At 46.2% G+C, this 142,919-nt stretch overlaps 2 protein-coding genes across 4 annotated transcripts; one reads left to right on the plus strand and one right to left on the minus strand.

Moving 5' to 3' along the window:
- Window positions 1-16,133: 16,133 nt before the first annotated feature.
- Window positions 16,134-107,854, plus strand: CCDC93 (coiled-coil domain containing 93). 3 transcript variants are annotated; one of them, XM_004759746.3, is made up of 24 exons: window positions 16,135-16,337; window positions 20,559-20,672; window positions 22,140-22,234; window positions 30,651-30,762; window positions 35,469-35,567; window positions 36,349-36,405; window positions 45,217-45,317; window positions 53,260-53,296; window positions 56,127-56,219; window positions 56,495-56,545; window positions 57,395-57,481; window positions 72,463-72,579; window positions 75,635-75,697; window positions 79,304-79,377; window positions 80,560-80,641; window positions 81,105-81,176; window positions 82,494-82,547; window positions 84,249-84,311; window positions 86,477-86,585; window positions 90,550-90,632; window positions 91,721-91,758; window positions 93,314-93,398; window positions 98,200-98,313; window positions 102,759-107,854. In XM_004759746.3, exons 1-24 carry the CDS (start codon window positions 16,296-16,298, stop codon window positions 102,810-102,812), a joined length of 1,896 nt encoding a protein of 631 aa, XP_004759803.2. In that variant the 5' UTR covers window positions 16,135-16,295; the 3' UTR covers window positions 102,813-107,854. The 3 variants fall into 3 exon arrangements, 2 of the variants coding, with proteins under 2 accessions (XP_004759803.2, XP_004759804.2); XM_004759747.3 differs by having other exon boundaries at window positions 56,498-56,545; XR_006602433.1 differs by lacking the exons at window positions 98,200-98,313; window positions 102,759-107,854 and having other exon boundaries at window positions 16,134-16,337; window positions 86,477-86,589.
- Window positions 107,855-112,967: 5,113 nt separating this feature from the next.
- LOC101683966 (5-hydroxytryptamine receptor 5B) lies at window positions 112,968-127,442 on the minus strand. The gene is made up of 2 exons (XM_004759745.3): window positions 125,816-127,442; window positions 112,968-114,044 (listed from the first exon to the last, which is right to left on the minus strand). Exons 1-2 carry the CDS (start codon window positions 126,635-126,637, stop codon window positions 113,712-113,714), a joined length of 1,155 nt encoding a protein of 384 aa, XP_004759802.3. The 5' UTR covers window positions 126,638-127,442; the 3' UTR covers window positions 112,968-113,711.
- Window positions 127,443-142,919: the final 15,477 nt, after the last annotated feature.

Genomic DNA, 142,919 nt, shown 5'->3' on the forward strand with positions numbered 1-142,919 from the left:
GGTTTCTTGGGTCAGCACTCTGGAAAGTCCCAGTTACATTTTACTTTTCATTTGTCTTTTCTTTTGACAGACCGGGTGATCACAGACATCCTGCTTGTGCAGGATATATGTTGTCATTCGGCTATGGGAACAATCAAGCCTTCAGCAAGGGGAGAGGGGGTGCTGTGGGGACATCAGGTTACTTAAACAAGCCTTTAGCAAGGGGAGAGGGGGTCTTTCAGAAGCAGGCTCCATTGTATTCTCAGTGTCGGTCTAGGGTGCTAGGTGTCACCGCAGTCCCATCCCTACCCATTTCCCAGTTCACAAAGGAAATTAGGGAGATGAAGGAAATGCTCACAGCAAAGTTGCCTGGAAGAGTCCAGTCGTTGGAGCGTGGGCAGTGTGGCTGGTACAAACTCAACAGTGGATCAGAGCCTGGCATTGGAGCCACCGGTCAATTGTACTGGGAAATCGAGAGGCACATTCTCAAAGGTGCCACAAAGGTGTCATCAGCCAATAGGGGATTAGGGAGACTTGTGATTTTTCCCTCTTCCCACTCTCTGTATTTGATTCCTGGGGCTACCATAATGAAGTACAACAAACTAGATGGCTTAAAACAAGGCAAATTCATTGCCTCACAGTCCTGGAGGCTGGAAGATCAAGGTGTCAGCAAGCACATGTTCCCTTTGTAACCTGCAGGGGAATCCTTCCTTGACTCTTCCCAGCTTCTGGTTTGCTGGCAATCTGTGGCATTTCCTCACATACATCTGCATAATTGTAAGTGGCTGGGTCTATGGATCTGTTTTAACATCAGCTTCACTTCTTTATGTTTGAGGTCCTGATTCTTTATCCATAAAATGAAAGGCATTGTCTTCACTAATAAAAGGGATTAACACCAATACCAATAATTTTTTTTAAGTCCATTTTTTGCCACAAAAATTCTGGGTCCCTTGTCTTTGCCAGGCACTGTGCAAGGCCCAAGGACATTCCAATCAACAACACAGGCACATCTTCTGTAGTTTCATGAAGTTCACAGAGAACAGAGTTACATATATTGGGAGTTAAGAAGTTGTGGTACTTCATACAGTGGAATATTAAAGCAGTAACAGTAAAATGCTCTAAACACAGCAAGCTGGGTCCACCTCACAGTGACAATGGTGAGCATCTATAGGAAGTTCAAGAACAGAAAAACTATGGGGATAAAGGTTAGAAGAGAGAATCATCTATGAGGAGGGAGGGAAGGCACAGCCTTCTGGGATGTTGGCCATGTTTTATAGTCAAATCTGGGTGGCGGTTCCTTGGATTTATTCACCCGTAAACATTCTTCAAGATTCGGCACTTTATTGAATGTATGTCATACCCCAGTACCACGTTAACAAGTATCCCCACATAGAATTAACATTTGCTAAAAATGCTAGCAAGAAAATCTAGTGTTCGGGGCGCCTGGGTGGCTCAGTGGGTAAAAGCCTCTGCCTTCGGCTCAGGTCAGGATCTCAGGATCCTGGGATCGAGCCCCGCATCGGGCTCTCTGCTCAGCAGGGAGCCTGCTTCCCCCTTCTCTCTCTCTGCCTGCCTCTCTGCCTACTTGTGATCTCTGTCTGTCAAATAAATAAATAAAATCTTAAAAAAAAAAAAAAAGAAAATCTAGTGTTCCACAGAGGACCTGATCTGGGAGGAGAGGGTGTGTGTAGGGTGGTTTCTTCAGGGAAGTCAGGAGAAGCTTCCAAGAGGGGTCCCCAAAGGTGAGCCTGCGGTGGGTGTTGAGAACAGCTGGACCTCTGGGAGATCTGCAGCCAGAGGCCTGGGGCACAGGGAGCAAGAAGAGGGAGTGGTGTGGGGCAGGTGTGTGGAGGTGGGCTTGAGCCTGGGACGGCAGACACAGGGAGCCTCTGTTAAGGTCACGGCACTGAGACCTATGGAGGCTTTCAAGGAGGAAACATACCGCACATTACTTAGAAGAGAGTGGATGTTCCATTTGGGTACTTTTCCTCCTGGCTGGTTGATAACTGAGGGTCTTTCCATAACAATACTTAACTTTCCCATTTGCCTTTAGGGGAGCCAGTTATTTAATAGAGACCACAACTCGCTTCCTTACTTTTCCTGCCCATCCTGCTCAAGACAGCAGTGCCAACTAAGTCAGTCTCTGACATACACACAGAATCAAGCATGGACAGCCTTCTCCCACATACAAGCTCTGGGGATGCACTACACCTCAATATGCAGACCAATATGCAAGACCTTTTTGCATTACCAGCCAGCCTGGTCTACTAGTGAGCCATTGCTCAAACAGGCTTCCATGGGAACATCAGTGCTACATGGAGCACCGGTTGGTACCTATAGTTGAACACGACTAAGAAACAAGAAGTGTTGGTGTGGAGGAAAAGGAACCCTCATCCTCTGCTGGCGGGAAGGCAAATGGGTGCAGGCACTATGGAAAACAGAAAAAAAATTAAAAGTAGAATTAGCATATGAGCTGGTAGTTCTGCTATTGGATATTTACCCAAAGAAAACAAAGTCACTAATTCGGAAAGATACATGCACCCCTCTGTTAACTGCAGCATTATTTGCAATCGCCAACTATAGAGGCAGGCCCAGTGTCTATCAATAGACAAATGGATAAAGAAGAGGAGGTACAGGAGCGCCTGGGTGGCTCAGTGGGTTGGACCTCTGCCTTCGACTCAGGTCATGATCCCAGCATCTTGGGATCGAGACCCAGATCGGGCTCTCTGCTCCGCAGGTAGGCTGCTTCCTCCTCTCTCTCTCTGCCTAGTTGTGATCTCTGTCTGTCAAATAAATAAATTTTAAAAAAAGAAGAAGAAGAGATATATATGTTTGTGTGTGTGTGTGTGTGTGTGTGTGTGTATACAATGCAATATTACTCAGCCACAAAAAAAGAAATCTTGCCATTTGCAACAACATGGATGGATCAAGAGGGTATCAAAGTGTTGAATGGGGGCGCCTGGGTGGCTCCGTGGGTTAAAGCCTCTGCCTTCAGCTCAGGTCATGATCCCAGGGTCCTGGGATTGAGCCCCATAGCAGGCTCTCTGCTCAGCAGGGAGCCTGCTTCCTCCTCTCTCTCTCTCTCTCTGCCTGACTCTCTGCCCACTTGTGAGCTCTGTCTGTCAAGTAAATTAAAAAAAAGTGTTGAATCACTCTGTCGTACACCTGAAACTATTACAACACTGTACATTAACTACACTAGAATTTTTAAAAATCAAGAAATGTAACAAAGATGTCCACTTGTACATATGAAAAAATAAATACATTCGACTGGATACCTTTTAAAAAATGCTTGTGGAATATTTGGTCAATGTTGTACAGTTGTTCTATGGCAGGACTTTCCAAGGGGTTTCTTACATTAATGTTATGATCCCCTAACAGGAAAACTATGTGCAACATTTCCGAACTTGTTTGAGCTGTGCAGCCCTTTCATGGGATGAACCATAGGAGCAATTCAGTGGAACACACTGTGGAAAGTGGAGATCTGAAGTCTGACAGTAAAGTGGTCAGGTACTTTTCACTGGTTAAGGATTTGCGGCATGGTGACAGGTGACGATCTCCTTCAACTTAATTAGTTTTAGAATAAGTGATGGAAAACTGAGGTGGTTGTTTTATTCTCATCTTTCACCAAGTTTTATTTCTTTCTTCATCTGCTCATCTTCTGCATTTGTTCTTGGGAAGCTCATTTGTCTCCATTGGGCTGTAGATTATTTTCTTCTCTGGTAATCTTAAATACCTAAAAGTCTTCTCTAAGCCCTTATATCATTTGCAAGAAGCCTTATTGCTTTTTAAGCCCTTTCGGAAATTATCAGAAAGTGACCCGAGCTCAAATCCCCAACCAATGATCACTATTGACACGTGAAATAATGCTTTTCATATCTCAAGTCCAAAATCATGTTATCTGTTGTAGGCAATTTTAGCCAAACATATAGCAAGAACCCTACAAATGTTAATTCTGCTGCATCTGACATATTGAGAATTTTTGGTATTCAACCCAGGCTTTACATTTTCTTTGCAATTTTCAAAATGCACAGCCTCACACTCTCTTTCAAAGGCCCTGGTATTATCCAGAAGCAATTACGAAAAAAAACGAAATTACCTTTCGTCATTCTATCTATTCAGGGCCTTGGAAATGCAGACTGACAATGAGCTGACAATTATTTGCAATCCACTTTCAGTTAATTTCACCATAAATTGAGTCTGAGGACTGCTGACAAATAAAATATATTATTCATCTGAAAACATTCTCTTTGGGGCTCCAGATCTCCAATCTATTTCATTAGTGATCACGATCAAACTAAGTTGAGGATTGATTTATGCAATAGTTATCCTGCTGCAATAATTAATTAGGAAAATAATAGTTTGGTGGAGCTTTGAAAAGGAGCAGTTTCTAAGGCCCTTTGATAAAATAGAAAACTTTTAAAATAATTATGAGGCAGCGTCCCTAAGGGAGTAGATATGCCTTGCCCTTGCCTCTAACCACAAGTCACTAGACTTAAATCATTGTCGGGGATAAGCTCCTTGAATCTCAATTCGGTTCATCTAACAATTTTCTAGTGTGTGCTACACGCCAGGCACTGTATGCTAAGTCTGTGAGTATTACAGAAATGGAACATCCTCCATGAGTACACATGGGCAGGTAACCATGTAAGGTATTAACGGTCCTAATAAATGCTTATAATAGACATAATAGCAAAGGGCTTTTGCAGCCATAGAGGCTCCAAGGATTAATTCTGCCTGAATCACTGGGAAATGCTTCATGGGAGAAAGTGGCACTGGAACTGGTCCTAGGACAATGAGTACACTTTCAACTGGTGGGGGGGGTGATGAGGGGCTGTGGGCTGGAGGAAATGCAAGAGTGATACCAGGCAGACAGGAGTATGAACAACTGCAAAGCACGAGGATGGTTCTAGGTGGATTTGAGAAGAGGTTAGAAATCTAGGGTAGCATGTTGAGATCAAATCGTGAAAGGGAAACCAAGTGCACAGACTATTTGTACTAAGTTGGTTTTTAAATCGGGGGCTCTGCTGGTTAAATGATACACCTGGTGACAGTGTCATGAAGGAGTACTGTAAGGTACGCTCATTGTTCTGAAGAGAGCCAATAAAGCACTGTGGGAGAGGAAAATAAGGATGTAAGAAGGAAACTGGGAATCATTCATTCATCCCCTAGAAGTCAAGGCATGTTGAAGTCAGAGGTTGGAAGGATCTCATAGGTGCTGAGGTCATGGAGGTTGTGAGCAAGAGATGGTGAGGAAAATAAATTATGAGTTTAGTGTTAGAGTCTCAAGGAGGATGAGAGTGTCTTAGAAAGTGATCGAGGAGGAGGATGTTTCTTCTCTCTTTGGTTCATGCATTCATTCAAAAACCTGTCTTTGAAAACCTACTTCTCTAGGCACTGGGAGTACAGACACCAGAAAGACATTAAGTCACCAACTTTTATCAAAAGGAGACTCACTGTCTTTGGGCAGGAGAAGAACTCAAGAATAGTTAACAGAACCATAAAGCGGAAAGCCATGGGGTTCAAAACAACCCGAGTGTACAGGTCAACAGAACCTTGTACAAAAATGGGGGGAAATGCTGCTCCAACTCAAGCTTTGTGTCTAAGCAAAAGACAAGACTTGGATATGGTAAACAATAGGTAGAAAATCCTTTAGAGGACATATCTATCTGTATTTTATTTCTCAAAAGTAGGTCTTATGTCTACTAATCTTTACAGAAAGCTGGGAACTGTAGAAATTGACAGGGCGCAATTTTATATCTGAGAGATTCTAGAGGGGGTGCAAGGGAGAATGAAAATTGCATAGACAACTAGCAAGTCCATTTGCATGTTTAAATATATTTTTATTCTATCCTCCTGGTTGATAAAAATCTTACCAGAGTATAGAAATCTAGATTAACAGTAACGTTTTTTTAGAATTTTGAATGCATTGTTCCACTGTGTTCTGGCTTCCTGTGCTACTCTTGAGAAATTATGCCATTCTGATCCTCATTTCTTTGTTACATGACCTGGTCTTTCTCTCTGTAAGTTCTCAGCATCTTCTCCTTATCTTTAGTATCCTGAAATGTTGCTATAATATGTGTGGGTATGGATCCTTTCTCCACTCATTATACATGGTACCTGGAAAGCCTTTTCAATCTGGACACTTCTTTATTATTGCTTTGGAAATTCCCTCTTCTGTTGTCTTCTGTTATGATGTCTGATCTCCCAGATATTTCCAAGGCTTTGTCTTCCAGCTCTTCTATCAGATTTTTAATTTCAGCTATCATTTTTCTCAAATTTCCAAGAGCTCTTTTAAAATATTCTAATGATTACTAGTTATAATCTGTAATTATCTAGTATTATAATTATGTAATTAAGGTATGCCAGGTTGTTAAATGAGTCTTTTCAAATAAATTTGGAGTTCTGGCAAAGGCTCAAAGCCCAGAATGTAATGCACTCCCATATTCCAAAGGAAGACGCCAGATCATTCATATAGGACTTACTATAAGACAATAAAATAAATCCTATTCCTCTGTCCTAGCTCACCTCCTGTCTCTATCCCATATAAGAAAATAATACAGACATACATATATAAGCAAACAATTTTATTCCCTTTGTTCAGAGTGGGAATTATTTTTGAAGAGGTACTTGTTTGGGAGCGAGTATTTAAAATAGGTCTTTCTTTTCATCTCTTTAGCCAAGCAAGGGTCATGAACATACTCAAAACTCTGGGGGGACCTGTCACAGATGGAGACCTATGTCTCAGCCACCAGCCAGCTTCTGCTGAGCTGCAGAAGCCTATGGGCCTGCTCTGTGTTGCAGCCTGGGAAAAGGGTGGGGGAAAGAGTGTCCTTGGGAGAACTAGACACATGTCCTCTGGACTGAGGGGTATCATGTGGGTGCGGGACAGGAGGATTAGTGCCTTCTACTCACCTGAGGCTGCCTGGGGACGTCTGAGTAGAACAAAGAAAGGACCAGAGTGGAATGGCCTAAACTTCCATAGTTAGATTAGATTGGACAGAGACTAGTTAGATTAGACAGAGATCCATAAGTTTCCCCCCAGAACTAAGTAGGAACCAGCAAAGGAAGCGTGAGCTTGAAAGGATCCTACCCAAGAGTTCTTCACAAACAGAGTGGGCCTGCACCAGGAATACGTGGGGGGAGAATTAAGGCGACATCATGAGATGTCAGGTGCATGGTGCTTCACCTAGTGAAGTGTGAGGAGAACAGGGCAAGGTCAAAAAACACAAGGCAATAGGCAAAAATCCTCCCCCGCCCCAAGGAAAAGGGTCAGCTTTGGGGCACATGCTGCACAAAGTCATCAACATCAAATACAATAACTCAATCAAATACAATTTTCCTTTTCTCTCCTAATGGGAGGGTCAGAGGCATAAATTAGTAAGTGGGGCAAGAACAGGGGGGAGAGAGAGATAAAAGCACAGATCTTAAACCCCTACTTACTTACATTTCGCAAAATTCAAGGTTGGATCCAAGCTAGGAAGGGGGAGACGGTATAAATTGGATGAAAGATTGAAGATCAGATTTGATGGGACTCTTTAATATCTGAAGAAGAGAATATTTTCATCTGCAAAAGTACCCAGAAGAGCCTTAGAATCTGCACAAGATATTATCCAGGTGTGGGGGAAAGGGCACCTAGCAGAACAACTTTAAAGAAGATGGATTGGTTGTGGGGGGGTGGTCCTGGGTGGCTCAAGTCCGTTAAGTGGCTGCCTTTGACTCAGGTCATGATCCCAGGGTCCTGGGATTGAGCTCCGCATTGGGTTCCCCACTCAGCAGAGAGTCTGTTCCCCTCCCTCTCCCACTCCCCCTGCTCATATTCCCTCTCTCCTCTCTCTCTTTATGTCAAATATCTTTAAAAAATAAAAAGGGGGGGAGAAGAAGAAGATGGATGGGAAGAAAACCCAGGTTGGTTTTTTTTTTTTAAAGATTTTATTTATTTATTTGACAGATAGATGACAAGTAGGCAGAGAGGCAGGCAGAGAGAGGGTAAGCAGGGGTAAGCAGGGGTAAGCAGGCTCCCTGCTGAGCAAAGAGCCCAATGCGGGGCTCGATCCCAGGACCCCGAGATCATGACCTGAGCTGAAAGCAGAGGCTTAACCCACTGAGTCACCCAGGTGCCCCAAGAAAACCCAGTTTTAGCCTGATTGCACCTTATCAAGTGTAACCCGTTTAAATCAACTGGTTATAGTAGCATTTTCATTTCCCTTTCCATTCTCTTGGTCTTTGTAGTATCATACTTTAGCCGTCCTTTTATTTAGATTTCAAAAGAAACAGAAGACAAACACATGTGTTCAGTCCCTTTATAACCACAAGTCAATACAACTATACATTTCTTTGCATCTATAGCTGTTTTTCCAGAAAAGACTAAATTGGCCTACTGATACTCAAAATGAGAGGTTGATAGCAGGAAATTCCCAAATTTCCACTTAAATGTTGAGCATATTCCACTTAGATAAGCTTATGTAAGAAAAGAATTGTAACTTGTAGCTACCATTGAACTTTCTTTGAAAGGATAATCATTGCCTGTCACATCTGCCATCTGGTGGCCACTCTGATAAACACATTATGCTAATATCCCCACCCTCCATCTCATCCATTCACCCACCAGGCTGTCATCCATCCATCCATCCCTCCATTACCTATCCATCCATCCATCCAACCATCCATCCACTCATCCATTCATGGTGCACTTGTTGCAGATAAATAGAACACACACAGTCTTGTCCTTCTTTGAGGAGCTGACTATCTATGGGGAAAAATGGTGAGAGATTTGTAAGAGCTCAGGCTCTAAGGCTCAAGTGTATGTCTTCAGTCTCTTTTTTTCGATTGGATTCTTCCCTGTGATTTAATGAAAGATACTTAACTCTTTGCCATCTTAAAAGAAAGTCAAGGAAACAAACCCCCCATCAATCATGCTACCCCTGACCATTTTCTTATCATAGTCAAGCTTTTCCAAAGAGGAGTCAACACCCTCCGTCCCCTCTTTCTTGCCTCTAATTCACTTTAGTGCTTGTTTCTCCTTATTTCATTTTTAGCATATTTTGATTATAAAATAATTTATATATGCAGAAATAAAGACAGTGTAATAATTACCCATCTATCATATTCTCTATCAAGTATTGTCATTATACTGCATTTGCCTCAGATCTTCTCTCCCCTAAAAGTAAAACAGTATACAGTTGATGCCCTCCTTTCTGTTCCTGCTCCTCCTCCAATCTCTCCAGAGAAAACCACAATCATGAATATAATTCTCATGCACGTTTTCACACTTTTATTACACATTTCTGTATACATAAGCATTGAATATTATTTGGAGTGTTTGTAAACTTAGCAAATCATTATGAATGCTGTTTTCTTAAAAATTCAACTGTATACTTTTCCTAGTTATCATGTTATATTCAGACATGTAACTCCAGCTCATTTTCACTACTGTGTATTAACCCACGGAGATATCACAAATCATGCATCCATTCTTTTTTTTAATTTTTTAAATTGTATTTATTTATTTGACAGAGAGAGAGATCACAAGTAGGCAGAGAGAAAGAGGGAAGCAGGCTCCCTGCTAAGCAGAGAGCCCGATGCAGGGCTGGATCCCAGGATCCCATTGAGCTACCCAGGCGCCCCTCATACATTCATTCTTTTGATGAATATCAGGTCATGTTAAGTACTTTTCTATCTCATACCATACTTGCCATGGACAGTGTCACGCACATCTCTTTACTCACGTGGGCAGTTCTTGAGAAGAGGACTCTGTATCCTTTCCCCCATTCTAAAAAGTGAGGAAGAATATCTCCAGGAATTCTCTCCACTGAGGGTCTTCACTGGCCCATCACATCCTCTGCTGGCAACAGGAAATGTTGCTATGCCAAGCACTGGACTAGGCCCTCTGTCTACACAACCCGAAAACAGAAGTGAATCACCTTCCAAGTTGATCCTACTTGTAATGAGTCCACTTCTGAGGATCAAGAACAGCAACAGATGTTTTTCTGCCATGAATGGAATTCAGATTTCTTTTCCTCTTAGTTTTATTGCTATTAAGGGATGATGCAATGGTTCATATAAATGCTTGTTAGGATTATAATTTTTAGGGTGATGTTTTACAACTTTAGATTACCTAAATGCAATCTTATAAATTAGTGATGTCTGTGTTATCCTATTTGTGGGTAGAGTAATTTTGCTGTTGCTAACAAGCCCAACAAAATAACCCAGAACCATGGCAGCAGCTCTTGTCTTTATTGAGACACGTGAAGGGTCTTAGGATAACATTTTAGAAATTCACAATATATGTGTGAATCTTAAAAGTTCATTATTTCCATCTTATTTGGTTTCAAGATAATGAAAGCATAACATAGCTTTATTGCTAGTTAAGAAGTCCATTGATCCAGAAAAACAGTTTCCTTTGTCCTCTCTTCTAAAGTGATTTTGGGTTTTCTCTCATTTAGTTTGCCATGGAAGCTTGACAGAACTGTAATTCCTAGGACAATGTTATATAAATGCACTTTATTTAGCAGTTAATTTCCTGAGTGCATTGTTTTCTTTTTTTTCCATTTCCAGACAGGGTCAGGGTTGGATTTTTGGTTGTGGCTATTTACCAAGTCCCCATAACATGAAGAGTAGTAGCAATTTTACATAAGCAGTCTTGCCACTGGGGATGTTTGAAACTCAAAGTCCGTTTCTATAGACCAAGGGCTGAATTGATTCCAGTGATAAGACTAAATTGTTATCAAACAACTTTTCTTAAGCCATCTGACTGGTGCTTCAGTGAGATCCAAACCCCTTCTTTTATTTTTAAGATTTTACTTATTTATTTGAGAGAGAGAAAATGAGCACGAGGAGGAAGGTAGGGCAGAGGGAGAGGGAGAAGTAGACCCCCTACCAAGCAGGGACCCCCATGTGCGGCTCAATTCTAGGACCCTGGGATCATGACCTGAGCCAAAGGCAGATACTTAACCAACTGAACTGCCCAGTCGCCCCTATCTAAACCCCTTCTGATGGTCCAACAGGTCTGCCTGATCTGGGCCTCACAGTCTCACCAACCACCTTGAGCCATCTGTGCTCCAGCCCCTCAGGTACTCAGAACTCCTCTGCTTGGCCATGCAGGTTCCTCAGCCTGAAATGCTTTTCCCTACTCCGTGTCTAACTCTTGCTCAACTCCAGGTTTCCAACGCCATGTCCTTGGAGAAACTTTGAATGACTCCTCACTCACAATCATACCTCCTGTTCCTCTTTTTCATCCCACCTTTCAACTTGTCATTAAGAGCACTGACTTCAACATGCAAACATATAATTGTTGATATGATTATTTGTTGACTGTGCACGTTCATCCCACAACTCCACTTTGTTCATTTTCTGTATCCAGTGTTTGCCATGTGGGGATGCTGGGGGTGGGTGGGTGGTATAGCATTTGGAGGGACAATTCTTCCTCATGCCATGTCTATGTCACGTTTGCTAAGTGACCACACTTAGCGAACAACTCCAAATCTTCAGTGCTCAGAACAACCATTGATATACTGCTCACGGAGCTGGCTGGATTGAGCTGGGCTGGGGTTTCAGGTCCCCTCCCTTCTCTCATGTCTGTTTCTCAGCCAGAGGCCCAGGCGGGGAGCAGTGGCTGCCTGGGTAGGTTCTCATGATAGGTGGAATGAGCATGAGAGAGTGATGGAAACACAGAAGGGTTCTTGCCCCGCAGCCCAAACTGACACAGTCCCGGAGCTTCCCACACTCCTCTGGCCAAAGCAATTCTTGTGACCCAAAGTCAATGCAGGACCCTTGCCATCCATAACATCTCGGTGCTAAATGTTGATAATACTTCTCAATCACTGTGAAAACTTCAAATGCCCCCTGGGTGCTGAATCACTCCTGCCACCCCCCAGTGAGATCGCTTCTCAGTGCCTGGCACACAGCAGGCACTCAACGAATATTTGGAGAAAAATTAACTTTGCCAAATCACCCTCTAGAACCTTCGTAAAAATGTACTTATTGACTAGGGGGCACAATGGCAGTTTAATGTCCTTTAAACAGTAATTATTACTTTCATGAAAGGTACCTCATTTTAATTTTTTTTAATGTGAAGCTGAGAATTTTTTTCATATGCATAGTGAAGATTTCTTTTAGAAATTCTCTCTTCAAGTCTTTTGTTCGTTTTTTTTTCCTTTGCTCACTTTTGTATCAAATTTTTCTTTCTCCTTTGTAAGAACTCTTGTTACAGGTAATGAACATTTTCCCAGTTTGCCTTTTAAAAGTTTTACCAGTTTTCTGACAGGACAGGCAGATTTTGTTCTTATTTCCCTAGCTTCATCTCTCACCCTTTTCTTGCAGGCCTGCTGCAGTGAACATTTTTACCAGCACCCTCCTGAAGCACAAAATGGACACATTAAAATGTATTTAACCATTCGCTTTCATGGGCTATTGACATGGTTTCCAGGTTTGGTTTTTTTTTCATAAATAACATTGTGATGAAGATCTTTGCACATAAGCCCTAAAAGTGGCAGCATCATATCCAAGGATATTTTCTAAATTCTTCATATATTTGCCAAATGATTCCTGAGACTCTACCCTCCAGGACCCCCACACTAGCTCCTCACCCTACAGGTGCCTACATGCCAGGCCCTGCTGAAGAAGCCCTAACCAACCAGCCTAGCCTGGTGGCAAGCAAGGTGAGAGGGGAAAGAATGGGTCTGGGGCGGGGGCAAAGGGAGGTTGTCCAGAACACCCCAGATGCTCCTTCTGCCTGGAATGCTTTTCTCTGGGCTCTTTTCATGGCGCCTTCTTGAGATTTAGATCTCACATTGAAAGGAGCCTGACAGTCTATCCGGACCCCTTCATCTGGAAGGGCCTCGGACTCCAGTTATCCCCTCTCGTATTTGTTGCGCTATTTTTTTTCCCTGAAGAGAACTCATCTAGCCAATATTGTCTTATGAAGTGGCATGTTTCATTTCTGGCAGTAATATTTCATCTGGCTTGCCGAGTGCAGCTTCTCCAGCATCAGGAACTATTCCCTGGCACAAGAAAAGTGGGGCTCAAATTGGTTGCTCAATGGAATCACCTGTGAAATTTTAAACATGTCACATTTTTTAAACTTTGCCTCCCCCAATAAGACAATTTAAAATATTAAATCATGTTACCAAGAAAATGGGAGATCTCATTTGTTACAGGAGATATAGTGTGTGTGTGTGAGTGTATATGTAAGGGTGTGCACGTATGTATGAGTTGTGTGTGACTGTATTGTGTGCGTGTGTGTGAGTGTATGTATGTGTGTATGTGTGTGGGAGTGTGTGTGAGTGTATGTGTTGGGTTGTTTCCAGAAGCAGAGGAGGTTTAAGTTTGCTTGCACCGCCCAGGCCTTCATTTTTTCACTATAGAAATGGGATATGCTAAATAAAGAATGGTGCAAATTTTTACTGCTTGAGAATAGATTAGCATACGATTAAGAATCTTCAGGAAGAACTCATTTAACTTAAAGACTCCTAGTTCATTTATGGACCTTAAATTCTGTGTGCCACCATGATCTATAAGGAAACTTAAGAAGTCACTGTTCACTACTGTGCTGCATATAAAACAATATACCCCAAGGGAAAAAGTTCCCATATTTATGTCTCTCTGCAGACCAATTAAAGCAGAATCTCTGGGAGTAGAATTCAGACTTTGGTAGCTTTGTTTCCAATGTGCAGCAAGTTTGGGTGCCACTAATATAGAGGTAATGTTTGTTGTATGAATGAAAGTTTGATAGATAAATAAAAAGACATTGTTAATCAGAAATTTGGGGCTCTGGTCTCAGCACAGCCACTAACATGCTATGTGACTTAAATGGTGTCACTCTGCTTTCCTAAACACACACTAGATGCCTTTAAGATCCTTTCTGCTTTAAGACTCCATGATTCTGGGGCGCCTGGGTGGCTCAGTGGGTTAAAGCCTCTGCCTTCGGCTCGGGTCATGATCCCAGGGTCCTGGGATCGAGCCCCACATCGGGTTCTCTGCTCAGCGGAGAGCCTGCTTCCTCCTCTCTCTCTGCCTACCTCTCTGCCTACTTGTGATCTCTGTCTGTCAAATAAATAAAAATTAAAAAAAAAAAAAAAGACTCCATGATTCTCCTTGCTGGTCACAGCAAGAGCCAAGTAGGAAGGGATGGGAGAAATGAGAACAAAATGATTGAGGTTTTCTAGAAAACATCACTTAGGATAAAGGTAATCCTAACAGGAAGCTCTTTACTATGGCACCCCCTTTTTTTAACCCAAAAAGGGAAAGTATTTGTGAGGTTCCTGAGAAGTGTGCACTTAGAAAAACATCATACAGCTCTGTATTCAATGTGCAAAGGAGAGAGAGAATGATTCCTAACCCCCAAAGATCCCATTAGGGTGACAAAATGTTTGTAGCGATACCCTCAGCCACTGGAGAAGAACAGAGATGCATTTATTCCAAAGTCCTCACAAACCTCCTTTTCTGACATTGTCTGTTCAAGGTCTTCTCCAAAGCTGCACTGGGGTTCCGCTCTCAAACACAGAAAGCCCAAGCTTTCTTGACTGCTGCCATGGCCTTTTTGCTGGGATATCTAAGGGGGGGGGGGGGAGGCACACTGCCAACCCAAGTCTTCCACTGTCACCCTACCCAGACAGTAAAACTGGACAAGTTAGCTGCTCATGTTTATTTAAATATTGTGAAGGCATTTCCAACAGGGAACTTGTGTGTGGCCTACCTGATTTCTATTATTCTCTAGACCCTATTCTCTGAACTACTTTATATACAGCTATTTAGGCTTGCCTGCTATGTGAGATTTTGCTATCTGTCCCTAGGCATCAATACTTTCTAGTCATTCAACAGCAGCCACAAATTACCCTCCATTCCCTCTCATTGTATACCACCTCCGGGAAAGGCGATTTTAAAATTACAAAAATAAATACGTTTGGGAAGTTGATAATGGGTGCCTTAAAAATTGAGATTCATTGGCTTTCCAATGGGTGAGCACAAGATGTCCCCTAACTCTGCTATGAGAGTTCCCATCTCAACCCCCTTAATTTCCCTATTCAGTTTTCTAAAATTTGTGATGCCTGGCACACAGTTTTGTTAGCGGTATTTGCTAACTGGATTTAAGAAGGAAATAAATGGCCGTTTCTAGAGCCTTTGAGATTACATGGGTGGGTATTCCGTCAGGATAAACTCCAGGAAGAATACCAAAAGCCCAAAGAATTCCTCCAAGGACAAACATTTACTGATTTTCTGCTTATTAAGATGCTAGGTATGCAGAGAGGAAACACACACACACACCCCCCACTTTATCTCTAGGAGCTCTGAGCTTCTTATTCCCCACTCTCCCCATCCCTTCCCCCGCCCCGTCCCTTGGGAAAGATCTTTTCTACAGCAAATTTTCAAGTCACCTCTTTCTTCATCGCTTAAAACTAAATAAATAAATAAAACTGTAAAAGCTAGAGAAGCCACTATGAAACAAGTTCGGGTTTGGAGGGGGTCTTGTGGCCCGGGAGAGAACCCTTTTACGTAACTGCCATCCATTTTCTGGGACAGACAGGGGGTGCAGCATGGAAGCGATGTGGAGGCTAAAATGACGACAAAACAGAGATGCACTCGCAGAGGCGACCTTTTCCTAAGGAAGACCCAGAGTTAGGGGTGTTGGAGGTAGGGGGACATTACCCCAAACCAGGTATCCTGAGAAGACGCACTGCCCGGAACACTGAAGAAGCAGCGGGCGTGCAGCAACCTTTCTTGGGGGCTCTGTTCCTTGGTCCTTATACATATCGAGAAGTTAGCGCAAGTGCGCGTGAAGCAGGGGGACAGCCCGATTCAGCTAGAACCGGGCCGAGGTCTGGAATTCCCAAACGCATTTCATGCTGGAATTTCAACACCAGACTGAGGGAGCTTCCAAAGTCCGGCTCGCGGAGTGGACAGCAACCCCACTGGGGGCATCCGATACCTGTGAAACGCAGAGAGGGAGCCAAAATGCAAAATTTCCCCGAGGTGAGGGAATCGCCCCTTTTGTGAAGGACTCGGAGAAAAGTGCGGAGCTCTGGAGCGCGGCTCCCGCGGAAAACATCAGCCACGGAGCCCAGCCGGGACCGTAGTTCCAGCTTCCCCCGCCGTCCGGCCTTGCCCCGGGGCGGCTCTCACGCAGGCGCAGTCGCGCCGCGCTCCCGTCCTAACGCGCATGCTCCGCCGGACCGCAGAGCTCCCGGCCGGCGGCGGCTGCAGCGACGGCGGAGGAAGTTACCGCTTTGCCTCCACCCCGGTAGCAGCTCCGCGGCCGGGGACAGCTTCCTCCGGGCGCTCCGCGAGCTTTGCTGCCGCCGCACGGCTGTTACAGGACCATGGGGTTGCCCAAGGGCCCGGAGGGCCAGGGTCTCCCGGAGGTAAGGACCTCCCTTTCCCAGACACGTCCGGGTTTCTGGGAGAGGGCCGAGCCCGCGGGGTGGCGGGCAGAGCGGCGCCCGGGAAGCGTTTGGAGCGCCCCGCCCCCTTCTCAGGTGTGTCCCAGGCGGGAAGAGCTGGCCCTATGCGCTGGGGACCGGGAGGTCCCCCTGCCTGGGCGGGGGCGGGGACAAACTTCAGCCGCTCTCGGGTCCCCGGGGAGGGAGGTGGTCTTCCCAGCCCCATACCTAGCCCCACGCAGCCCCAGGCGCCGCGGGGCCCGAGGTCCTACTTCTCCCGGGCAGTGTCCCCCACCCCTGGCGCCGCAGGGCTCGCCCCGAAACCCGGGGCTGCAGCGCCCTGGGAGTCACGAGACGCGTGCTGGGACGGTCCGGGCTCGGGTTGTGCCAAGGGCGGTGACCTTGTGGCGCCTGTCGCCGCCCCGAGGGGCCCGCGGGGTCCCGAGCCCCCCCCCCCCAACTCGCCTCGGTGTGTGCAGGGAATGCACACCAGACCCTGTAGCAGCTGGAAGTTTGGGAACCGTGCGCGCACTGGGTTGTCTGCGGGAGGCGACGCGCTGTCCGGTGGGGTTGTGTGGCCCGGCAGTGCGCCTGGCGGAAGCGTGGCTGCTTCTCCAGAGCGTAGCGGGTGCCTTTCCTTACAGCGGTGTCATTGAATACTCACTCGGTCCTAAGGGATAGGATAATCAGTGGTTTCTGGATTTCCACACTGGCTAGGCATAAGGGAGGAACGTGCATTTCCTTCTGACTGCAAGTGTCATTCCTAGAGCTAGGTGGTTTGCAAGTGTCTCTCTTCCAGTCGCTTTACTCCAAAGCTAAGTCTAGTTTAGTTTACTAGATTCTGGAAAGAAATGGAACCCACACTGCACCTCTGTCCCCCTCCTAAGGTTTTGAAGCAGGCATTTGGCAGGAGGACTGATGCCTTGACATGGTGAGTGGTTCCCTCCCTTTCAATCGCCTGTCATCCCACCCACCCGACCCGCTCCTAATCCTCAGTTCTTCATCTCCTCAGTTCTTCATCCCACAAGTACCCACTAATTGAGGGATCGCTGTTCTGTGCATAAAAGCTGGGGATATAGTGATGGAAGGACAGATTTATCTGTGAGTGTGTGTGCACAGAATGTAAGTCCATTTTGTTGTAATCTTAGGAAAACCTAAGAAATGTCCTGTTGTCAGAACCCTTCTATTAGGTAAAACCTTACATGCAAATTACATCGATGGAATGGGGGATTGTGAAGACTCAGAGCTGTATCCTGCTGTTTGATATTTCTTGTTTGTCACTTGTTTGTTTTAGGCTCTTATCGAGTTTTTGCCTGACCTTTTGCTATAGACTCCTGTCTGGCCTCTCAAGTTCCACCTTAAATTCCTTTAATTCATTATCCTACAGTACTATAAATGGGGATCTTTCTAAAATAAAAAGCAACATGGTCCTCTGAGTCCTTTGTGTAACCCGTCTCTGACTGCCGGGAGGCTGGGTCTGATTTGTCACTTTTCTAGGGGACCTAAGACAGTTCTTGGCAATTAGGAGGCATAGAGAGTAGATAGAGTTAAATAAGTATCATTCAGTTCAAAGACCAGTACCTATGAATATGGATAGTCTGTGTCATTAAGCTGTCACTAATCCAGTTAATTCTTTAAATTGAATTTTTTAAACCCTTTACTCTATGTGAAGGATAGAGAAGATAGCTAGACTTGGCACTACCTTCCAGCTTCCATGAACTATAGTACAGAGCAATGAAAATTTAGAGTGCCTGGTTTAAGAGCCTCACAGTCATTCATCTTTATCAGAATTTTAGTTTTTTTAACAATGGGTGTATTAGCCAATCTGATGGCTTTTGATACCGTCAAGAGAGGGCATTCGTTCAGTCACTGTGTGTTAACCTGTGGCTCTTTCTCATTTTGTTTCAGTATTAATCTGTGAAGTGAATGTGGAGTCTTAACTAACAGTCTCCATTCAGTGTCTTGCACCAGAAGTTATTTCACAGATTATATTGCAAAACTATACATACTTCTCCTTTCTGGGGATGAGTGGATAAAAACCACGGGCCATGCATCTGCCTTGGGGTTGGCAGTGGGTGTTCATTAGGTCCAGGCAAACCAGGAATAATCCTCCTGGGATGAAATGTCCTCTTCTTGGAAGTGTTTTCATGATTAGTGATGACTGAACAAATGAAAGGTTCATGTTTTACATCCTAGGAGTTTGAAGAAAATGCTTATATCATCCCATTTTTCTCTTCTCCTTCTTCTTTGTGAACCATATCACTCTTTACCTTCTCTCTTCTTTGAGTCTCCCCACTTAGAGATGTTGCTTAACTATCCCAGATCTTTTGCAAAGGAAGAGAAGGTGTGCATAATTAATATTACTTTATTTTTGCATGTCCCCTAAGAACCAGGAAATGCTTTGATAGCTTGGACCAAGGTGATTTGAGGAGGGAAACAAGGTGTCGCCTTTACCACCTCCTACTGCAAGAGATTGTCAGTCATTTTAATAATTCTTTGTTCAACTATTTGTTAATATGTAAGCTCCCTCTCCTGGCAATTTGTACTTCAAAATAAACTTGAATTTCCATTATCAGTGTCATGACTACGAAAACATTTTGTTAATCTATGACTGGCATAGGTCATGCACTTTGTGTGATGATTGAACATGTCATTCCGTATTTAATTGCCCTTTGAGTCTAGTGCTGCTTCAGAAGAGTTGTAAACATGACTGAATAAAATATTGTCCTCTCCTGATCCAGCTAATAGGCCATTTCAAAAGACAGGCATATATATTAACACCAGACATTTCACTCAGAAGAGGTTGATACTTAATTGTATGAATGGCTAGAACTATAAATAAAAGAGAAATACAGAGGAGTGACCATTTCTGGCTGCATTTGTCAGGGTTGGCATCAAATAGGAGCTAGAATTTGAAACTGGTTTCTGGGTGGTTAGGGAGTATCAGGAGAAGAGAAGGGGTATGAATAGTGAAGAAAGGGGAATGAGCCATGCTTGAGGTTGTCCATACCACGACTGGATTGTTCCGGAGGGAGGTGAAGGCTGGAGCTGATAGGTTGCAGCCAAAGATCCAAATGCCAGACTAAGAATGTTGGAGTTTATCTTACAGACAGTGTATGATGTGTTAATGATAAGGTCTGGGGGATGAGCTAAAGAGGAAAGATCTGAAAGTTGTGATTTAGGAGGGAGGGAGGAAAACAGATTAACAAAAAGAAGATTGAGAGGCAGTTGCAGTAGTCCTGGCAGGAAGTGTAAATGAAAGGGAGGAGGTCAATGTGACATGTATAATAAAGCAAATGAGGTGAAAGCAGATGGAGGCAAAAGCACTAAAATACGTCAGTAGTTTTAAGTTGTCAACACCTGGGAGCAAAGGTAAGATACAACTTAAAATTTTAAAATCAGGTCCCTATTCAAATATATTAGATGAATTTATTATTTTTTTAAAGATTTTATTTATTTATTTATTTATTTATTTGACAGAGATCACACGTGGGCAGAGAGGCAGAGAGTGAGAGGGAAGCAGGCTCTCCGCCGAGCAGGGAGCCCAAAGCGGGGCTCGATCCCAGGACTCTGGGATCATGACCTGAGCCGAAGGCAGAGGCTTTAACCCACTGAGCCACCCAGGTGCCCCTGAATTTATTATTTTTAAGGCAATCCCATTTTGTGGCAGTAATCATCCTTCAGTGGATCTGGGTTGAAAGCCCGCCTTGTATTTGCTTTAGAGATCTAAAGAGAAGTGCAGAGAAAGACACATATTTGAACTCCCTTCTTTGTTCTTGCTCTGTTTGTCAGTAGCTTTTGGGACCAAGATGTGCATAAAGTTTAAAAAAAAAAAAACCTTGTTTTTGTCTGTTAGAAGTTTATTATTTAGTCGGAATCTGTCAAGTAAGCTATGCGTTAGAGAACAGGGAGGTAATATGCTGTAATCTGCCTGTCCCTGGTTTTCTTCAGCACCAGAGGGGTAATCTTTATCGCCTGTGTGTCATTTCTTGCCATCTGTGACAGTAAACACAGCTTATGGAGGCCTGAGGATGCTGTTCTTTGTGACTCTGGTGGCACTGTGTCCCCATGCTCCAGCATGAACACAGCAAGAAAGCCAATGTCACCAGCTCCTCAGCTATTAAATTGTGGCGTCAGAAATACACCCAGTGTTCCTTTATTCAAGGTGGATTTTAGCAGCTTAACTTTTGGCTCTTCTTCTAGGTTGAAACAAGAGAAGATGAAGAACAAAACGTTAAGCTGACTGAAATTCTGGAGCTTTTGGTTGCAGCTGGATATTTCAGGGCACGAATTAAAGGTTTGTCACCTTTTGACAAGGTAAGAGGAAACCTTTCTAACCATTAGGCTGTGTTTTGTTGGGACGGAGTGGTTTACCAGGGCTGAGAAAAGAGGAAGAGGTTGTGTTTTTACTTTCTCTAATGTCCATGTTTCTCTTGGATTCAGGTTCGTTATTAAAAGTGTTCCAATTTCCTATTACAAGAAAATAAAAATGTGTCAGTAGATATGCCTTGAATTCCTTTTCTGTATACAGAGCTTTGGGAAGTGCAAAAAACATTAGAACTAGTTCTTCCTTTTAAGGAACTTACAGTTTGGGTGGAGAGAGAAAGGTTATGTGAGATAAAATCTGAATTAATAAGGAGCTGTCCCAAGTCATTGTGCACACAATTGCCACATATTCTAATGATGGTTAGTTCTGAATTTGGCGGTAGTGAGTGTCACTATGGGGGGAGAAAAGTCACTATGGGTTGAAGTCTGTTAATTCAGCAGAACCTTCAAGAATCCTGTACAAGTCATAGTAATAAATATTGAGGGCACAAAGACCAGACCAAGGCCCTGTACTCAAGGAGGCCAGCTTCTATAGAATAGGGAAGGGAGACAAGTAAAGCAGCATACTCAGTGTCATGATGTAGTAAGTGCAGCAGAAATGAAGCTTCCAGATCAGACAGAGCAGGCCAGGAAAGCTTCCTGGTGGAAGAAAGTGTTGAGTGCCCCAGTGGACCACGGCCTGGCTTGGCATAACAATCGCTGTGGACTGTTTTATAATACAGATGTTGCGGCCTCACCCTTTGATATTTGGTTAGATCTGGGCTGGGGCCCGGAATCTGTATTTATAGGCATCTCACTGTGTTTAAACACAGCCAGAGATCAGAGTCCCCATCGAGCTATATCTAAAAAGTATTTAGCTGGAGTTTTTTTTTGTTTGTTTTTTTTGTTTTGTTTTGTTTTGTTTTTAATCTCAGAGGTCATTTGCACCTCTGAAAGGTCCCCTGCGAAAAGTAGAACAGGGATTCTTCTCTCCTTTAGACACATGAAAAAAGCAAGATGTACGGAAATTCAGTAATGAGCCACGAATGTCAGCCTTGCTACTAACCTGTCTGATCTTCAAAACACGTAATTCCTCTGGAATCTGGCACTTACCTAAAACTGGATTAAGCCTTCTCCTGGCTAAGAGTTAATGTCTCAATATAAGGAGGATCTGTGAATGATATGTTTGTTTCATAGTATAAGTCAGCTTCTTGGTCACACTAGCCCCATGTGTGCCATGTGCGTACTGGACAGTATGCACACAGGACATTTCCATCACTGCAGGAAGTTTTATTCGGCGGTACTGTTTTAGATGAGTTGTAGTTGATGGAGTCAGAAGGACATGTGCTCTCTCTCTAACGAGATACACTTTTGTATGATCATTGATTCTATAAAAAACGACGTATTTTTCTCCCTTCCATTTCCTCCCCTCTCCCCAGACTAGAAGGAGAAAACAGGTATTTTCTTTGTGTCTTGCAGGTAGTAGGAGGGATGACTTGGTGCATTACCACTTGCAGCTTTGACATAGACGTTGATTTGCTCTTTCAGGAAAACTCTACAATAGGACAAAAAATGTAAGTTATTAGGGTTTGCCACAGATGAGCCTAAAGGGAGAGAAAGGAACGAGCTTTTGAGTATTCTCTATGTGCCAAAAATTGTGCTAGATGCCTTACATATTTTGTTTTGATTTTCATTGCAACAAGTATGTATTATCACAGTTTTATAGATTATGAAACGGAGTTTGATAGAAGCCACAGTCACAAAGCTAGCCTATACATCATTTCATGCTCAGACTATTCTTTTTCTCACTCTCTTTTTCTAGTTTCATTGAGAGATTATCGTCACATAACATTGTATTGATTTAAGATGTACAACACAATGATTTGGTATATGTATTGCAAAATGATCACCACAGTAAGTTCAGTTAACATCCATCACTTCGTATAGCTATAAATGTTTTTTCTTGTGATATCAACTTTTTCTTATCATAACTTTATGTGAACTTTATTATCACAACTTTTTCTTGTGATGTGAACATCTACGCTCTTGGCAACTTTCAAAATACACAATACAGTATTGTTAACTCAAGTCTCCTTGCTGTACATCACATCCCCAGGACATATCTATCTTATAATTACGAGTACCTTTTGTACTTCTTGTCACCCTTCCTCTAGTTCCCTCACCCCACACTCTTTACCTCTGGCAACCACCAGTCTGTTCTCTGTTTCTGTGAATTCAGTTACTTTAGACTCCCACATACACATGAAAATATACAGTATTTGTTTTTCTCTGACATCTTTCACTTCGCATAATGCTCTCAAGGTCCATCCATGTTGTTGCAAAGAGCAGGATTTCCTTTTTTCTTTTATGGTGGAATAATGTTCCAGTGTGAATATCTTCTTTATCCGTTCTTCTGTGGATGGACACTTAGGTTGTTTCCACGGTTGGCCATTGTGAGTAATGCTGCCATGAATGTGGGGCTGCAGGTATCTCTTTGAGATCCTGATTTCATTTCCTTCTGTAAAATACTCAGAATAAAATTGCTGGGTCATAGGTAGTTCTATGATTTTTTTTTAATTTTTAATTTTTTAATTTTCTGAGGAACACCCATACTGTTTTCCATAGCCGGTGCACCAATTTACAGTCTCACCAGCAGTGGACAAAAGTTCCCCTTTCTCTGTGGCCTTGCCAGTGTTAGTTATCTTTTTTGTTAGTCTTTTTGAGTTTAAACATTCTAACAAGTGGGAGGTAATATCTCACTGCGGTTTTGATTTGCATTTCCCCCAATGATGAGTGATGTTCAGCAGCTCTAATAGTTTTTCTGATACTCTCTGAGAGTGTTCTGGACTACTTAGTTTATCTCTTTCCAAAGGCAGCTGGAAGGAATGTACTGGATGGAAGCTGAGCAGAGTGAGAAGAGACGTGTTCCCTCCCCTTTGCTTCTTTGCAGAGCTGCACTTTGCCTGCCACTGAGAGAAGGCAGCGTGGACTCCCTGTTACGGGTTTCACCTGAGTGGACCCCACCCAGTCTTCCGTAGCTCACCAGGGGTTTGGTGATCTCATTAGACCACTAGGCTCCCACATTCTGCCCTGCCCTGCCAGTGGGCAGCTGTGTAACCTTGGACAAGCCTCGGTTCCCTTATCTGTCAAGAGAGAGATTTGTGATTTCAGATCTGTGTGCATCTGTGACTTAATTTTTCTGAAGCTTAATTCTCCCCCAGGAAAAAACTCTTCCAAATGGATTGAAGGTAGTTCGCAAATATGTATATGAAGCAGTGATAGAGAAGAGGCAAAGCAAAGCAAAGGGAAAACAAACTGAGGTGGGGATAAGGCTACAACATTTGTCACGGGCCACAACATGCCGTGTTTTTATAAGGGTGAGCCACAGACTTGGCTCCAGGCTTTCTGGCAGCCAACAAAAAGAGAAACGCATGATAAATTACCCAATTCATAGTTTCCAGGCTGAAGAAAAATCGGTCCCACAGAATCACCGAAATTCTTACAATAACAGGACCAAAGGACATCTCTGGGCTGCTCGTTAAAGAGGACATACTGTTCTCTGTGACACTGTGCTCCTCAGTGCCCGGCCATGAATAGCTGAGCTCTGCATCTGGAACATCTGTCACTCTGGAACCGTGGCATTGCAGTCAGTGACCTGTCAGTGAAAAGTTCTTACTAGGAGTCGGTGGGATGGAGTTTATGTGTGTGGCTCTGCTCTCTGCTGGCTGGGCTTAATCCAGACATGTGTTTTTTTATTTTATTTTTTATTTTATATTATTTTGTTTTTATTGTGTAGGTGCCACATTTATGAAGTTAAAAAAAAAATTCAAATACTGCCAAAGGGTACAAAATATACTGCTAACATCTCTCCCTATTCCCATTCTATAAAACCCTGGTTTTATTCCCTGGAAAGAACCATCTTTGCCTGTTTAGCTTTTAGGTTTTTTCAAAGAGCTCACTTCCATATCTCTAATTATGTATTTTTCATTTAAATCTGATAAGAGGAGGAATTTAGCTCACCTGTGCTACCCACTACATCCCCTTTGCCTCTCCTCTTCCACTTTTGTAATTATTATCTGTTTTTCTAGGATTAGTTGGATAGCTTTAATCAATACAAGCTTCTGTTTCTTGACTCATTTATATGAGATGGTTTCTCCTAGTTCCTAGCTATGTAGGGTAAATGTTTTTGCTCTCCGTTTTTCCTTCTTCCTTTCAGCGTCCATTTACCAGCATATCATTACTCTTACAATGTTTAGGGCATAATATTTATGGTCTGTTTTCTGTAATAGCAATTAAATTGTCCATGCTTTATCTACAGGTAGATTCTAAAAGTAAATCTATAAACAGTGTTTACAATAAGAACTAAGAATTGTGATGGTGCCAGAGAAAAAGAAATACAATCTTTTGGACGACAGTGGTGCTGTTTGGTGGAGAATACTCAAATATTACAGTCAAAAAGAATCCTTATTTATTCATTGAATCACCCAAATATTTATGGAGTCCTGCCTATGGGTCAGGCATTGTTTTGGGTACTTAGGGTATGTTAATGAAACATGTCCTGCCCTTACAGAATTTCGAGTCTTTGGTGGGGAGACAGACCAGAAACAACTAATTTAATAAATAATCGAATTACATATAGAAATAATATGTGCTATGAAAAAAAAATTACAGCTGGAATGGTATATGAAAAGGGACATGCTTTGGAGGCAGTTGTGTGACTTTAAGTCAGCATGGCCTGATTGAAGAGGTGATATGGGAGCTAAGACTTGAGAAAAGAGGGTTCTAAACAAAGGAGATGGTGAGCGTGAAGGCTCCCAGCAGAAGCTTGCTTGGTGTACAGTGAGCTGGAGCAGAGGGAACAATGGGAGAGGGGCAGACAGGTTGTAGGGGCCAGATCGGCTAGAACTTCGTAGGTCAGAGTAAATAAAGGCTTTGAGTTTACTCTGAGCGAGATGGGAAATTCTTGAAGGGTTTTGAGCAGAGGAGGAACATAATCTGTTCATAATCGGATTTAGAAGGACCCCTCTGATTACTGAGTGAGGGGATGAAGTTGGCAGCAGGGAGATCCTTAAGCATACTGTAGTCCTGCTCAGGGGAGAAGATGGTAGCCAGGACAGTGGGCTAGCAGTGGAGGGATTCTGGATGGAGGGATTCTGGATCCTCTTGGAAGGGAGAAACAACAGAATGTCATGACAGATTGGATCTGGGTGTGAGTAAGAGCAGAGTCAAGACTGGTTCTGAGGGGTTTGGCCTGAGCAAGTGGAGGTGGTCTGTACAAAAAGTCACTGAAAATCAGGCTTGCTGTAATTTGCCTCATGTTTATCCAGCTTATTTTCCTTGAGTTTCTGATTGCCTTTTTCTTTTTCCCACAAAGAAGCACCATATCCTTACCTATAGCTAAGATTGACCAGATTCTTTCTTAGTCTGTTTATTAACATAAATGCACTATCTTCTCAAAGATACTCCTGAATGAAGCCTCTTTCTGTTTCAGTTTAAGTGATTGCTTTTGACACCTGTGGCACCCCTGACGTTCTGGGATTTCATTAGTGCATTCTTTCTGCACTAGTCTTCCCATTTCCTAGATTCCATGTAGCCCTTTTTCCTAAACTCCCTTGGTGTTTTAGAGTGGTTCTTAGCCCCCTTTTCACTTTCATGTCCTTGAGAGTTATTATACTTTCCCAGCAGTGACAGTACTCTTAACAGATACTGGAATGCAGTGTTTTTATACAGATTGTTAATCTAAAATCTAAAAAACAATGAAAACAGGCTTCTTTCATTCTACGTATGGGTACAAAATTGATTTGGGAACAAAACATGACCTGAACTTTCTTAAGGCTTTTTATAGTCTATATGGACCCCCACATAGGTGAACATTCATAACTTTTGCTGCAGAAATAATCATTTCAAGTCTAGATTTCACTTGGGCTCTACATAATATATAGTATATGCCTGTTAGGTCCATGAAAGTGCAAACATCTAAAAAGTGGTGAATTCTGAAACACATGTGCCCCCAGAGGGTTTGGATAAGGGGTTGAGGATATTCAGTAGTATGTTCTCTGGTAGGTACTTGGTGTGTTTGAAGTGCAGAGCCATGGACTGTAATTGTGGGCGAAGCTGAGGCAGCAGTTTGCAGGACCGAAGATCCACCAGCCTCTAGCAGTGCATCAGGCATTCGGGTCTCTGTTATCTGTAAGAGAAATGCCATAGCCACAGTGTACTGAATTATTCAAGTCTTTTCTGTTTGGTTTTCTAATATGTTCTGGTTGTGTGCAATTTAGACTTAATACTGCCTTCTGTTTGCAGTGCCTCAGTATGTCCCAGCTGATGTGATAGGGGGCCAGATAGCACTGTCTGAGGAGTGCACTTACCTCTTGAGGGCGTCATTATCTTTCAGGCTCTTTTCTGTGTATGCCCAATTGAGGACTCTCTGTTCTTGTTGATCCTTTTTGCTGGAGGGTTTCATGAGCTTCTGCCTTCTGTCTATACCCTCCCAGCCTTTCCTAAAGTCCCATACTACAGAGTCCTGTGCTCAGAGGTCATGAGAATTGTAGGCTCATGATGGACTGCGGTAACACACAAGTGGGAAGCACCTGTGTGCAGAGCACTTGTGCATGCATTTTACTGTTTCATCTTCACTCTAAGTTCAAATAAGGAGGAAAGGCATTTTTTCCTCATTGTATGATAGGAGTACTGGACCAGAGGGATCAGGTGACTTGCCAAAAGTCTCAGAGCCAGTGATGGAGCTGGAATTTGCACCCTGGTTTAATTCACTCTCTTTCAAACTGTTTGCAGTGGAGAAGGAAACCATGTACTGAACACTTAAAAACTGAAGGAATCCAACCAATCGCCTGTAGTCGCAAGTGGGCATTGTTCAGTCTTAGGCTAGGAAGCCTGACGGGAGACCTCTGCATTTGTCATTTTCCCAGATTTTCAGAAAGTCAGAGAGTCTACCCTGAGCTACAGGGAGAAACAGATAGGGGCTGGTGGGCTTCCACAAGAAGTTCTCCTGACTTTTCTCCCCTCCCCCCAGCCTGCCTGTGTCTCCCCCACGTCCCTCCCTCAGTCCAGCAGTATTTGTGCCTCCAGCTGCTTCCATATGCTGCAAGTAAGACCTCAGTCTTGGCAGTGAGTTCTGGGAGGCAGGTTTAATAGGCTTATAAACCCCGAGATGACCCGGGGCAGCCTTCCCTCAGGGCCTTTATGACCCGGAAAGGTAGTCAGTCTCTGATCAGTGGCCAGAGACAACTCAGTCTGAAAGTAGAGAGGGTTGAGCTGGATAGTGTTTGGGGTCTGAGCCTCTTGTTTTTAAGCTACTGAATGGTTCCATGCAACCAGTAGCCCTCTGCAGACTCAGATCTGTAGCCACTAGGGGGAGCTTTCCTCCCACTGAACCAAAATATAACTGAGCAGAAAAGCCCCATGTCTATCAACAGTTAATACCTGCCCTGAGCAAGAATGCCAAGTCCTTCATTTGCTAAGCTTGGAGTTTAGGATGCAGAGCCAACTAAGCACCAGCCTCTTCCCCTCACAAGTTTCAAAGAAATTAAACATGAGAGTCTGATGGAGATTAAAATAAAAAATAAAGTGTGTTGTAGAGAGAGCCTTAGATATGCTGTCAACTGGGTTTGTTAATACTTACTTACCAAACTATCCCATTTGAGCCCCAGCAACAGCTGGCCAGCCAATGCTTTCCCATTGGGCAGCCACACATCTTGTGACCAGAAAGATGCATGTGTCACAAAGACATGCTGGTCAGAGAGAAGGGATTGCAGTAGTGGCCGAGAGCCACAGGACAGTGTCCTTCCATGCCTCGGACCTTCTGGATAATTCACATATGCGCTCCCTCTGTGGGAGGTGAAAATGTTCTCTCCTAGGCTTCCCTCCTGGGAGATGGGTGTCCTCTCCTTCTGTGAATGTATACAGTAGGGTGTCCGCCTTCCCCTGACCATATTTTTTTCTCTTAACATATTGGACTGGACATGGATATTGTGATCCATGGAGCTGTGGGCATGACTATTCCTCTTTTAGCAGTCATAACCTTGGTGCCACCATGTAAAGCTACTTTCCAGGAATAAACATAGTTTTGTAGTGTGTTCTCCAAGGACGATTCCTTGGGAAGCTGTTTAGCTTTTCTCCCTAGATTGTACTTAGTTCTCACCAAGACTGAGAGCATAAAATCTACTAAGGGCAACGTAGATAAGACGATAGTTGCTCTCACTCAGGCCTTTGTTAGTTGTTGGTCTTAAGGGTGTCTGTTTTTTGGGAAGGATTATGGAGCTGCAGAAAGATAAAAGTTTCCTTGTTCCTTGGGCGCCTGGGTGGCTCAGTGGGTTAAGCCGCTGCCTTCAGCTCAGGTCATGATCTCGGGGTCCTGGGATCGAGTCCCGCATCGGGCTCTCTGCTCAGCAGGAGCCTGCTTCCTCCTCTCTCTCTCTCTCTGCCTGCCTCTCTGCCTACTCGTGATCTCTCTCTGTCAAATAAATAAATAAAATCTTTAAAAAAAAAAAATAAAGTTTCCTTGTTCCTTGAACAAGGAATCCTTCAGGTAGACCCAGACTTGCTGAATTTGAATCATCTAGTAAGACCTGGGAAAACAGTCTTCACTTTGAGACAAGACCACAGTAGCTGCTGTAACAGGGTTATTTTTTAGAAGGGTTTTAGGTGGGACTGTAACCTAAACTATCCACGTAAGCTGAGCCAGATGCCCCCATTTCTCCATATGGCCCCACAAGGACATGCCTTGTGACTGTTTCTCAAGGCAGACCCACTAAATAACCTCTGCTCTCTCCTCTTGAATCTGATCCAATTAGGATGTAAGAAACAAGAACCCAACATCTGGAGATCAAGTATCAGCTGAGTAGAGAAGGAAACTGACGTCTGCCATGGTGTAGACTTGCCCGCAGATGGCTCTGTCACTCCAGCCGTAAAAGTGCCCCACCCAGGTCCAGGCAGGAGCAGAGGGAGGATGCTGGCCTCCTGAACGGAGCTAGAAGGATGCTCTGGGGTCTCAGGGAGCCCCGTTCTTCCCCTCCCTACTCCCTGATGTTTTCTAGGACTGAAGCAAGGTGTTGGAGAGAGATCAGAGTGCCCCCCATGAGAAGCAGAAAAATTCTGCTCCCTGGACAAAAAGAACTAGGGCATGGTTTCCCCAAATCTGGGATTAATTTTAAAGTATTTAAAAAAAAGGCTATCTTTTTATTTTAAAAACACTTTTATGCAATAGTGAAGAACTCCAAAAAAAAATTTTTTTTTTTCCAGTATAGGGCCCCATGTTTTGTCTTCATATTCTGGGCACCCAGCACAGGGCCTGTAATATTTGTTGCCTGAATGATGTTTAGAACCATTTTTTAAATATGTAACCTAGTGGTTCCCAGATCTTTGGAAAAAGTAGGTCAGTATTTAACAAAATGTAAAAGAACATGGGACACTGAAAACTTTCTATTTTACCATGTAAGGATGTTCAGTAATAATTACTACCTCAGATATCACCACAATTTCATAAAGAAATGGTGTGGTTTAAGGGGTGCCTGGGTGGCTCAGTGGGTTAAAGCCTTTGCCTTTGGCTCAGGTCATGATCCCAGCGTCCTGGGATCGAGCCCCGATTCGGGCTCTTTGCTTGGCCGGGAGCCTGCTTCCCTTCCTTTCACTCTGCCTGTCTCTCTGCCTGCTTGTGATCTCTGTCTGTCAAATAAATAAATAAAATTAAAAAAAGAAAAAGAAAAGAAAAGAAACAGTGTGGTTTAATATAAAAAAGATAGGGAGAAAAACATTCTGGAATAAAGCATGAAAGCAGTATTGTGGCCTCAGCCACATGCATACATTCACATCTAAATTGTGCTTATTTTTCTCATTTTGCAGGCGGCCAGGAGAAGCTTGGTCATGGTCTGGCGCTGAGAAGCCCCAGATTCTTCTGGAATGCCGCCCAGACTTGAGAGATGTCTTAAGGGCCACTTAGTGTGTTCTCACTCTTTGCTGGTTTTTTCCAAACAGAGCACTATCCGAAAAAATCGTCTCAGTCCTGCCAAGGATGAAGTGTCCACACCAGCTGGAGCCCCACCAGATCCAGGGCATGGATTTTATTCACATATTTCCTGTTGTCCAGGTGAGAGCCTCTTCATGGTTTCTTGTCCTCTGCACGTCAGAATCCCCACAGCGGGTCTGGCTGTCAGGCTGTCTGGCCTAGATCCTGGACCTCATGGGTGTAGTGTGGAATTGGTGGAGCCCGGCAGGGTGATGCCCCCTGACGGCATCCTCAGGAGACAGTACTCCATCTCTTCCACTCTGGTTTCACCGTCTTCTGTCGTGATCTTTGAACGTTCACATTAACTGGTTTTCGTTGCCCTTTTGGTAAAGATAGAACTCCGTAGCACCCCGTGCCCTGGACCTGTCCCACCTGTCGAGCCTGACCTTATTCCATGCTCTTCTTTGTTCTTTCTGTTCTAGCTTCTCTCACTTTCTTTCCGATTTTTCTCATACATATTATTATGCTTCCTCCTGTCACAGGACCTTTCCCTCAGGCTGCAAGGTTTTTCTCATTTCCTACTTAATCCATATTCATCTTTCAGATTTCAGTTCTACCAAACCTCCTCGAGAAAGCTTCCATTGACCCCCTCCTAATCTAGAACAGCCTCCTTTGCCGTATTCACTCCTCCTGGCCATATTCCTTTCCTTCGTAGGAATCTTTCTTGCTATAGTTTGTAACCACTTCTGCCCTCCTGTCAGACCGTGAGCTTCTTGGGGGCAGGCACCATAGCTAGCTGCCTTGCTCACTGTAGTGTCTCCAGCACCTCGTGGAATGTCTGGCACGGTGTTGGCAGTTGTGATCTCTGTCTGTCTTTGTTTGATGACTGGATGTCTAATGGGAGCTTATTTCCACCCTGGCTGTTTCCCAAGGCTCTGTGATTAAGTGGCTCACGCTGTACAACCCCCTACATCCTTGCAGTCTGGTGTCTCATCCTCCTCCGGGCACTGTGAAAAGAGGAGACGCAAAGGGCCTGCTGTGTGAACAGCGCTTTGCAAATGATCCTTATAGAGTTCTTTGAAGCACCTATTATAATCCCAGTCATTATGTCTGAGGCAAGGAGATACAGAGAGTAACTGATTTGCTTAAGGCCAGAGAGCTGGTGTGCAGACAAGCAAGATTCCCGTCTGAACTCCTTGTCACTGGACCTTGTACTGTTCCCACTCTGCCATTCATGCAGCCCCTGCTTGAAAGCCTTCCAGTCCTGTGGTAAGATTATTATTATTAGTTAATATCTTAGTTAAGATATTATTAGACTGAGACTTCCTGGGTTCAGATCTTGGCTCTGCCATTTAGCTGCATGACCTTGGGTAAATGACTTAACTTTGCATCTGTTAAATAGAAACAGTAATAGTACCTGTCTGACAGGATGAGAATTAAGTACATTAATATGTAGCTAGCACTCAGCTGAGGGACCAGCATGTTTTAGTAAGTGCTTTGTAAGTGTTCCACAGTCTTTTCTGGTTTTGTTACTATGTTTGGGAACTTCCTCTGAAATAGACTTTAAGTCAAATCTCATAAAGTCTGTAAATTGGAAGCTAAGGCTTTAACTCAGAGTTTGATTCATTGGCTTGGTTGGACTTTCTCCCTCTGATGCAGCAGGAATGGTACATGGTCCTTTTTGTGAAAACAGGAAGTAGAGACCCTTAGTTGATTATCAGTGAAACTTCCATCACCACCATGCTGTGAAGTTGTTGGCTTTTCCCCCAAAGCCTGAATCTCTAGTGATTCAACCTTACTCAGCCCTAAGCTAGAACTTTGAGTGCAAAACATCTGGTCCAGGTAGGAGAAGGTGATGAAAAGGAAGTGATCTTCTGGCATTAGTTTGGGCTTTTAGAACATCTAAATGTTCTTTTTTTTTTTTTTTACTTGACAGACAGAGATCACAAGTAGGCAGAGAGACAGCGAGAGGGGGAAAGCAGGCTCCCTGCTGAGCAGAGAGCCCGATGCAGGGCTTGATCCCAGGACCCCGGGATCACAACCTGAGCCAAAGGCAGAGGCTTTAATCCACTGAGCCACCCAGGCGTCCCCATCTGAATGTTCTGTGCCGTACGTGGAATGCTGGAGGGCCTCCTGTCTGGGTGTGAGAACCAACATTAATAGTTACCAGATTTGTTAATTACATGTGTCTGTAAAATTTTAAAGCAAAAAAACTGGAGACTGATCTATGGTTGCCACCTGTATCTTGCCAGGCAATAAATCTTTAAGAGTAACAACTATCAAAATAAACAGACTCTTAAATACAGAAAACAGACTGGTGGATGCCTGAGGGGAGGCAGGTGGAGGCTGAACAAAATAGGTGAAGGGAATAGTAAAGAGGTACAAACCTCCAGTTATTGAATAAATAAGTGACAGACACGAAAAGTACAGCCTAGGGAATATAGTCAATACTACTTTAATAACATTGTGTGGTGACATACGGTGACTGCATTTATTGTGGTGAGCACTGAGTAATGCATAGAATTGTCGAATCACTATGTTGTGCCCCTGAAACTAATATAACACTGTATATCAGTTATACTTCAATGAAGAAATTGTAACAATTGTCTTTCTCTGTCATTTCCTAAAAGAAAGGCCTTTTAACCCCCAATCTCAGAATAAAGGATAGTCCCTTAAGTGGAATACTATGAAAGTATTATGAAAAACTAACCACATACTTGTAGTTTTTGCCCGTTTTCCTGGAGACCAGTAAAGAGCAGTCATCAAACTAGCTGTCTTGTGTACTTGTAGAGGCTCACCACCTGTGCTCACACTGTTTAGCACTAGGAGCACTCTGAATGGCAGCCCCGAGAAGAATGGGTCTAACTTCCAACCCCAGTAGTTCTAGGTCCTATCTTTTCCTTCCATGCCAGACATGGGAATCCTGTGAGGGTAGGTACTTTGCTTGAATGCTGGGGGCCCACAGCAGAGTTCGGCTGTCTTAGAGGTTCCCTCCAAAGCCCTTCACTCTAGGACCTCCAAAACAGTGACCGATTCTCTGAATCCTAACACTCCATACTTTTCTTATCACATCACACTCACCAGGATCCAGCCAAGTAAAAAGTCAGTGTAGATCTAATTCATGGAGGAACATCTGAAAAAGAAACAACTTTGAGAGTCCAGAAGCTGCATCTCCCCATCCAAAGAAAAGTAGGGAGAAGTTGAGTTGAGCAGGGAGTCAGCCTCCTTATTTGTCTTGGGCTGTGATGCTGGGTGAGGTGTGGGAGAGGGGCTACAGAATCTCTGAATACTGTCCAATCTTTTGTCCTTGCTTCTGGGTTTTAGTGCCCAAGGTCCTTTTTTGGAGGTGGGGTGAGTGGAGTGATGGAAATAAATGAAACTAACAATAAAGATATTCCTTCTAGAGTTCTTTGCAGCCATCCCCATCTTGGGCAGCGATTTCCTGAACATGTCCTTTACTTGAGTTGGCTGTCCTCTGTGAGCAAGCATCCCATCCATCCCTGTTGGAGCACCATGCCATATGCCATGTGTCTGCTTTCCTTGGTAGCTAAGGCTTGCCAAGTATGCTGTGCTCATGGGGAAATACAACTACTGTCCATGTACTGCTTTTGAGATGTACTAGCTGTCTGGACAGAGCATGGCGACTCAGACAGATGGCATCCCCCTCCATGATGCTCTTTTGTTATAAAAGGATTGCATGAAGAGCCAGGGAGGAGAGGCAGAGGCTGTGTTTCTGTATCCTAAATTCTTACTCTCAGCACCTGCGTCTTCCACAGGTCCTGGGGGTGTGTCTGTGTGTGTTGTCACTAACTGGAGCTTTAAGTGGGGAGCAATGAAGAACAGCTATTTCTGCATATCAGCCCAGTGTAGCTAGAAAACAAATAAAACCTGTATGTCCAGTCTTCCGGTATGGGAGAGACTCTGAGACTCCCAGCCTTGTGCTTGCTACTTGCAGAGCAATGGACAGATCACGCGGTCTCTGAGCCTCCGGTTCTGGACTGCGTGGCTGGCATGATATTGTGTGGATTAAGACAGCAAATGCTGGAGTGCCTGGTGGCTCAGTTGGTTGGGCAACTGCCTTCGGTTCAGGTCATGATCCTGGAGTTCTGGGTTCGAGTCCCGCATCGGGCTCCCAGCCCCATGGGGAGTCTTCTCCCTCTGACCTTCTGCCCTCTCGTGCTCTCTCTCTCTCAAATAAATAAACACAAATCTTAAAAACAAACAAAACAACTACAACAACAACAACAAAAAGAAAAAAACAGAGCAAATGCTGTGAGTGCCTTGCTCCCTTGAAGCCTAGGGCTGTATAATCAACCAGCCTGAATTTTTGGGAGGTCGTTGCAGTCAGTGAAACAGGGGATCGTACTAGACGTTCTCTGAGGTTCTCTTCCCTCTGTCTGGTCTGTGGCGCCGGCAGCACAAGGAAGAGTGATGTTCAGATCTGCCACTAGAACCAGGGGGCTGTGTGACTATATTCGTGTTGTGCTTCAGGCATTTACAGAGCTTTCTAGTGCTTAGGATTTCATGTGCTCCCACAGTAGCTCTATGAGGTGAAAGAAACGACATATTCTCACCTCTACACAGAGGGAAACTGAGGCCTGAGCATCCGACGTAAGGCTTTAAGCCTCCTGCGCAGCGGCTCTGCTCTTGATCCCAATGGATCTCAGCATCTCGGATGCCCAACGGGCTGCTTTTCGCATAGGACAGTAGGTGTGGATAGTTTCTCATCACTCAGCCAGTTCAAATACTGGGTTCAAGTGATTTGGGTTCACGTGTTGTACCGTCTCAGAGTCGGCCTTTAGTGATGGTTCATCCCGAACCTCACATTTCCCACCTTTCTGTCCCAGTGGCTGGTGAAGCGAGCTATAGAAACCAAGGAAGAAATGGGGGACTACATCCGCTCCTACTCCATATCCCAGTTCCAGAAAACCTACAGTCTCCCCGAGGTCAGTATTCTCTTCTTTTCTCGTCCAGTATACATGAGGGTACACTTGGACTCCCCAGGGAGGAGCAGAGTGAACTCGGACCCATCTGCGGGATGTCTGTGCCCCCGCCTGGCCAGCATTGATAGCAGGCCTCCTGGCTCGTCAGAACTCCCTCTTCAAATGGGCACTGATATAAAGCCCTGCAGTCTTGTCCTTTTCTCTCAATTTTAGTACTTGAGTCAGAACTCTTACTAAACTATAAGAACATGAGTTTATTTTTTTAGTGATTGTATAAAGCTTTTCAAGAGACCACATAGGTCATTGTCTAGGGCATTCCTATAGTACCAGTTTAATAGTAACCTCCCCCACTGCGATAATACCACATAGCTAGTGAGTCCTTACTGCTCAGCCCCAGCCCTTCACATGCCTTCTCTTTAAGCTTCATAGCCACTCCTTGACGTAGGTGGTGAGGTCCCTGTTACCAGATGGTGAGACTGAGGCTTGGAGACTGAGTCGGTTGCCGTGGGTGTCAGAGCTCATCAGGGTTTGGATGAGAACACTTGGCTTCAGTACTACACTCCGTGGTCCCCCTCCTTCTTACCACCGTGGGACCTGTTCTGGAGCCATCTGCAGAGGCCCTGGCTTCTTCCCGTGAACATTATCATCCACTTTGTTAGAAGGTGGAAGCTCCTGTAGGCAAAGCTGTGATGGGAAATCAGTTTGTAAGACAGGTTTCTGAGAAGTCCAGTTGAGTTTCAGTCTTCACACACCATTTGTTTGATCCCTGTGTTTTGTCTTGCAGGATGATGACTTCACAAAGAGAAAAGAAAAGGCCATCAAGACAGTTGTTGACCTTTCAGTAAGTTGCCCTGCCCCTGTGTGAGGGAAGGACATAGGTTCATAGCCTCCAGATAGCCCCGTGATTCAAATCCCAAAACCCTTGCCCAGTCCCTCCTGGGATTGCCTAGGTGCTGACCTCAAGTAGGTGTGTGAGTGTGGCCTCGCCTACCTCAGTGTCCATACCTGCACGCTGGCATTCATGGGTAGAAAATGCAACAACCGCTGCCCTATGTTTTTCTTCGTTCCAGTTTTCTGGGAGGAATTTTCCAGATCCAAAGCCTTTCCTCATTTGTGCCAGTGGCAGGTGTCAACTTTGAAGAGCTCCTTTGAACTGGAGCTGGCAAATTGAGGTTAGCATCCTATGATGGCTCTGGAGAGGCAGAGCAGCTCCTGAGTTTTGTGTGACAAACTGGGATGGCCTTGGCCACCCACACAGTGGATCTTAACTGTGGAGTCTGCACTCACGCGCCCACTACCCCGGCTGCGAGGGGCAGTGGAGAGCTTTTCAAACCTTTCTAGGCCAGCCCAGCCGAACCTTATCGCCAGCACACACCCCCACCCAGCCCCAGCCTTCCTACTGGAGCTGCTGGGAATGAAGCCTCAGTGCCTGGGGGCAAGTTCGCTTCCTTCCAAAAATAATGTGCCCAGTTATTTTGCATTTCCCCCCCACTTTAAGAATAAATATGTGGTCTTCCAAGGTGATCACTCTAAAAAGAATAAGAATCATTTGATGACGTGAAGTGCTCATTTAAAACAAGAAAAGTCTTTGTCACTTTACAGTTGTAAATTTCTTTCTTTTCACAATTCCATTTTGGAAATGGAAGGAGTAGAAAACTTTCAAGACAGTTAACTCTGAAGCCAGACACTATTCGCAGATACGGTGGCAGTGTCAGATAATAATAACAACAGGACATGATACAATTTCAGAGTAATTGTTTTCCCCTGGTTATGAAATAGTTGTTCTGTTTAGACATCCTTAAAGTTTTTTGGTTTTTTTTTTTTAAGATTGATAGATACAGAGGAACAGAATCAGCCTTAATGTTTCAGCCCAGAAGCAGCTTCTTTTGATGCTTGGACATATTTCTTCCATTTTTTTTTTAAGATTTTATTTATTTGTCAGAGAGAGAAAGAGAGCACAAGCAGGGGAAGTGGCAGGCAGAGTAGGCAGGAGAGAAGCGGACTTCCCCTGCTAAGCAGGGACCAAGGAACATGATGGGAGCTGAAGGCAGACATGTAACCAACCGAGCACCCAGGCTCCCTCTTCCGTGTTGTTGTTGTTGTTGTTTTTAAAGATTTTATTTATTTGACAGGGAGAGAGAGATCACAGGCAGGCAGAGAGAGAGAACGGAAGAAGCAGGCTCCCTGCAGAGCAGAGAGCCTGACTTGGGGCTCGATCCCAGGACCCTGGGATCATGACCTGAGCTGAAGGCAGAGGCTTTAACCCACTGAGCCACCCAGGCGCCCCCTCTTCCATGTTTTTAATGTGCATTTTTATACTGAGCTGGAATCATACTTTGAATATAATTGTGTTTTTTTAAACTTACCAATGTAGTGTCTTTGAAAGCTATTAAGGATTCCTCCTAACTACATTTGTCATGAAAAATAATAACTGATTTGTTGGGTATGTCTTGGGTTCTGAAGGCTGTTTCCCTCTCTTTCTACCCTTTTCCCAGGTCTGCCCTTCACCTGCCTCCTCAGTGTTTCTTACCTGCTTCTTACCGATGAATCTAGAATCCCAAACTTAAATTGTGAATGGTAACTTACGGATTCAAATAAGGTCCCACAATAGGTGCCTAATTTCCAGACCCAGCCTTCAAAAACATATATCTATAGCTGCCACATATTGATTGAGGGCCTTTTATGTGTTTGGCACCTAATTAGGCCTTTCCCAAGCATCCTCTCATTAGCTTCTCCCCAACACTCAGCGAGTTATTATTTCTGTTTTAGAAATCAGAAGTTTGAAGCCAGAATGGTTAACAGATTCCCTCCATATTTGCAGAATAAGAAGCAGCAGCCAGATTTTGATTTTACATCAGATCTCAAATATGACAGGTGTGGTGCTCCTCCCATTTCTTCTCTTTGCCTGGACTCTGATTTCCTCCAACTTACGGCAACTTTCCTGGCTTATTTCAGGCTCTGAGATGTTACTTATCCAGGTCCCAGAGATTCAGAGGCATCTAGAATGGCAAGGTGCTCTCGTGCCACCTCTTCAGTCCCCTGCGGGGTCATTTACTGTGACTTTTCTACTTGAAAACCCGTTGTCCAGCTAGAGAATGTCTGCCAAATGGAAACTATCGTGTTGTCTTTCTTCATCTATGAACATAATACCATTGCACCTCAGCCAGCAGGCTTTTACTTATTCTTACATAGATATAACCTTTTCTTAAAAAATAAATATTAAACCTTTTAATATTTTTTAAAAATACTTAGCTTATTTTTGTGGCGCCTGGGTGGCTCTGTCGGTTAAGCCTCTGCCTTCAGCTCAGGTCATGATCTCAGGGTCCTGGGATCAAGCCCCTGGGATCAAGCCTTCTCTCTCTCTCTGCCTACCTCTCTGCCTACTTGTGATCTCTGTCTGTCAAATAAATAAATAAAATCTTTTAAAAAAGTAAAATATTTACCTTATACTTACCCTTATAAGACTGTTCCAGTCTTACATCTATCCTTGGTTATGTAGCCCAGCCATTTTTTGGTGCATGATTTTTTTGTTTTAAAAAATCCTATATTTGGTACTAGTAACTTAGTAATAATAACAAAAGATGAAGAAATGGGGAAAAATTACAAAGACTAAGTCACCATGATGCCACCAGCCAGGGATAATTACTGATATATATTCCAAGTAGGAAGTACAGAGTTAGGGATATCAATACAAAGAAGTAGAGATCCCTAAAAATGGCATTACATTGTATATTCTGTTTTGGTTTTTGCTCAGCAGTGTAATTGAGATGTCTTTCCCCCATAGCCTTTTTTACTGGCTATAGACTATTCATTATGTGGTATTAATTTAACTAGCTTACTTTGTATCTTATTTTTTCTTTTGGCCACTATATAGGACGTTCTCATAGCTAAGTTTTTCCTTTTATCTTTATTTACTTAGGAAATATTGGATGAAATGGATTTGGGTCAGAGGTTATGCCTAAGGCTGTTAGTACCTCTTGGCAGATTGCCAGGCAGAAAGACTGCTGTGAACTTAAATTTCTGCACTCATCACTTTGAGGTTTTCTCTCTTTGTCTTGTCCTCATTTTTCTTCCTCTTGGGGATTATTCCCAGTACTTCGGCTTTCTCTTGAAATGTGTTGTTTCTTGGCTTCTCCATACCTTCTTTTTACAGAGTAGCTAGCTGCTTTGTAGAAGTCCTGCTGATGGGAAGTATGTTTTCAAAGCACGTAAGAAATCAAAACTCTTGCCACCCAGGACAGGTCCCCCCTTACCACCTTCTCCTTTTCATGTCATCACATAGTTGCTCGTTTGTCTCACTTAGCCTGTTGTACAGCTTCCTTCCTCCTTGCCTCAGCCGTCAGCCTTCATATATCTCAGGGTCTGTTCTGTGCAGTGAGGTCTGTTACTCCTGGTTACCCTGGAGTAAAGAGTACCTGTGAAATTTTACCCAAAGCTCCAAAAAGTAATCACTTACTATTCATTGAACACTTTTTGGTAATATTTAGAATTTTGTGTAAGAGTAGAAATGGGGAAAGGACCCTTAGAACTTCCAGTTTAGTTGAAGAAAATGCTTTGTGGAACTGATGGGATCACCTAGGAGACCATGACATTTGAAATTATTACTGCACAAATGCTATGAGGAAGGCCTTTTCATTCAGCACATAAAATACAGATGTGGCTACATACATAAAAAAATGTTAGTACATTTTATCAATAATACTATATTAAAAACAGATATCTTAGGCTCAGTTGGTTAAGTGTCCAACTCTTGATGTTGGCTCAGAGATTTCTTCTCTCCCTCTCCTCTGCCCCTTCCCCCCACAAAAAAAATATATATGTATAGCTATCTTAGATATACATACATAGATATATCTATATCATGTATATCTATATATATATATCTTAGCTTAGATATATATTATCTAACTTAGCTCTTGCTGTGTCTCAGATACTATGGAATAATCCTCATAATAACCGTACTTATATCTTTTTTATAGACGGAGAATCACAGAGGTTAAAGTAACTTGCCCCAATTCAGGCAATGAATGCATTCAGTAATGTTAGTTGCACACTCACCATGTGCCCAATCACACTCTAGGAGGTGAGGTCAAAGCAGTGAATTTCCATCAGTAAGGGAATCAAGGGAATTTGGGGTCTCTTCAAGGAAAAAGATATGACCACGAGGGGGCAGCAGAGCACAGAAGCTATACTGGTGTGATGCTTTGACAGGTGAACTTGGATGGGGCAGTCAGTCCCTCACAGCAAGCCACCATCCAGAGTTCTAGGCGCCAGGGCTGCATCCTGAACGGGAGGGGAGCAAGGGAACCCCCTGGGGTTCCTGGAGATTGTCCAGGTGCCTCAGCAATGTCACACAGCAACAGCACAGAGATTGTGTAGTCAGAGATCTCTGAAGGAGATTTGCAGCAGCAGTTTTGGGTCTTTCAAGTCCCAGGGCTTACCCTATCAGTGGTCAGCACATGCAGTTGTGTAAAGTATATGACACAGACAGGCTGTCAGTGGCTAACAATCTGCCTATTTGGGCCACATTTGAAATGACTGGATGTATAAAAATTAGAGTTTGACCCTGGCATGCTTTTGAGACAGTAGGTTTCAGCCTGCTCTGAGGAAATAAACCTAAGAGCCAAAGTGCAGAAGCCATCTCTGGCTCCTCTATTTAATACAGTGACCTTCGTCTTACCCAGAAAATTACACTGGAGCCCTGCGGTGGGAGGTGTGTTGGTCCTGAAAGAGCAGAGCAGAGCTCATGTGACAGAGAAGAGAAAAGGGGACAAAGTCTGGAGAAAACTCTGCCTCCCTAGCTAACCTTCCTCCCTGCAGACGTGTTCCGCTGTCCAGAAATGGTCGCCATCCATCGATCTCCCATTTCCTTCACTTAGTACCTAGGGGCTTTGTTTCCTTTGTTGTTTTATTAGTGTGAGAATGGAGGGGGGAAAATGTATTTGTCCCAGATATCATAACATTTCCTACAGGATCTTTCAGGACACTGGTCTTGATGGTGGAGATGTCTGTGGAGCCCTGTTAGGTGAAGCCGACTTAGTTTGTGGCGTACCCAGGCTGAGGTGTGTCTCTGAAAGTTGAGCCCTGAGAAATGTGTTAAGGTCAGTGGAGGCCAGTCAGGGGACTGCTGACCCACGTGTGGCCTGGCGCACTGGAGCTTTTAACCAGCGAAGGCCAAGTTGGTGGTGGCTGTCTCCCTGCCTGCTCATTATTTCAGAAAAGAGAAACCCTCTGTAATAGTGATTGGTCTGTGCTGCAGACCTAACCAGTCTTGTAACCAGACCCATAAGGTAGAAATCTGTGACTCTCACAGTGCCAGAGCTCTGCTTTACTAAAGAGTCACTTTAGTATGTTCACCCTGCTCATATGTCCTTCAGCACAGAGAACAAGAGCCTATTCAAGGACTATTAGTCTAGCCCTGGTTTTACAGCTAATGGAACAGGCCCATTGAAGGGAATTCCCAAGGTCACAGAGCTAGTTAATGGCATACCCGAGACTAGACATTAGTGCAGACTCCTGTTGCTTTAAAGGGTGACTTAGCAATAGTTTTTTAAGTTGGCCTGAAAACCTCTGACATTTAGGTCCTTGTTACTTAAGCAACCATTGTAATGATCCATACAGCAGCCTTGGGTATACGGTGGTCTTGTGAGAGGACTCATCTGAGATCACCGGAGGGTAGCGGGAGTGCCCACCAGAAGCAAGTGAGCGTATTAGAAAAACCCTGGGACTAGCAGTCTGGGGACCTAGGACCAGGTCTAATACTATTTTAGAGATCCTGGACAAATTATATAAGCTCTGCTTCTTAAGTAATAAAGTGGGGGTAAAAGCATCTGCCTTGTCTCTACCTCTGGGAACAGTTATGAAATGCAAAGGTGAGGGGCCCCTGGGTGGCTCAGTGGGTTAAATCCTCTGCCTTCAGCTCAGGTCATGGTCCCAGGGTCCTGGGATCGAGCCCTACATTGGGCTCTCTGTTCTGAGGAGAGCCTGCTTCCCCCTCTCTCTCTGCCTGCCTCTCTGCCTACTTGTGATGTTTGTCTGTCAAATAAATAAATAAATATATAAATGCAAAGGTGAGACATGTATGAGGCGTTTTCAAGTATAAGGAATAATTACACAAAGGCCAACATTGTCACTGTTTCCCAGATAAAAGGTCCTTGTAGCTGTTGGTTTCAGCTATTGTTTTGGAGCAGTCCTTTTTTTAGAAGAATCCAATTTCCTGTCTTAGCTCATTGACTCTATCAGTGGTAACTAAGGAAGATAGCAGTTAAGCTCAATTATATAGTACTGCTGTAATAGTAGAGCTCAGCGAGAATTAAATCATATTCAGTAACTGACGTCATGCGGATTCGTTATGTGTTGCATTTCCCCATGAATCTGTTTTACATTATTTATAGCTTCCTATTCATGTAGGCACCAGCAGCAAACCAGGAATTATTTCTGGCAGCAAGTTACAAGAACACTCCAGCGTCATCCCAGACCCTAGTCCATTCCTTTTTCTTTTTTTTTTTAATTTACAAAATTGTTAAAATTATATGGTATGTGTTACAAAAGGATGTTTTTCTGTATGTTTGAAACTTTTTGTAATAAACAGTAAAATACTAAAGTTAAGAATTATCAAGGGAGGTACAGTTCTACTTGGAATAAAAATACCACTCTCTGAAGAAACCTGACAGTAGTACTTGTCCTTATGATGTCCAGGTAGAGGTTAGTTGTGATGAACTCTGGTCGTGGAGAAGAAAAGATCAGGGACAAACAACTGGAATACCTTCCTTGCATCAATCTTTGCCTACTTGCACCCAGAGCCCTGAGCACGTTTTCCTAAGATACTATTTGACTGCCAGCTTGACACTCAAGGAGGACATTAATTTGGGGAAGAATGTTAAATCAGGTCATCTGGGAGTGAAAAACTACATTAATTGAGCACCTACTACATGCCATGTACTTTGTTCAAGAAATATATATATATATATATATATATATATATATATGCTTTCAGAATTTGTCCTATACAAAATAGATCTATGTTTGTTCTACATTTATAATTAAATTATATTCTAGTAATTTAAAAAGTCAGTGAAAATTGAAAGAGCATCTGTGTTTCTATACATCTTTTTTGGGATAAACCTTAGCCCAATACTTTTGTAAAAAAGTTATTATCGCTGAAGGTTTTGTATCTGTTCTTCTTTTCTGCTGTTAAAGTCTAAGAATTGAAATCTCCTTTACCATTTTAAGCATTTTTTTTTTTTTTTTTTTTAAGGATTCTGGGTTAACCGATACACCAGAATTTTTTAACTTGTTAAACTGGTCGTTTAACTGGTTTGTGGCTCTGGGTGGTGGAAAGGTCTGGATATGCAGTGACTAGAAAGTTTGTATTTTTTTCTGGAACATCTTATGGAATAAAATCTGAATAGAGAAATAAACCTTGCTTCCCGGGGCAAGATTCAATATTATAAATATGCCAGTTCTTTCCAAAATAATCTGTAAATTTGGTATGATTCTAATCAAAACTCAGCAGTTATTTATTATGAACCTGACAAGTTGATACTAGAATTCATTTGAAAGAGAGAATGCTTACAATAGCCAGGAAATTTGAAAACGAACAGTGGAGACAGGATAAAGGTTCACAAAGCAAGAGGAATTGAAGAGGGTAACATTGGTACATGTTTCATATACGTATGCTATTTCAGATCAAGCGAAGGCTAGACTATTAAATTGATAATGTTGGGATTCTTAATTTTCTATTCAGAGAAAAAAGTTTCTGAATAGATTAAAAAGCTAAGTATAACCTGTACAAGTAACAGACAAGAAGTTTGGTTTTGTTTTTGTTTTTTTGCTTTTTGTGGGGTGTTGGTATTTTGTTGTTGTTGTTGTTGTTGTTGTTGTTGTTTTGGTAACAATCCCTGGTAATAAGTAAGATATAAAACGACTGATAGGGACGCCTTGGTGGCTCAGTTGGTTAAGCAGCTGCCTTCGGCTCAGGTCATGATCCCAGCGTCCTGGGATCGAGTCCTGCATCGGGATCCTTGCTCATCAGGGAGCCTGCCTCTCCCTCTGCCTCTGCCTGCCATTCTGTCTGCCTGTGCTCGCTCTCTCCCCCCCCCCCTGATAAATAAAAAAAAAAATAAAACGACTGATAAGTTTGACCACAAAAAATATTAAAATGCCAAAGTACAGAAGAAACACCAAGGGGGCACCTGAGTGGCTCAGTCAGTTGAGTGTCCAGCTCTTGGTTTCTGCTCAGGTCACGATCTCAGGGTCATGGGATTGAGCCCTGTGTCAGGCTCCCTGCTCAGCGGGGAGTCTTCTTGGGGATGCTCTCTGTCTGTCTCCCTCTGCCACTCTCACTCTCTCCCTCTCTCTAAAAATAAATGAATAAATCTTAAAAAAAAAAGAAAAGAAAAGAAAAGAAAAACACCAAGTTAAAGTTGACAAGCAGTATCTTGAGTGGAAATATTTACTAACTGTATGAATGTCAAAGGAGCGACCTCCTTGAGGCAGCCGCCCTGAGTGCTCGCTGTTCTCCTGCAGGAGGCAGGCACACCCGCCATGATGGGTAGAGACTCACTCCCTGACTGGCCGGGTGCACGAGCAGTCAGTTCAGAAAGGGAGCATTCTCACACTCAGTAAGCCATCTGTCTCATCCACTTCTTAGGATGTTTACAAGCCCCGTCGGAAATACAAACGCCAGCAGGGAGCAGAAGAGCTGCTCGATGAAGAATCCCGAGTCCATGCCACACTTTTGGAATATGGCAGGTAACGAAGGGGACCCAGACTGAAGTGTCTGTTTTATAAAGCCTTTGAAAAGAAAAGCTAATTTAGGTTGCTTCACTGAGATTAATTTGGTTGTGTTTTGTGTTTTTTGTTTTTTACCTGATTGAATTTACTGTTTCTTCCCAAGATTTCCATCACCGGGGACTTTCCTCTTTGGGGTTGACCTACCCACATTTCTGTGGGTAGCATTCCCGAGGGTGGGGGAGGCCTGGTTTTTGCAGATCCCCTTTGGAAATGTGTGTATGACTGTGGGCCCTAGCCCTGCCCTTCTGGGGAGTTGGAGTGTTTGGGGTATTTGCTGAGGCCAGCTGTAGTCTGCCCTTCATATTCCTGCCATTGGTTAAAATCTTAAGGTAAACTACAGGATCGAAAGCAGTTAACAGTAGTTTTAAGTGTTAGAGTAGTAGTTTTGATTTCCCGTGAGGGATTTTCCTGAGCGGGAAAGTGAAGAACTTAGAAGTATTTTGTCATTTCTTAATAACCTTTGTAATTTTTTTAAAAATACCAGTTATCTTTTATTCTCATTTTTCACTTAAAAAGCACATAAAGAAATGCTGTTCTCATTGAATTTCTTGATTGACCTTGGGTATTAACCTTCATTGATGTCCTGTATTTTCTACGTAGGGTAACTGATTCCTTGATGTGAGTATGTCTCCTTGTGCTTCCTTTCTTTATGCTGAGAGTGGTTGCTGTGTGCTGCCCTGTCTAGTAACCCAGCCCTCTTCCGGTGGCTGGAACTAACAGCTCTGACCCCAGCACCTCCCTGTGTGAGCATCTGAAGGCTTCCCCAGTCTGAGGCACTAGAGAGAACCAGAAAGAAGTTCGGCTTCACTGGCTTAAATACTTCATCTTTCATATAGAAAACCTTTCCCAAAAAGTCGCCACCTTTTTTCTTCCTTCCTCTTTGGGAGGGAGTTGTGTGGCATCAGGTCCATCCTTCCTAAGAGTGAAAGCTGGTGTGTTTCATTTGAAGGAAGGTGTGAGTTCTGGCCCTCAGCCGGGTCTGATGTCTTCTCCTCGCCGCTCCCTAGTTGCTGCTGTGAATTGAACTCCTCTTCTGAGTCAGGCACCACCAAGCCATCTACATAATTTGTGGGGCCCAGGATAAAATGAAAATGCAGAGTCCCTTGTTAAAAATTGCTAGCAATGACTAATTATTAGGAATTTCAGGACCACAAAGACAACCAAGCATGGGCCCCTTCTGAGTGTTGGGCCCTGAGCAGCTGGACAGGTTGTGAGTCCTGGGCCCTGGGATGTTTTCCAACCAAGCCCCAGCTGTAGGTGGGCAAGTGGGGCCATACTGCCCCAGTTGAGCCATGGTGGAAAGACCACCTCGCTGGGTGTCACATGTTCCAGAGCCCAAAAATACTTAGGGGAGTGTTATGGTTTTCTTAGTTTGTATTGTTCATACCTCCATTTTTTGCGCATTGTCACGGAATACTCACATGCTCCTGGGGATGAAAAGGAGTCAGAGATTTGGTGAATTGTCTACCTGACCGAGACCAGGCTGACAATATTTCACTATTTTTTTTTAAGATTCTCAGTTTTAAACTGGCTCTTTGGCATGTGTCATAGAGGGCAGTCATTATTGTCCTGTGATTACTGGGTGACTTCAGGATGTCCCTGCCCATCCTGAGGAGTGGTTGGTACAGTTAGGGTCCAGAGCCTGGTGGGGATTTCTCTAGGGAAGGGAGCAATGCACAGGTTTTCTTTTGTGACTCCTCTCAAATTTGGAGCGTAAGAAAGAGCAGAGTGTATTGATGTCAGTCTCGGTTCCTGTTGGTGGGGTCAGGCTGACTTCTGATGAGTTCTGATCTTAGAGTGGGTGTTCGCTGAAGGATTTTTTTTTTTTTTTTTTTTTTTTTTTTAAGGAGAGAGGTTATTTTTCTCTCTTTTTAGCTTTCCTGATGAGATCATGGTGAGTTTGTGAGAGGTGGGGAAGTGGATGCTTAGGACCTTCTGATGGTTCAGTCACCTCACTTCTCTTTTTTTGAAAATAGTAAAGATGCATCAGAAAATTTAAGAAGTAACCTGCCCAACATCAATTATTAACTGCTCTTAAGAATTATTAAGAGCCTCACACTGGGACTTGAACTCAGGTTTGTTGGACCCTGATAACATGCTCTTATCATTAGCTACAAGTACTGTTTGAGCCTCCAGGGGAAGTTCGGCTCTGGTTTTAGGAAGACAGGCCCAGTCTTTATTGTTTGGTCTGACACTGAACAAGAAGCGAGTGATCATTAAAACTAACAGAGCATATTGGACAAAACTTAAAGCTCCAGCATTCCCCCTTCTTGGGAAAGCCCTCACCTCCTTTCTGGCCTTCAGACTTTCTCCTCAGGGTTTGGTCAGTACTGTCCCCTAGACAAATGGCCTTGCCCTTTAAATGAGGATTACATGTGAAGAATTCTGAGTAGTTTGTCCTGTGCAGAAAACAGTAAATATCAACTGCTAAGCTCTGTCAGCAGTAGCAACAGTTTTCAGTTCTCAAATGCCCTTAAATATGACCTGTAGATTCAAATGCACCTCTTCTTTTAGTTCTCCTTGTCCCTGTACTCTGTACCCCTAACACTAGTCCCTCCCAACCCCTGCTGAGAGGTCTAACCCACTCTTCCTCCTTCCCTTCCCCAGTCAAGCAAGGCTGGGCCTCCACTGGCCCTGGGACTCACCCTCCATCCTGTCTCTCCCTTTGGTGTGAACATCATGGCACCCCTGAGTTGCTCATCCCCACCACCTAAGAATCCACATCCCCCATCTCTTGTCTATGCCTCTGGTTTCCTCTGTATCTCACCTCTAGATAAGAGGGCAAGTATTTTGACTCCTGGAGTAAGACGGTCTGAAACTCTTTGGGGTTGAAGGTTGCTCATTAGCCTAGGCCCCACACTGCATGTGGCTTTGAGGTCAGTGTTCCAGCTTCTTTCACCTTTTTTGACTTATTTGCTGAAATGAAGTTGGACTTTGAATCCTGTCAGCCATGCTGTGTATGCCTGTTCACGTTTGGATAGATTTGTTTAAGTGTTATGGTATTGGAAAAACAAGACTCATGGTTTTGATTTTAGACTTCAACAAAATTGCAAGTTTATACTATTTCAGTTTTGTTATGCGTCCAGTCAGCTTTTAGGAGCTAAATTAAAACACCTACCTGTGCTGTAGAACTACCACTGTGGGGAAATGCATTTTATGTGCAGTATATTTGACTTTGTTAAAGCCCAAGTCTCAGCCAAGTACATTTGAAGATCTAATTGGCTTTATTAAGTGATTCATGAACCCAGCAGCCTCCTATGAAGCAAGTAGAAATGAGCTCCCACGAGCTGTACAAAACAGTAGGTTTTTATAGGAAGGAGGATAGGGTACGAAGTTACTAGCAAAAGAAAACAAAGGATTGTTTCAGTCAAGGTCACCTTCCTTTAGGGGGAAGAAAAGGAGTCTTTTTAGGTGATTACCTCATCTTCCTTTGGAGGATGGAGAGGGCCCTTACGACAGATTACCTCTGTCCAGAAAATCCTAGATTGTTTGACTTGAAATTCCACTCCTGGAGGGGTTGAAACTCTGAGTCTCGGTTTGCTGTCACAGCAGCAAGTGACTGTACCTTGGGCCTGTGACTCTCTCCAAAAACCTAGAGGTGGAATTTTGAAGCATAACCACTAGAATCCTGGCATTAGCCTTTTCCGCACTATTTGAGACCTGATTTTAGTTGCTTTGAAGTCATTCTCTTCCTTAGTAAATGAAATATGACGTGACTCTCGCAACCTGTTTATATCCTCTGTGATGGCAAGGCCTGTGTCGTGCTCATGGAAGGTATCTTGTACATGCTTGTGGAATGAACGGAGAACAGGGTCCACAGTGCTTACTGTTTAGGGCATTGCGTTTTGTTTTGTTGTGTTGTGTTTTAGGAACACTGGAGCTTTATTTAGTTGAGTTTTGGTTTTTTGTATGTATAAAAGCAGTACGTGAGTTAAAAGAAATCTAAGTTCACAGATGTACATATATATGTCAAAACTCATCCCATTACACTTGTTAAATACATACAATTTAGTGTGGTTTTTTTAATTATTTTTATTAAAATATAATGTATTATTTGCCCCAGAGGTACAGGTCTGTGAATCATCAGGCTTACACAATTCACAGCACTCACCATAACACATACCCTCCCCAATGTCCGTAATGCAGCCACCCTATCCCTCCCCCCCACCCCCCAATTCAGGGCAATTATGCCCCTGTTTTGTTCAGGATTTCAGATAGTTTGATACCAGATTTAATTTGCCCTGCAGCAGTTGTTTTTGAAGGTTAGTTTGTTTTCTAGAACTGTGATCTCCAGTGCTGTAGTATTAGCCATATGTGGCTGTTGAGTACTTGATGTTTGACTAGTGTGACTCAAGGACAGGATTTTAATTTTAATTAAGTTACATTTAAAGACTCACGCTTGATTTAGTTATTGGGAAAAGTTTAAGTTTGAAGTAATTTGAATATGTGAACCTACTAATTTAACATTATCTATTTGGCTCTCATTACATTTTTTTTAGACTGTGCTATTCTAGAAGATGTACCTCCTTGATGTTAAAGATCAAGTGTGAGGTGTAGGAAGTGAGGAGGTAAGGTGGGCGGTGAGAGACCAGAGTTCTGTCGGTGCTGACAGGGTAGGACATCAGCGGGGCTGGTGGCTCAGAGCTAACACAGGGAAAGGTGGGAACAAATTAAAGCATCTGGCAGCACTGATCTCGGGCTAGCCCTTGTGAGGAAGAGGCAGGGAAGACAGGGCAAGAGGAGAGGGAGTTGGGAGGGTAGAGCAGCACACCTGTGAAAGATAAAAGTGAAGTAAATGCTTGTGGCAGAAAGAAGGGGAAGCATCCCCTTGTTCTTTGTGAGGGATGCTAGGCCAGAAAGGGATACATGTTCTCCTGGTGAAGCTCAAACAACATGGAAGTCTCCCGGAGACATCTTGGCCAGTGAACGTAATGAGGCAGGCATTAATAGGCAACCGAGGGCAGCTCTTTGTCCTGGAAGCCTTGTCACCATGACACATGGAGAAGGAGATTTTTTTAAAAATCATCTGGACTCTACTCATTCAGCATACATTGACTGAGTACCTACTATGTGCCAGGCACTGTTCTAGGTGCTGGGGAAACATAAGTCAGTGGAGCTGTCTGAACCCTGCTGAGTGAAGAAGCCAGTCACAGAAGGCTACCCAAGATTCTGTGTATATGGTATCACCAGAACAGTTGAATCCCTCAAGACAGAAAATCAGTTAACGGTAGCCAGGGGCTGGAAAGGGGGATTTGAGATGAGCTTCTGATAGCTATGGAGTTTCTTTCTGGAGTGATGGAACTATTCTGGAATTAGATAGTGATGATTGCACAAATAGTGAATCTGCCCAAAAACCACTGAAGTGTATAGTTTCACATGGTAAATTTTATGTGATACGAATCATTTTTCAGTTTAAGAAACTATTTAAAAAAATGAGTGAAGTACTCCTTCCAGGAGTGTAACAGACAGATTTGTAGGATCAGATGTAATTAGTGTAGCCCTTGGGATGAGCACACTGGTGCCTAACCCAGGCCTTTGGGTGGTCAGAAGCTTCTTCCCAAAACCTCTGTCTTTACCAAGGAGTAGAAGAGGCAGGAACTGAGTCACTCACATTGAGTTGCTTACTGCTTTATTTGGAAAATCCAAAAACTTCTGGCTCCTTAGATGAGGCCTCTCTGTCTGAGGATATGTCATCTGCCCTAAGGGTCTCCACAGACTAGACCAAGGACACCCAAGGTACAAGGTTACTTCTAGGCATGGGGAACTGTGGTGAGATCCTCTATTGGTCAGGGATCGCTGTGTGAGAACACAAACCCTCCAGCTAGTTCCAGCAGAAGGGATTGACTCCATGGATCCTTGGGAATGTTTGAGAGGTGGGATCCAGGCTGGGTGGGGTCCCTGCCCAAGCAGCACATCAGAACCAAGCAAGGATGCTGCTTCTACCTCCACCATGGGGAAGCTAGCTAGTGGCCTGAGGGGTTGGGATGCCAGCATCATGGCTGCTCACAAAGAAACCACACCACTTCAGCCGGAATCAGGATGCCACTGCCACAGCTGCTGGCCCCAGAACCAGGTTACTTCTGTGACCCAGACAGCACAGCATACCTCTCTCCTCAGCTGGCTGCTGCTCATTCACATGGCCGGGAAGCGCCCCTGATTGCTGGAACTCAGGGTAGCATTCGCAGCCCTTGGTGCGCCCGAGTGTAGAAACTAGAGTTTCTGGGGGCTCCTGGCTGGCTCAGTCCACTAAGCGTCTGACTCATGATTTCAGTACAGGTCATGATCTCAGGGTTATGAGATCGAGCCCTGTCTTGGGATCTGCACTCAGTGTGGAGCCAGCTTAAGAGTCTCTCTCGCCCTCTGCCCTTCCCCTGCATTAAAAAAAAAGAAAGAAAGAAAAACAAGAGTCTTTGTTTCCCAACCTCTGCAGTATAAGGAGTTGCCTCAGACATTGTGAAACGAATGCACAGAATCTGCCGCAGGGCCTTTCAGAAACCGTGTGGACACTCCGAATTTACCTTTAGTCGGCTGCACTTATCTGTACATTTGTGCCAAATGAAGGGGCACACTGTGCTCAGCTGGGACTCTGGGGTCTCTCCAGTTACATGACAGCCTCCCCCAAGGCCAGGTGATGCTTTGGCTTCTGGATTCCCGCATGTTCTTCCACTTCTGTTCAGTTTATTTGTTCAGTGTGCACTGGAAATACAAAATGTAAAAGGAGCTCTCATGCCCTCAGGGAAGAGGGTGCAGACAGGCACACAGACTGCTGGACGCGCTTGCCGTCGAAGGCAGGGTGGATGGGGCACGACAGAGGTGGGGTGGATTGGTCCAGGCAGATTGTCCTTCATGGGCCATGCTTCAGAGAGGAGGGGGCTTGAGAGCAGAGTTGTGGGCGTGAATGGAAAGCAGGAGAACAGCCCGTGTGTGCACAGCGGTCTGCCAGGCAGTGACCACACGGGAACATGGCAGGTGAGAAGGTGAGGCTAAGGGGTTGCTAGGCAGAGCTGCAGAAGGGAAGCCCAAGTGAAGGTGCAGAAGGGAAGCCCTAGTGAAGAGGGAAGAGGCCATTGACGTGTGCAGATGAGGCTGCTGGGGAGCCGGAGAGGGAGTGAGGTGGAGTGGGAGTGCAGTGAGCCTGGAGGCCAGTGCACCAGCCCAGCCGGTGAGGCCCAGCCCGTTGAGGCCCAGCCTGAGCAAGGGCGGAGCAGGCATCCTTCCTTTGCTTTCCTTAAATGGCTGCATGTACCTTTATCTCTTTAGAAACTGCTTGAAGGTAAGTGAGGTGTGGTGTTTTGCATCATGCTTTTTGTTTCAGGTTGAATGGTTTGCACATTGCTATACTTGCTTTAAAAAAAAAAAAAAGAAGAAGAAGAAGAACTTAAACTAATTTAAAGTAAAGTGCTTTTGTGAATTTCTTTGAATGTAAGGTTGCCTGAAGTGAACACATAACATTGTTGGCATCATGCTTGGGCAACGCTGGAGAATGAAAAATAGGCCGGACTCCAGGTTCTGAACAGAACCATTAGGGAGCATCCTTACCCCAAGCAAACACACTTGCATTTGTTCATACAGAAAGTTTTAAGGCTTTTAGCTTAAACTTTGGGCCTGAAATACAGTTCCTGATTCAGGGAGGAATGGCTGCACTTAAAAAAGAACATTGCACTGTGTTCCCTCGGAGAGCTCCCGGTCATAGTGTTCACCTGGCTAGTAGAATGGCTGGCCCTTCATTCAAAAACAGTGGCCTCTGTCTGTGGTTTGGCACTTAAAACATTTTCTCCAGTTACCATAAGGCTTAAATTTTCTTTGGTGCTTTTCATATAAAAATCCAACCCAAATGCATTTGACCACATTGGTGTGATTTTCGAATAGTAATTGAACTCCCCTTTTTTGTGGCCTGCAGGAGATATGGATTTAGCCGCCAGAGCAAAACAGAGAAGGTAAGAAAAGCATAGATAATGGGAGAGAACATTGGAGAGATGGAAGCGCCCCTCCCCTTTGCCTCTGTCTGATGCGGATGGGCCCCGGGCTTAGCAAGAATGGGGGGATGCGGCTTCACAGTGACCCGGGCTCCAGTCCCTGGGCAACCCGGGTTGGCGGGGATGTGGCAGCTGCCTGGGGCCACTGCATCTCCCTGTACTAGCTGCGGTCTGCCACCCTCGTGGGCCAGGGCGCTGAAGCAGCAGCCTCATGGAAGGGCTGGAATTCATGGCCCCAGAGACAACCAGCTGGGCTCTCCTAACTCCAGAGGTATGAAGATGAAGTCTGCTGCAGGGCCCTGGGCACTCCCCACTGGAGGAGGGAGACCCTAGACAGGTGTGAGCAGAGTGCTGCCGGTGATGTAGAACAAAACAGCCGCATGTTGCAGGCCTGCCCTAAGACAGCCTAGTGTGGAGAACTCAGGGAAGTAGAAGTGGGCGTTCTAACTTCACACGGCAGTCTCAGAAACCTCCCATAATGTATGTGTTTACTGATGAGCCTTAGCCATCAGCTGCAGGGTGGGCATGTGCATCTTACAGTGCCAGACCCCATACTGTGCCTCAGCCCCTTTTTGCAGGGCTCTGCATGTCCTTTCTTCATTTACTTCCCTGAGCAACTCAGTGAGGAAGACACTACCTTTTTTCAGAAAAGCTGAGGTCAGAAAGCTGTGAGGCTCAGAGAGGCTCTGGGATTTGTCCACAATCACGCAGGCCCCTCAAGGGAAGTAATAAGAATCTGAACCCAGGTCTGTGGGACAGCAAAGCCTGTGCTCTTAACCACTGCCTTTTAAATAATGGAATGCTGACTAAAGTTGTTGTTGGCTCTTAAAAAGCAGAGTCCTATAGTTTGAGATCCATGTGTACTCTTTTTTTCCCTCATTCCCCATCAGACTCCCAAGAGTTCCTTGCATAGGACACTTCCTCTCTAGGCTCTGTTCTCCTGCCGCCCCGGCTCTGTGCAGAACCTTGATCCTTCCAGGAAGCCTGCCTGGCTCTCAGCCTCCTGCGTTATGTGGTGATTGCTGTCTCAGTTGGCAGAGGGCACGGAGAGTGAATAGGAGCATGTGTGCCAAAGGCAGGCTGGCTGGTTTCAGATCCCTTCTCTGTGTGACTTCGGACAGTGTACTTACTCACTGCGCCTCAGTTCACGGCGTCTGTAAAGGAGGGGTGGTCACTGTACCCCCTCACAGCCTTGGTGGGGAGAATGACACGGGAGATACCAAATAAGCATGAGCTGTTTTATCAGGGGCAGTGGTAGTTCGGGGCAGCCAGTCATTGATTAGGGTACCTTCTTTTTCGGTCTTCTCGTTATTTAATTTTGCAACCATTGTGTTTTTATTTTTAACTAAACAGTCATTTCCTCCAAAGCAACGTTTTCTGGATTTGTGTATGTCAGGTGGCATCTGATACGTAATAAGAATTTGATGTGTACTTTCAATTTGGCATGTAATTTAGTCTGAAAAAGAATGTCTGTGCGTATAGTTATTGGGTGTATTAATGATGTTTGGAAAAGCCATGCGATGCTCATTAAATGGTATTCACTTTGGGCTTGTCTACAAATACAGATACAGGTTTCCTCTACTATCCCAAAGTAGAGTGTAGCTGTAAAGCCTTTTATAAGGCAGAATGGTATAAAGCAAAGAAGCAATTGCCATCAGTTTATATGAAAAATTTGTGAGCATTCCTAGACCCAAAAAGTCAAGTCTTAGGCTTTTCTGATACAAGCCTTGCCAACAGACACACAAAATAAATTGAGACAAAGCACAGATGCTTGGATACAGTTCGAAGCTCTTGCAGCTTGATGCTGAGATGCTGAATGTCGTTCCCAGGGAAGGAGCTCAGCAGCCCGCTTTCATTGCCCAGGTTACACACTCCCTCCTAATGGCTCACAGCTAAACGCTGAAAACTGTTTTCGCTTTCACCTTTTTTTGTAAAAGCGAAAATCCTTTTCAGATTTCTTTTGATCAGCAACAACAGGTACTAATAGGGGTCTTTTGTGAAAGCAAAGTGGCCTAACACGAGTTTTTGAAATCAGGGGATACCTATATCCCCCTCAGTGAGGAGCTCACAGTGTTCCCTGGGGTCAGTTACAGGCAGGTTATAGAAAAGCCTTCTAGAATTGGGTCGGTCTAAGGAGGCCGTCTCACACCGCCATTTCTCTTTTTCAATCCAAGAGGACCCTGATATCCAGAGAAGGTAAGCCTGTGGTCACCCCGCTGCAAGGTGGCAGACACGGAACTAGAAGCAAGCTTTCTTGACTTGCAGTGCAGTTTTGAGAAGCTTCAGGTCATGCAGGTGTCTTGAGTGTGGCGGTGGGTATGTTTAGAGCCTGAGGCTGGATCCAGAGCCAGAAGCTGGATCACCAGGTGAAGTAGTTCGATTTTTATCCTTCAGGCCAGTGGTTTTTAAACTTTGTTGGCTACCCTTAGCAGTAAGAATTCTGTTTTTCATCATGATTCAGTACACACACAGACCGCTCCAGGCGTTAAGGCAGGGAGGAGACCCAGTCAAAGGAGGAGTCTGGCAAATGCATGCGACCTGATAGGCACTGAACCAGCAAGCAGTATAGCAATGGCGTGAGGCATGGGCCAAGGCCTGGACCTTGACCTGCTCGTTCTGTGGTAGGATTGGAAGCTCAGGTCCCTGGATCCCCCACTCTTTGGCAGGGACTGGTTCACCTTTCCAGATCTGCATATTGTCCTTCACAGATCTGTGCCTCTTTGCATTGTCAGCCTTTCTCCACTGAGTCTTCATCTCCAGGGCCCAGCTATTTTTGCATCTTCCCTTCCAGGCCGAGGACAAGAAGACGGTCCTTCCCGCAGGGCTCTCGGCTGCAGAAAAAGCTGATGCCCGTGAGGAAGATGAGCTTCAAGCTGCTGAAGAGGTGTGTGGCCAGTGTAGGTCCCCTGGGGCTTCTGTTTCAGGCATCTGGGGAGAAATTGTCCCTTCATCCCCAGCTTTGCAAACGGCCAGCTGCCTCCCACACCCCACTGCTGTTAGCTGGCCTCTCACACCCTTTCCAGTTTCCTTTCCTCACCCCTTCCCTCATGAGCCTCACTAGAGAGAACAAGTAAACAACCTTGGATTGCACCGCAAAAGTCTGTGTAGACCCGTTGCAGAAGCCTTACGTACTTCTGCTACTTCTCTCCGTTCTTCCAGCAGCGTATCCAGTCATTGATGACCAAGATGACCGCCATGGCCAATGAGGAGGTGAGGGGGGCATTGTGTGTGTGGTGCCATGTGGAGGTGGGGATGTGGAACCGCCCTCTGCTACTCCAGGGAGCCTCCTCCCAGAGGGACCTCCTTCATCAGGGCCCTGTCTTTTTAGCAGTCAGTGCTTCCTCTTTCCTTAGGGTCTTTTAGGAAGCTTTCTCCCAGTGCATAGTGTTGCCGTCCATGGGAACCTCTGGGGATCTGCAAGGACCCTTGTGAGAGTGGGATGTCCTTGCTGGGACGGCATCACAAGGACATCTGTAGAGGAGCCGTGCTTCAGCCCTGCCTCTCCACAACCACCCATGCCAGAACAACCCTCGTCCTTCCCACGCCATCGGCTTAGAAAATACAACACCACATTTTTCACTGGTCTTCCCAGACCTCGGGGCCTGTCCAAAAGGTTTAACCAAGGGCTTTGAAAGGATCCCTCCTTTTTAGGGCAGGAAAAGCCTGTGGCAGTAATGAGGTATTTGGAGAGCTCTAAGATTCCTGTTTCTGTCCCATGTGTATTTTTTTCTTCCCCTCAGTTCTAAGACTTCCAGGTTCCTCTGCTCAGGAAGAGACCCTGAGATGGGGTATTTGGGGTAAAGAATGATTTCCCAGGGATCAGGAAGAATCTGGCACAAACATCTGAATGATTCACATGATGGAGAGATGGCTTACCATTTGCCCCACGGCTTGTTTTCCCCTTTCCTTGTTGATAGATACCTAAACAAAGCCCAGAGTATTCCCCCTCCTCCCCTGGAGTATTATCTATTTTTGCTATATGACTCAGAGCATTCAGATTTTCCAGTTCTGTGAAAGACAAGGCATGGCCTTAAGAACCCCCCCTCCCCGTGACTGCAGAGCCGCCTCACTGCCAGCTCCGTAGGCCAGATCGTGGGACTCTGCTCCGCCGAGATCAAGCAGATCGTGTCCGAGTACGCAGAGAAGGTATGTGGGGCCCCAGGTGGAGTCTTAGCCTCAGGTCATGCCCCCAGGATCTCTTCTGTGTCCCTATACCCTTCCATATCATTGATGGAGTCACGTTGTAATTCACCAGCGACATTTATCAGAGACATGCACGCCATGCAAAGCCGTCAGCATTTGTCCGTTAGCTCAGTTAATTTTCTTCTGCAGTGCCTATTTTTCTATACATATAAAGAGAAAGCCTGTCTCTCAGAGCAAGGATCACATCTGATAAATTGATGTCCGAGGTATAGCATAGGCATTTTTCCTTCTCTACCAGGCTTCTTATAACTCGGGCTCAGTTTGGTGATTGGGTAGAAGAATAAGCTTTTGCCACTTAGGAGACAAACCCCATAACTCAGCCAAGCCCAAGGCAAAATTTTTTGTTCCACTTTATTAAAAGGGTATAGAATGAACTAAAGCCTAAAAGCTATATTTCAGTGTTAGATTTTTTTCTATCCTAAGAATAGGCAGCAGGACCTTGACTATTTCAGGGAGATGGTGATTAATCATTGTGCACATAACTGATTCTGGTCCGGCTGAGATGTAGTATCGGTGAAATCAGATTTACAGGGCATTGTTTCACATCCTTCCTTTCCCAGCCATACTCAGGTCCATCGCCCTAAAACGTTGATGTGTATTAAAGCATCCAGCATTGCCTTCCCTGTCTCAGAAGCCTTGACGACAAATTAGTTATGCTCCAGCCCTCCATGCAATATTCTTCTCAAGTGATTTTGCAGAGATGATGTACTTGGGGAAAGGATGTCTCCTGAAACTGAGAGTTATGACCTTCTGTAAACACTGCAGGGGGTCACCTCCCACCAATGGGGGGTCTTTGAGCAATACAATGAGTAAAATGGCTTAGAAAGTCCGGGGGTGTGATTCTCACGTTTCCCCTACCCGCTACCCGCCAAGTCAGTGCTGCTTAATACGGGTTTTCTAATCCAGCTTTCATGGAGTCCAAAGTGTCCTCTGTTTCAGTCTGCCACCAAGGAGAGATGACAGTAGTCAAAGTGTCCTCAGAGATTTGACTGGAAAAGGACTTAGATAATCCTCAAAGTTACAGATCAGCTTAAAAGCCTTGAAAGTGTAATTGGGGAGAACGATTTATACATTGCCCCAAAAAGGAAGTTTCTTGATTGGTGGTCAGCACACAATTGGATGGCTCTTGCCTTTATATTGCCACATAGCATTGATGAATCCAGTTTTTTAAAAAAACAACTAGAAGTTGGGGTACTCACTGCAGGGGCCCTGACTTTTGTTTTCATACTCACCCACTGCCGGTAGATAAGAGCTCAGATTATTTTAAGAGGGAAACCAAGCAGGCTGACCCTCCTTTGTTGGTCATATGCCTCTCTTTGCCTGGGAGTCCTGAAGCTTACCTCTTTCCCCAGTCAGCTCTTGCATGTCTGTGTCTCCTTTTGGGTCTGTTATCCCCTGAACTTTCCCTCCTCACCCTTCTACTGTGATCTGTACCCACAACCTGTGACTGCACTCTCTACCTACATTCCATTCTGCCAGAAAAGAGTGACGTTGGAAGTAGTTTGGAACCAGTGTTTTTCCAAGGACATAAGTAATTAAACTGCTAATGAAGAATTAGAGGTTCAGGGTTCACTGCTTGATTGTGTTTTTGCATTATGTATGTAGATCATATAGCGTTAAAGGTAATGCTTTTTTAAATTATATCCTATTAATCTTATTCTCATATCAGAGTCATCTCACATTTGCATATTACCCTCCAGGGTTGGTCCCACATCTCCATGGTGGTTCCTAGTTGCAGCCATCAGGTAGGGCATCAAGAAGTCGGGTGGTACAGTTAAAAAGACAGCATTTGAAGTCATGTCTTAGATCATATCTGTCTACGTCCTAGCTGTATGACCTTGACCAATTTATTTAACCCCTTTTTGTCCTCCTATCTCCCTATGTAAAATGGAGATAATACTACTTCACTGTCAGGATTTTGTGAAGATTAAGTGAAATGTGACTAAATACCTCAAACAGTGTCTGGCACGTGAGAGCTTTTAGCTGATACTCACCTTCATTTGCTTTTTATAGTCTGCATTTTTTTTTTGTCATGTCGAATCCTAAACATTTTTTATGTTTCTAGCCTTTGCACTTATTTGAATACTAGATAATTCATGTGTTAATACAGCCCAGTTCCTCAAACATTTCCCTGTTGTTCGACTTCTAAGTTGTCTGTGTTTGCCACTGTGGATAATGCTGTAGTAAACTCTGAGCAGATAGTTTCTACCAAGAGATTTTTTTAGGAGTTGGGTGTTGGGTTATCTCTCTTTGTTGCTTTACAAATAAGTTGTAACAACACACAATACTGTCAGTGATAAAGGGGCTTCACCATGGCCCCACATTTCCAACTTTGTTCATTTGTCTAACTTGCTACTTTAGTAGCTATAAGATAGCACCTCTGCTCCTGAGAGGATGGGCCATGGTTCCATATTTTTGTTTGCTCTGTTTTGTACTATATAAATTGTCATTATCTGTACTCATTTATCTTTTGGATATGTGATGTTTTGCATATAAATTTGAATATAGTCTCTGGCGATTCACAGACCTGTACCCCTGGGGATAAAAATGTATGTTTATAAAAAATTTTTAAAAATTTGAATATAGTCTATATTCTAGATTTATATATTTCATCACTAAAGTATTTCTTGGCTTTTTTTTTTTAATATACAGTAAGTTAGCCACCATACAGTACATCATTAGTTTTTGATGTAGTGTTCAGTGATTCATTAGTTGCATGTAACACCCAGTGTTTTTTTATTTTTGATTGCTTTTCATTATAAAGAAGGAATTTGTATGTAAATCAATGGATCTTTTTATTATAGTTTCCAGGTGACCAGGTCATCATCTTTCCATGGATCCAATAAGTAATCCATTACATTTCAGTTCATCTTTTACTGATGATGTTTAATTCTTTAACTTATGTGGAGTTGGGCGCCTGGGTGGCTCAGTGGGTTAAGCCGCTGCCTTCGGCTCAGGTCATGATCTCAGGGTCCTGGGATCGAGGCCCGCATCGGGCTCTCTGCTCAGCAGGGAGCCTGCTTCCCTCTCTCTCTCTCTCTGCCTGCCTCTCCATCTACTTGTGATTTCTCTCTGTCAAATAAATAAATAAAATCTTTAAAAAAAAAAAAAAACAAAAAAAACTTATGTGGAGTTCACTTTTATTTATTCTAAAATGGGATTCATGCCAATTTTCCTCCTCCTATCCACTCTCCTAATACCATTTATTCATAATTTCTTTATACTTACTTGGAGATAGCTTATTGTATTTTTGTGGTTTTTATCTAATTTAAACTGTTTATGGACTCTTTCTTACTTTATTGGTTTATACTTCTCTAATTTTGTGCAAGTTCCATGGTGAAGTGGCTTTGTTGTAGTTGTTGTTTGCTTTATTGTTTGCTCCTGTTTTATCAGTGGCCTCTCACCAGAGAGCATGAGGAGCACAACTGTAGTTGAACAGTCGGGTTTATTGCTGGTGCTGGTGGGGGAGACTGTGCACGGGTGGGGAGCCATGCAACATCTCAGTAAGGAAGCATTAGGAAAGACTTATTGTGGGATTCTGGCTTGTTTTAGGTGATTTGTGGGAAGGACCAAGAAAGTAGGGCTTTGCTGTCTGTTGGATGTTTTAAGGAAGGGTGATCCTATAAATGATTGTCTAAATAAATTTAGTAAGATGGGGGAATGAAAAAAATTAAAAAGATGAGGTAATGAATCATGGTTAAAGCTGTGTACTGTTATTAGCCAGCATAGGGGTATGTTTGGCCATTTTTGCGATTTGAGCATTTATGAGATTTTGTCCATGTTCAGACATGATTACGGAATGCTCATGTCTTTTCCTTCATCTTCAAGACATTGTGTGATGTTGACATTCTTTGAAATTACCTATGTTTAGCAACAAGATCTAGGATGTGCAGGGCAGCTCCCAGCAACATCGAGGTCTTGTCTAGAAGGCCAGGTTGGCGCTCAGATGCCAGAGGCTGCTTTACTTCTCCTCTGCTTATTTATTTATTTGACAGTCAGAGATTACAAGTAGGTGGAAAGGCAGGCAGAGAGAGAGGAGTAAGCAGGCTCCGTGCTGAGCAGAAAGCCCAATGCGGGGCTTGATTCCAGGACCTGAGACCATGACCTGAGCCGAAGGCAGAGGCCTTAACCCACTGAGCCACCCAGGTTCCCCAACAACACACACTTATTATCTCACAGTCACTGGGGGTGAACAGTTGAGCACAGAATAGCAGGATTTTTTTGTTTAGGGCTCTCACAGTGAAAGTGCTGCCCGGGCCTGCTTTCTTATCTGAGGCTCAGCTGGGGCAGGATCCACTTCTAAGCTCATGTGGTTGTTAACAGGATTCAGCCTGTTGGCTGAAGTCCTCAGCTCTTGCTGCCTGCAGGCTGCTGGCTACCCTCGGTTCCTTGCCATGTGGCCTTCCCCAAATCACCACTTGTTTGATCACAAGGAAGAGCACCTCCTCATAGGCTAGACGTTGTAGTTCTATATAACAGCTAGGTGCATGCACTCACATATATCCCATCACTTCACTGTCTTCTCTTGGTTAGAAGCAGGTCACAGGTCCCATCCACATTCAGGGAATGGGCTTACATGAAGGCCTGAACACCAGGAGGCAGAGGGGATAGGGCTTTCCTAGGGTTGTCCACCACACTGTTTGGTTTCCGCTTTAATCTTACTGCCATGGGGCGCCTGGGTGGCTCAGTGGGTTAAGCCGCTGCCTTCGGTCATGATCTCAGGATCCTGGGATCGAGTCCCGCATCAGGCTCTCTACTCAGTGGGAAGCCTGCTTCCTCTCTCTCTCTCTCTCTCTGCTTGTGATCTCTCTCTGTCAAATAAATAAGATCTTTAAAAAAAAAAAATCTTACTGCCATGAATTGGGCTGATACCAGGCACTGGCAGCTTATCAAAAGTCCATGCCCTCACCTTTCGGGTTTCCGTAACGAATCCCTTGGAAGTGGAGATGGGATTGAGGGATGCCCCAGAGGGAGGCCTTCAGAGGTACTTGTAAGAAACCCAAATTAATCTGGTAACAGGATGGATTTCTGCTTAGTGGAGAAAAGGGACAAGATAGTTTTGGGAGTATGAAAGAGTGAAAATGATTTTGTGAGCAGGCAGTGAATCGAACAGCCGGCCTGGTGCTTGGAAAGCTGACAGGCATTAGGATATAAAAAATGTGGGAAAACACATGTGCAGGCTTCTCTTTGATTTGTAAAGTTCACAAGTTCTTCTAACAGTGTAACATGATAAATAACGCATGTGTTTCAAAGCAAGCCTCTGAGATATGTAACTCAATTTAATATGGTTCCTGTAAAGCAGCAGGGAAGAGGAATGTGAAGAAGCTCCCAGATATATAATTCATGAGTTCATGTAGGCTCTCGGCCAAAGAGCACCATCTCCCTTCTTTTCTGAAGGGTAATGCCCTTTCCAGAATGCGCTAGATGAGACACTGCTGTGCTTTTTGGTGTTGATGTCTAATACGCTCGCTGCATCTTAGCCTTCATTTTTATAGGGAAGGAGAGTCTATGACTGTCATTTGCAGAACACTAAAAAACTTGACTGTCCAAAACCCACTTCTGCTCTACGATCCTGCACTAGCTTGTGTCAGAAGAAGGGGAAGGAAGCTGAGCCAAGGAAGTAGCCAGGTCCCCTAGAAGGACAAGAAGGGACTCTCCCTAATGCCACTTACTAATGAACCCTATATCATTTCAACCACTTTAATACGTGACAGCCAGCTAAATCATTCCTTGGTCAGCATCTTCCTGAGATAGAATCTTAGAACATTTTGTTAATCTAGAAGCACAGATCTGCCTTGGGGAATCAGAAGAATCTATCCTGAGTGCCTTCTCTGTGCTCAGTGCCTTGTATGTTACGATCTTGTGAATTCTCAGAGCAGTGTGCTGCCTTCTTGCATATAATCTGCCTTCCTTCATCATTGTACTTCCTCACTTGCAGCTGAAACTCTCTGTTTATGAGTATGTGGACCACGTTTTACAGCTCTCTGCAACCTCGGAGCAAGGACCTGACAGTGTTGGTGTTCTGTATGTAAGCGTGTGATGTTATATCCATTTTGCAGATGAGGACACTAAAGGGTTGAGTCACTTGTCCAGTGTCACATAGCTAAGAAGTTCCAGGTTCGCATACAGGACTGTCTGACTTTGAAACCTGTCTCCTTGGCAAAGTAGAGTGTCTGTAGGGGCCAGCCATCATCCTTTGCCGTCATCCTTCTCATCCACCTTCCAGGTTTGCAGTGACAAATCTCTTTAGATTCTGTCACTGTCCAGCTGCCTACCTTAGGCTAAGTAGAGAGACGCTAGGTCATGTTGGGAACTAGCCACAGAAATAAGCAAAATGAAAATGGTGTGGCCCAGGCACACACACGCAATCACACCTGTGCTGCTAAAAGCTGTGGAAGTTTCTATTTGGGGTGTGTGCATGTGTGATTTTTCATATCACTTTTATAACCTTTAGAATGTAACATCCTGATGAATTTTCAGCCATCAAAGGACTTATTTGTGGAAGAAATTTTTTTCTTAATAGGTTTTGGAAATGTTCCTTTCCGGCAATTAAGAAATTCTGGCACCATTGCTTCTGAACTTTTGATTCTGAGGCCCATTCTCTGGCATTTAATTGGAAGCCCGGCCAGTCTTGAAGTTATGTCTTTCAGGAGCACCTGGGGGTGCTCAGGTAATTGAGCTGGGTGTAGCCAAAAAGAGGTCGTGGCCAGGGCATGGTCAGGAATGCACATATAAAAACACAAAGGAAATTAAGTCCCCTCTAGAGAATGCAGACAACCACATTTGATTAGGGTGGATTTTGTCCCACTTGTCCTTGTCCCTCTCCTTTGTGATAATTTATATTCCACTATGATGCAAAACCAGCTGCCTCCTAAGTTCCACGCTCCCTAACTTGGACAGTATGGGTGTGGGAGCCTTCTGTTTGCAAGGACTGGAAGCTGCCCGTAATGGTATAAGCAAAAAGGGAGTGTTTATCATAACTGGGAGGTCTGTGAATGCAGGGGTCCCAGGGACTCCAGCAGCCTTGTCTCATCTCTGCTCTTGCTTCACTTGGTTTCTCTCTCTGTTGTCACCTGCTGGCTTCACCACAGACTGTCAGTCTTCTAGCACCCTCCCCACTTCTATGCGTAGAGTCCTAAGGATGATATCTCTGGCGTGGCTTAGGTCCCATATACCTCCGGGGTCCAGTTGCTTGGGCCAGGTGGTGGCCTGCCTCTTGACGGCAGCCTGTCTGGCATGAGAGCGAGTAGGTGATAGTGGTCCCCCACAGGAAATGTTATAAACCAGGTGATGCTAGGCACTCACCATGGCCGGTGCCTACTCAGGGAATCTGTCTAACTGAATTGGATGGGATTGACCCAAAAGTGTCAGTTGCTAATATATCAGCCGTCCTCTTGCAGTAACTGCCTTCATGGTGTTGTTTCTCTACCCTGGTTTCTTATTTCCAGGTAGGGCTATTCCAGTTAGCTTTTTCAAACAGTTATAAAGAAAATCGGTATCATTTTAGAGATATGTTCAGTCTTGAGCTTTGACTTCTTTTCTGCCAGCGAACTGACAGTTGAGCCCCAAGATGGGATGATTTCCTCCTGCGGCCAACACCTGTTGTGCACACGCTGTATACTCCAGCAGTGTCCGCCGGGGGTGGGGGCCGTTGCAGGGTCCTGTTACAAGGAAGAGGTAGATGCTGCCTGCTGCCTCCGGGAGCTCCGAGTTAGCCTTCAGTCAACCCGTAAGCAGAGAAGTTACAGAATAACATGACCTATATGATCTCAGATGGATACCAGTTGCTACTTGGTTTCTGTTGCCATTTGAAATGTCAGTATATGTGCCCAATGCAAACTGGTTGGTAGAGTTTGTAAGGTTTTACAGGCGAGATAAACCTGACAGCAGGCTTGGTAGGCACAAGGCAAGATTTATTAAAGGTGCCCTCCAGCGAGGTTCCGGGACTCCAGAGAGGAGAGTTGGGGAAGTAGTGAGAGGAGTGGGTTGGGGGAGTCTTTTACCTGGGTTAAGACAGGGCATAGATTTACAGCCATATAAGGTAGGGTATTTGGTGATTGGAGGGTGGGGGGAGTCCTGTTTCCTGCATAGGTATCGGGTTACTTGTGGAAATGTGACGTGGGCATACATCCTTATGGCAGGAGAGTCAAGGGTTAAGGAACGGGTGGCCCGGTCATCATTTTATTGTTCCTCCTGCATTCCCAGAGCCACCGACCCAACAGAGTTGACATTGAACTTTTTGTCCTAGGAATAAATGGGCAGAATGAATGACTTTAAAACTATACCCAGTTGAGGTGAAATGGAAAGATATAGTTTAAGGGGGATGGGGACTGGGGAAAGTTACTGCACCCCAGGAACCTTGCTGAGATTAGCAGATCATGGAAAATTTAGCAACGGGGAGATCCTGACTCCTTTGTTATAAGAATCAGGCCCGAGTCAGAACCAATGTGGTTTCTAGTCAGCTAAGATGCAAATGTTTCTAATCCCACCAGTCCCAACATAGGAAAGCATTTTTACCATTTTTTCCAGCAGCATTAGCATGTGGAGCTTGGGAAGAAGTATGGTACCAGGGAGAATTTGTCTTCTTGGGAACCTCCTGCTGTGACCACAGATAGAAAAAAGGGTCTTCTTTTTTTTTTCCAGGGTTGGATTTTTGTACTCCTTCATTCTGGACTGCATTTCTTCATACGAGGTCACAAGTGTTAAGTTACACCCTAAATCTATCTACTTCCGGAGGGCCAAGTTTCCTCTTGCAACTCTCATCTCTGTTGCCTGATGCATAATGACTGCTCAGCAGAGGCTGACAAGTCTCTGCAGGTTTGTGCAAAGACTCACCTAGTGGCCAGGACCAGTGACTTTCCTCCCTATGACGGGCTTTTCTGTGATGTTGTGTGGCTCCACTCCTGGTAGTCTCCTTCCGAGCACTACTGACAATATGCTGTTTTCATTTGTCTCTATCTGTCTTCCTGTAAATGAGAGCTGGGATCATTGTATATTCCCAGTGCCTAACACAATACGGTTTTCATGACCATTTGTGGGAGAGAGGAAAGACAGAATAAGAAGACCTTTCAAAACTCTGTCTTCCTCCAAAGCACAGTTTAGGTTAGAAGAGAATGTAGAGGACACCACCTTTATTTGTGCATGAGTTGGTTTTACCTGATTGAACCGTGGAGGTCCAGGAGTAAGGTCTGTGTCCCCACTACCTACCACTGGGCCTCACACATAATAGGATCTGACTAAAGGGTAATTGAACGAGGTAAAGGAAGGTGGGATAGAGAGATTTAAAACTACAATCTGAATTTAGAGATTAAGGAACCCTATAAATCTGGAGAGAATGATGCTAAATGTGGGGTTAAAATATTCCAGGATTTCCTAAAATCTGAGGTACTGATACAGTAAGTAATAATGGCATAAAAAGAGAAAAAAAAATGGTATCAGCTAATTAGTTGTCGACCTAATAGGATTGTCTCAAGCCGCACAGCACAGTCTACCTTTTTAGAGTCTTTATCAATCTGGATAAAGGCACAGAATGAGTTTGTCAGATTTGGACATCATTTAAAGCTAAAACAAAGAGATGGCTACACCCCAGAGAATAGAGTCAACATTCAAAAATATCTTAGATTGAAATTAGGAGCCCAAACAAATCCATTTGTTCAAGAAGATATGCGGGAACTGTTCCATTTTACTTCAGAAAAATCAGTCACACCAATTCAGGATTCAGTGAGCTTGCCATCTGACGGGACGGTAGTTTGTGGGGAGAAGAGTGGAGAGTTCTGGATTTGTTCATGCCTCCTAAATGCACAGTGCTTTCTGGGCAGATACACTGCATTGCCTGCTGTGGAGCCCAGAGCTGCGTCTTAGATGCATCTGGGTTGCATGAATATGGGTCTTCGAGGTTCATGGGATTTCATCAGTGGGAGTCAGGGATAGTAAAAAAAAATGTTTACGTACCCCGTTTCACCAGTTGAAGCAGAGAGGGTGAATGAATAGTCCCATCCCGTCTTCAGGGCTCAGACTCCAGTCAAGAGTTGCAAAGGTCCCTTGTCAGCTAGCATATTTCTAGAGAGTAGTAACCAAGATGGAAGGGTACCGACATGTTTTACAGAAAGGGGAGATGAAAGAGCTGTGGATACTTATAGGTGAATCTGTTACCTGGAAGAGTGATTGCACTTTACCTCTGTTGCCTTCGGGAAGAATGGCCATGTACGCATTTGAGTCTTTACAAGGTCTGATTCTGTCTCTGCTGGCTTTTTGCTCCTACTATGCACATGCTTTCAAATTTGGATTGTGAGCTCATGTGTCCTGAAAATTTACTTGTAGAAATTCTTTGAAGCCTAGAGGTGAATCTCTGTTCTTCTGGGGGGGATTGGCTTTTATTTCCAGCAAGCATCTGGAGGCACCCCAGCCGAGGTCCATCGCATACGTAGTCTTGACTTGTGGGTTTTTTTGACCATCCAGGTAGTGTATGCATTTGGATTACAGAACTGGACCTGTTATGAAATCTCACTGCAGATTTTTTTTCTTCTTTCATTCATTTATGCAAAGCAGTTACTGAATTATAAAAAAATCATTGCTTGAGATCACCTGGTATTGGCAAGTACTTTCAAGAAAACAGCCAACCTCAGTGGTTATATATACCTTCCTGGAGCTCCACTTTCACTAACTCTTTGGCCTTGTAGGTTTTCTTACATTCTTGTTAGCTCATAGGGGTTTTTTTTAATATTTTAAAAATAAATATTTTGGGTTGTTTGGGTGGCTCACTCGGTTAAGCATCTGACTTGATTTTAGCTCAGGTCAGGAGTCTGCCTGGGACTCCCCGCACCACCACCCCCGACCTCCTGTGTGCATGCACACACTAAATTAATTAATCAATCCATTAATTAATTAATTTTATATCATCTGTTTATTTGCTTTCAATAGAAAGATTCATCAAGGTGCCAGAAACCGAAGTCCCATCTGTTGCAGACAGAGAACTATATCATGAGATAGGGATCTTTCTTGCTGACAACTTAGGAACCATATTTTAGTGTGGGGAGGGAAGTAATACAGGAGAGATTCCTATTTTAGGAAGAAGGTTGATATGTAGATAACCTTTGGGGTCTTTTTCATTATAAAAGTATATAGTTTTAGCTAAAGTAATCATTTTTTAGTTCTCTTAGGAATTTACTATTTTGAACAAGACTAATATTATCAAGTGACATTTAAATCTCATTCGCCTAACAGTGGAAGTTGTATCTGTCAGTTATTAGGAAACATTGAATCTGCACTAGAAGTCGTCTTAATCCACTCTGTGGTTTTGAAAGCACGTTCTTAATCTGAAATTGTTGAACGAAATTAGATTGGTTCTTTAGCCCTCCCTCCAGTGTAAACACAAATGGAATTATTTGTAGATGATTGGCATTCTTGGAGAGATACTGCACTTTTCACATAGAAATCAGTTAAGATGCCCCAAGGATTTAAATTTTTTCTGTCAAGAATTTACTATAAAGTTTCTTCTCCTGTTCTCCATCTGTCCAGCTTTGTCTCATCCTTCCAGATCAACTTCGTCTTCTTCAATTCCCTTCTCACTGTGACTGGCAATGACCAGGATGCCAGGTGCTCTAAAGACCTGTTTCTGCCTTTATCAGTCTGCTCTCAAGACCTGTTTCTGCCTTTAACAGTCTCTAGATTGCCTAACAAAAAGTATGTTTGAAAAGTAGAGCTATCAGCTTTCCATTGACGTGGTTGACTCTTCAGTTTAGCTCTAGAATAAACAATGATATCTGCAGAAAAATAACTTCCCATTAAACAAAGCACTTCGCATAGCACCATCTCTAGACTCAAAGGCAAACAGAGGAACCTACAAATTCATGTGAACTATGGGCCTGTAATGTGCATATTATTCATTTTAATTGGGCTAGAGAGATATCACATATGGAAATGGCATTTAATGTTCTGGTATTAATGTGTATTAATGCTTTGCAGATTAAAATTAAAGGGATTGCACTTAGCAATGAGAATTGCTACCTATCAATGAGAGAAAGGATGTTGAAAGCCCATGTCTGCTTATTAGAGCATATCATAACAGATAGATTAAGTTTGTAGAGTGACTTCAAGGTCTTTCTGTGAACTCTAAGTGTATTTTCTCTATGCATATAGTTCTCTGAATCACCTATCTAGTGAAAGAACTTTCCTCTCTCAATGCTGTATAAGTGATGGGTGGGCCCACTCTTCTGATTGGAGTTAAGGGTACCCCAATGCATGGTTGGTTCCAATACATGATTCTCAAGTGAGCCAGTCCCCTTAGATTAAAGTAGTGGTTCTCAAAATTTTCGTTTCAGGACCCTTTAAGAACTCTTAAAAACTACTGAGGTCTCAGTAGCTTACATATTAATTCATTTACAGAGGATAATAATAAATGCTTTATATATTAATGTCAAAGCAATGATACTAATACATGACATGTAACATCTGGAAAACTTCACTGTATAATAATGAGAGAATGAGAATGAAAAAATGACATTTTAGTATTATGAAAAAGATTTTGACCCCAAAGACCCCTGTCATGAAGCTCTTGAGGGACCCTGTGGCTAAAAATTAAATCTAGATGGAAAGATAGTGAGAGAGAGAGAAAAAGAGAAAGAAAGAGCTAGCCAACCAGCCCCAAAACCTTCTTTCCAGATATCAAGATAGCTACTGGTTTTCCTGCAAGAAGCATTTCTTGGCAGCGAAGTCAGAGGCCTTGATTTTAAAACAGTGTTGTGGGTATGCCAGGTAGGTAGAAGAACTTGGTGGGAAATACACTTTCCATGGTCTTAGGACCCTGGCCATAAAAGCAGTTCATTGGCAGGAAGACCTGCTAAAACTTGGAGACACCATCAAGCCAAGCCAGAGGTGCAGAACAGCACTGAGTGAGTATGTGCTTGCCCCAGTGGACTAGAGGGAGTCCTGGGGGGTAATCCTGCCAGCCCACAGCTCTGTCTGGTCCAGAGCCACAGAGGCAAGTTGGAGGAGGTCAGAATATTCAAGATAATCCTGACATCAAACAGAGGGACATAACCTGTGGGGTAATTCCAGTGGACAGGGAATTCTCTTTCAGATGTCAATAAATCGTGAGCTGGAAGGCTTGGGTAATTCTCCAAGTTACATTAAATGCTGTGAGGATATGCCAAAGACATGCTGGAAATCAGTGTCCAGCAATCTGAGTTGGATGTTAAAACCCAAATCTGAAAATGAACTATAAGAAAAAGCTATTAAATATATAGCAGACAGGGACGCCTGAGTGGCTCAGTTGGTTAAGCAGCTGCCTTCGGCTCAGGTCATGATCCCAGCGTCCTGGGATCGAGTCCCACATCAGGCTCCTTGCTCAGCAGGGAGCCTGCTTCTCCCTCTGCCTCTGTCTGCCATTCTGTCTGCCTATGCTCGCTCTCTCCCTCTCTCTCTCTGATAAATAAATAAAATCTTTAAAAAAAAAAAATATATATATAGCAGACAAAAGTGGCCAAGTTAATAGCATAGTTCAGGGTGACACGATCAAGTAAAGGAGATATAATTAGCTCATTATAATTGTTTCTGACAAGTGATTTGGAAATCGAGAGGAAGTGGTCCTTCCTCCTCCCTCTTTTTTTATATACTCAAATTATTTTCAGAAACAATGCTCCCTCCCCAGACTATAGGTTGTGAATATCTTGATACGACCAAATGTATTTTTAAATGTTAACTCCAATTTCCAGAGATCTAATAAGCTGGAATATGTTAGTTGACATTTTCCGAAATCCTGGTTTTCAAGGCAAGGTGTGTTGCAGTACCAAATGCTCAGTTTTTCTATTTCTGTTATGGCCTACCAGTCTAGGAGATGGAAAGTGATGTTCCTTACTGTTTTATGCAGCCACATCCTGCTGGTTGTTCCCCACCTCCGGAACCGTTAAGTAGCAAAAACTCATCATCCGTTAGTAGTGCTGCTGAATTATTCAGGGAAATCCTTAACCAAAATAAATGGTGACTATTCCATCCAGTTTCTCCTCTCACTTTCCCATCTCTTTTCCCCGTGGACAGATTTTCCAGACTTTCAAGGCTTATGATCACTGTTAAAACATGCAAGAAAAAAATCGAATACCCAAACAGTTTTGTTGCACTTGGGCTTAAAGTCAGTGCTTAGTTAGGTATGGGATACTTCCAGTTGAAAAGGGAAATGTGGTAGAAATGGGCGTTTGTTTAATAAAGCTCATTTAAGCCCTTATATGACCATCCAAGAAGTACTGGAAGGACTCCTGTTACAACAGGATCAACCTTTTAATTTGTTTGTCCTGAGGCTGGTGTTTGTGTTCAGAGTCCATATCAAGCTCCATCCTCCTCTGTGTGGTTTGTCAGTGCTGTTGCTGCTTCACCGAGAAATCTCTCCCCGACTCCCTTCAAGGCCTGGCAGGTCCCTGCCACCTGTGCAACCCTTTTTCTCCCTCGCCTCCCCTCGCCTCCCCCCACTTCCCCCCGTCCTGCTGCCCCATCAGCAGCTTCCATCCCTCTCAGCTCTATCATCTGTGGACACCAAAAGAGTAGAAATAAGAAATGGTTAAAAGGGAATGGATCCGTGGACGGGGAGAAACAAGTGAATAGGCTGTTGCTTTTCATTTTAAGTGCTTCCAGACAGTTACTGCTTTGATGGTGCCAGTTGCCTCCACATAACCATATTATTATATGTGTTTCTGTGCTTCTGCACATGCCGTTCCCTCTGCCAGGAATGCAGATTCCGTTGGTAAGGGTCTTGATCGTTGTGTTGGCTCCTCACATCTGGACCTGGGTGTTGCATAGGACCCCATGGCTGAGCTGGCTTGGTTTGGACAAGCTGCCAGGTAGTGCTCTGCCCAGGGTGAGCAGGGCTGGGTCTCTTACGCAGACTGAGGTGGGCTTACTAAATCCTTTGGGCTTGCCCTCCGTGTTTCCCACAGCAGTCTGAGCTGTCAGCCGAAGAAAGTCCAGAAAAATTAGGAACCTCTCAACTTCATCGTCGCAAAGTCATCTCCTTGAATAAGCAGATTCTACAGAAGACCAAACATCTGGAAGAGGTTGGTGTTTTCTTTTTATAATTTCTTTCAAGTAATATAAAGCTTTTCTTGAATATGAAGGGAGAAACCAGGGAAGGAGTGAAGATATTCATGTTAGAATGGAGGTTCTAGAACAGGGATTAACATCCTACAGCCCTTGGGCCAATCCAGCTGCCACCTGTTTTTACAAGTAAGGTTTTCTTGAAATATATGCACATCAACTTGTTTACGTATTTTCTGTGGCCGTTTTCAAGCTCCAGGGCAGAACTAAGTAATTGCAGCAGAGACCACATGGCCCAGAAAGCCTAAAATATTTACTACTTGGCCCTTTCCAAATGTGGCTCACAAAGCCTAAAATATTTACTGTCTGGCCCCAACTGAAAAAATTTGCCAACCCAGTGCTAGAAGAACATCACAAGACTTAAGGATAGCATTTATTGGGTGCCTGGGTGGCTCAGTGGGTTGAGCCTCTACCTTCGGCTCGGGTCGTGATCTCAGGGTCCTGGGATCAAGTCCCGCTTCGGGCCCTCTGCTTGGCAGGGAGCCTGCTTCCCCCCTCTCTCTGCCTACTTGTGATCTCTCTCTCTCTCTATCTCTCTGTGTCAAATGAATAAAATCTTTAAAAAAAAAAAAAAAAAAAGAATAGCATTTATTGATTGACAGTGTTCACTGAGCGCTGCTCCATGCTAGGCCTAAAACTCGGCAGTGGAGATGAACGAAGAACTAACTTATTCTTTTCACACAACATCCTTGTGGAGGAGGTATTGTTGTTCTCCTCCTTTTATGAATAAGGAAACTGAGAAACAGAGACATGAGGTAGTTTTGCCTGTGATTACACAGCTTACTAATGGTAAAACCAAAATTTTGAATATATAGATCTACCTCATTGTTTCTAATTGACCCCATAACGCAACATAGTGTATATGTACTATAATTTACTGTACCTGGCCCCTGTTCACGGGTATGTAGATTGTTTCAGGGCTCCCCCCCCAACTGCAAATTTACACTACCATGAACATTTTTGTAAAACGGTCATCTTTGTGCAAATATGTATTTGTATAAGAATGACTTTAGGAAGTAGGATTGCTGGGTCAAAAATACAGGCATTTTCTATTTTGCTTAAAACCATCAAATTATTCACCAAACATTCTACCAGTTTGTATGTTTATCAATAGTATAGGAGAGAATCCAAACTCCTTAAATCCAGGAACCCCTGTTCCAAGATCATGCAGGTGGAAAGTAAGCAGGAGGCACTCATGGCCTTGGTAACAACCATGGGGAGAGTCCTACCCCAACAGAGAAATGGGAGAAGGGCCAAAGCAAGAGATGGAGTAAAGAGTATCTCATGGCCCAACAGGGGAATGCATTATAGAGGCATAGAACTAGAATGTAGCTAGTAGGTAGCTGAGCAGAAACCTGACATTGAGGAAGGAAAGAGGAATCCGGAAAGGGGATGGTAATCTACTGCTGAATTTGGGGCTGGGTCTAGGAGTTAATTTTGAAGAAGAAAACGAGGGCAGGATGATCATGAAGGATTCCAGCAAGATGAAAAGTAGGCTAAGCTACTGAGACATCCCGTGTTTGGGAAAAGATGGTCAGATGAGCAGATGAAGAGAGCTCTTATAAGTTAAATTAATCAAGTGGAAGAAATGAGTCTTCACTTCTTAGCAGGCTACGTCCCTGCCAAGATCCAGCTCGCATGAGTCTTTGTTGTGAAGCCTGCCTGAGACATGCTGATAAGCCAGACTGTCCTGGGACCTCCTCTGGGCCTGGCTCTTCCCCAGATATTCTCATACTCTGATCCCTAGTGCACTTGTCCACCTCCTTGCGGGTAAGGACTAGGTCATGTTCCTCACCTTCTCCTAAATGCCTCATGTGAGCAGAGCACTGGGTAAATGTTAGATGGGGGACTGGGTGAGTGCATGGGTGAGAGGTGGACAGGAAGGTGGGAAATGCCAGGACCCCTTCCTGGAGCCACAAAAGGGCTTCAGGAGTTCAGTCACTAGTATTTCAAAAGAAAAATTCTCCAGAAATAATTCTTCTCTGCCAATTACACAAACATGTCAGTGAAAGTTCTCATTGCACAGATGGCTTCCTTGAAAAGGGAGAAGCCAGAGCCTACCTGCTTCCCTCCTTTATCACTCTTGCTCTCTGCTTGAATTGGCTTCTTGATAGGCCTTTTTGGAAATGTAACCATTCATCAGTTATGAAGACTAGAAGCATGATTTAGGAGTAGTGATTCCTGAAGGCAGCATAATTCTTTAATGGGTTACTTAAACATTTCAGGATGGGGCAAGTTACTTTGAAGCAATCATTGAGATACAGGATATCTTTGCTAATTTGAACGCGGGTAACAGCCAGAGTCTGTTTTCATTTTCTGCCACTTCCCCTTTTCAAAAGTGGAAATGTGTAGACTCTGAGCTTTCAATGAATGTTTTCAGATTTTTAAAAGTTCATAGCACAAGAATATATCTTTTAGTAAGGAAAAGAGAAATGACATTTTCCTGATGTAAGTTTGCAATCATGTAACTTTGAACAGGAAAGGTCATTCATCTTCTGTCTCTTCGTGTTGAAGTCCTGAATTCTTTCATCTATCTCAGATTGTTTGCCAGCCAGTCATATTCTGTGCTAGCATCCTGAGTTGTGAAATGCAGTTTATATTCTGGGAATGGGCACAGTGGGTAAGTGAACTGGCTACTTTTCCGTAGCCATACAGAAAAATTAGACCTGGATTTGATCAGTTAGCAGCCGTGAAACTTTCGTCCAGTAACTTAACCCCTCAGAGTCTTTAGTTCCTCATATGAAAAATGAGAAAAACGTCTTCTTCCTTAGAATATAAGGATTCAGTGATAGGATTCATGTAGAACGCCTCATTTGTCCCCTGACATACAGTTGGTGCTAACTATATGAATTTTGTCTTCATCTGTTGTCAGCAATCATTCTAAAATTCCCACATTCACTCAGTTTAAATCTCTGTTGAATTTCCATTTTCCCCTCTGTGAGATGGGGATCCCCTCATAGCTGTGCTGTTTTGAGGACTGAACAAGAGCCGATATCTTTTCCCTTTCTTTTCCAGCTGCAGGCAAGTCATACCAGCCTACAAGCCAGATACAATGAAACAAAGCAAACTCTGACAGAGGTGAGATTTTCAGAACCGCTTTTGATCTGCATCATTAATGGAACACCCTGGATTGTCAGCCTTTGTGGACTCTGAGGGCTCAGGGGCCATCTGGGGACAAAGGATAAGCACATTGTAGCACATGACCCCTGCCATCAGTTTACCCACACTGCCATGTTCAAAAGCCTCAGCAATCTTGGCAGGGGACACTGCCATGGGCCATAAGGATGGGGAAGGGCTTTCTGGGGAAGGCCAGGCTGATGGGCGGGGCATGGGCCTCAGAATTTGAAGTGGGCCCCACTCCTCTTAACCTCCACAAGCCGCAGGCTAGAGAACAGCTCCAAAATCCTGAATTCCTGAAGAATGAGGGGGTTTCTTTTTATAAGATGAGAGAACTGCAGAGGGCTGTAATTTGTTATTCAGAATTGCCGGTTTTCTTCTAGGTGGGATGGGGGACAGGGTCTCAGAGGAGGAGGGGTGGTGGTAGGAGTATTTCAAACCATGTGACCTGTTTTCTCACCTGCTTTTGGAGTGTGCCATCTCCTGTCAGTGTTAGTGTTGTTTTCCTCCCACTGCTCATTGCCTAGGAAACCAGGCCAAGAAAACAAACACTGTGTCAGGAGGGGAATTTCGATATTTCTGTCCCTCGCGTCTCCATAGAAAGTTGTCCTCATCTGGATCTGATGGTCTCTCCTCTGTTATTTTGGTGCTCGGGCCCTAGCTGTACTCTACAAGGACCACATGCGGGGTGGGGCTCTGCCCAGGACTTTCTGAACCAGGTGGAAACAGGACTGATCTTCAGAGATCTCTCTGAGACCAAGGAAGCCCCCCTTTTCTTTAAATTTCACATGAAATTTGCCTAAAGTTCTTGTTTCTGTAGCCATGTGTTGCACTCAGTTCATTGCCTTGTTGTCAGATTGACAAAACTTTGTAATTCTGACTTGGGCTAGTCTCTTCAGTGATTGTCAGAATGTTTGAAAAGGGCAGGCAAAAGAATGTGAGTTGGAATGAATTCTTTGTCCTTCTCTCCAAAGATGCCTGTGTTGCATTTGTACAGATGAGCTCTCTTTACGCTGTTCTGTGACTGCATTCCTATGAGTTGGATGGCAGACTCCTGGGGGGAAGCCCTGCTGCTATCTAAATGTTAATGCCACAGAGTCCCTGGCATGAAGCTTGCCAAGTCATGGATCAGTCTTTATATAACCATCTGGGGGAGATTAAAGGCAAAGCATCTTGATATCAGTTTCCTAGGACACTTAACATGCCTTAGGATATAAATCCTAAGTGGCTCTGAAGTCATTTTCTTTGTACTGAACACTAAATCAGATATTTGTTGAGCTCCTTTGATGTGCTAGAAGGGTAGGGATGTGATTTAAGTCGATAATAGGAGCTGGTGTTCTTTCCTTAGATAATCATAGTAGCCGACCTCAGTGTGTGCTGGTGTGCTCCAGGCACCTGCCTTGTACTGGTCCCCTGACTCTCCATAACCACACTGGCAACGCTCTTACCATCCTTGTGCTGCAGATGGGGCACTGAGGCCGTGCAGAGGCTGCCAGACTCCAGCACTGGCTGTCCGGCCCTGCCTCTCCGAGGGCTCACTCACTGTGTAGTAGGGCACTCACCCCGAGTCCCATCTTGGGAAATGGGATCTGTACCAAACCGAGCGCTCAGCAACTTCTGGAGAAGCCTGCCTGGTCAGAATACTGAAGACCAGACGCCTGGATAAGTGGTGAACTTCACCTTTGGGCCTCAGCCTCCTTATCTGTTTCAGTCAAGGGCTGGCCAACACAAGTACTCAGACCCCTTTCCCCTCCTGGTGCACTGGTTTCACCTTCTTGGTGACACCTGCCCTCCCAGGATAACCTGGCAGTACCGAAAAACAGGGAAGACCTGTCTTTCCAGCAGATTGAGTAAAGTGGAGCAGGGCAGGGAAGGTCGAGGACAGATGGCAGCACTTGACAGCTGCAGGGAGGCTGTGCGCCCTTGCTTCGGCAGGCCGCCTGCCTCTAGCCTGTCCGCTTTTTAATTTCAGCAGTCACGACTTTAATTTCCTGTGTGTAAGGTTCATTCTTTGTAGTATATGCAATATTCTCTCCCATTTCTCTAAGCGCGTTAATTGTATCTAAGGTTTTTCTTGATCTATAAACTTTCGTCAGATCAAAATTCATTTGTTCTATTTTATCTTTCTCATTTATGGTTTTATCGTTCTGCACATGAATTTGATAGTTCTTGGTGGCATGCTTATCTTTGATTCTGAAACTTCCCATTACCAACTGTGTGGATTCTGTACCCATTGTATGCAGCGGGCTTTATGTGATTATTCTAGAAGGGTGGGTTCTCCTGTTGGGTGAGATCAGCCAGTAGTAAGTGGTACGGGGCGTCTGGACACTCCACCTTTCACCCCGTCTCGGTCTCGCCAGTTCCGGGATCCTGCCTGCCTCTAGGGCTTGAGCTCCAGCTGGACGTTAGAGGAGCCGGCGTCTCCGCTTAGCCCAGCTGCTCCTGCTGTGATCCCAGCCCTGCAGACCACTCTTCCCATGTCTGCTGATCCCACACAGAGGCCTCCCAGGCCCTGCTTCTCTCTCAGCCACCTTCTTGGCCCCGAGGTACCTGCTCCGTTGTTTGAGCGTAGTCATCTGGGTTTTTTAGGGCTGGAGGCAAGAAGGGCTGATCGCACCTTGTGCTCTTCTGTTTTCAGCTAGTACCCTTGGAACATTTTTTAACTTGTTTTTTGTTTATTTGTTTGTTTTTTGAGTAGGTAACACAATTCACACAGTTCAAAATTCAAAAAGCACAAAGGTTGTAGCACTGTAACCCAACCGTATAGTTACCCTCTCCAGAGGGGAACCAGTCTCTTAAGACTCAGAAATATTTCATGCACATACAAGGAACATGTATATCCTTTCATACATGTCTACATGCAGGGTATGCATTCCCTCCTACACACTGGAAAGACAGGGCATCAGTTTTTCTGTACATTGTTTTCCTCCAGCTAACAGTAGATCCTAGAGATCATCCTTAAAAAGCTGCTTTATTCTTACCTTTTCTTAACAGCTTAGCATTCCATGTTATAACAGTACACCTTATAAATGGAAATATGAGTTTCTTTAAAATTTCTTTTTTAAAATCCTCACCATTTGACTCAGAAAAAGAAAGTGAAGTTATTCAAGAGGATGGACTTAACCCTTCCCCTGCTAATAGCCATGCATGGCATTTCAACCAGGTCTGTCGCTTGTAGCCTCTTATTCCCCCTTCCTCCTGACCTGCCAAAGGGCCCCTGCTGTCCACATTGCTTTCGGCTTCCCACCTGCCTGCTGCTGTGGTTTACAGCTATTGCCAAGGTTCACAGCTATTGCCAAGGTTCTTGGACCATCAGAATGTGTCTTAAAGGGTCCAGTGTTGACCTTCCCTGTTGTGCTCCCCACCCCCATCCTGTTTCCCTCGTCTACCTGTTTTCTCAGCGTGCAGCCAAGTCCGGAGGCCCCGGCCAGCTGCCGGACGTGGGGCGCAGATGTGAGCCGGGGGAGGGAAGACGCACTCACTCTTCGGTCCTCCCCAGTCCCCAGCAGCAGCACCTCCTCTCTATGTCTCTCTCTCTCCTCCCCTCTCTCTCTCTGTGTCTCGCAGCTGAAGCGTCACAGTGAGAAACTGGACAAAGAGCAGGCAGCCCTGGAGAAGATAGAATCCAAAGCAGACCCCAGGTGAGAGATTTCTGCCTGTGTGTGTTTCCTCCCTAAAGAAAGTAAGTCTGCCAGTGCCGGGTGGTTTGTTTTGAGCACAGGGCTAAGGAGCCCAGGGTCACTGCCTCCAGCCCCGAGTCAGTCATTTCCTTTCACACACCTGATCCAGAATGTGGCAACTCGCCATTGCTCAGGCACCTGCTGACATACGGGGCCACATGGACTCTGCCACCTCCTTCACCTGATTCCCCCTGGGAGCCAATGCAGCACGTTCTTGATTTTGCTTTTTTGGGGGTTTTTGTTTTTAAGAACCAAATAATACATTCACAGAGCAAAAAGACATGTGGTGAAAGTCCTCCTCCCACCCCCATGCGCCAGCCACCCAGTTCTCCTCCTTAGAGTCAGCCCTTGCTACCAGGTTGGTTTTTTTTACTGGTGACATTTCAGCCCTGCCTCCTTGGTATTAAAGGTGCAATGTTTTTGTCTTTTTTTTTTTTTTTTTCATTTTAAATTAATTGTCTTTAACAATTTAAATTACATGTAAGACACACTTACTTTTGACCTTCTTAGCTCCAAAGCAGTTAGTTGGTCCATGCTCCCTAAGTGTCACTCAAGTGATACTGTAAATCCTAAAAACTTCCAGCCCAGACTGAGTAGTCCCAGGTTTGAAGGACACTTTTAGCAAAGAAGGACCCACAGATTATTTGGCTTGGTAATTAGAGTCCCTTCTCTCACGATATGGAGCAAGTCCTGTCAGATACTTGTATTTTTATTTTCAAATTAATTCTTTTAATGACCTTAAGCAAGTTGTTTCCTTTTCCTGGAAATTAGGAACAGGTTGTGATGCTGTCTATGCTCTGAGTACTGCTGAGTAATTGGTACCAAGGAGACCCAGGGCTCTTGAACTCACTGATGTCTCTGCAGTTGACATTTTAATTCTACATTCTATGGTATTTATTTGATCGTGGCCTGATGGACTTGGGTGTATAAATGAGTAATAATGTCAGTTAAATGGTAGTCAGTTAAATGGTAGTAAATGGTAGTCAGTTAAATTATTGTTTGTGGAGAGCCCATTGGAAGCTCTTGCGAGAGACAAGGGAAATTAAGAAGGGAGTCCCTTTTTAGCTGGGGGCTAGGTTTTAGTTGTGATTCAAAAAATCATAACAGCTTTCTGTATGTCATTGTTTGGTCTTCCTTTTTCAGTCTCCTGCAGAACTTGAGAGCACTTGTAGCCATGAATGAAAATCTGAAAAGTCAGGAACAAGAGTTTAAAGCACATTGTCGAGTAAGTGTTGCTTGATGTCAGCAGACCTTGAACCAGACTCTTGTGAAATGCATCACCTTACTTCCCCTTGTCCTCTTATGGCGTCCTACTCAGGTGCCATCGGAAAAGCCGATTCCCGGAGCAGTTCTGTCAGTTGAGTAAGAGGAACAGGGTGTGACAGTGGGTGCTCCCCATGGTACCGGAAGTGAGTGAGATTAGTACCTGGGTGTGCCAAACCCCAGACTGAGAGCACAGTCTCACAAACACAGTCTACAAACATTAACTTACGAACAAGTATCTATTTAAAAGTTTCATGAAGTGTGAAGGAATAGCCTCATGTGACCCAGGGCTGTCCCATCAGCGTAGGTTGTCTGTGGGTCACGGGAGAAGCCCTTGCCCCTGGCGGTCTGGCGGTGGGGCGGTGTGTGCCCAAGTCCATTTACTAGCACTCTGAGTTCTGTCAATGTTTGTTTCCCTTTTAAAGGAAGAGATGACACGGCTGCAGCAGGATATTGAAAACCTGAAAGCTGAGAGAGTACCGGGCGGAGATGAAAAGGTAAATGCAGGCTCCGGAGGACCTGTTAGGTGCTGCTGTGACTTACCAGTGGAAGGATTTCTGGGGGACTCCAGCAGTGAGTCTGATGCTGAGAAGGACCAGCCCGTTTCCCGGTCCTCTGCACGCACACTTCTCAACTGTTTTCCTCACAGGATTACCTTAGATTTCCGTGGCTGCCCTTTCTCCTCTGCTGGCGGGTAAAAAGCAGCAGTGGGTGTGCTCAACAGCAGCTCCAGACAGGACTAACCAAATGACAGATCTGGCCTCTCCTTCCATTTAGGGAAGGGTATTTCTAGGAACCCGCTGTTGCCCGTGCAGCACGTCCTCTAAGTGTTTTACTGCTTTATTCATTCCGTCCTCCACTCCTGCCTAGCTACAGGCCCCACTCCTAAAAGGCAGCAGTAAGCAAGGAACTAGAGGTAGTATCAGAGCCCCAACAGCACTGAACATTGCTGGGCATATGGAACATATCTGCTCAGTGCTCTCAGGACAGAGGCCTTGGTCCTCCAAGGAGCTAGTGTGAATTTCCATTAAAAGTTAAGTTAAAACACAGGCCAGAAAGAAAAATGTTTCTCTCACCAAATAAGAGTGTAGGGATTGCTGTTTGTGTTTTCCCTTCTCACAGTTCATTCCCGGCTCATTCTCTGAGGCCCTCTAGGCTGAGGATGCATGAGCTGGACCTGGTCTCTGACCCCCCTTAACCACACTCTCTCTCTTTAGAACTAGCTTGGGCAGCTCAAGGCTCAGGGAGGGGACGGGACTGGTCCAAGCCAACCAGCACCCATCTGCGTGCCCTGAGCTCAGGGACCGTGCCCCTGGCTGTGTCCAGTCCGGCCGGCACCCGTCTGCATGCCCTCCGCTCGGGAACCGTGCCCCTGGCTGTGCAGCACGTGTATCTTGGAGTTGCCTTCATGCTGCTGGGACAGGCCTGGCACGGAGGAATAGCAGAGTCTGGCCGTGCAGTGCAGTGGTGTCCTGGGACCGTCAACACCCAGATGGCCTTTCCAGTTGTTTCTAAAACTCTGAACCTTTAGGGCTGAAGTCATCAGCCCAGTCAGCCTCTGAGTTTGTACAAATCAGACTTTCAGGATCCTGTTTTTCTTCTTGGCAGTCCCATCTTGTTAGAGGGATTAGACAGTTGCCGTTTACCTTGTTTGGGTGTGACACCCATTTAGGAACAATTTAAAATCTGGGGCCTGAAAACGGTCAGTGAACTGTTCCCCATGCCCACCCCGACTGCTTCCTGCAGCACAGACCCACAGCTTCCGTCCCATTTCCCTTACTCAGGAAAGTGTGTGTTCCTTTTCTTTGTTTCAGAGCCTCTCTGCTGGAGAGCCACGTGGTGGCCTAACCCCCGTGATGACTCATAGTGTAAGTGCCCGCCTACCCATCAGCACTGCCACTGTCTTCCTCGGGCGCAGTGGCCAGCACTGTACCCTCCCCTGACAGCTTCTCCTGCCGACTTGTCTTCTCTAGGACACCGCTTCACAGGCGGGGGTCTTGAGGGCTTGCCCCATTGTATGCTTGTAGCCCCTCAGACAGAAGCGGGGTCTCTGCAGGGATGGCCCTGAAGACTGCCGTACTGGTGGAGTTTCTCCCACAACTCTGTGCCTGTCCCAGGCATCTGTGTCTGCTCTGGCGTCTCGGCTGAGGAGGAGAGGCTCATGACTTGGCCGTACAGGCTTGTCACAACACATAGGCTCTAAGGGGGTGGAGGTGATGCACGGGGAAAAACTCTCTACCATACTACAGTTCAAGGTCAGCAAACTGTAAAGAGCCAAATAGGAAATACTTTCAGTGTGGTGTGCCAGCCCCACTCTAGCAGCCATAGTCAGTATGCAAATGAAAGGACATAATTATGTTCCTATAAAACTTTATCTACAAAAATAGGCAGTGAGGCTTAGCTCAACAGGCAAGTTTGCTGACCCCTGTTCTGAGTTAAACCCATGCTCCCCACACTCCAATAAACATCCAGGAGAAAGAAAAAAAGGAAAGGAGGAAGAAGAGCAAAGCAGGAAAGCCTCTAAAGGTTTGCCTCCTATAATGTTCACCTCTTCCCCCCGTGGCCTCAGACTGAGCTTCAGGAGTCCTGTAGTACAGCCGTGTGGGGTTTGGGTGCCACCAAGCCCTGTGGAGGAGACGGAGGATGTGTGTGTGTGTGGGGGGTGCTTGCACGTGTACATACATGTGCTGGGGAGAAGCCCCCTCTGATGCTGTTCGTCGCTTGCTTTGGTGCAACAAACCACGTCACCGTGTCTCTTACCTCACTGGGCTCAGCACAAGCTAGTTCCTCTCTTGTGCTTCAGTGCTGTCCAAAAGAACTTTCTGCAGCAAGGGCAGAGTTCTGTATCTGCGCTGTTCAGTACGACAGCCATCAGCTCCTTGTGCTATGGAGCCCTTGACACGCAGCTGTTGCAATTGAGAAACTGAATATTTTTAAATTTCATTCAATGTAAATTTAAATAGCCACACACACCTAGCGTCTATCACGTTGGACAATAGAGCTCTAAGTAGAAACAAAGAAAGCAAACCAGTATCACTATAAACACGGCGACTTCGAACAACAACTTCCTTAATAATTATCTTATCATCATAGTTTTGGAGGGGGGGAGGCACATAAATTTGGAGGATACTTCACTTAAATGTGCTAGACCCCAGAAAAAGGAAGAACTGTTATAAAGTGAGGTTGAAAGATTTTCAAGGGATTCACAGGACACGGGACCCAGACCCTAAACTTGGCCATTTGCGAAAAGAAATTTGGGGCCTTGGAATGGAAAGATGTGATCAAAATAAAATTCAGTTTGAAAATAATTTATCGAAGATTGAAAGCTGCCTGCTTTTATTTATTTTTTATTTATTAATTTCACAGATAGAGATTACAAGTAGGCAGAGAGGCAGTCAGAGAGAGGAGGAAGCAGGCTCCCTGGCAAGCAGAGAGCCCAATGTGGGGCTCGATCCCAGTACCCTAGGATCATGACCTGAGCTGAAGGCAGAGGCTTTAAACCACTGAGCCACCTGGGTGCCCTGAATGCTTCCTGCTTTTAGATAATTGTGTCCTTTTCCAATTTTTAGGAAGACCTGGACAGACGATATAACATGGAGAAAGAGAAACTTTACAAGATCCGTTTGCTACAGGTAAGTAAAAGCAAGAGCAGAAGAACAAGTACACCTACCTGCCTGGGTATCCTGGAGAGAAAAAAAAAGTCTCAGTGTCTAAGAACAATGGATACGAAGGCTGCTATTTGCCAGTCTTCAGTCTGGAGGGGAACTGCGTGGTTTAAGATGTTGACAGTAATGCCTCACATCAGTTCATTACTTACTGTCATCTCGATGGATTTGATCGCGATCCCTGCATGGGGAGTAGGTATTAGCTTCATTTTCTATACGAGGAGATAGACTCCAATCAGTTAAGTACTGTCCGAAGTCAAGCAGCTGGTAAGTGCCAAAGCCAGCCTTCAGGTTCCAATGCTCTTGTCTAGTACTTTTCCTCTAAAACCATGTGCCCATTTTAGTGGTCTTATTTGATAAACTTGGAGGTTTGTGAGAAAGCCATCAAATATGAGGGAAGTAGGTTTTAGAGTTGGTTCCAAAGCTGAAGGCACATAGAGTCATAATTTCATTGCACAATTCCCTGGCACTGGCAGAATGTGACTCACAGAAGCTTGGCAGCCTGGAGTTATCCCATGTTGTTCTTTGCCGTGGGCCTTCTCCCTGTTCTCGGGGAAGAGAAAGCCAGGTTCCGGCGGGAACAGTCAAACTGCTGCAGGGGCTTGTAAGCCCCTCTCTCCTATCTCTGGCTCTTGCTTCCTTTGCTCAGTTGTTTGGTTAAATTCAGTACATCAGATTTGTCCTTGATACAGGGACACTGCTAATCTTTAAAGAAACAGAATTAAATGGAGCCTGGAAAGTATATAGCTTGAAGACTTTGTGACTCTGTGTTTCCTGTATGTATATTCAGTGCTGTGTTAGGCGACAGGAATAGAAAAGGGATGGCCCATCTTCCGGGAGCTGGCTGGCTATTTGAGAACCAAGAGATATCCCTATCCATGCAAGTACAAGGGAGTTGTTATGCAAATTGCCTATCGTGGGCAGCTTCAGACTCTCGATAGAGGGAAGCTACTGTAAAACCATAAGCCTCCTGAGGGCCTGAGCCAGAGAGGGGGCCATGGGCCCAGGCAGACATGAACTGGCACAGGAGAGATTGAGAAACTGGTGCTTGAATTTCTGACTCAGGTGGGTACTTGTATTATTCACTGAGAAAAAGCATTAAAAAAAGAACAGGGTTCAAGGGTTTGTGTGTGTGTGTGTGTGTGTGTGTGTGTGTAGGAGTGTTACTTAGATCTGTTTGTGGCTTTTAAAAGTTGGGCACTCAACCAAATAGAAAGGCTTTTGAGGGGTGAGGGACGTTAGCCTATCTAAATGTTGGTAAGGAGCCAGTAGAAAAGGAAAGGCTACAGATGGCAGTAAAAGCAGTAAGATTCCTGAAACAAACAAACACAATACAGGAGTCAGAGCCTGAGCCCCCAGGGACAGGGGAGCCTTGGCCAACAGGACAAGCACATTTTCCCCTCTGACCAGACCCACAGCGACCCTGCTCTGGGTTTGGTGGGTTTCTCTCCGGGAGGCTTGCATTTCCCCAGTACTTAGAGACCCCCACGTGCTGTTGTGAGCAGGAAGGCCAGCAAGGGAGATGAGGTGGCACAGAAGAAAGGGGATGGTGTGAGAGCCCAGCCACGCCGCACGCCACGCTCTGCCTCCCCAGGTGCCATCAGTGGCCAGTTTGCCTGCTGTACCACACACTCCATGGTAGGGCAGAAGTAGGAGGAACACACCATAAGAGTAAGTTGTTCAAGCGTTTCAGTAGGCTAAGGAATTTGGAATTTATATGGAGGTAGGAGAGTGGTGTCCATTCTCCGTCACCTGGGAGGCCTGCCTTTTCATTCCCGCTCCCCACCTGCTGATGGCGGAGTCAGCTGCTCAAGTCCTCTGCGGCCTGGAGGGATGGCTGAGGGCTGTCCACAGAAGCCCTTCTCACTCGGACTCTTCCATACCTCACCATTCATTTGCTGCCTTCTCTGGTTCTTGTTCATAGCCACACACACACACACACACACACCTTCTCCCTGTATTGCAAAGTGGGAGGAGGGGCCGTCTGAGATGGAGTCCTCAAGCCAATAGCAGATTTTGGGGTGGGGTGTGTGGTTATGCTCAGAAGGAGGTGGGGCAATATTTTGGCTCCCCAGAGAACATGTAAGACCTTTTACCAAATAGCATTGTCTCCCCCTTCCTTTTGCTTTTAGGCTCGAAGAAATCGAGAAATAGCAATTTTGCACCGCAAGATTGACGAAGTCCCCAGCCGAGCTGAGTTAATACAGTATCAGAAGAGATTCATTGAACTCTACCGTCAGAGTAGGTGCAGTGAACACAGTCATGCTCCACACTGGGCCTGGGAGGCACAGGGGGCAAGGGTTCTGTCCTACATGCGTGGGCTAGGGCATGCATCACTCCACATTGAGTCTGGGAGGCACGGGGGGCAAGGGTTCTGTCCCATGTGCGCGGGCTAGGGTGTGCATCAGGGCAGTCAGTGAGAACCACCACCTGCCATCATCAGGCCCCCTGGGCCCTCATTCCGCAGAGCCCACTGCTAAGTGACTCTTAATTTCAGGGGCAGCCCTGGAACACTCTGCCGCCCTCTCTGTGGCCAGATAGAGCTCACTGAGCTCCTAGCTTGATGTTTTGAACCCACCCTCTTCCTGGTCAGCCGTTTGGCCGCTGAGCTCCCCGTCCGCTTTCCAGCCTTACCCAGGACATGAGCACTCCATGATACGGGCCTCTGGATCAGTCCTTGGTCACTGTTGTTCTTGGTGAACCTTCTTGCCCATGTGGTCCTGACTTGGACGGCCCTACGTTCACCCAGTAATCCAAGACTGGGTCTCCCTCAGCTAGAATCAGTGAGCTGGTCCTGTCAGGTTCAGAGTGACCCTCAAAGTTGTCACTGCCACTCTGCTCCCACTGCCACTGTTGTAACTGTTCTTACTTGTGTCAGAGCTCAGCTCAATGACTGTTAGCTGGTCTGAGTCCCTCACCCCCTGTCATGTGCCCTCTCTCTCTGCTGACCAGTCTTCAGGAGCTCTGTGGGCCTCCTTAAGAAAACATTTCTCCTTCTTATCTCCAGAACCTCCCCAGTCTGAGCGGCCTGCCTGGAGCCCGCCTTTCCTTCTCCACGCCCACATTCTGGCTTCCCCAGTCCACACACCACCCCTCCACACACCATGCACTTTGACACACAGCGTAGACCTTGACTCCTCTCGTTATCTGTACCTGGGACCCCTTCCCAACTCTTCAGACCCAGCATATACAAAACTGAATTCAGCCTCCCTACCCTGTTTCTCCTTCTGGTCACAGGGATCACTGTCTAGCACCCCCATTCCCTTAGTCTTCTCTGGCTCTCGCTGCTCTTCTGGTTCTGTATCCAAGTAATGGTCAAGTCCGTTTCTTCTGGAGTGTTGCTGTAGCCACCTTCTCATCACTGCCCGGAGTCTGCACTCTTGTCTGAGAAGTCTTTCCCAAACAGAAATTTGATCACTTTATACTCTTGCTTTAAAAGCGTTAACATGGGGCGCCTGGGTGGCTCAGTGGGTTAAGCCGCTGCCTTCGGCTCAGGTCATGATCTCAGAGTCCTGGGATCGAGTCCCACATCGGGCTCTCTGCTCAGCAGAGAGCCTGCTTCCCTCTCTCTCTCTCTGCCTGCCTCTCCATCTACTTGTGATTTCTTTCTGTCAAATAAATAAATAAAATCTTTAAAAAAATAAAAATAAAAAAAAAAAAATAAAAGCGTTAACATGGAGTAGCTCTCCATAATCATTGGAGCATCTTCAGGTCCTCATGATACTGATCAGTGTCCTGCATCAGTCAGGCCAGCTTCCCCAGCTGTCCCTCAGTGTCTCACCCATCTCGTGAGGACATCTGCCTTTTGGCCTGTGAGCTGTACCCCAAGTCCAGAATGCCACTGCCCTACAATTCTCATTTGGCAGACTCCATCCCTTCTAGAATCCCCCTTAGGGTTTGCCTTGGGCTCTCGGCCTCTCAAACATCCTTCCTGGTTCAGGCCAGAGCAGTGTCCTTACTCAGGTTCGAGTCATGCTTCACTTCATGTCTGCCCCCATCCTGATGTTATATACAGCCTTGAGCTTGGTTCAGGTGGTCTGAGCCAGGTATCAACAGTGGCAGCTTCTCAGCAGAAAATAGTTTCTGCCTTAAGTTCAATTTTTCCCATAATTCTGTATCCCTGCCTACTTTCCAAAAAATTTTTTTTAAAGATTTTATTTATTTGACAGACAGAGATCACAAGTAGGCAGAGAGAGAGGGGGAAACAGGCTCCCTGCTGAACAGAGAGCCCGATGCGGGGCTCGATCCCAGGACCCTGAGACCATGACCCAAGCCAAAGGCAGAGGCTTAACCTGCTGAGCTACCCGGGTGCCCCTACTTTCCAGCTTTTAACAGTAATAATAATCAACAATACCTTGCATCTGTGTATTTCAGAGCAAAATTTGACACATATTCAAGTCCTTTTGATAGCACATTTTTACATCAAAGAAATTTTCAAGGAGTTTTACCAAAATATCTATATCATTTTCATTATTATTATTGTCAAATATCTACAGCCGCAACCCAGTCCTTGATCTGGATAGAGGAAGGGTGACAGGCACATTCCTGAGCAACAAAACTAAAGGTTGATTGGTTTGGTTATGGCAGTGATTTTCAGCCTTGGCTATGTGTTGTAATCACCAGACCCCACCTCCAGAAAATCTCATTTCATTGGTCATGAGATTTTAAAACTCCCCAGACTGTTCCATGTTTTGGCCAGGCTTGACATCTACTGTTCTGAAGTTCTGAGCAAGAATCATGTTTTATGCTGAGTAGTTCATGTAGTGATTTTGTTACAAATTAGACATTTCGATATTGGGAACGCTTTTTTTTTTTTTTTTTAAGATTTTATTTATTTATTTGACAGAGAGAGATCACAAGTAGGCAGAGAGGCAGGCAGAGAGAGAGAGGAGGAAGCAGGCTCCCTGCTGAGCAGAGAGCCCGATGCGGGACTCGATCCCAGGACCCTGAGATCATGACCTGAGCCAAAGGCAGTGGCTTAACCCACTGAGCCACCCAGGCGCCCCTTGGGAACGCTTTTAACTGTTGCCTCAGAACACTTGTATCGGGGTATTTATTTCTGTTACCAAACGTGTACGACAGCATCGCCAGTCTCCACCCCGCTGTGGGAGGACACAGCTATCACTGGTGATAAAATTAAAAGTTGGCCAGTTTGCTTAAAGATTCAGGGTTAAGTGTTAGTGGCAGTCACCCAAGGAAACCACCAGTGCCCATGGCCTGCTGTGCCTCTCTCTCCTCCCCCGACATGTGCTGCTCCAGAAGGAACCTATGTTCAAGGAGCAAAAGCCCCTGGGGAGACAGACCCCACTGTCATCTGGCCAGTGCCTGATCACCATTAAACGTCCAGATCTTTGGTTCCAGCTACGTTGGAGGGCTCAGGTTAGGCCCAAAGCCTGATTGTCAATCCAGGTCATGGATTGCTAAAGAGAAGTCAGAGCAATGAGGAAGGCACATGGCACATGGGCCCAGAGCCATGTGGGGGCCACCCAAGCACCCAGCCACAAAGCAGGAGGATGAGCTGGGGCCGGAACCCTTCCTCCCATTGACCTCATCCCCTGGTGAAGACGGCCCAGACCCAGCCCTGGAATTTGGTGCTTTCCTCCTAAGTCATTCTGTAGGGAAGAGTGAAGAACATGAGGCGGACAGAGGTGTGGAGTCATGTTACAGGAAGGGGTGCTGGGAGCCTGGTAAATAAGACTTTCCCCCCCTAGTTATATGCACAGAAATGGGAAGAATATTCATACTTACCAGGTACATATGCTGCCCTGGGTTAGGCATGTCATTCATCCTGTAGATAATTTGGGGGGCCCCTGCTAAGCATAGGGATTACAAAAAGGAGCAGCACGTTGTGGGTCCTTCTCGTGAGCGATATGGGAAGGAAGGGAAGCCACATGACAGGAGGAGGTGGCATGGGTTTCCTCATCCTTGCCACTCCCCCCTGCCTGACCCAGGACACCTTACCTGAGAAACCTGCCTGTCCCAGGTGCTGCCAGGTTTGTCTAGCCCCTCGTCCCACTTGGGCCAGTCACAAGAGGCCGGCTCCTGCTAGCCCTTGGCAGCTCTGCACAGGCTGGTGTGCACTGGGGCTTCTGCACAGACACCTGAGCACACCGGACTCCTGTGGGCGGGCTTCCTGGGGCAGGGGGTGCTTAGGAGTGTTCTGATCCATTTTCTTAGTTGTGTGTCAATTTCTTTGCATTTACAGTTTCAGCAGTGCACAAAGAAACCAAGCAGTTCTTCACTTTGTATAATACCCTGGATGATAAAAAGGTGTATTTGGAAAAAGAGGTAAGAACCTGTATGAAAAGAAAATAACTTAATCAGATGATCAGAGACCAGGGCTGTTGACCCCTGGAAGGTCAGACAAACTGAGCGGGAGGCCATCAGCGTAAGTGGAAGGAGAGCCTATTGTGCGCCCCATGCTGGGTCACAAAGTTAGAGTGAAAGGGTCACCTCGGAGCTAACGTGGCACGCGCACCTGAGCCTACATGGAACTGGTGGAGCGTGGTTTCGTGGTGCCCTATGAGAAATGACATCTAGAAACAAACACAAGAGGCTCACACAAAGGGGGGCCGGGGGGCCCGGCTTGGCAAAAGTTATGTTTGAGTTTTAAAGGAAGGGAGGAAGTAGCTAAATAAAATGGGGACGGTGGGCTTATTCCGGTTGATGCGGGGAAACTAGCTATTTCGTCATCACCGTTCGCCGAGAGTGAAGAGGCTGCCGCGGACACTGACGCCGCCCTCTGCATCACTCCAGTGCTCGGCATAAATACACTCATGACTCCGGGCTCCCGCCCGTCCAGCAGCAGATGACTGGAGCAGGCCGGCAGGGTGTGCAGCTGTAGTTGAAGGAAGAAGAGAAGGAACAATGCGGTCTTCCACAGGAGTAGCGCAGCGCGGTGGCGACTGTATGCGCTTTCAAGTTGGACAAGTTTAGGGGTTTTTCTGTAAAGAGGGCATTGCACCCGCTTTGTAGGACTATGACGGAGACAGAATGGGAAATGATGGTGAAGGTCCTTGCATCTGGTGACGCCAGGCAGGATATACTAGTCCTGCCCACCCCTCACCTCCAGGTGGGCAGAATCTGTTTCCATTTCATCACTGGGCCAACCCACATTGATTACTCCTCAATAAGAACCATATCACAGGTGCATCTGTGACCTGGCCCCAAATGGAGGCCTGTGTAATTAGTGTCCCCTTTCTGGGCTGTTGTCAGCAAACCAGATCAATCTCTGTCTTCCTAGAGGACACTTCTTGAGGAGGGGCATTGAGTTCTGTTTTTCTCTATATCCGGGGTCTTCCACAGTGATGGGCACATAGCAGGCTCTTAACCTCCTTTTGCTTATAGGTTTTCCTTTTTTTCCTTTTCTTCCTCAGATCAGCCTGCTGAACTCAATTCATGAGAACTTCTCACAGTAAGTACCGGCAGCCTCCTTCCCATCAGTACCTGGGCGTACCCTGCACGGTGCATTCTGCTCACCTCCCTGTGGTAGCAAGTACAAGGGGCGAGACGGGGCTAGACAGGTGGTTTTTACGCTTTCACCCCTACTGCGAAGCGCACCTGCATCTTGCTTTACACAGTCTCAGGGTTCTTGCAAAAATACCGTGATGTTAGAGGGAGTTTGAGAAACACCAAGGAATATCTTGGGGAAAAAAGTAACTCCCAAGTAATTTGTGCCTCACTAGTGTAATCTGTTTTTTTTTTTTTTTTGTCTTGTTAAGATTTGATCAATACCATTAGTTCTTGAGCACGTAGAGATGCTTCACAGTCTAGATAATGAAAAAATCTAATTTTTAAAAAGATTTTTAAATCTAATGATAGATTTTGCTTTTAGGTCACTGTGCATCTTCTAAACAACTTTATTCAGATAGGAATCCTTTTTCTCCAAGAACTATATGGCAAGGCCCACCTGCACCCAAGTCATACCAGCCCTCAAGTGTGCCCAGTGGTCTGCTCACCGTCCAGCAGCCCAGGGCTTGCTGTCTATACAGCAGGCTCCTTTTGCTTCCAGCACAAACCTCTCTTAGCCCCTGAGAGGTGACCAGTAACTAAGATCCGAATGGATTACAAACTCTGGATCTTAAACTTCATTTCTAACTAAAAATCACAGCTCCCTAATAAGATTCAGATTCAGTTAGTGACTTATAGCCCTGTGACATTTCTTTTTTTTTTTTTTTTTTTTAAGATTTTATTTATTTATTTGAGAGAGAGACAGTGAGAGAGAACATGAGTGAGGAGGTCAGAGGGAGAAGCAGACTCCCCATGGAGCTGGGAGCCCGATGTGGGACTCGATCCCGGGACTCCAGGATCATGACCTGAGCTGAAGGCAGTCGTCCAACCAACTGAGCCACCCAGGCGCCCCCCTGTGACATTTCTAAAAAATGGTGACTTCCTCATTATTCCTGATAATTGAGAGACACTGCAGTGTTCGATGGTGCCATGATGAGCTCTGCTCTGTCAGCCATCCTGTGAAAGACTTCTCAGTCCCTATGTCTGTGGGCTTGGATCCTTGTGGTGTCATTCCCAGCACAGAACAGGAAGTGAAGGGGACAGTTTCAGGACACCAGGAAATCCACTCATTTAGCTGCTGCCTTGAGAAACAGGACCAGGTTTCCTGACCGTGTATTTAGGAAAATCTCAGAAGACGTCTGCCAGTCTGGAGCCGTGCCTCCAAATCCTCAGATTTCTAAAAACTAAATGGAAATCATTTTTTAGGCAGTGTATGTCATCATCAAAGTAAGAAATGCTTTTGTTGATTTTAAGAACATTTTGTTTTACTTTACATAAATACATATTACTTAAGCAATTTGTAGAGAAAGTGAGGAAAGAAGATTGATATTCAGTTATGAGATGAGGCTAATTGTCGTGCCTTCCTCGGAGGTTAGATTCCTAACTGCCTCGGACTCGATCCCTCCCCCTTCCTCAGCGTCCCGCATTCTGTTCCTCACTCTGCTGATTGTTCCTTTCAGAGCCATGGCCTCCCCTACTGCCCGGGACCAGTTTTTACGTCAGATGGAACAGATCGTAGAAGGGATTAAGCAGAGCAGAATGAAGGTGAGAGGGCTCGTTTTCTGTAGTGCAGCTGGGATCTCAGCCTGGTTTCAGAAAAGGTCTTGGGAAGAGCAGGCCTCTTCTGCTTGTCTTGAGAATGTGCTCCCAGTCCTGAAGACCCACCTTCAGTGTCCACAGCGTGTGTGCCCAGCGTGCCTCCGACCCTGCAGTGGGCTGTGCCAGCTCCACAGGCTGGTGATTTAAAGGCAGCTCTTAACAGTAGCCCCATGGATTGAACACCCACTATGGGGCAAGCCTGGTGCTAGTCCTTCTAGAAGGTTCCTAAGTGAGTAGTGTTGCCCGCATTGTATAGATGAGGAAACTAACTTTCACCAGCGTCTTCTTTTCTTGCCCACAGTCTCTTCCTCACTGGATCTTTGGTTCCTTTATTTCTGCCATTAGAGATTCATTCCTTAGGATCCTGAGAGCATTTTAGTTTTCAGGAATCCTCTGTAAAAAATGCAAATAATTACCAAACTGAATTCTGAAGTGAGAGGGTGTTATGCCTCAGAAGAGAAGAGAGATATCAGTAAGCATTGTAAGAGTTCCAGAGATAGCCTTACAGAGAATCATTCAGTCTGGGGCCAGCATGGAGTTTATATCACTCTGCAGCTCTGCACTTGGGCCATTTTGACAGCAGTAGGAATTTGATGACTGTCTGGAAATCAGACGTAGCCACAATTTTCTGCTGTTATAACCAGACAGGAACTCACTAATACTCCCACATCTCTTTTGATCCCTTTAAGAACATGGATCACACTGGAATGGTCCTCAGGCATGGCCATGTGACCTTCTGGGGATTCGGCACCTGCTTCTTGAGCTTGGACAGAGTGATATTGGGAGTGACGCCAGAATTCAGACACACAAAGGAAAGAGTGTCTGTGGTACTTGTCATCGTAAAAACCCACGCACAGATGGCCAACCTTCACGCTGCCTATAATTTCATCTCACAAGAGATGAACTAAGGGCAGAAGCTCTTTATATCCCTTCCCCTCTAGAAAAAAAGTAATCTCCCCCTTAGTGACTTCAATAAAATGATGTCAGTGGAGGAAAAAAAAATTACCACTAGTGACAAAACTATTCGGCCCCAAAAATGAAAGCAGTTGTGAGGCAGCACGTGGCCTGCCTTGCACGGGTACACAAACCCAAGTCAGGATGGCCCCTTGATGAACTAGGTAGGGTGTAGCAGAGAAGGAGCACAGAGAGCCCAGCCGACCATAAGCCTTTAACAAGATCACAACGTGGCAGACCTTTCCGCCCTGCCATCATGCCATCATGCTCCTCAGGGAGCGGCTCTTTTTTTTTTTTTTTTTTTTTGAGAATTTAAGAGAGCTGCTGAGTGGGGGTCAGGGAGCGGGAGAGAGAATCTTAAGCAGGTTCCACCCCAGCACAGAGCCTGATATGGGGCTCCATCTTACAACCCTGAGATCATAAACTGAGCTGAAATCAAGAGGCAGTGGCTCAAGCCACCGAGCCACCTGGCAACCTATAGAGCTGCTCTTGTCCATAGTAAAGAACACTGGCAATCGATTTGGGGTTTGTTTCTTTCCCCTTGGCTTCCCCTTCCTGTTTACCAGGAGATGCCTTCCTAGGGAAGGAAGCAGATGTGATCCATTCATCGTCTCCATTCTCCCCAGGCTTCGTGCTGTTGGTACCTCAGTGCTGACCGGTGGAAGAGGCTGCTCTGTGCATCTGCCTCCCCAGCTAGGTGGTGGGGTACAAGATGGTGGGGGGGGCGTGCCCACGGGCAGAGAGAGCTCTCTTCTTCATGTGTGCATCACCAGTGGCAAGCCTGGCACCTGACCCACGGTGGGCTTTCAGGAACTGTTTGCTGAGTGAGTGAATTCGTTCAGTTGACTGCAAAGGCAGTTCTCAAGGAGGGTTCCCTGTCAGGTTTGAATATTGGCACTTCAAATGCAAGAAGGCTGTCTTTGCAGAACAGCATGTGTTTGAATGCAGTCTTTTGATGTATTTGTTTAAAAACCAAAACTCCCTGTATGGATGCCACAGTGGCTCCTGCTCAGAGTCTATGTGGCAGGGAGTCTTTGTCCTCATGGAGCACACACACCCCCAGAATCGGTGGCTGTGGGATGTACACAGAGTGGACCATAGACCAGCAGTGTATACACGCAACAGTGTATGCTACACAGAGGGGCTCCTGAGCGAAGAGAGAGTCACGTAGTGAAAGGCGTTTTATTTTGTTAAAGATTTTATTTATTTGACAGAGAGAGAGAGAGAGCACAAGCAGGGGGAGTGACAAGCAGAGGGAGAGGGAGAAGCGGGCTTCCCGCAGAGCAGGGAGCCCAATGCAGGGCTCGATCCCCATTCCCTGCCATCATGACCCAAGCTGAAGGCAAACACTTAATGACTGAGCCGCCCAGGTGCCCCGCTGGAAGGCATTTGCACCTCATCCCAAGGAGGTGAATCCAGGGAGCAGGTGCTCAGCAGAAGAATCTGGGGTTCCTGATCTAGGGTGTGGGGGTAAGCAAGGAATGGGAACAGTGTGCCTGGGGACGGGCTTCTAGGACAGTGTGAAAATAAAACTCAGACCTAAGAGTCATCTCCTGATTCTGAGGGTGAGGGAGCTCGATCTGCTTGTTATCACTCACATTCTGGGTGTCATGTGAAGACAAAATCTAGTCTCTGTTGAAGAACTACCTTGAACTGAGTGATGTGTCATTCACGTCACAGTTAATGTCATCTGTACCTTGTGACCTGTGATAATATTCTTATTTTGCAACTAGGATACCTGTTATTCCAAAAGATGAAATAACCTGTCCAGGTATACACAGTGAGTGACAGAAGTAGGATTGGAACCCAGGTCTCTCTGTCCTCAAGCTCAGTCCATTTCGGGGTTGCTGTACTACCTTTTGCAGTGAGTCCTGGGGACATTCAAATTAAATTTATTCAAGTTCCCTATTTATATCACTAAAATGTAGTTATTCATGGCCAAATTTTCTGCTGGAGGACAGAGCAGGCAGGAAAGGTCTGGGATCCAACTGCCAGGCTTTGCAACTCAAGGGGTGGTGGCCCAGCAGAGAGGTCCCACCCGCTCAGCAGAAAACGTTCCTAGCAGCTGTGGACATGGGTTACAGGAACCATAGTCATCTGGGCAGCATCAGGAAGTCTTCCGGAAGGGACCAGGGCCGCCTGCTGAGCCAGGGCCAAGTGTAAGATGGCCCTGACCAGCATCTCCAGAGGGGACTGCCTGCCTCCCGGTTAGCAGACTCCAGACGTGGTCACAGGCATGTGACCAGTGTCCATGTGCAGACCTGTGGAAAGAGGGCAGGGGGCTCAGGATCAGGTCACCAGGCGACTTCGGAGCTGGACACATGGTCAGAGTGGTCCAGGCAGATCAGTGGCTCTGTGGGTGGGATAGGCTATGGGGACACCGGGTTGCAGTTCACCAGGTGATGGGCCTGGGGATGCCTGGGATCCTGTCCAGCCAGTGAAGCTTTAATTTGAATTTACTGGGCGGTCCCTTCCAATGCGTACCTCAGAAGCCAGTGAGCCCATCCAATGCACTCGTGAGCACCTGCTGTGAGCCAGGCACCAGCTGCCTCCACAGCTTTCTGCCCTCGCCATCTGCAACGCTCTCGCTTGCTGCTTGAAATCATGCACATACCACTGCCGACTCTGCCCAAATGTCGTCTCCTCAGAGAGCCCTCCCTGGCCCTCCAGCCCGAAGAGGCCGTGCACCCACCCACCTCTGTGCCCCAGCCCTGTCACTGTCTTCACAGTGGTGATCATGAATAGGACTTTGCACATGGAGCTCATTGTGTGAGATGCATGGTTAGCATCAGCCCCTCTAGCTCGCACCCTCCACGGGAACAGTGACATGACCTCGTCACCACCACGTTTAGTCCTCAGGGTGATCACACAATATTTGTTCAAATATTAAGCTGTTCGGTACCTTAGGAAAGTCTCTTTAACCCAAATGCATCCTGTATTTATGAGGTCACTATCCTGGAAACACCCTAAATTTTCCACCAATAGAAAAATGGGTAAAATAGCTGTATGATTGGGAATATTCTTAAAGTTTTTTAGGTTTGTTTTTTTTTTTAAGATTTTATTTATTTATTTGACAGAGATCACAAGTAGGCAGAGAGAGAGTGGAAGAGAAGCAGGCTTCCTGCTGAGCTGAGAGCCCGATGCGGGGCTAGATCCCAGGACCCTGGGGTCATGACCTGAGCTGAAGGCAGATGCTTTAACCCACTGAGCCACCCAGGTGCCCTGAGTTTTTTAGGTTTTGATTGTAGAAAGTGTATAATAGCATGGAAATACTATGAAAATATATGGAAATAATGCATGAAAGCAGACTCAGTTATTTACATAGGAATTCCTCAGCCTCAGCACAGTTAACATTTTGGACCAGATGACACCTTGTCGTGTGAGGGCTGGGCTGCACATTGTAGAAGGTTTAGCGGCATCCCTGGTTCCTAGTGGACCCTCTCCTCTCAGCTGTGGCTACCTAATCCATCCCCAGACACTACCTCATGCTCTTCAGGGGCCAGAATAGCCCCTGGTTGAGAAGCACCAGGCCGTTGATTGTGAAACTGTAGACACACACACACACATGCAAATGGGACAGTTAGTGCCCAGTAATAGAATTGCTGAAGAAATGAGAGAAGCCTCTTTGTAATTTCACCCAAATAAATAGGTCAGTCTCAGAAGTGGTGTGCAGAAAGAGAAATACTGGAAGGAAGTCCATGAAAATATTGGTAATAGTCGCCTTCTGAGTGTTGCCAGCAGCCCTTGGTCACAGTGTGCCCCTTCCTCCCCATTTCCCAAACTATTTCCGCAGATGGAGAAGAAGAAGCAAGAGAACAAGATGCGAAGAGACCAGTTGAATGACCAGTACTTGGAACTGTTAGAAAAGCAGAGGCTGTACTTTAAGACTGTGAAGGAGTTCAAGGAGGTAAGGCGGAGATGGGGCCAGCCACAGAAGGCTGTGGGGGGCGGTGTGTGTGTCTCAAGACGAGCCTTGAAAAACCAGAGCCGTTGCCTGGTTCCCCACTGGTCTGGGGATGGGCCACAGCTGTGTGATCCCACAGTGAAGTACCACATCTACCTAGTTCAGGACTGTGTGGTTCACTGGCCCATTCTCAAGTCTCGAACGTTCTGAGAGACATCACATCTTCATTTTCATTCCCCTAACATTTAGTAAGCATATTAAACCCATAAGAAAGTAGCATCAAAGGCCACCTGGAAACAGCATTCATTACACATTCAGATCTGGAATTTTCCTTCATCCCATCCGAGGTGGGAAAGGGACCTTGAGAAGCCTGTGGGAAGAGTGAACTTTGAGCTGTGCACTTGGGCAGTGGCTAAATCCCCTCACACCTGTTTCCTCAAGGGTGGATTCTGCTGGGTCACATGAGGGATAAAGGCGTCTGCGTCCTATGATGTCCAACACTCAGCTGAATTTTGTCTCCGTCTTCTCTCCCTGCATTTGGGAATGGACCATGCTCCATGGGCTCAGAAAGAAAAGTGTTTGCCCTTTTCTTATGAGATTTTCCAGAAAGGAGACTTCATTTTGTCACTTACTGGGGTATCAGCAACTTCATTTTTAGGAATTCCTTCCCCCTTTCTAACTCAAATCCGTGTGATTTCAGAGAGTGTAGAGATTGCTGAATATAGACAGCTAGAGATGTAGCTTGTATGTATCCTGGTGTTGGGTCTGCAGCATGAAAAGTATGATCTTTTCATACCAAAAATTTTATTTCTGTACATTTTTAAAAATTTGTTTCTCCTTCCCAATTTTTCCTTTTCTACCTCTCCTTTCCTTTTTTTTAAATTTAACTTTTGGGGGCCACAACCCACAGACATTTCAAAATCTTTCACACTTTCCATAAATGTTCTTCCAGCTCCTTCCATGCCTCTGGGGATATATCAGGTTGTTAAACAGACCCACTCCCTGTGTCAAGAAGCTTAATGTTGTGGTTGGGGAGACAGATAGCAAGCTAGAAAACACAAATCCTGGTAAACAAGTAGTAACAAATAACTAACTTCAGTTTTGGCTGGGGGGAGGGGCCCTAACAGAGATGGTGCGATCAGAGAAGGTCTGTCTCAGGTGCGGACTTGGCCATGGGTGCAGCAGGAGACGTAAGCCTGGGCAGCTGGGAGAGTGACTGGGTGAAGTGCTTGGGGTCAGGAGCCCTATGTTGTTAGCAGGGGCTGGAGCTGAAGTTTTGGAAGGGCTAATGAGTGAGCTGAGGGATCAAACAGGACTCACTGCTCCCCAGCAGAACTTTTTTTTCCCCTTTAATGCAAATAATTCAGAAAGAGAAAAGGCCCAGCAGGGAGGAATGAAATGTTGCTTGGGCAAGCCAGCATTGCCCTTTTGACAACAGAAACAGAAAACAGATAAGTTGAGGAGGATAAATATAAGCTGTCCAAATCAAAGCACATAAAAGCAAAATGGACAAGCTCATTCTCGTACTCCGCGCTCTCAGGACTGAGATGACCTCCTAAGGCAGCAGTTCCTTCAGGGATGGTAAGCATCGGACCTTCTGTGTTCCTGTCTCCCTGGGCGCAGAGCCTCTTGCACCAGGGAGCACGAGGGGGTGCCTCCAAGCCGCTGAGACCCCCGAGACCGTGTGCCTGCCTGTGCCATTTTCCTCCATCCAAAACAAGTCAGGGGAAAAAGAGAAAGGGGAGTGTGTGTTCTTCAGACAACTAAATAGATTTCATTTAAGGGACTCACCTTTATAAAACAAAAAACCAGCCTATTTTCTTGGTTTTTGACATGAAAGTGATAATATTTACTACTTTTTTCTTTTTTAACATTTTACCTGGCAAAGATTTAAAATTAGCAACTGCGTGTCAGTGTTCCGAAATCTTGAACTTCTTCCACCCGCTCGTCTGAGGTGACGTGGCCCCTCTTGGGGCCGCCGCAGCTTGAGGAAGAAGAGGCAGCAGAGGCTTGCAGCTCCCTGGTTTCCGCTCCTTCAGCCCTAGTGGTGCTGCTCTTTCACCAGAGAGAGGGCAGTTACCTGATAAGATCTCCTGTGTGGTGGAAGATCCATCTGAAGGAGCAGACCTTCGTCCCACTCTCTTCTTCCAGAACCCTCTCTGTTCTGCTCTCTGTCCTTGCCTCTCCCCTGCCTGCCTGGTCTCCGCTGGGTTCCCCGTGCCCACCGTTTCCCAGTCTCTGGTGCTCGTGCCAGCAGCCGCACGCAGAGCACAACCGCAGCATCCAGAGCCCGGCCCTGGCCACCTCCATCGTGCCCTTCATTGGGTTTTTGTCCTGCATGCTCACTGAGCCGCGATGGCGCCCCCCCCCCCATCCTGAGCCCCAGCCTCCTCTGGTGTCACAACACTGGTTACAGACATCCGGTGATGTCTGAGTCTCCGTGGGCTTGCTTGTCGCAGCCGGGTTTGCTGACAGCAAGTCTGCCAGGGAACAACACATACTCTGAAATCTCTTCAGCTGCTGTGTCACATTAATTAGCCATGCCTCTAAACCACAATCTCTCTTAAGGTCACGAAAACAAGCTTTAAATTCTAGCCTCGCACTGACGAATGCAGGCCGTGCATTTTCATGAAGCTGACTTTGAGTACAGTTTCGAGGGGGCTGACCTTCCATGTCCGGCACGTGGTGGGCCGCATGCCATCTTTAGTAGGAGAGAAACAGAGGCAAGGAGGTTGTTTCCCTTCTCTTCTGGAAGGAAATGCCAAAAGGACCCATTCTGCATTTGCTTTGAACAGGTGGACAGTATCATTCTGTAGCTTCCCCAAAGGCCTCCAGTAGATTGCATGAGACTTCGTCAGCGCTCACACATAGCAAGTGACGGGAGGACACCCGTCCTGAATGTTCCGGCATCATGTCGGCGTCTTGTGCATACCCTGGCCCCTGCTGAGGACGCTACGTGCAGCAGACACTGCTGAGTTGTTTTGCCTCATTTAGAAGTGAAAGTGGGTGACACCTGAATGTATTTATTCATGGCTTTGTTATCTTTTTTATTACGGAAATTTTCAAAAATTACACAGAAGTAGAGAGATTCATAATAGTATGACTCTCTGCCTGTTCTTCCATCTTTACCCTCACACCAGCACTTTGTTCTTGGCTAAAGCTTTTCTCCCCAAGCAAATCTCAGTAACTCATTGTATTTTATTTTCAGTAACTCCTTTTAAAGAGGAAAACTTTCTTCTCTAGTAAAACAAATGTTACTAAAGGTCTTTCTCTTCCCGCACCCCAGGACCAGTGAACTGCCTCCCGCTCCAGGAACCTGCAGTCAGAAAGTGTCAGAGTGCCTTGCTTCTGACAGTAATTCAGCCTTACCCCCGGCCCAGAGCCCAGCCCTGAGGAGAAGGCTAAGTACCTGCACATGAACTGGCACTTAGTAAAAACAGGGTCCCCACAGCCATGAGCTGTGATACTGCCAGAAAGAACCAAGGGCCTGCAGAGATCTGGGAGCACCTGGCTAGGACCAGGGAGATGGAAATGTTGACTTTGGGGGTCTTGGATTGCAGAGGGCTCAAGGGTAGAAGAATTTCTTCCACACTAAGGGCCTCTCCAGGGGAGCATGGCTTCTGGACACCTGGCCTCACTCTCAGGCTGGGCCCCTCCAGCTTGCCTCTCCAGGCCCTTCCTGCTAACATGTTCACTTCTCAGTTTAAAGCCAGCTCCTGGTGACGGGGCCCAAGGATGGAGGGGACAGTGAGTGCCAGCAGATGGAGGTATCCTGAGTTGTCAAGGCCAGTGGGAACAAGAGGGAAGGAGCATGCGTAGTGAGCAGCTCTGGGTCATGTTTGAAGAGGCAGATACAGAGTGATGCAGATGTGACATCAGGTTCCACACTCAGGGCTGTGACCAGTGACCTCCCTCAGTACACACAGTCATGGATCTCATACAGCTTATTTGTAAAAGAGGAGGGTCCCTCAGTGCATGTCTCTCTCCCAGTCTTCTGTGAGTTTGTTTTCTTAAAGCTAAGGATGTACCCAGTCTTCGCTGTTGTCAGGGTGAGAATTTGGCCATGTGCTCTGCTTGCTGTGTGAACTAGGTTTGCCTTTCATCACTGCTTCAGCTGCGGGCTCCCAGTACCTTCCCCTTCCTTCGTTACCACAGTGGTCCAGGATTGGCGCTTAAGTGTCTGCTGGCTGCTTCTGGCCCCTTGAGAGCTACAGGGGTTCCATGAAGTCTTTTGGAAGGACAGTGCCTAATCCTCACCCCGCTCTCAGTCTGACAGTCCAGAAGCCAGTTGTCGTTACAGTAATTTTGGCACCGGAGGCCAGGTGAACCCGTCCCGGCCGCTCCACAGTGCTGGTGGCAGCGTGCACAGGGCCCAGTCTAGTTGGCCCGTCGCTGTGTCTCCGGGTACTAGGGAAAGCTAATGGACACATTCTCTGTTTCCTCTCCAGGAGGGCCGCAAGAATGAGGTGCTGCTGTCCAAGATGAGAGCCAAGGCCTCTTGAAGATTCCCAGACATCACCATATGTCATCGATTTTTTTTTTAACGCCATTTATCAACTGCAAGATGGTGAAGATAGTTCTGAACACTACAGTAGAGAGATGCAGGGGCCGTGATCGCAGCACCAGGATATTTTCTTTCTCCCATTTGCTTCCATTTCATCTCTCTGTTGTTGACGGAACCAGACGGTGCAGACACGGTAGCTTGGAGAACACCCGTCATCCTATGAAGAAATGCAGGCAGTATCTGTTCTGTGTCGGGTCAGCTTGAATTTCTCCAGTAACATTGCACATATGAAGGTACCTGTATCTGTGTGGACTCTGAATAAAAAGGAATTCACTTGTTCAGCAGATGTTAATTGAGCAACCATTGAGAAGTAGGCACTGAGGGAGACAGAAGTATAAAATCCAGGCCCTGCGCCTCGGGCAGCCAGCCAGTGGCCCAGGGAGCAGAAACAGCCCATTTGACCCAGAGCTCAGCTCAGTCACCTGAGGTTTTTTGGTTCTTTTTTTTTTTTTTTTTTTTTTTTTTTTTTTTTTTTAGTAAGCAAAGGCTTTTAGCTGAATGACCAGCCCACGTGAATATGGTCACGTGGGCCCTTTGCTTACCCTTGGTGCCTTTTGTTCCTGGCTCCTCGAGGTGCCAGCCAGCAGTCTTAATGGTGTAGCCGCAAGAATGAAAGCTCAGTGGCTGAATTCTTACACATGACTCAAGTTTATTTCACCAAAAATTGAAAACAGGGGCCTCATATTGAGGACCTCGTAAACAAGAAGGACACCTTAATCTGCCCTGTTTCTCACATGAGTCCCAGCCAGACGTGGTGCGCCCCTCTTCATTAGGCACACATGCCAGGAGCTCCATGTATGGACAGGTCCTGGGCCAAGCAACGAGATGAGACACACACCATCCACTGGGCTCCAGGGATTGCATGATAAATGCTGTGAGCAGAAAGCAGAGGGCATTGGAGGAGGAAGAACAGTGAGGCACACAGAGATCCAGGAGACTTCGTGGGGGAGGCAGTACTGGGACTAGAGCAGAACGGGGAGTTGCATTTTAACAGGCGGAGATAGGTGGGAAGGCCACTTTGGATAAATATGAATGTAATTAGAAACTTGAAAGGGTGCAGGGAGAGTACAAGGTGCTTGTTGGGCAAGGAGTGGAGGGGCCTGTCTCTGCAGGAACGGCCGGCTGGGACCAGCCTTCAGGACCAGGGGAGGTGGGGGCTTGAAGGCAGGCAGAGCAGTAGACTCTGTCCTCCAGAAATGAGCAGTCAGGACCAGATGGGGAGCCCCTCCTTTCGTGGCTGTCAGGGATCCGGCAGCCCAGCCGTGTCCAGTGAACCCTGGCACGAGGTGGACATTTCATTCTGCGTGCTTGCACACGTGCTTGTCAGCGGGCTCGAACGTGACACATAGAAGCTTATACAGGGAGGCAGCTGGGGTGTTCAGTGCAGTCACAGGAACAGCATATCCATTCTTAGTTCTCTGAGATGTGCAGTAAGCAAATCTGATGTGCACAGACCTTTAAAAATCCCTTGCTGGATTAGCAGCAGGCACTGGTTTCTGTGGTCAGGCAGCAAGGCCTGTCTAGCTCCCAGAGCTGTGGAAGTAGCAGGTCCCAAGGTGATGCTCCCCTGTGCCAAGTGTGCCCTTCCTGGGCCCTGTACGTCTCCCCTCAGTGGCTCCCACGGGGCTGCTGTCAGCTGCAGGTTGATTTTTGAAACGGCCCCAGGCAGTTGAAGCCAGTGACAGCCAGAAAGCAGGTGGCCCTCTGAGGGCTGGGGAGGGGGCAGCTGTTTGCCAATTATTTCAGGTTTGGGGAAACATCTGTGTTTTCGTGTTGAGAAGCTCATGGACCCACTCCCTAGCCTTGTTTTGAGCCGTTATGAAATTGTCTATTTGTCCAGAGGTGGTAGGGAGGAGAGTAGGTTATATTCTGGGGTTCGGTAGCCCACCTCTGCTGTCAGGGCAAATACGGCATGACGAATCCAAAGCTACTAATTAATAACCATTTAGGGACATTTATTGGGCTGTGTTTCCAAAGAATTTCATTTTGATTTGGTTTTGCTATAGGGAGGGATCAGATTTCCTTTCCCCTTTTAACCCACAAGGCCTAATACAGACAAGTTCGTTCCCATTCCTTGGACACATCTTGATTAGACTGCAGGAGCCGGATTAGAAAAGTCTGTGTTTGCTTTAGGTGACCCACAGAGTGGATGGTGTCTTTGTGAGGAATTAGGACCATAAGCATGCCTTACAGTCAGGCCTTAGAGGCCAGTGTGATGCCCTGAGGCCCCTTCATTTCAGAAGCCCCTCAGGAGAGTTCCTTCCGGGACATCTCGTGGGCCCAGAGTATGACTGGGTATTGTGCTAAGCCCACAGACTTTTCTGGAGTTTAAAAAAAGGGGGGGGGGGCAGCAGGAAACATGCTTAAGTTACTTATATGAAATGTGTGCTTCTGGAGGAATGAGGCTTCCCCAGGAAGCATTCTGTTGCCCCTGTTCAGTCAGAGCCATAAGCTTGCTGTCCGGGTGCCCTGGTATTCTTCGCCAGCCTCAGGTGGAGCGCCGTCCTCCCTGACAGACATCTCGTGGAGTACATGGCTGCCTTGGTATAAACCGAAGTCAGAGCTACTGAGCAGTACAAACCAGAGGGCCACGAGGTATATGCGGAGACATTGAGACATGTTCCTTATTGTCCTCTGCCTGGGTTCGGTCTCTTGGGTCCCTGGGGTCAGCTCAAATGAGGGAGGTGTCAAATGTTTGAGAATGCTGCCAAGGTGACATGTCGGGGTCTGTTTCCTTTTTGAACAGAGCAAATTCCAGGTTTGCCAGGCCGAAGTTCTTGTTAGAGTCTCGAGTGTATGGTTCTCACTGGGTTCTGGTCCGTTGCCCATATTCTGTGGGTAGCCAGGGCCTGCCAGTGTCTGCTAAAGCAGGACCAGAAGGCCGAGGGGCTGGGACAGATAGCAGGCCTTTCTCGGGCTGGGGAAACACTCCTTGACAAACAGCGTAGCTCTTGGGACCCTCTGAAACCAGGAGCAGAGGACGGGGATGGCCCCAGGCAGCCCTCTACTACCTCACCAAGCGCCATCCCCATGACCTCAGGCTGACTGTCGCTGGCCCTGATCACGTCTGTAGTGACCAGAGCAGGCCTGCCAGCAGAGGTTTGGACTGCAAGCAGTGGCCTGTAAAGCAGGCCACCTTGATTCCTGCACCCCAGGCGTGGCCTGGTCATGCCCTCTCTGCATGTGACTGATGATCAGTGTAGAGGGAAGCAGCCATTCGAGCGATAAACTGTAACAGGTACTTTGCCTGAGCCTGAGAGGTGGAGTTGGCTTGAAGCTTGCTTCAGGGAAGAACGTTGAGGAAGCGCTTTATGCTTTCCTTGGGTTTGATGTTGGCTTCAGGGTACAAGCCCTTACCACACAGCAGTCTGGCAAAGAGCCCCAGCAAGGTGAGGTACTTGCTGGCCATCTGTGTGGCCACACAATAGTCAGGTGGGGCACCTTATATGAGGCATCCTCAGAGCCCCCACAATTCCCACGCCTTCTCTCAGTGCTTTTCCCCAAGTCCAGAGCCTTTCTTCCAACAGCACATGGCGACAGGCTGAAAAACACTATGTAAAAAAATCCTGTTGTCATGGTGCCCACTCTCCTCACGATAAACGTGTAGAGGCTTTGAGGGGATCTAGTAGCTGGCCTATGACTCATGTGACATTGTGGGGAATACTGTGGGTTTTCCGCATCAGCCTTATACTCGTTCCTCAGACGCGCCAAGCTCATAACCTGCCCGTGGCTGTTGTCCTTGCTGCTGCCTCTGCCTCTGCCTGGACCGCCATCCGTCCAAGGCTCTGGCAGTGGCTTTCCTAATCTGCTCTAGACCCATTCAGTGGTGGCCTGCAGCACCAATCACCTTCTGCACTTTCCCCTGCTGTCTCTCTTGGTGGCACAGGCTACTTACTATTTGATCTCAGTCCTTTGTGAAGTCTGCTGCGTGCCCACCCCCCAGAGTGGGAGAAAGCAGGAACCTTGCAGTCTCCCAGAGTCTTGCTCAGGCTCATGGCCAGGAAATCCTGGCGGAAAAAAAATAGCTTCTCTAAATTGTGACTTTGTATCCCTGTATTAGCAGAGTTTAGAATGAAACTTGGCATCTAACTGATGCTCCGTTTGCATACAGGTGGGCAGTTTCACTCGGCAGCTTGTGAGGATCTCCTAGAGTGTCTTTGTCAGACTCCAGCCTCGTCGGAATGACAGAGGTGTCAGAGGTCTAAGACCTTTCAAAGCAATTACCTTTCATGTGGGTTTTTTCTCCCCAGATGGGGAAGGAGAAAGGGAACACACCGGTGTCAGGGACTATGAGGTCATGAGTCTATTTGGTTCAAAGTATGTCATGAACCTAATGGTCACTTGACTAGTTGACGTGACTCGGCCACATGAAACCAGGAAGTGGGGAGCAGCACTGGGATGCGGTGTTGGTAGAAGTACGAACTGTGCAGACCCGTGGTCGAACAATATCTCTGAACAGTGCCCAGACTTCTTGAGCCGGCAATGCTACTTCTGGGAATCTTCCCCACGTACAGGGATTTTCATGCAGCATTATTTGTAATAGCAAAAAGTCGGAAACTACCACCAACATAGGGCAAGGGATAAGAAAATCATGGTGAATCCGTGCAACGGGCTCTTAAATTTAGAAGAACGGAGTCACTCTGCATGTACTGCCGTGGGATGATCCCTAAGGCACATGGTAAAGTAGGGGACAAGAGGCTCTTGGTATGCTAGTGTTTGTTTTTGAAAAGGGGGAAAGGGTGGAGAAAAATGCGTGTCGATGGGCATACACACGTGTGGTGCAAACATGCACATCTGACTACAGATCTTCTGGCGTATGCCTAGACTATCTCTGGGAGGACACACAGGAACCTGACGGCTTCAGTTGCCTCTGGGAAGAGGGGTGGGAATTGCTTTTCACTGTATACCTTTTGTACCTTTTGAATTTTATACCATGTACATGTATTATCTATTCAAAAAATAAAAGTTTTTAAATCTTAACTTGAGTTCATTTTCTACCAATCAGAAACATGCTAGAAGATTCATGTTTCGTAAATCTGCTTTCCTTAGGAAAAATAATTAACCTCTCCCTTTCTGGGTTTTGGGAAAAATAGGGAAGTGGAAAGGGGGCTCGCCTCTTCTGACAGAGCAGCTCTAGGGAGAGGAAGCAGTGACGGGAAGGGGGCAGTGGACTGTCAGGCAGTTTCCCCTCTGTTGGTTTGCCCCTCTCTCACCACAGTCACAGCACCACCCCTGTTCCTCTGGTTTTGGGGGTGCAAAAGATGGAGGCAGTACCCCTGAGCCAAAGAGACATTGCTGCTGGTGTCCGCACAAGATGCGTTAGGAGAGCTTCTCTTCTTGCACGTTGTTGGGGAAGGATGAGGTGTCTGGAGCAGCCGTAACCATTTTGAGACCAGGAGAAGACACATCCCGACATGCAGAGCTTTGGGCAGAGAGAAAAGACAGGGAGAGCCTGGTTCCCTGAAGGTATGATGAGCCTCTTGAACCAACCCAGGGGCCCCGCACCCCCATATTCCTTGTTCCATGAGAAAAATAAATCCCTGACAGATTCTTCATTCAACCAACAAATATTTGAGCTTCTGTTGTGGGTCAGGCCCTGGGAGTACAGCTGTGAGCAAAGCAGACAGAAGAACTTGCCTTCGCTACACTCTAGCGGGGAAGACATACAAGCAAGGTGAGACCATGTAAGCTACAGCGCTTGTTGCTTCAGCGTGCTGATTAAGGGAGAAGGATCGGGAGTGTCTGGTTGGTGGTGATTTTCAATTCTATACTGAACAGTTAGGGACTGCCTTTGCATTCTTTACTGAGAGCTACCTTGGTTTTCATTCTGGAAACTACACCAGAGCGCCAGTTAATTTGCTGGCTACTGGAGACACGTACCCGGTGGTGTGCCTCCTATAGGGGCCTGCTCGGTGTCAGCCTCCTGGTTCTGCCCAGCCTTGCCATAGATGTCACCAGTGCATCGCCTTCAAAATGTCTCCTGTTCCTAATTGCCTCTTTGACCTGACTCTTAGCCACCCTGATCTTCTTTGAATTCTATAAACTGCACATTATTTTACATGCTTTTATTTTTGTCATGTAGAAAACCAGATGCATGAACTTAATTTTGATACCTTTTATTTTTTTTAAGATTCTATTTATTTATTTGAGAGAGAGAGTGTGAGAGAGCACAGAGGGGCAGAGGGAGAGGGAGAAACAGAGTCCCCATTGAGCCGGTACTCGATCCCAGGACCCTGAGATCATGACCTGGGCCAGAGGCAGACGCCTAACCAACTAAACCACCCAGGCGCTCCTAATATTTGTAATTTTTGAAGATAATGTTTACATGCTTTCAAATTAATTCAGGTAAGAGAATGTGCATTTTCTAGACTTGTGTGCTGTTTTGTTTCAGAAGTTTGAATACAAAATTGTGATCAAATCCAGCCTAGAAAAAAGTTTCTCCATTGTTTGTCTCTTTAGGATATCTGTGTTCTTAGCATTAAGGAAATATAAACAAACAAACACGTGATTAATGAGGGAATGAGCCATCGGTGAGGGTTACCTATGTGGGGGAGATGCCAGGTGGAGGGGCTACTGAGGGTAAAGTCCTTGAAATAGAAGCAGGCCCAGCAAGTGAGTTTTAAGGAATGTGGATGGCACCTGTGCAGGAAATCATTGCAGGGTTTGGGGATTTCAAGACAGATGCCTTGGCAGCTGCACTGACCACAAACCAGGGAAGCAGGGGCAACAGCAGGGAGCCCAAATAAGAGATGACTGATAATCCAGGTGAACATGTACCAGAAACAAAAGCCTTAGAGACTGTGCTTACCCTTTTTAAACCACACTCTGAATTTTCATGTTCTGCTTTTTTCACATATGGAGCACTGAATTATTTGTTGCCACTCTCCACTCCCCTGGAACAGACACCTTTGTCATGGCATCCTGGTGGGTGGAATGCTCTTCCCCATCCCTTGACTTCAGTCTTTGGTTGGTCTGTGGGTTGTTAGCAGACTTGCTAAGAGTAAAGGTTTGGAAGTGTGCTTGGGTAGTCAGGCTTGCACACCTAGACCCAAGCAAACCGCTGCTTGAAGCTGGACCTGGGAGGGCCCAGCCTGGGTCGGTGAGATCCCAGCCAACTCCTGGACACCTCCCAGACTCAGACACTTTTCTGTATGGCCCAGCGTCACTGCAGAGAGACCAGGTCAGGGCCCAGAAGAGCAGGCTTCTAGGAATGGTACCCACGTGGGGACTGCTAGACAGCAATCGTGGTCCGAATCCAAACTCCCGTCCGACATGCTGGAAGAAACATGGAGGCCATGCTAAAGGGGAGAAAAGGAGCATGCTTTATGCATTGTACATGACTCATTATAAAATAATATGATTAGGTTAGCCCCATCCATCCTACAGACTGGAACTTTGTGAAATTGGATTCTGACCTGAACATACTTTAGCAAATGAATCTCCACAAGGAAGAGACTAATTCCATCCTCCCGCCCCCATCTTAGGTCCTGCAAGCAAAGAGATTTGAGGCAGAGGAGAGACATGCTTATTAAAGAAGTCCCTGCAATGTTCATGATAAGTCAGATACTTTGTCAATAGATTGTTACTCTGATGCTCTCATTAAAAAGAATTACAAGTGCAGCCTTACATAGTCATCACCTGATCTGTTTCAGAAATTAAGCATTTTGTAGGGGCATCTGGGTGGCTCAGCATTAAGCAGCTGCCTTCGGCTCAGGTCATGAGCCCAGGGTCCTGAGATGGAGCCCTGCATCAGGCTCCCTGCTCTGTGGGGAGCCTGCTTCTCCCTCTCGTGCTCCCCCTGCTTGTGTTCCCTCTCTTGCTGTTTGCTGTGTCTCTATCAAGTAAATAAATAAAATCTTTAAAAAAAAAAAAAAAGAAATTGAGCATTTTGTAGTTATAATGGTAGCCAGGGAAGTCTTCTTAACTGAAGAAAAGGGTCAAGTCTGAAAGGTCCAATAGAAATTGTCACCAAGTCAGCAAGCCAGCAACCTCCTTTTCAGAAGGGCTCCACATACATAATTCCTTCCGCCTGGGATGCTTCCATCATGATCCACAATTAAGTCAAAGCCCAGGCTAAATGAGCACAATCATCAAGCATTCTACTCAGGAGAATGAGTAAACCAAAAAATTCCACAAACGCCCCCCGGCCAAGTCTACTTAGACTCTTCCTCTAAGGATCCTGCCTGGAATCCAATGAGAACAATGCAAGCAGACCCACTACACCAGGTGCAGGGCTCATGCTGCAAAACGCAGGCAAACACTGAAACATGGAGTCCAGGCCGACGACCGTTGAGTTCCCATCCTTTCCCAGCCTTGGAGACAGGCAGACTTGAGTCCAGATACCAGTGCTACCATGTACTCGTGTGACCACAGACAGGCTACTTACCCTCTTGGGACAGGGTTCAATGAGGACAATACCTACCTTGTAGGATAGAGGTAGGATTAAATGAGCATTTGTATATAAAACCCAGTACAACAGCAGCACATGGTGGGTGCTTGATAATTAGTATGAAGAGACAGGGAAGAAGATCTCTAACACCACCTCATGTATTTCAGCCGGTAGGGGAAAATCCCTGATAGCCCCAAGCTTGAGCTCTAGTCCTTCAAACACAACAGTGTGCCCATTCCTTTCTTCCCTGTCTTAGTTCACAGAGTATTTGAGGTGGCTTGTAGGAAATAGACAGACTATGATAGTTAAAATACAAACAGAACAGAAAACACTAGGATAAGGAAAACATAAGTAGGAATTGGAATTATAAACTGGCTAGAAACCTTAGACACAGATCAATAGGATGCCAGTTCCTACACAGATTCCAAAGTTAGGCTAGAAATATGGTTTATTCTTCCTAATCAAGGGAAAAATGGAAACATAATAAATTAAAAGTCCTCATTATCACACGAAAACATGCTTCACAAAGAGTGGAACAGATGACTTTACATTTTTATGTGAAATGCATTGACATGTTTCATATTACTTTTTCGTGAAGTATCTTCCAATGAAAGAATAAAATTCCAAAATATGACTCCAAGAAGGCTGGCGTAGAGAGCACTATTGTGGTGTCCCAACTACTAGCCACAGAGGAATGGTTAGACCAGGTGCTCTCCCCCGACTGCCTTCAATTCCCTCACCTCTACAGGGCTGACATGGAGCAAAGTCAGGGCTGTGGATGGTTTGAGGTTGTACGGGTCCTCAATGGCAAAAACACAAAGTTCGGTAAACAGAGGTGGTTTCTAACTCGTTCAGTGACAAAATCTGATCTGACTCCACGCTAGCTAGCTATTCTTAGTCTTTTCTCACAGTGTAAATATTCATTTATTTTACTGCACCTGTTGAGTAGAGACTGCTGGCCCAACCCAGATGGGGGTGTTGCCTAATTTATTCAATATACACCAGATTGCCTTTCTAACACTTAAAAACACTCCTAAGTTCCAAAGCCCATCTGGTCCCAAAGATTTTGGAGAAAGGCACTGTGGATAAACCCCAAATTATAGATCCTCTATGGTATAAGCTTAAAGAATGTCTATGTACCTCAAACATCCAGTGAGCTGATGGGGGAGTGAACTATTTGTGTACATTGAAAAACCGAATCAGTAAGCAATCAGCCCTTCTCCAAAATCACAGGGACTGTGGCCAGCATGACTCAGTCCAGGTATCCCCTCTCATCCAGGCCCTGGGACCCCTAAATGCCTGGGCCACATTTGGTATTTTCGGGAAGGCCAAGATTCACTAGGGCAGCTTGGGGTGGTTTTGTCATAGACAGCAGTCATCCCTGTTTCAATGGCATACGTGAGTGTGTGTGTGTGTGTGTGTGTGTGTGTGTGTGATCGATCATACATATGAATGATTTTGAGCCTAGAAATCAATGCTTCAAAAGTATTTTTATGGGGCGCCTGGGTGGCTCAGTGGGTTAAGCCGCTGCCTTCGGCTCAGGTCATGATCTCAGGGTCCTGGGATCGAGTCCCGCATCGGGCTCTCTGCTTAGCGGGGAGCCTGCTTCCTCCTCTCTCTCTCTCTCTCTCTGCCTGCCACTCTGCCTACTTGTGATCTCTCTCTGTCAAATAAATAAATAAAATCTTTTAAAAAAAAAAAAGTATTTTTATTACACATACAAGTCCATATGGTGGAGTGCTGGGAACATTTCTCATAGGGGCTCTCCCTTGTTGGGAAGCAGAGAAAGGACCGCACCGGGGTCCTCAACACTGGCCGGCTGCACAGTAGAATCCCCTAGGGAGCTTTAAAACACACTCCTGCCTGGGTCTCACCACCCCCGCCCCTTCGGGAAGGCCAATTTAATTGGTCTAAAGACAGTCTAAGCATCCAGCACTGTCTCTCACTGATGAAAAAAGAGCTCAATGATATAAATGATCAGACTTCTCTGAAAGCCTGATTCAGTAGATAGGGGTTGCACTAGACACTTTTTAGTGGGCCCTAAAGCGGGCCACTGGGGCTCGGTGCAGACGGATCCGCTCGGAGAAATAGGGTATTAAAGGAAAGGCAAGTCAGCTTCGACTCTTTTGTCCATTCCAACCAGTTAGCAGTAACTAGAGCGCTGTCTGCAAAGGATCCCAAGGCAGACGTCCTGCTCCGTGGAGAAACGTGCCACGATCGATTAGCTATGTCTGCCACACACCCCGGAAGAGGACCCACAGGCACGCTTGCCGCACATGCGCAATCTTTCCGAGAGCCGTGGGCATCGCTTCTCCTACCGTCCGGGCCGTGGTACGGCTCACGTCTTCACTACTCCGCTGTGGGGCAAGGCTCCCAGATGCCTGGAGCGGGCAGAGATACCAGTTCCCTGCGCACAGCCCTACCTACGTGTCTTCCCGAGCCCTGGATTTATCTCTGCTTGCTGAAGAGGCTCTTGAAGGCGTTGTTGTAGTTCTTGTTAAACGCTGTGTAAATCAGGGGGTTAAAGAAAGAATTGGAGTAGCCCAGCCACAAGAAGATGCTTTTCCAGATGGGGGGCAGGCTGCAGGCACAGAGGGGGCTGATGAGCTCCGCCAGGAAGAAGGGGATCCAGCACAGTACAAACACGCCGATGAGAATGCCCACCATCACGGCGGCCCGCTTCTCCTTCTGCTCCCGCCACGAGTCCCCGCTCATCTGAAAGGCCACCACCGGGCGCCGCGCCGTGAACACCATCTCCGCCTCGTGAGGGGCCTCCTTCACCTTGGAACAAAGGAAACGTGCGGTTAACACACGAAACCTGACGCTGGATGTTAAAGCGGCACGGACCTGCTCCCGCGTGGCCAACACCTCTCCGGCAGCCTCGTTCAAGATGGGCTTACACCGTAATCCAAACAAAATCTTGTGAAAATATTCCTGAAACTGTAGGTTAAAATAAGCCCCGAAGGCGGCGGCGGGTGGGGTAGGGTGGGGTGGGGGGAGGGGTAGGCCGGGAGGAAGGCCTGGGTGGCCCAGTCAGTTAAGCATCTGCCTTCAGCTCAGGTCATGATCTCAATGTCCTAGGATCGAGTCCCACATCGGGCTCCCTGCTCCAAGGAGAGCCTGCTTCTCCCTCTCCCTTTCCCTCTGCCTGCCACTCTGCCTACTTGTGCTCTCTATCTCTCTGTCAAATAAATAAATAAAATCTTAATTAAAAAAAAAAAAAGCCCTGAAGGTTCTTCCTGAAGTGAGAGTGGTGGTGCCCACGTTGTTGGATAATAAGATAAAAAAAGGGAGAGAGGCAGGTAAGAGCAGGAGCCTCAGTGTCAGACTCTGGCTGGAGCTCCAGCCCCAGTGTCCAATTTCCATCTGTGAAATTGGGTGACAAAGTCCTCTCCCCCCATCGTAAGGCCACCATGGAGGTGAACTGGGAATGTGCTGGATGCCCAGAGCAACCCCTGGCACATGCCCCCATTGGATACTCATGGAGTGGGCTGAGGGCTGGGACTAGGACCCCAAAGAGAACAGATCCCAGCCCAGCCATGAACTTCAAAGCTGGAGAGGCAGCCTATAAACACCAATACTGCAAGAAATTATACAACGATGTGGTAAATGGATTCCGTTTAGATTCTGCAGTCCATACTGTCTAGCTTTAAAACAAAAACTGAAATGCCTTTGCGGTAATAACTCCCATTGAAGGAGCCTGCGGCACACGGTCCACCCTGTCACCCCCATCCTTTGGTCCACTCCTGTTCACCTCTCCGATCCACCAGCCCTCTCAGAGTGGCCTCTCTGATGCTATGAACTCAAACACATCTCCCAGTTTGGTACTCCTTTCTCCTCTTCTGTAGAGATCTGTGCAATTCTGGCTATTACACCTGTTCCCCAACCCTGGGCCAAGCTGAAACAGGGCTGGGACTGTGTCTTCCTTGTACATGCACCTGCCCAGCAGCAGCATCTGGTGCCTGGCCTGAACTCAGGAAACAGTTGCTGAATGAGCCAGAGATCATGACAACACAACAGTCCGCACCTGCGTTTCCCTCCTCCCCGAGTGCTGCCAGCCGTGGCCACAGATGCTGGTGGCGCAGGGGGCCAAGAGGCTCCCAGACTCGCATGCACACAACTGGGAGCAGCTGGCAGGACAGCCCCACGACCGTGGAGAGCCACACGCGACCGCAGCACACACACCTGCATCTCTCACTGGGTCAGGACGGCCAAAACCAAAAGGCGGAGGAGGCCCCAGGTGTCCTGACCTCAGCACCACCTTCGAATTCAGTGTCTTCCGCTTCTCCCCCCACAGCCCCCAGCTCCTCCAGCTGGAAAGTCTCTACATCAGCCTAAAAACAGATCACAGTCATGTGGACAAAGTAGAGTTCTCTCCTTTGCCAGCACAACACCTGGTCTCCTCCCGCCTGCCCCTTGGAAGTCAACAATGACAAGGCAAGGGAAGCCAGCAAGGGAACAGACAGCATTTACCTCTCCCCACACTGCACCCCCAAGAAGGCCAGCCAGAGCCCCTCCGATGGGCCCTTCCAAGGTTTGCTGGATCCCCATGGTCAGGTGTGAGACCCACGTCCTCATCCCCCTTATGAAGAGACTGTGCTGACCTAGTCCCTCATAGTGGACCATCCTCAAGTCATCAAACAAGTCTCAGCCACAAAAAGGTGCCATCCTGAAACCAGCTCATGAATACTGAGCCATGTCGTGGGGAGGGAGCAACGTTATCAGCGCAGGAACGGAAGTGGAAGGTGGCAAGTTTGTTTTCCTCCCTAAGGGCTCAGAAATGGGCACTTTTCCAGCAAACCTGGCTTCCCAGGCACTTGAGTCCCTTCCCAGGGTAAGGAAATTCCAAATCCTTATTATGCTATTGAGGCAAAGAAATGGAGTGACTTCAGTTCCAAAGGGCTCCTGAGAGAAGAGGAAACAGAAAAGGCAAGTTCACTGAATAAGTCGGTTTAAAGGACCTGGCCTCCAGCACTGCGACGTTAGTAGAACCCAGCTCTGCTCCTCCACGGCATCTGTTTGCTAGAAGCCATTTTCCTAAACTCTCCCCCTGAGCCTGCTACACCCCATGCAGAGGGAGATGCTGGAAGAGTGTGCAATCTTTCTAGAAACGGCTTTGAAGAGACTGAGTCAACCTGGGATGACGATTCCAGTTTGCAAGGAGACTGACTAGCTTGACTTTTGTCATCTGACATGAGATATCCAATAGAAAGCCAAAAGAGGCTAAAAACAGCCCAGAGAAGTTATCATAAAACAGACACTATGCTAAAGGTTTGGTAGGGATGACTTGAATTCATTCTTGCATCCAACATTTGAGGTATTATTATCTCCATTTTAGAGTTGAGAAAACACTCTGGGTAGCTAAATACCTCGTCCAAGATCACCCAGTTGCCAATGGTAAGAGCTGGAAGTCAAATGGGAGTATTTTGAACTGGAGACCACACTCTTAAACCCTACCTGTTCTGCACCTTTAGTAAAGGTGATTGATCTGGATGGGTTCCAAAAGAATATCTTTTTATTTTCTTTTTTTTTTAAAGATTGTATTTATTTATTGAGAGACAGCACGAGTGGGATGAGGGGCTGAGGGAGAAGCAGACTCCCCACTGAGCAGGGAGTCCAATGTGGGGCTCAATCCCAAGACCCCAAGATCATGACCTGAGCTGAAGGCAGATGCTTAACCCACTGAGCCACCCAGATGCCACAATAGAATCTACTTTAAGAATATATATGCTTGGGGTGCCTGGGTGGCTCTGTGGGTTGGGCCTCTGCCTTCAGCTCAGGTCATGATCTCGGGGTCCTGGGGTCGAGCCCTGCATTGGGCTTTTTGCTCAGTGGGGAGCCTGCTTCCCCCTCTCTCTCTGCCTGCCTCTCTACCTACTTGTGATCTCTCTCTCTGTGTCAAATAAATAAATAAAATCTTAAAAAAAAAAAAAAAAGAATATATATGCTTGAAAGAAGATATCCAGATGGCCAACAGACACATGAAAAAGTGTTCAACATCGCTCGACATCAGGGACATACAAATCAAAACCACAGTGAGATACCACCTCACACCAGTCAGAACAGCTAATATTAACAAGTCATGATAGATGTTGGCAAGGATGTGGAGAAAGGAGAATCCTCCTACACTGTTGGTGGGAATGCAAACTGGTGCAGCCACTTTGAAAAAGAGCATGGACAGTGGGTTAAGCCATTGCCTTCGGCTCAGGTCATGATCTCAGGGTCCTGGGATTGAGTCCCGCATCGGGGTCTCTGCTCAACAGGGAACCTGCTTCCTCCTCTCTCTCTGTCTGCCTCTCTGCCTACTTGTGATCTCTCTCTGTCAAATAAATAAATAAAATCTTAAAAAAAAAAAAAAAAGAGCATGGAGGTTCCTCAAAAAGCTGAAAATAGAGCTATCCTACGACCCAGCAATCACACTACTGAGTATTTACCTTAAAGGGTACAAATTTAGGGATGCGAAGGGGCAAGTGCACCCCAATATTTATAGCAGCAATGTCCACAATAGCCAAACTATGGAAAGAATCTAGATGTCCATCAACTGATGAATGGATCAAGAAGATGTGGTATATATACACAATGGAACACTATGCAGCCATCAAAAGAAATGAAATCTTGCCATTTGCAATGATATGGATGGAAATAGAGGGTATTATGCTGAGTGAAATAAGTCAATCAGAGAAAGACAATTACCATATGATCTCTCTGATATGAGGAATTTGAGAGGCAGGATGGGGGCGCTGAGGGGTACGGAAGGGAAAAATGAAACAAGATGAGATTGGGAGGGAGACAAACCATAAGAAACTCTTAATCTCACAAAACAAGCTGAGGGTTGCTGATGGGTGGAGGGGGAGGGACAGTGTTATGGACACTGGGGAGGGTATATGCTGTGGTGAGTGCTGTGAAGTGTGTTATGCCTGATGATTCACACACCTGTATCTCTGGGGCAAATAGTACATTATATGTCAATAAAAATAATTTTAAAAAAGAATATATATGCTTGAGATTTCTTCAGTGTGGCCATGTATGGCTTCCTGGTGATTTCTAGGGTCTCTGGCCACCAGCTCTGGGGCCATCCCTGAACTTCTCCATCTCTCCTTGTTGGTCTTCTCTCCCCTCACCTCTTCACCCCGACCTTCCTCTGCACGTCCTTCTAAGCATAAAGCCTGACCATTCAGGCTTTAAAGGAACTCTGACCTCCAGTTAGAAACCTCCCTTGGTGCGCCTGGGTGGCTCAGTGGGTTGGGCCGCTGCCTTCGGCTCAGGTCATGATCTCAGGGTCCTGGGATCGAGCCCCGCATCGGGCTCTCTGCTCAGCAGGGAGCCTGCTTCCCTCTCTCTCTCTCTGCCTGCCTCTCTGCCTACTTGTGATCTCTGTCAAATAAATAAATAAAATCTTAAAAAAAAAAAAAAAAAGAAAGAAAGAAACCTCCCTTAACCTGCAGGGAAGAGTACAGGCTATTGAAGGCACACAACCAGGAGGACCCTGGCCCTTTTGGGTCCTGCTATAAAAGGAAAAGGGCTCTGAATACACAGAAGTTTGGAGACACCAAATGCCATGGCCAAGGCCACACAAGAGGGAAAAAGCAGAATGAAGGTGCCTGCCTGCTCTGTCTGGTTCTGGAGCTGTATGGCCTCTCTCTGCCAATACTGAGATGGGGACCTCAAAAATGAGTGTACCTTTACATTTCATAGAATCTGAGGCTTTTTCATATGAAATTAATTAAGGACCAAATCTGCCAGACACTATATGCTTACACACTTATTAACCACCTACTGTGTGTATGGGGACTCTGTAGTAGAATTTCCCATCAAGTCCCAGTTTGAAATATTCTGTTCCACTATTCCCACCAGGACTCTGAGGCCAGGGAAAAGATTCCAAATTGTTCAGAATGCTGTGTCACCACCAACAGGCCAGGACGACAGGGACGATGAGTGTCCTGTCCCCTGAAGAGTCCCTAGCACCTATTATCACATATTGTATACAGTAAAATCAGTAAAAATCTATTGAATTAGGAAGTATTTGGGAGAGATGATTCTTTTGCAGGTCTCTTGCATTTCTGCACATTTTGCTAGCAAAGACCCAGGGTTAGACTGGCTTATTGAGGATGTTTGTAAAGCAAACAACCGTGGAAGACAGAGATGGTGTCTCCCCGTGGAAAAGCAGACAGTTTGGCTTGTGGCCCTGTATAAAAGATTCAGGTTTCCAGAGAACAGAAGTCAGGTTTACTTATGGTCTGACACTGGGCAGTATAGATTTGAGATCTCTCCTCTAGGAGTTTCTCTGCCATGATTTTGGACCTCAGTGTTCTACTGAGAAGCTCAACCTTCTCCAAGAACTACGCAGATTTGTGAAGTAGATCATTGCAAGGTCACTGGTAAAGACACACGGTTCCCGTGCCATACTTGCCTACCCCCCCCACCTGTCTCCTCTCCCCCTCCACTCTTCCCCAACAATCCAATCGGAGAGAAAAGAGAAATGGAAGTAGAAGTAAAGAGACAGAATGAATATAATGATGTAAGGGGAACAGCAAGAGAGAAGTTTATAGAGACTAGAAGGCCAGAAGCATTTCTGAAGGTATAGAGGAAACACTCCTCGACACATCCAAGTACTTCTGGAAACTTGCAGGCTCTTAGGGGCCAATCTTAAAACAATCAAACCATAAACCAGATTTTTTTTATTACCACTGATACAATTTGATTCATAAAATGTACTTTCCTAAAGTTAAAATAAGCTTGCAGTCTGGCATGAGAAAGTGTTTGAGCCCACAGTTCTTTTAATAGATGGAATCAGAACGAGGGTGGTGATTTTCCACCACTCTTCCCGTACCCAAGCTCTGACAAGCCTAGTCTTCGGGGTGGTCCAAATGACAACTAAACATTGGACAAGTGACAAAAACATATGGGTTCTGTACAGATTTCAGGTCACTCAAGGCTTATGTGCTATATGCTTACAACACAAAAAGTTATTTATGCTAATACACAGAGTTAGCTTAGCTAGGCAAGTATTTATAATGCAACATTATCTAACACTCAGATCCAAGTTGTCACAAACCCTACAGTTCAGTATTACACATCTTTTTTGTCCTTGACTGTGTGCAAAGTGCTTTCCCATTATACTGTTGAGTCTCTCAGGACCATTCGTTGTATTCTGGACCAACTTCTAGCAGAGCAACTATAAGACTTTATTAAATTTTTAATTCTATAGTTGTGGTCTACTAAAATTAATCCCTGGAGAACAGAGACCCTGCTCACTCATTCTTTGAAACTTCAGAGGCTGCTACATTGCCTGATCTGCAGGTCAGTTACAGTCAATCAAGTAATTCTGAGCACCATTTGTGTGTCTTATGGCAGTGGCTTTAAAATCTGTCCACAAGTTCACTGATACTTTTCCAAAGGTGGAGCCTAATTCCCCTTCCCTTGGGTGTGGGCTGCAGTTGGCGACTCACTTCTAGTGAATAGACTATAGGGAAAGAGATCTCATGTAACTTCTGAGACCAGTTTGTAAAAGGCATTTGCAGTTACCTCCTTGCCGTGCTCTCCAGGAAGAAGGGAAGTCAGCCGCCATGTTGTGACAACACCCAAGCAGCCTGGGGAGGCCTCCTGCTAACAGCCATGTGGGTCAGCCATCTTGGAAGCAGTCTCCAGCTCCAGTGAACCCTTCAAATGACCGCCGCCCCACCTGACATTTTGGCTACAACTGCATGAGACCTGGGGCCCAGAAGGGCAAAGCCATTCCCATGTCTGACACACCGGAAACTGTGGGTTAATACGTGTTTGTTGTTTTACACCACTAAGCTTTGGGCTAGTTTGTTACATATGCGAGAAGTAACTCCCCTATGTAGGATGGTGAATAATAGTAGTAATAAGAATAAAATCATAATTCATTATTTATAGCTTACAAGAGGAATTGTAAAGAATAATAACGAAGATGCTGCAGCAGCTTACATTCATGGTTTGCTATTTTCGACACCCCCTATACACCATTAACTCATTTACTCATCACAAGAATATTTTAAGCAGGTGGCCATACTTCCATTTTACCTACAAGGAAATGCAGGCTTAAATTAAGTCTCTTGGCTACAGTGCTAATAAGTGGCACAAAAAGAATTGATATCCAGGTCTCCTTGCTTCCAAATCCCCTGCTCCTAACCACTAGGCACACTTTCTCCCACCACATGTTTACTGAGTGAGCGAGCGAGTGAGTGAAGGGTGTCGACATTATCACATTCATGAGCCCCAGGCGTCTCTGCCTCTGTGGGCCCCTGCCTCCATTAAAAAATATTAAAAATTATATTTTATGTCCATATTATTATGAAGACTACTATAACCGAGGCTGGCTACATTATTATATATTCATTGCTCTTACATTCATTCTTCCCCTAATTTTTTTTTTTTTAAAGATTTTATTTATTTATTTGACAGACAGAGATCACAAGTAGGCAGAGAGACAGGCAGAGAGAGAGAGAAAGGGAAGCAGGCTCCCTGTGGAGCAGAGAGCCCGATGCAGGGCTCGATCCCAGGACGCTGAGATCATGACCTGAGCCGAAGGCAGCGGCTTAACCCACTGAGCCACCCAGGCGCCCCTCTTCCCCTAATTTTAAAAGAAATTAAAATCAAACCATTTCCATGGGCCCCTAAAAGTACTGTGGCTACTGTGCCTAATGAATAATTAGGCCCTGCTCATGAACACGGGCACGGCAATCAAACAATTGGAAAAAAAAAAAAAAAAAAGAAGTTTTGAGGTCACATTTTAAAAGCCAAAGACAAGGGCACCTGGGTGGCTCAGTGGGTTAAAGCTCTGCCTTCAGCTCAGGTCATGATCCCAGGGTCCTGGGATCAAGCCCCGCATTGGGCTCTCTGCTCAGCAGGGAGCCTGCTTCCCTTCCTATCTCTCTGCCTACTTGTAATCTCTGTCAAATAAAATAAATAAAATCTTAAAAATAAAAGTGTTAAACAAAAATAAAATAAAAGCCAAAGACATAATCTCCATTGATTTTGCTTTTTTCTTCTTCTCAATAGTAGAGGGCACAGGCCACTGGAAAATAATCATGACCCGTGGGGGTCGTTTGGTGGGGTTGGGGGGGAGCCCAAACACACTTTATATGTCGTGCTCATTCTAGAAAGCTGAAGGAAAGGAGGGCAGGGTGGGTATGAACCCCGCCTCCTGAGTGCCTCCGACCGTGCTCAGCTGTGGTCAGCTCTCCTGGGAGCATAGTTTTGAGCCCCTGCTCCCATGATGCCCTACCTTGACTGAGATATGGCTGCCTCCTTCCTGTGGGCGATGGAACGGTGCTCAGCAGTTAAGTCCCTGGAGGCAGACAGCATGGAGGATTGACAAAGTTAAGAACAGTGACCTCAGCTTCTCCACTCAATAACTCTGTGGTCATAGCTGAACTGACTTTGCAGTGACTTAGTTTCATCAACTACAAGATGAGGGCTGGTGGTAAAGACAGCATTCACCAAATTATCCACACGCTTCCCTGGATGTCTGGGCCTGGCCAAGGCTGAGGACAGAACTGACACGTGTCCACTTTAGGGGAAGGCAGCTAGAAGCTGCTATATTTCCATCCATCCCTTCCCCTTATGCAGCAACCTGGAAGCCAGTCATTCCAGACCACAGAGCGAGATAATGGCAAGGGGTCCTGATCTATGAGTTGCTGCCAGGCGGAGAGCTCTGTGGGAGGGGACCCATCTTGAACCCTTGAGAGTGAGATAAGCTGTCCATTTGGGGGTTATGTGTGGCTGAACAGGTCTTAGCTTGTCCAGACTGATCGAGATGATAAGGCCAGCCCAGCTGGGTCCTGGAGATGAGATGAGAGGTTGGAGGCAGAGCGTCCAACACAGGGTCTGGATGACAGGACTCACTTAGTAAACGTTGGAAAGTTCTACTTTCCAAAACTGCATTTTGCCCCCAGAGAATTAAATCACTGCCCAGGAACTGGGGCTCATCCCTTTCTGATCGTATCTCAGTATTGGGACCTGGCCACAGAATGGCAAAAACAATGAAGGATGTACACAGCCCTATTACCAGAGCCTTCAGACTCCATAAGTGCTTCTGTCCCCCCACAGAAAGCAGTACAGACACATTGCAGTACCTAAATTCAACTCATTTTCCTTAGAGTGTAGGAAATGGCAGCGGGGAGAGGAGAAGGTAGAGAGGTAGTATTACAGGTATATTATTGTAAGTTTCCATTCAGTTGTCTTGTGTCCAGAAGCCTGTAGATGCCGACTGAGCAGCATCCCCAGGCATCTGAGTGAGGGCTGCCCAAAGCCTAAGGAAGCAGGATGCTTTCTGATATCATCCCATCTTCAATCTCAGCATCACGTGACTCGAGAGTCCCAGCCATAGCGTTGATGGATACTGTGTTTTAGAGAGGAGAACTTGCAGTCTAAAGCAGGGGGGAGGGCTTGCCCTGGGTCCCACTGCCAGCAAATGGAAAATCACAGCACTGGCCCTGCCTCCCAGAGCTCTTTCTCTCCACCCATGGCTACCCCAGACTGGCCAGGTTCTTGTTAACTCTCTTCATGGTATCTATCACTTGCCTGAATGGGGGCTTTCAAAAATGAATGCCAAACTCAGGCTTGGCAAGCCTTTCTGGCAACCATTCCACCATGATTTCTCTAGGTGCACATTGGATTGATGCAGCTATTCAAAGTCAGCCTACCTCTGCAATCAGACAGAAAAGCTATAATCATCCCAGGCATTTCCAAGGGACCTTTCAAAGAACATCATTAATTCTGAATAAAGCTCTCCCCTACCAACACTTTCCAATTATAGCCTTGACATTCCTATTTTATGCTACAAAATCCCTCTGCCATTTAATGAAGAGGAAAAAGCCTGCTTTTTAAAACACATATGTTTGAATAGCCTACGTATCTGAGTTAACTTTCCAAAATTAAAACAAAACTAACAACAGAAACCTTACTGTGCCTTACCCCTGGGCCCCTCCCACCAGCAGTCCTTCCTTGAGCCTTGCACAGTGGTCTCCCCCTCCTCCTTCTTTTTCATGCTTTCGCTTCCCTTCTCGAAGTTTCAGTTATCTGTCATCAACCAAGGTCGATTCTCCTGATTCCTCCAGGTCAGTGGTAGCCTAACATGACATCACAATGTCTACATCATCACCCCGCTTCATCTCATCACGTGGGCATTTTATCATCTCACAGCATCACCAGAGGAAAGGTGTGTACAGTAAAATATTTTGAGAGAGATCACATTCACAAAGTTTTTATTATAGTATATTATTATACTTGTATTTTTATCATTAGGAATGTTGTTAACCTCTGTGTCTAATTTATAAATTAAACTCTTAAGTAAGTATGTATAGGGAAAAAAAAAACAGTATCTATGATTCAGCGCGCTCTGCGGTTTTAGGCATCTCCTGGGGGTCTTGGAAGGTATGCCTGTGGACAAAGGACAACTACTCTACTGTATTTGGGAAGGGACAAAAAAAAAATCCTCTTATTATTCTCCAGGACTCAGAGCCTGACCACCCCCCCACCCCCACCCCCCGCCGAAAAGGGAAAGTTTGGGTCTTCTAGGGTGAGGAGGGAGCTGGTATTTATTAGGGTCTGGCCAAAAGGCAGAAAGTTCCAGTTCTAAAGGCAATCAGAGAAGGTTCTGCCAAATGCGTGTTCCTCTGTCTCATTCATTTCCAGGATTATGATCTGGACCAGTGCAGACCTGATGCCTACTCCAGCCAGCTCTGCCCCTTCACCCGCGCCCCGGGGTGCCAGGCAGTGTGCTGATTCCTCCCACACTCCGTCTCTGAAGAACCCTCTGAAGCAGGAATGAACTTGTTTAAAGATGTGGAGAAGAGGCCCGCAGAGATGAAGCAACTAGACCCCATGTCCCAGGCTGGGATCTGAATCGACGGTTCTCTCTCCTTCCAAAGTCGCTAGAGGAAAGCACTGAGGTTGGGGTAGCAAGAGGAAAGTGATACTTGGGCTAGATTTTACACTCACTTGCTCTCTGGCAGGGAGATTGCCGACAGAGTTCGAGATCCGTTTCTAACTTGCAGAGAGGGTGGACCAGGGCACAGAGGAGAAGGAAACCCCAGAAATGTGGAACTCTGCAGGACACACTCCCAGCGCGCCGCAGTCCCGCTCTGTCTCTTCGGGACCAGGAAGTGGCCGGCTGCAGGAGTCATAGGGACACTGCCACCCCTGGGGAAAGCACCAAGGGCGCGGCTCATGGGTCGTGCCCTCAACACTACTGGGAACGCTGCCCCTGCAAGCCCCCTTGGGCCGCGTGCACCCGCGGCCCCCGCTGCCCCCACCAGGCCCCGTGCGCGCGTGGTGAAACCCCTTCCCCGGCGCGCCAGGTCCGCAACCCCCGCCCCCCGCCGCGTGCGCGCCCCTCCGTGAGCGCTCCGGGAGAGCGCCGGTGCGCAGGTGAGGCGCCCCTCAGTGCGCGCTCCGGGAGAGCAGATGACAAACTCCCCGTGCGCTCCCGGTGCGCGCCCCGAGGGTGCCAGCTTCCGCCGCCAGTTCTCGCGGGGGCCAAGCCCTGACCTCCCCCTCGACCCCCTGTTCGGCAGCCGGCTCCTTACCTGCACGGGGGCGGACAGCGGCAGCACTGCCCGGCGGCGGTGGCCGAAACGAAACTTGGCCGCCTTGTAGATCTTCCAGTAGACGAACAGCACCACGCCAAGCGGCAGGTAGAAGGCGCCGCAGGTGGAGAAGACGGCGTAGGAGGGCTCCTGGCTCACCTGGCAGCGCTGGCGCCGCGCATCGTACGCCTCACCCCAGCCGAAGAGCAGCGGCGCTAGGGCGATGAGCGCCGAGAGCGCCCAGGTGAGCGCGATCATGAGCGCCGAGGCGCGGCGGCGGGTGCGCAGCGTGTACTGCAGGTGGCGCGTGATGGTCCAGTAGCGGTCCAGGGCGATGGCCGCCACGTTCCAGATGCTGGCCGTGCAACACAGCACGTCGAAGGAGATCCACACGTGGCACAGGCTCCGGCCCAACCGCCAGCGTCGCCCGGCCGACAGCTCGCTCACCAGGCTCAGGGGCATCACCAGCGCCGCCACGAGCACGTCTGACACGGCCGTCGAGGCCACCAAATTGTGCGGCACACGATGGAAGGCGCGGACACGCAGAATGGTGACCAGAACCAGCAGGTTCCACAGGAAAGTGGCCGCGATCAGCAGCACCAGCAGCGTCACCACCAGCACCGTGAAGACGGAGAAAGGCGGCTCGCGGCCCCCCGGCAGGGCGGAATCGCCCGCGGTTGTCGACCCAACGACCCCGCTGGGGCTCGGGCCCATGCTGCAGGCTTCGGGGCCCTGGGGAAGGGCGACGCTGGTGGCGGCCACCGAGAGGTTAGCGGCTTCCATGGCGCGCGGCGGGGGATCCCGGCTTCCCGACAGGGACATAAGCGCTCCTCCCGGGGCTCGCGTGGACCCGGCAGGTGCGGGCGTGGAAGGGGTCGCTACGTGCCCCGGAAGGACGGGGGGCAGGTGTCCAAGTCGCCCTACCTTGTCCCTCCTTGGTTCACAGCCCCCTTTTGGCTCGGAGCCCTAGTGGACTTCCTTTCCAGTAGAGGGAAAAAAGAGAGTGGGACCCCCTCGGGAGTCCAGCTGGGCTCGGTGCGCCGGGCCCTCCCACCTCTCCGCGCCGTCCCCGGGGCAACAGGCTGTCACAGGGCTGGGAATCTGGGAGCGCCGCCGAGTGTCCGCGCGCAGGGGCGGGCTTGGAGAGGTGCTCCCACCCACAGCGGGCGGCCGCAGGGGCCGGGCTGCACCCGGGAGGGCGGGTGCTGAACACCAGGCAGGCCATCATGCCGCCGCCGCCGCGCGGGGCTCCCCACCTCCGCCCTGCGGAGAGAACCCTAACTGTGGCTGTCTCCGGAGAAGGTTCAGGATCTCTCAGCCTTTTGGTAGCCGCCACCTTCGCGGACCCTTGGGATCCGCCTGGTGGCACGGTGGAACATCGAGAAACAGAGGAGCCCCCCAACCCCTCTCCCAGACGGAGGAGTTCTGGTCTCATAGCATCAAGATCCCACACATACCTGGAAGAGGAGGTTCGGATAGTGAGGTACACAAAGGGAGAGACCTTAAGGCCGCCTCCATCCTGCCGCTTCACCCGCGCACTTCTAGCTGGCAAGGGCTTCACGGTGCCTTGAGAAGTTCTCTCTGGCTCTGGGCAGGAAGAGCGCTGCCTCTAGGCAGTGTGGCAGAGGTCCCTGAGAGGTAGCCTTTAGGACCCATCCCCGCCATCCCTAACCCTGCCCCACCACATCCCCATCTGTCCTTCCCACCCCGCCCCCTTGTATTTGCTAACGTCTCTGACTATGTTACATATCGTCCAGGTCTTCAGATCAAGGTTAAGGCTGGGAATTATTTTTTGTTGACCCTCAGGCAAAGGCAGAAACAGATTGGAAGAGACAAAATCCCCCTAACCTTCTACTGCTCTCCCCCACTTTCAGCCTCAGACTTTTTTTTTTTTTTTTAAGATTTTATTTAAGATTTTAAAGATTTTATTAAGGGAAGAGAGACAGTGAGAAAGGAGACAGAACACAAGCAGGGGGAGTGCCAGAGGGAAAAGGAGGCTTCCTGCTGGGCAGGTAGCCCAATGCAGGGCCAGAGTCCCAGGACCCAAGGGGAAGGCAGACACCTAATGACTGAGCCACCCAGGCACTCCTCAGTCTCACACTTTTAAAAAATAGTTCAGTCAAAATGAATTCAACCCGAGGCTGCATTACTTCTGTTCCTGGGCATAGGTTAGAAACACCAACACAGAGCCCAAAGTGTCCCTTTTATTTTCACTGCAGCAGACCAGAAGTCCTCCACTGGCTTCTTACGACAGCCCAGGAACAGCCAGAGAGGGGGCACTGTACCCTGAGAGTCCGCTCCCAGAGAGACCCATTCTAGAAAGGCCCCTGAGGCTGTAGCAGATGGAAGGGTTTTCTTCCCTGGAGCAGTCCCATACCTGGCCCCTGGGGCAGTGTTTGGGGGTCCAGATCCCACGAATGTCCTTCTCCTTTGCTCTCCCTTCTTTATCCGCTTGCTAAATAGGCACTTTCTGCTTTCTGCATACTCTGTACGCGGGCCCTTGCGTACACATGCACACTTGATAGCAGACTCGTGGGGTAGAGGAAGCAACCTGCAAGGAAGTAAAAAACACTTAACAGGCCTAAGTGTCCACCCCAGAAATGGGCTGTTCAGGGATCACAAAGATGGGGATGTTGTGGTCGAAGAACGCTTCCTGTTTCCTGAAATGCAGGGAGGAAGTGGGCCAGATGGAGGGTTGCATTTGGTAGGAGCATGAAAGGCTGGGGTCAAGGAGACAGACGTGCTGGTGTAAAGGCCAAGGAGCAGGGTTTTGCATTTGGTCTTGGAAAAGTGGGATGTTGGATGGTTTTTCAGAAAACTCACATGATGAGGGGCGCCTGGGTGGCTCAGTGGGTTAAGCCGCTGCCTTCGGCTCAGGTCCTGATCTCAGGGTCCTGGGATCGAGTCCCGCATCGGGCTCTCTGCTCAGCAGGGAGCCTGCTTCCCTCTCTCTCTCTCTCTGCCTGCCTCTCCATCTACTTGTGATCTCTCTCTGTCAAATAAATAAATAAAATCTTTAAAAAAAAAAAAAAAAAAGAAAAGAAAAGAAAAGAAAAAAGAAAACTCACATGATGAGAACAGTCCTTGAACAGAAAATGGGGACCAGCCTTTGAAATAGTTTCACAATAATGTTCTCCCCATTTTATTGGGCAACATTGTAACAAGAACGAAGAACATAAAAAATGTGACAGAACTCCCGTTGCCCCAGTCAGGTGCCTAGCTCGCTATTGTTCTCGTGTCTTTGCTCCCAGCCACATGCATTTTTTTTTAAGCCTAAAATCAGTCTTTTTTTCTTTTTGTAGATTTCGCTTAACACGTTCTGTGTTGCTCTATAGTCTCTTCATAGTTGCGTATTTTATAATGTGCCATTTAGTACTTGAGAGACTTTGGGCAACTTAGACTCTGTTTCCTCATTTCAGAGATAAGGCTAATTACATCTGCCAAGAGATGATCACAGAACCGTGTAGTTAGAGGAAGCCCGTGGCAGAGGGTTGAGGAAGTGTTCCTTACCTGGGTGACCACTTACAACTATTTAACTTTGAGTTTAAACCTTCCATTTAGTTCTCTTGCGATCTTTGATGTAGATCCTGTTTGTTCAATTGCAATGACTCCAACATTGGTAGCAAGAAAATTCTTGCACATATTTTATTTCCCTTGATCTTACCCACACCCTTTTAGGCCTCATTCCCATTTGCAGATGGAGAACAGAGAGGTCTGTGGCCCTGCCTTGTGCCTCACAGCTGGGACTCAGCCCTTCTCACTCTTCCCCCACCCCCCAGCCCATGTGTCTGTGGAGCCAAGCTGCCCTCTCTGCACTGGACTGGGGTCCAGTCCGATTGTTTTCCTTTAACTGTTTTCTAGAAGTTACTTTATATAAAAAGTCTGTTTGTCATGTTAGAAAATTATGTTGTCCCTGGGGCGCCTGGGTGGCTCGGTCAGTTATGGGTCCAACTCTTGATTTCAGCTCAGGTCCTGATCTCAGGGTCCTGATACTGAGCCTCAGGCTCCAGTTAAGCTCACTGAGCTCATTTGAATTCTATCCCGGGCATGGAGCCTGCTTAAGAGTCTCTTTCTCCCTCCCCTCCACCCCCCTACCCCACCCCCTAGTGCACTCTCATGAGCACTCTCTAAGAAAGAAACAGAAAAGAAAAGAAAAGAAAAAGAGAGAGAGAAAGGAAGGAAGGAAGGATGGACTCTATTGTCTCAATGACAGGTCGGCTTGGGGTTCTCCACCCGCGTCTCAGTTTCCCTCTCTGCTCTCCAGCCACCCCAGCCTCAGATTTCTGGAAAGGGACAAGCACATTCCATTCTCTGGGCTTTGGTGGGTGTGTTGTTCCTTCTCTCTGGGATGCTCTTCCCTCAGGAGAGGCTCATTGGCTGACTCCATTCTGGTTTTCTTGCTCCAGTGTCACCATCTCCAGCCCCGACCATCAGTTGACAATCTATTCCTCTCTCTATAGGTATTCTCTCTGCTTAAAACCAAAGTGACAAGGTAACTGTGAAATATGTTGGAGGAACGTAAGGCTTAAACAATATACAGGAGCACACTTTCTAGTTTTTGGTTTTTGTTTGTTTGTTTGTTTTTTGTTTTTTTTTTGGAGAGAGAGCATGAGTGACCCAGGGGCTCAGGAACATACTTTCTGATGGAGGAAATAAGCAAAAGGAAAAAGAAATGAGCAACAAAGCATCTATGAATCAAAATATTGGTTCCAACAGGAAAGAGGCTTATTATTTAAAAAAGAAGATTCTAAATATCCTAATTTTACCTTTTGAATAAAGATGTACAAAATAAACCAAATGTCTTCAGATCTTGCATTATTAATAACAAAAGGTTTTTTTTATAATGAACAAATCTAATTTATCAGAAAGCTGAATTAATTATAAGCTGTTCTGTCTCCCACTGTTCTGCTTCATTTGTCTTCACAACACTTTGCCACGTGACATCATGTTGTTTAATTTCATTCCTCTTTGTTACCTACCTTCCCCACTAACATCTAAGCTCCTCCTAAGGAGAGAACCTCCTCACTGCTGTTTCTTATATCTAATTCTGTGTACACAGAAGGGGATTGAAGACATTTGAACAAATGTGTTGAAGGAATGAAAGAAGAATTGTTGGAAGAGGTGGTCTGTGTGTCCCAAGTAGCCAGGCACGTTCCTGTAGGGCACACCAAGGATCCACGGCCCTGACTGGTCACACACAGGCCACTTGGCAGAGTTGTGTTTGCAGCAGGTGGCCTTAAGGGATGAGGCGACCTCTCCCCCAGGGCACAGGGCAAGTTTCCCTCTGCTCCCTATAGAAGGCAAAGGAGCCCCCAAGCACAGCACTCTGCTCCTGTAACACAGTAGTCCATCCCCCACCCCGGTCATAACCTCCCATAACCTCCATGGGACTTGGGATATTGGGGACCCAGCACAGATGTCCCTGGAGCTCAGGCTACAGCTCTTGCATAGAGCGATAACCATCCTTCATCTCTGATCTGTGGTCTCATGTCTTCTGAGAGCATCTGCAAAACAGTTAGCAAGTCACTTGTTGCTTGCAAGGACCAAGTACCATCAGAGCCCTGCCCACTCGGTACCTTTGTTTGCTGAGTTTTAAATTACAATGAGAAGAATTCTTTTGCCCTTTTGGGACTTCTCTTTGATGCATTTTTCTCCCAAATTTAATAACTGAGCTGAAACAAAAGAACAGAATGATTGTTCTTTTTACTTATTTCCGAATTGTGCCTTAGAGAGATTTAATGGATTTATTGTTCTCTTGGCCCAGGCTTTGGAGAAACAAGAGATTGACAACCCTGTCCAAATCAATTTTTTATCCTTAGAAGAAAAATGTTTAATTGGTGTATTATGATATGTTTTGTTTCAATTTACATTTCTTCAATGTCTGAAAATCCTGCATTTTTCCACATGGTGATTTATTATCTATCTATGTAGAGCTGTTCATCCCATTTTAACTACTTAACACGGGAATCTGGGTACTGAACTTACGGATATCGATCAACTGCAATGGAATTAGGGAGGAATTTTCGTCAGTGTTGCTGTCACATGCTGTTTCCTCTGTCATTCCTCTCTTTGCATTTATTCTATTACATTTTGTTGAATAAGGGTTTCTTTTATATAGTAAGACACATCGATCCTTTCTCCATCAGTGTCTTTAATTTACTCTGTAATCATAAGTTGCTTTCCTGCCCTCTACTTCTGCTGTTAAAATTTATGAACAGATTTAAAAATGTTGCTCTCTGATTCCTCTGGAGTCGCGTGGGACCCTGAAGGCGACGGGTTCTGGGTCATCTCATGCCCATGCTGTGTGTCATCCTGTCCAAGGGAGTCCAGCCCCGATTCTTGAGAGCAAGACATGGCATTGGTACAGAGGCAGATAGGATGATGTCCTTATCCTGGATTCCTTCCCGCCACCAGAGAAGAGAATCTGGTCACTGGAATGCAAGAAACATGTGCCAACAGCTAATTAGAAGTACACGCAAAGGTTTCTGGTCTCGCTGGAGGAAAGAAATCACCTCTGAAGAGGAAGGGCAGAGACGGTCTCTTGAAGGAGGCGGAATCTGACCTGGACATTAAGAGCCGGGAGGATTTTTACCGACAGTGGTGGGGGAAGAGGAGGAGGGAATGCTGGGCAGGAGGAAATGGTGAGCCAAGGCTTAGAGGAACAAGGAGAGCAACAAGAATCCCAGACACACCAGCAGGAAATGGTCAGGAGGTGCCCACGTGGACTAAATGAGAGTTTTTTTCAGTTTGGGCTTGTCCGTTTTTGTTTTTAATGAAAACGCAGGGAGAACATTTCTATCTTCTTTAGTCAGCAGATGCTGCTCTCTCTCTTTACTACTTTCATGCCTCTCCCATGATTTTGTTCCTGGATTGTTGTGCTGTTATTAAAAAGCATTCATTCGGGGCGCCTGGGTGGCTCAGTGGTTAAGCCGCTGCCTTCGGCTCAGGTCATGATCTCAGGGTCCTGGGATCGAGTCCCGCATCGGGCTCTCTGCTCAGCAGGGAGCCTGCTTCCTCCTCTCTCTCTCTCTCTGCCTGCCTCTCTGCCTACTTGTGATTTCTCTCTGTCAAATAAATAAATAAAATCTTTAAAAAAAAATAAAAATAAAAAAAAATAAAAAGCATTCATTCTTTGATATTATTGCCCTTGTGTTCTTCCAGATGATTTTTTAATATCATCGCATCAGGCTTTTTTTCCTATTTGTTCATTAAGTCTCAGACAAGCATTCCGTCCCTTGAGAAGCTGTTCTGATCCTTACATCTGCTGCACCCCCCGCCTCCGCCAGTGCCCTTGCTCCCGCTGGAAGCAACCAGACACTCCTCGCAGGCCCTGGGCAGCCGCATCTCTGCCTGCCCACGGGTCCTGTCCCCGTGCTCTAACAAACCACCTTTTTGCACCAGAGACGTCTTAAGAATTCTTTCTTTAGCCGTCGGCTCCGAACCTCACCCCACCGAACCTCACCTGCGTTCAAGAACTTCATCAAGTCCAGGGACAGAGACACGTTTCTGTCTCTCTACCAGATGACCGGGTCCCTGAGGATATGGTGGGGCTTCTCCCTGCTCTTCCTCTGGGTGTTACTCGGGACCTGGAGTGGCTCCCAAAGCTGCCTGGAGGGAGAGAGGGAGGGAGGGAGGGAAGAAAAGAGAGAGGCGGGAAGGGAGGGAGGAAGGGAGGGTGGATGGAAGGAGGGGCCGGTTCACTGGGGATGGAGAACAGTTGAGGGCATTTAAGTATATCAGGGAAAATATCTTATCATAGAAGGTGAAGAGAAGGGATGCCCGAGTGGCTCAGTCAGTTAAAAAGCACCTGCCTTGGGGCGCCTGGGTGGCTCAGTGGGTTAAGCCACTGCCTTCGGCTCAGGTCATGATCTCAGCGTCCTGGGATCGAGTCCCACATCGGGCTCTCTGCTCAGCAGGGAGCCTGCTTCCTCCTCTCTCTCTCTCTCTCTTTGCCTGCCTCTCTGCCTGCCTGTGATCAATCTCTGTCAAATAAATAAATAAAATCTTTAAAAAAAAAAAAAAAAAAGCACCTGCCTTGGGCTTAGGTCATGATCCCAGGGTCCTGGAATCGAGTCCATATCAGGCTCCCTGCTTAGCGGGGAGTCTGCTTCTCCCTCTGCCTGCAGCTCCCCCTGCTTGTGCATGCATGTGTCTTTCTTCTCTCTTTCTTCTCTCTGTCTCTAACAAATAAATAAAATCTTAAAAAAAAAAAAAGGTGAGGAGAAGAGATCTGCTAAGCACAAAGCTAGATAGAAATGAAGAAACAGTGGGGGGACAAAAAGAAGTAAAAGAATTTCCAAATGACTGAAAGAAGAAAAGCAAACCAGTTTGTAGCCAGGGAAGAAGGCAGGGCAGGGTCTAGAAAAATTCCCACATCACAGCTCAAACTTGGTCTGATTCTTTAGTTCTCAAACTTCAGTGTGCATCTGGAGAGCTTTTTGAAACATGGATTGCTGGGACACCAAACCCCTCACCTGGGGGTTAGGTGTGAGCTGGGGGTCAAGTTTGCATTTATAATCAGATGAAGCTGATATTGATGCTGCTGACCGAGGGACCACACTTTGAGAACTGCTGGTCCAAAGTAGGTTCTCTATGCACTTACCATGTGCTCTGTATAACTCATTAACCCTCACTGAACACCAAGCACTTTCTATACATTAACACATTCAATGTCAACAACAATCCTAGGTGATACTTTTTTTTTTTTTTTAATATTTTATTTATTTATTTGACAGAGAGAAATCACAAGTAGACGGAGAGGCAGGCAGAGAGAGAGAGGAAGGGAAGCAGGCTCCCTGCTGAGCAGAGAGCCCGACACGGGACTCGATCCCAGGATCCCGAGATCATGACCTGAGCCGAAGGCAGCGGCTTAACCCACTGAGCCACCCAGGTGCCCCCCTAGGTGATACTTTTATTACCTCCAGTTCACACATGAAAGGAAGCAGCAAGACAAAGTAAGTTTCGGACCAAAATCATGTCACTCGTTAAGCTCTAAAGTCTGTCTGACAATAAGCAATGTTAAATGCTATCAAGAAGTCAGGCTGGGGGTACCTGGGTGGCTCAGTGGGTCAAGCCTCTGCCTTCAGCTCAGGTCATGATCCCAAGGTCCTGGGATGGAGTCCCACATCGGGCTCTCTGCTCAGCGAGGAGCCTGTTTCCCCGCCCCTTCTATCTGTCTCTCTGCCTGCTTGTGATCTCTCTCTCTGTCAAATAAATAAATAAAATCTTAAAAAAAAAAAAGAAAAAAGAAGTCAGGCTGGGTTTGTCAACTGTGGGATCGTGGACAAGCTACTTACTTCTATGCCTCAGTGTCTTAATAAGTGGGGATTAGAGTAGTGCACATCCCAGAGGATTGTTGGATTCAATGAGTTAATTCACAAGAATTATCATTATAATTATGATCCAAAATGTACACGATTCTTAAGGATCTATTTTCCCAGCTAGAACACAAATTCCATGAGGACAAGAAATTTGTTCTGTTGGCTGCTGGGACCCCAGAACAAAACCTGACACAACTTGACCCACAACAAATACATCTTGTCTTGTTGCCTTTTGCCAGAGAGCCTTTTCATTTAAAATCAACATCATTCATTTTTGGAGATCCAGCTTTTGTTATGTTTGCATATCAACATCTAAGTGCATTTACTACCTGCGTCTAAGTCAGAGTTGCCCAACCTAAGCACTACTGACATTTTGGGCTAGATAATTCTTTACTGCATATCGGGTGGTGAGGGCAGGGGACAGGGGAGGAGGGTGGCTGTTATTCCAGGATGTTTAGCAGCATCATTGTTCTCTACCCACTGGATGCCAGTAGCAATTCCCCAACTGTGACAATCAAAAACATCTCCAGACATTGCCTGATGTCCCCTGAGACAGTTGAGAACCACTGACTTAGGCCAAAGGGATGGCTCTCTCTAGCTGGCATCTCCCATCTAGAATGTTCTGCTTGACCACAGGTATTCTGAGTCCATCTGGGTACCCTTCCTGTGGTTTCCCAGAGAAAGGTCCTCAACATGGGCATGGTTTCCCACGTGATAACCTAGATTCAGGAATCACACCAAGGAAACCACTGGGTGCTGGGTTTAGCTGTTGGGAATCATCATTTGCAAGGGTTAGCCACCTCCCTCCATGTGAGGGCCCTGGAGCATTTCTCCCCGCTTCAATTGAAGCTCCGGCTTCAATCCCTCAGTCTTATACCCCATAGCCCATTTCTGGGGTCTCCAGCCCCCCAGAATGGCTCCTCTTATCCAGAATAAATGTTCCTCCCCAGGCTTGGCATGAGTCCCTCTCTCGCCGAGGCAATACCAGCTGAAACCCCAGAAGAGTCCCCGGAAGAGGTACGTTCCCTGAACTCAGAGTGATTCAGTCTGCAACAATGCCTGATGTGAAGCATTGAGAAGAAAGCAGGAAGTGAAGACAGGTGCTGCATGCCCCCAGCTATAGTCCGGGTGCCATTTTTGCTCCTGTCACAGATGATTAAGTTCTCGAACAAGCATGCCCCTGCATACACACACACACACACACACACACACACACACACCCCCTTAGGAACAAACGAAAATATTTTAAGGACATTACAGTGTCAGTCCATACCTGGAGGAATTTCTTTCCCCTAAGGGGAGATGATCAGCAGAGAAGAATTCCACATAGAAGGAAAACACTCTCCTTGTGCTTCCGGAACCTCTTGTTCCAGAAAGGATGGTCCCTTTGCCTTGACATAACCAAAATACTCAAAAAAGTTGCCTGCCAACAAAGGGGAAATTCAGGCCTCCACCCCCAGAAACACCAAAAAGGTGCCTGCAAAACTTTGCAACAGCCGCCTCTCCCCCTCACACCCGCTGCTTGTCTTATCGAGGTTTGTCAAGCCCGGTCCATCCAGAGTGGGAAATAGATCTAGGAACTTAGCCTTTGTACAGTAACATCAGCCACAGTGTCATCTGCCTTTAGAAAACAATTGTTAACCACATCTTTTCATTTATGTCTTACGTCAAAATGTAATACCTTTTTTTTTTTTTAAGATTTATTTATTTATTTGACAGATAGAGATCACAAGTAGGCAGAGAGGGGGAAACAGGCTCCCTGCCTGCTGAGCAGAGAGCCTGATGCGGGGCTTGATCCCAGGACCCTGAGATCATGGCCTGAGCCAAAGGCAGAGGCTTAACCCACTGAGCCACCCAGGAGCCCTGTAATACTTTGTAAAATGCACGTTCCCCTTCTCTGCTGTAAACGCCTGTCCTTGGTCCTCAGTCCTCCCCCTCGTGCTCTCCGCGGCGCCTGGAGATGGTGTTCTTTCCCAACTCCCACCCAGGGAGAAACTGGCCCGGTTTCTGGGTGGGGCCCTCAGCCTCCCCACTGCCGCAGCTTTGCTTTTGAATGAAAATGGATGAAAATAATTTCTCCAGATAAGCAACAGGCGTACCTCCAACCCACGATCAAAGTAATGCCAATAATCAGATGGCGAGGAGGCCACGGATTGCACGGAGCACTGGGTGTTGTACGCAAACAATAAATCATGGGATGCTACATCAGAAACTAACGATGTACTGTATGGTGACTCACATAACACAATAAAAATAAATAAAGTAAAAAGCATTTAATGCTAAAAAAGAAAATAACAATCAGTTGGTGATGGGGAAGAGAAAACATGTTCCAGGAAACATTGAGGCATAATTGGCATTTGTTTTTCCATGGTGTGGGTGTCTGCTAATTTGTTTGCAAGAATGTGGGGAGAGACAGGGCCTTAGAGTAATTGCTCCTCCCACTACTCTTTGGGAGTCTTAATTAGCAGATGGGCTGCTTTTCTTCCCCCCAGCTGCTTTCTTTTTCAGGACCAGAGGTAGGGTCTTCTGTTTTTTGTTCCATGCATTCAAACCTCAACCCTTAAAAATCCCACCTCTCTTGCTAAAGCAAAGGCCTCAAGCAAAGACCCTTGGTCTAGAGCTGTAAGTTCTCCAGAGTCAATGATGAGAATAAAGACCACCCAGAACTCCCAGGACCCTGCGCATTCAGCTCTCACCTCAGCGTGGTTCTACGGCAGGCAGGCAGCTGGAGACTCTGCCCAGCTCAACAGTCTCGGGGCTCCTGGGTCTGTTCCCACCCCAGTCTTATGCCCTCTGGCTCATCTTGCCACATGTTGAGCCCTTCATCAGAAGAAGGGATAGAAGCAGAATAAGGCGAGGGAGCAGAGGCCCACATGACAGAGGAGTGAGCAGTTCACAGGAAGGCAAAATTGAGAAGCACGGTTATAATGAGGTACAGAATCACCTTCATTCCTCCTGTAGGCTCATTTACATACCAAACCCTGTGCCATCCCAAGGACAAGGTGATTGATTGATTGGTTGGCTGGTTGATTGTAAGGACAAGGTGATTTAGCTTCAGATCCTGTAACAGAACCATCAGTTCTAGAATGACTAATAGTTGCAACATTGAAGTCCCCAGGAGCAAAAGAGAAAGGTACTTAGAACACAAAATGAATTCAAGAACTCTGAGGCTCTTATTTTGGAAAGACGAATTAGAAAATTGCATGAAGTATACAGGAGAAAAATAGATCAAGAGAAGATGACACTTGGTGAGTTTAATATGTGGATGAATACAGACAGCCATAAGGAAATACCCTTAATTCGTTGCTTGTTGGTGGATTTTATTTTTTATTTTTTTAAAAGGGGTGCCTGGATGGTTCAGTCAGCCTTCTGCTTAGGTCATGATCTCAGGGTCCTGGGATCGAGCCCCGCATGGGGCTCTCTTCTCCGCAGGGAGTGTGCTTACCCCCTCTCTCCGCCTGCCTCTCTACCTACTTGTGATCTCTCTGTGTCAAATAAATAAATGAGCAAAATCTTTTTAAAAAAGATTTTGCTCATTTATTTATTTGAGAGAGAGAGAGGGTATGTGTGCCCCAGCAGGAGAAGAGCAGAGGGAGAGAGAGAGTCCAGAAGAATCCATGCTGAGTGTAAGGACCTATTTTACATTTTTATATTTTAGCAAGAGGCTTTCATTGAGGTTAAACAAAAACCTTGTTGTTTGACCCTTAAACTGTCCTTGCTTCCCTTCCCGCAGGGAGTTTACTTAAAAACAAGTCCCGGAAACCAGCTCCAGGTAACAAAGCCCAGATACAAGGGTAGGTCTGGCCAGGTGAAGGCACCCGATCAGTGGGGGGTTGCATACTGTCTCCCTGGTTACCAAGGAGTATGGGCCCCGCCCTTTGGGAGCCTTTTGGGCGCCAATCCCAACCAAGGTGATAGGCTGGGTCAAGTGTCCATTAGGGTAAGTTGTAACTCAACTGGTCACCTAGCATCACTGTGGAGTTTCCTGTGTGTGTTACAATCTCATTGGTCACCTGTGCGTGGCCAGGCCCCACCGCAAGGCCTTTGCCCTTAAAAGCTAGACTGTGAAACCGAGAAGGGTCGCCCTCTCTTGTAAGAGGTGCGTCCCTGAACGTTCGGTTAGATTCTTGATGCTTGGCGCGAAATAAAGCTTTGCTTGACCTTCGCTTTATATCAGTCTCGCTCCTTTAGTCACAGACCCATTATTGGGGCATAACACTGAGCATAGAGCCAGACTTGGGGCTCCATCCCATGACCCTGAGAGCATGACCTGAGCCGAAACCAGCAGTTAGAGGCTCAACGCACTGAGCCACCCAGGCACCCACCCCTTGTTGGTGACTTTAAGCTGTGAAGTTTGAAAAGCATGAATTATTTGGAAAAAGTACAGATTCTAAGAAAAATCCCTCACTCCCTGTTCTGCCTCACACTCCTGGATGAAGATCCCAATTCTGCCCATGATCCTTGAGGGCAGAGTTATTATGACTTAAGGAGGCCCTAGACTTTGGGTGGGGGGTGCAGTGGCTGGTTCTGAGATGACTTCAGATCCCTGCTGCAGGAGAGGCCCCTGTCATTCCTATGCTCCTGGTGTGATGGAGGCGGGGTGGGGAAGGTGGGGGTAGGAGGGAACTGGCGGGTGTGGCAGGTGGGGGAGAAATTGCCTCAAGGAACTTCAGGATTGGGAAGCAGGGAATAAAGCTTTCAAGTTACTGAGACCCCACTGACTGGGCTCCTCTCCGCCCCCTTGCTTTCTCCCCCTGCCTTGCTCTCATCTGGATCTTTCTCTTCACTGGAATGTGATTTCCTGTGGGTGGGAGGATCTTCGTTGTCACGCCTCCTCCGTGGACCTTCTTTGATATTTATAATTTCTGGTTCCAACACATTTCAGGCACGCTTCTATCTCGTGAAGTCTGAATTTTTGTCTGGCCTTTTCAGAGAGTCTGGTGTCTGGATACTCTTAAACTTTTTAGGCAAACTTGACTTTTACCTTGAAAAAGATGGTTTGCCCAATGGTTCATTTTACTTGTACAAAATTTTCCTCCCCATCTCTGCGGGTCACAGAGAAAACAGAGGGCTTTCAAGGTTTGCTTTCTTTGTTTGGCGCCCACTCCCCCCCCCCCCCCCCCCCCCCCGCAGCCCGCCCACGCACTTCCTGAACGATGACATGACCTGAGGCTCGGCTGGCCGACTGAGTGAAGAACCAACTGGGATCTCTGGAGCCTGAAGTTGTGGGCGCCGGTGTCAGCTCAGCGGTGGCCAGCAGAGCATCCTCTGGTCAGGTCAGGACACATCGCTGCCCTACACAGCAGTCCTCCTGCACCCCTAGTAAGGGAGTGACCGTCTCCTCACTGTCTATTCCAAACTGCCCTGGGCAACTGCGCATGGCGGCCTCCTTCCCCCTTCTCTCCCTCCATTCTCCCCCTTTCTTCCCTTACATCCTCTCCAAGCTATCAGAGTTGACACCAGGTCCCCTTCTCGGCCTGAAGGACTTGTTCCTTCCCCTGGGGCTGCTGCCACAGACGCTCCTCCACACCCAGCTCCTTCCGGATTTGCCTTCGTTGAGGAGTCCCTCGCCCAAAGTCATACCCCTTCTGGAAGCAGCATGCAACCACGGTCCTCACAGTCTCTGGAGTCCTGGCCCCTGCTGCCCAACTTGAGACTCAGGAGGGTCTTCACAGCTTCTGAACCTCACAATGGGCTTAGCTAATGGACGAGGAAGTTAGCGGAAATCAGGGTTTGGCTGCTCCCTCAGCCCAAACCTTCGTTCATCCCCAAAAAAGACATGGGTAGCAATACGAGTTGATGACTGATAAAGATTCATGAGCTACCTACCATTCAAACAGCACATTCACAGGAAAGCACTGATGGGCTGTGAGGCATGCCTGGAGGTTTTCTGGAGGAGGCGTGGTAAGGGCTGGGACTTGCCCAGGGGTAGCATTTGAAATGGATCAGGAATGGCACAGGATGTTTTAGGGAGAGGAAATTGCTCAAAGGATTTGAGAAGGAACATCCCTCTTTTGTGCAACAGGAGTCGTCCTTGAGCAAAGCGACGCCATTTGTTGTGGGGTGGGTGGGAGCAGGTATACGAGCTTGGATAAGCTCGACTGTAGTTAGGCATCAGATTTGGAGGAACTCTGGCCTCCAGATAGTCATCCAGTTCACACAAGCGGTGAGGAAGAAGTGGGCACGCTGGAGCAGGACGGCGACACACACGAAGCAACTTAGGTAGACGTGACTCTGACTGTTGGTCCCAGGTGGGCAGAGATATAATAATACTTAATACCAGTAGTTGAAAGTCATTCCCAATTTGACTTAATTTTAACAAAAATTCCCTAATTTTTAAGTTGTATTGGAAGACAATGAACCAAATTTCATGACGTGTGTGGCTGGTCTTGAACTTCTGACTGCTTCATTGCAGGTACACTGCCCCCTCCTGGGCTGTGGACACATTATGATGGGAGTCCGAGACAGGGCACTGGGCATGAGCCACCGCAATTGACCCTTCCTGGCTGTGTGTGTTTAAGATTATTTTGCAGAGGGACGCCTGGGTGGCTCAGTTGGTTAAGCAGCTGCCTTCAGCTCAGGTCATGATCCCAGCGTCCTGGGATCGAGTCCCACATCGGGCTCCTTGCTCCACAGGGAGCCTGCTTCTCCCTCTGACTCTTCCTTCCACTCTGTCTACCTGTGCTCGCTCTCACTCACTCTCTCTCTGACAAATAAATAAATAAAATCTTAAAAAAAAAAAAAAAAGATTATTTTGATGAAGTTCTAGAACCTAGGTGAGGTTTGGTGGGCTGAGGTCCGGAGCCGATGACCAAGAAAGAATTCTTGAGACATCTTTGGTGCAAAATGGTGGTTTATTAAAGCACGGGGACAGGGCCCGTGGGCAGGCAGAGATGCGGCCGCCCCGGGTTGTGAGGGGTGGTTGGTTATATATGCAGGAGTTGGGTAGGTGAGGACAAAGGGTTATTGGGGCAAAGAATACTATCAGGATATTGAAGGCTTAGTTACTATTAAGTAAAGACAATTGAGGGTCTCCTGGTGGAATGTTACATTCCTGCCATCAAACATCCTTGTTAATGAGATTTAGGTTTAGAAGAAATTTAACTTTATTTGCTTTTCCTTCTACCTCCGCCTCCTTCGGTTTTTATGGAGGGGAGGATGACATTTAGGCTTGAGAAACTGAGTTCTGTGTCTTTGGAATTTGGGCTATTGATAAGGTAACTTCTTTGTTTGTAAATCTCAAGGATATTTGCAAACCAAGGGAGACTCCTGTCTTGTAGAATTGTGATCTTAGCAAGTTAACTATTTATCATTTTATGGCAGTCAGGGGTGCCTAAGGAATGCTACACCTATGGAGGGGAGCGGATGAAGGGGGGGGGTGCAAGGCGCCAGCTTTTGCTTTGTCCTCCTGCTCCCTCATCATTCCCCCCTGCTCCCTCATCATTCCCCCCTGAACAATTTTGACCCTTAAATCTTTAAGGTGGTTGAAGGTGGAAGGTCTCATCTTCTGTAACTTCTTCGTGCTGAATAGGGGCGTAGAGCTGTCCCTACCTGCTCGGGTCAATATTGATCAGGGTAGGAACATATAAGGGAGTTACGAAAGGTGGAGGCAGCTGAATCCAGCGCCGACAGTGGGGAGGCGTCCTCGCGTGCGACAAGGATCGTTTGTCGTGGTGTAGTCATTGTAGCAATGGAGTCTCGGCACCAAGTAGAGAAACATGGAACAAAGCAACATATTAAGGTTAATAAGGCGATAAGAATGAGAAGCCCGAAAAGGAGATTCG

This window comes from Mustela putorius, unplaced genomic scaffold (assembly GCF_011764305.1).
Source record: "Mustela putorius furo isolate JIRA1106 unplaced genomic scaffold, ASM1176430v1.1 tig00003867_pilon_pilon_pilon, whole genome shotgun sequence".
NCBI classification, from domain to species: domain Eukaryota; kingdom Metazoa; phylum Chordata; class Mammalia; order Carnivora; family Mustelidae; genus Mustela; species Mustela putorius.

Coding starts and splice junctions, on each gene's coding strand:
- CCDC93 (XM_004759746.3), top strand. CDS start 16,296: ATGGGGTTGCCCAAGGGCCCGGAGGGCCAGGGTCTCCCGGAG. Junction 56,546..57,394: donor CCGCCATGGCCAATGAGGAG/GTGAGGGGGGCA, acceptor CCGTGACTGCAG/AGCCGCCTCACTGCCAGCTC. Junction 79,378..80,559: donor GAATCCAAAGCAGACCCCAG/GTGAGAGATTTC, acceptor TTCCTTTTTCAG/TCTCCTGCAGAACTTGAGAG.
- LOC101683966 (XM_004759745.3), bottom strand. CDS start 126,637: ATGTCCCTGTCGGGAAGCCGGGATCCCCCGCCGCGCGCCATGGAAGCC. Junction 114,045..125,815: donor CGCTGTCCGCCCCCGTGCAG/GTAAGGAGCCGG, acceptor CTTTGTTCCAAG/GTGAAGGAGGCCCCTCACGA.